General features: G+C 44.9%; 1 protein-coding gene across 1 annotated transcript; it reads left to right on the top strand.

Annotated features, from left to right (window-relative positions):
• Nucleotides 1–47,291: 47,291 nt before the first annotated feature.
• Nucleotides 47,292–143,773, top strand: LOC148502654 (uroplakin-3b-like). Its single transcript, XM_088449494.1, has 6 exons — nt 47,292–47,392; nt 100,037–100,174; nt 100,506–100,737; nt 130,277–130,353; nt 132,690–132,822; nt 143,498–143,773. The coding sequence occupies exons 1-6, from the start codon at nt 47,329–47,331 to the stop codon at nt 143,622–143,624; spliced, it is 771 nt and encodes a 256-aa protein (XP_088305620.1). The 5' UTR covers nt 47,292–47,328; the 3' UTR covers nt 143,625–143,773.
• The last annotated feature ends 406 nt before the right edge of the window (nt 143,774–144,179 follow it).

Genomic DNA, 144,179 nt, shown 5'->3' with positions numbered 1-144,179 from the left:
AATACAATACAGTGCTATTGTTGTAGCTCCCTCTATAGGGCTGCAAAATTGGTTTAATAAACTATTACTCAGTCTAACATTACTGAGTGTCTAGTGTGGGTTCCTCATGCCCAGCTGCAAGGTTTCATCACAAGCAGTGGTATTGGAGTAGTTTATATATATTCCCACTATTTACTCAGAGTAACACTATAACATAGTCTAACTACTAGGAAAGCATGTTAATGCATGACATTTTCTTCACTGTGATAATCACATTCTCTTATACACACAGTGGAGGCAATGCTTTCAAGTGCTACTGACACAACATAGGACACTTTGCTGATAGAATTGATTTATAACAGCTACCCCTATAATTTACTGATATAAATTTTATGATATTTAAACTAATTAATATGCGTACATCTTAGTGCCCTAGTTGATATTATTGCTTAATCCAAATATAAGGGTTCCCTTGTATAGCTATAGGGTTTATTTGTGCAGTATGGTACTGTGTTTGGTTTGTGCTCAGAATGTGGATCCCCCTGTTGGTTTTAATTATACCTAATACAATACAGTGCTATTGTTGTAGCTCCCTCTATAGGGCTGCAAAATTGGTTTAATAAACTATTACTCAGTCTAACATTACTGAGTGTCTAGTGTGGGTTCCTCATGCCCAGCTGCAAGGTTTCATCACAAGCAGTGGTATTGGAGTAGTTTATATATATTCCCACTATTTACTCAGAGTAACACTATAACATAGTCTAACTACTAGGAAAGCATGTTAATGCATGACATTTTCTTCACTGTGATAATCACATTCTCTTATACACACAGTGGAGGCAATGCTTTCAAGTGCTACTGACACAACATAGGACACTTTGCTGATAGAATTGATTTATAACAGCTACCCCTATAATTTACTGATATAAATTTTATGATATTTAAACTAATTAATATGCGTACATCTTAGTGCCCTAGTTGATATTATTGCTTAATCCAAATATAAGGGTTCCCTTGTATAGCTATAGGGTTTATTTGTGCAGTATGGTACTGTGTTTGGTTTGTGCTCAGAATGTGGATCCCCCTGTTGGTTTTAATTATACCTAATACAATACAGTGCTATTGTTGTAGCTCCCTCTATAGGGCTGCAAAATTGGTTTAATAAACTATTACTCAGTCTAACATTACTGAGTGTCTAGTGTGGGTTCCTCATGCCCAGCTGCAAGGTTTCATCACAAGCAGTGGTATTGGAGTAGTTTATATATATTCCCACTATTTACTCAGAGTAACACTATAACATAGTCTAACTACTAGGAAAGCATGTTAATGCATGACATTTTCTTCACTGTGATAATCACATTCTCTTATACACACAGTGGAGGCAATGCTTTCAAGTGCTACTGACACAACATAGGACACTTTGCTGATAGAATTGATTTATAACAGCTACCCCTATAATTTACTGATATAAATTTTATGATATTTAAACTAATTAATATGCGTACATCTTAGTGCCCTAGTTGATATTATTGCTTAATCCAAATATAAGGGTTCCCTTGTATAGCTATAGGGTTTATTTGTGCAGTATGGTACTGTGTTTGGTTTGTGCTCAGAATGTGGATCCCCCTGTTGGTTTTAATTATACCTAATACAATACAGTGCTATTGTTGTAGCTCCCTCTATAGGGCTGCAAAATTGGTTTAATAAACTATTACTCAGTCTAACATTACTGAGTGTCTAGTGTGGGTTCCTCATGCCCAGCTGCAAGGTTTCATCACAAGCAGTGGTATTGGAGTAGTTTATATATATTCCCACTATTTACTCAGAGTAACACTATAACATAGTCTAACTACTAGGAAAGCATGTTAATGCATGACATTTTCTTCACTGTGATAATCACATTCTCTTATACACACAGTGGAGGCAATGCTTTCAAGTGCTACTGACACAACATAGGACACTTTGCTGATAGAATTGATTTATAACAGCTACCCCTATAATTTACTGATATAAATTTTATGATATTTAAACTAATTAATATGCGTACATCTTAGTGCCCTAGTTGATATTATTGCTTAATCCAAATATAAGGGTTCCCTTGTATAGCTATAGGGTTTATTTGTGCAGTATGGTACTGTGTTTGGTTTGTGCTCAGAATGTGGATCCCCCTGTTGGTTTTAATTATACCTAATACAATACAGTGCTATTGTTGTAGCTCCCTCTATAGGGCTGCAAAATTGGTTTAATAAACTATTACTCAGTCTAACATTACTGAGTGTCTAGTGTGGGTTCCTCATGCCCAGCTGCAAGGTTTCATCACAAGCAGTGGTATTGGAGTAGTTTATATATATTCCCACTATTTACTCAGAGTAACACTATAACATAGTCTAACTACTAGGAAAGCATGTTAATGCATGACATTTTCTTCACTGTGATAATCACATTCTCTTATACACACAGTGGAGGCAATGCTTTCAAGTGCTACTGACACAACATAGGACACTTTGCTGATAGAATTGATTTATAACAGCTACCCCTATAATTTACTGATATAAATTTTATGATATTTAAACTAATTAATATGCGTACATCTTAGTGCCCTAGTTGATATTATTGCTTAATCCAAATATAAGGGTTCCCTTGTATAGCTATAGGGTTTATTTGTGCAGTATGGTACTGTGTTTGGTTTGTGCTCAGAATGTGGATCCCCCTGTTGGTTTTAATTATACCTAATACAATACAGTGCTATTGTTGTAGCTCCCTCTATAGGGCTGCAAAATTGGTTTAATAAACTATTACTCAGTCTAACATTACTGAGTGTCTAGTGTGGGTTCCTCATGCCCAGCTGCAAGGTTTCATCACAAGCAGTGGTATTGGAGTAGTTTATATATATTCCCACTATTTACTCAGAGTAACACTATAACATAGTCTAACTACTAGGAAAGCATGTTAATGCATGACATTTTCTTCACTGTGATAATCACATTCTCTTATACACACAGTGGAGGCAATGCTTTCAAGTGCTACTGACACAACATAGGACACTTTGCTGATAGAATTGATTTATAACAGCTACCCCTATAATTTACTGATATAAATTTTATGATATTTAAACTAATTAATATGCGTACATCTTAGTGCCCTAGTTGATATTATTGCTTAATCCAAATATAAGGGTTCCCTTGTATAGCTATAGGGTTTATTTGTGCAGTATGGTACTGTGTTTGGTTTGTGCTCAGAATGTGGATCCCCCTGTTGGTTTTAATTATACCTAATACAATACAGTGCTATTGTTGTAGCTCCCTCTATAGGGCTGCAAAATTGGTTTAATAAACTATTACTCAGTCTAACATTACTGAGTGTCTAGTGTGGGTTCCTCATGCCCAGCTGCAAGGTTTCATCACAAGCAGTGGTATTGGAGTAGTTTATATATATTCCCACTATTTACTCAGAGTAACACTATAACATAGTCTAACTACTAGGAAAGCATGTTAATGCATGACATTTTCTTCACTGTGATAATCACATTCTCTTATACACACAGTGGAGGCAATGCTTTCAAGTGCTACTGACACAACATAGGACACTTTGCTGATAGAATTGATTTATAACAGCTACCCCTATAATTTACTGATATAAATTTTATGATATTTAAACTAATTAATATGCGTACATCTTAGTGCCCTAGTTGATATTATTGCTTAATCCAAATATAAGGGTTCCCTTGTATAGCTATAGGGTTTATTTGTGCAGTATGGTACTGTGTTTGGTTTGTGCTCAGAATGTGGATCCCCCTGTTGGTTTTAATTATACCTAATACAATACAGTGCTATTGTTGTAGCTCCCTCTATAGGGCTGCAAAATTGGTTTAATAAACTATTACTCAGTCTAACATTACTGAGTGTCTAGTGTGGGTTCCTCATGCCCAGCTGCAAGGTTTCATCACAAGCAGTGGTATTGGAGTAGTTTATATATATTCCCACTATTTACTCAGAGTAACACTATAACATAGTCTAACTACTAGGAAAGCATGTTAATGCATGACATTTTCTTCACTGTGATAATCACATTCTCTTATACACACAGTGGAGGCAATGCTTTCAAGTGCTACTGACACAACATAGGACACTTTGCTGATAGAATTGATTTATAACAGCTACCCCTATAATTTACTGATATAAATTTTATGATATTTAAACTAATTAATATGCGTACATCTTAGTGCCCTAGTTGATATTATTGCTTAATCCAAATATAAGGGTTCCCTTGTATAGCTATAGGGTTTATTTGTGCAGTATGGTACTGTGTTTGGTTTGTGCTCAGAATGTGGATCCCCCTGTTGGTTTTAATTATACCTAATACAATACAGTGCTATTGTTGTAGCTCCCTCTATAGGGCTGCAAAATTGGTTTAATAAACTATTACTCAGTCTAACATTACTGAGTGTCTAGTGTGGGTTCCTCATGCCCAGCTGCAAGGTTTCATCACAAGCAGTGGTATTGGAGTAGTTTATATATATTCCCACTATTTACTCAGAGTAACACTATAACATAGTCTAACTACTAGGAAAGCATGTTAATGCATGACATTTTCTTCACTGTGATAATCACATTCTCTTATACACACAGTGGAGGCAATGCTTTCAAGTGCTACTGACACAACATAGGACACTTTGCTGATAGAATTGATTTATAACAGCTACCCCTATAATTTACTGATATAAATTTTATGATATTTAAACTAATTAATATGCGTACATCTTAGTGCCCTAGTTGATATTATTGCTTAATCCAAATATAAGGGTTCCCTTGTATAGCTATAGGGTTTATTTGTGCAGTATGGTACTGTGTTTGGTTTGTGCTCAGAATGTGGATCCCCCTGTTGGTTTTAATTATACCTAATACAATACAGTGCTATTGTTGTAGCTCCCTCTATAGGGCTGCAAAATTGGTTTAATAAACTATTACTCAGTCTAACATTACTGAGTGTCTAGTGTGGGTTCCTCATGCCCAGCTGCAAGGTTTCATCACAAGCAGTGGTATTGGAGTAGTTTATATATATTCCCACTATTTACTCAGAGTAACACTATAACATAGTCTAACTACTAGGAAAGCATGTTAATGCATGACATTTTCTTCACTGTGATAATCACATTCTCTTATACACACAGTGGAGGCAATGCTTTCAAGTGCTACTGACACAACATAGGACACTTTGCTGATAGAATTGATTTATAACAGCTACCCCTATAATTTACTGATATAAATTTTATGATATTTAAACTAATTAATATGCGTACATCTTAGTGCCCTAGTTGATATTATTGCTTAATCCAAATATAAGGGTTCCCTTGTATAGCTATAGGGTTTATTTGTGCAGTATGGTACTGTGTTTGGTTTGTGCTCAGAATGTGGATCCCCCTGTTGGTTTTAATTATACCTAATACAATACAGTGCTATTGTTGTAGCTCCCTCTATAGGGCTGCAAAATTGGTTTAATAAACTATTACTCAGTCTAACATTACTGAGTGTCTAGTGTGGGTTCCTCATGCCCAGCTGCAAGGTTTCATCACAAGCAGTGGTATTGGAGTAGTTTATATATATTCCCACTATTTACTCAGAGTAACACTATAACATAGTCTAACTACTAGGAAAGCATGTTAATGCATGACATTTTCTTCACTGTGATAATCACATTCTCTTATACACACAGTGGAGGCAATGCTTTCAAGTGCTACTGACACAACATAGGACACTTTGCTGATAGAATTGATTTATAACAGCTACCCCTATAATTTACTGATATAAATTTTATGATATTTAAACTAATTAATATGCGTACATCTTAGTGCCCTAGTTGATATTATTGCTTAATCCAAATATAAGGGTTCCCTTGTATAGCTATAGGGTTTATTTGTGCAGTATGGTACTGTGTTTGGTTTGTGCTCAGAATGTGGATCCCCCTGTTGGTTTTAATTATACCTAATACAATACAGTGCTATTGTTGTAGCTCCCTCTATAGGGCTGCAAAATTGGTTTAATAAACTATTACTCAGTCTAACATTACTGAGTGTCTAGTGTGGGTTCCTCATGCCCAGCTGCAAGGTTTCATCACAAGCAGTGGTATTGGAGTAGTTTATATATATTCCCACTATTTACTCAGAGTAACACTATAACATAGTCTAACTACTAGGAAAGCATGTTAATGCATGACATTTTCTTCACTGTGATAATCACATTCTCTTATACACACAGTGGAGGCAATGCTTTCAAGTGCTACTGACACAACATAGGACACTTTGCTGATAGAATTGATTTATAACAGCTACCCCTATAATTTACTGATATAAATTTTATGATATTTAAACTAATTAATATGCGTACATCTTAGTGCCCTAGTTGATATTATTGCTTAATCCAAATATAAGGGTTCCCTTGTATAGCTATAGGGTTTATTTGTGCAGTATGGTACTGTGTTTGGTTTGTGCTCAGAATGTGGATCCCCCTGTTGGTTTTAATTATACCTAATACAATACAGTGCTATTGTTGTAGCTCCCTCTATAGGGCTGCAAAATTGGTTTAATAAACTATTACTCAGTCTAACATTACTGAGTGTCTAGTGTGGGTTCCTCATGCCCAGCTGCAAGGTTTCATCACAAGCAGTGGTATTGGAGTAGTTTATATATATTCCCACTATTTACTCAGAGTAACACTATAACATAGTCTAACTACTAGGAAAGCATGTTAATGCATGACATTTTCTTCACTGTGATAATCACATTCTCTTATACACACAGTGGAGGCAATGCTTTCAAGTGCTACTGACACAACATAGGACACTTTGCTGATAGAATTGATTTATAACAGCTACCCCTATAATTTACTGATATAAATTTTATGATATTTAAACTAATTAATATGCGTACATCTTAGTGCCCTAGTTGATATTATTGCTTAATCCAAATATAAGGGTTCCCTTGTATAGCTATAGGGTTTATTTGTGCAGTATGGTACTGTGTTTGGTTTGTGCTCAGAATGTGGATCCCCCTGTTGGTTTTAATTATACCTAATACAATACAGTGCTATTGTTGTAGCTCCCTCTATAGGGCTGCAAAATTGGTTTAATAAACTATTACTCAGTCTAACATTACTGAGTGTCTAGTGTGGGTTCCTCATGCCCAGCTGCAAGGTTTCATCACAAGCAGTGGTATTGGAGTAGTTTATATATATTCCCACTATTTACTCAGAGTAACACTATAACATAGTCTAACTACTAGGAAAGCATGTTAATGCATGACATTTTCTTCACTGTGATAATCACATTCTCTTATACACACAGTGGAGGCAATGCTTTCAAGTGCTACTGACACAACATAGGACACTTTGCTGATAGAATTGATTTATAACAGCTACCCCTATAATTTACTGATATAAATTTTATGATATTTAAACTAATTAATATGCGTACATCTTAGTGCCCTAGTTGATATTATTGCTTAATCCAAATATAAGGGTTCCCTTGTATAGCTATAGGGTTTATTTGTGCAGTATGGTACTGTGTTTGGTTTGTGCTCAGAATGTGGATCCCCCTGTTGGTTTTAATTATACCTAATACAATACAGTGCTATTGTTGTAGCTCCCTCTATAGGGCTGCAAAATTGGTTTAATAAACTATTACTCAGTCTAACATTACTGAGTGTCTAGTGTGGGTTCCTCATGCCCAGCTGCAAGGTTTCATCACAAGCAGTGGTATTGGAGTAGTTTATATATATTCCCACTATTTACTCAGAGTAACACTATAACATAGTCTAACTACTAGGAAAGCATGTTAATGCATGACATTTTCTTCACTGTGATAATCACATTCTCTTATACACACAGTGGAGGCAATGCTTTCAAGTGCTACTGACACAACATAGGACACTTTGCTGATAGAATTGATTTATAACAGCTACCCCTATAATTTACTGATATAAATTTTATGATATTTAAACTAATTAATATGCGTACATCTTAGTGCCCTAGTTGATATTATTGCTTAATCCAAATATAAGGGTTCCCTTGTATAGCTATAGGGTTTATTTGTGCAGTATGGTACTGTGTTTGGTTTGTGCTCAGAATGTGGATCCCCCTGTTGGTTTTAATTATACCTAATACAATACAGTGCTATTGTTGTAGCTCCCTCTATAGGGCTGCAAAATTGGTTTAATAAACTATTACTCAGTCTAACATTACTGAGTGTCTAGTGTGGGTTCCTCATGCCCAGCTGCAAGGTTTCATCACAAGCAGTGGTATTGGAGTAGTTTATATATATTCCCACTATTTACTCAGAGTAACACTATAACATAGTCTAACTACTAGGAAAGCATGTTAATGCATGACATTTTCTTCACTGTGATAATCACATTCTCTTATACACACAGTGGAGGCAATGCTTTCAAGTGCTACTGACACAACATAGGACACTTTGCTGATAGAATTGATTTATAACAGCTACCCCTATAATTTACTGATATAAATTTTATGATATTTAAACTAATTAATATGCGTACATCTTAGTGCCCTAGTTGATATTATTGCTTAATCCAAATATAAGGGTTCCCTTGTATAGCTATAGGGTTTATTTGTGCAGTATGGTACTGTGTTTGGTTTGTGCTCAGAATGTGGATCCCCCTGTTGGTTTTAATTATACCTAATACAATACAGTGCTATTGTTGTAGCTCCCTCTATAGGGCTGCAAAATTGGTTTAATAAACTATTACTCAGTCTAACATTACTGAGTGTCTAGTGTGGGTTCCTCATGCCCAGCTGCAAGGTTTCATCACAAGCAGTGGTATTGGAGTAGTTTATATATATTCCCACTATTTACTCAGAGTAACACTATAACATAGTCTAATGGTGCATACACGATCAGATTTTTCCTTCAGATATGAACGATAACGATTTAAAAATCGTTCAGTCGTTCATATCTGAAGGAAAATCTGACATATCTGACATGCCTGAACGATGGACGATCAACGATGCGCGTTCCCGTTTGTCAGATAACGATATCTGACATCTGATGGGTTTGCAGTCAGACTTGGACGATTCCATTCATTTTAATGCAGTCAAAAATCGTTCAATCGTTCAAATCGTTCAAATCGTTCAATAGTTCAGTCGTTCATCTGACAAATCTGACAAGTCTGACAAATCTGACCGTGTGTATGCTCTCTTACTACTAGGAAAGCATGTTAATGCATGACATTTTCTTCACTGTGATAATCACATTCTCTTATACACACAGTGGAGGCAATGCTTTCAAGTGCTACTGACACAACATAGGACACTATCTGTAGCAGGAGCTGCAAAACGCCAGCGTACATTTCACAAAAGTTATGTTTTTTCAAGGTAGGAGACGTAGGAAGCTACCTTGCATGCAAGTTGGCGACCAAGTCTGGTTGTCCACCCGGAACCTCAGCCTTAGAGTACCTTCAATGAAATTTGCTCCCCGGTTCATCGGACCCTTCTCCACCACAGAAATCATCAAGCCTGTGGCGTATCATCTTCAGTTGCCCGCTTACCTAAAAATTCCAAACTCATTCCACATCTCCCTCCTGAAACCCCTACTGTTGACAAATTTCGCAAGGTCCTTCCTGTTCCCCCCCGCATCCAGACTGAGAGAGGCGTGGAGTACGAGGTTTCCCAGGTCCTGGATTCTCGTATCCACAGGGGATGACTACAGTATCTCCTAGATTGGAGGGGTTATGGCCCAGAGGAGCGCTGTTGGACCGATGCCCGAGACATCCATGCTCCCGCACTCATCAGGAAATTAAACTTGGCTCATCCTGGAAGACCTGGTGAGTGTCCTGAGGCCACCCATAAGGGGGGGTACTGTCATGACCAGGGTTTCTCAGCATGGTGGTCAACGGGTATTACCTGTAAGGTCACTGTGGTGGGGGGCGTCTGGCGGTGGTGCTGGTGTGTGGTGAGGGGCATTGGCTATGCGTGGCTCTGCACGGGCATGCTGTCACGTTGGGCTGGTGAGGCCTGGCAGTGCTTCCGTTCCGTTTGGCATGGGCGCCGGCCATGTGATTTGCTCGCCCAATCCTGGTTTGTCACATGCTCTCTCTGGCCAGTCACGGCACAGCACTTGGTATTTAGGGAGGTTCAGAGCCTCACTTCATTGCCAGTGCAACGTGTTTCTCAGCATAGCTGAGAGAGAGTTCCCTTTGCTCACCACCTGTTACCTGTGAAACACTACCTGCCTGCTTGTCTGCTCCAACCCCGCTGGACTACACTGCATCCTCCATTACCTTTCCCTTGCCTGAGTACCTGAGTCCTGCTGTTCACCCTGCACCTTGCCTCCAGTGACACTCTGCTGGATATTTCTTCCTCAGTCTGCATTCTTCATTAATCAGTCACCACCTGGACCCTTCCCCTTGTCGAAGCTGGATTATTGGCTGAGACAAGATCAGTTTAAAATTGAATCGCAGCAACACCATCTTGCAACTGGGCGAAAGATGCCATCTTGGAAATGAGATCGCAAGACGCCATTTTGCAAATGGCCGCCTAAGCGCCATTTTAGATAAACTCACACTTTAGTACATGTGGCGATATTACTATTAGCATCATGCAATTACATCTGTGACCATCGCCATAAGTTACGGCGATTCATCAAAAGCCCATTTCATGACTTTACGTAGTTTTGGTGCTCTCAATAAAGTGTGTGTATTATAATTCCCCTAAAGGATATATTTCAGAAATGGCTGTACAGTAAGTCAAAATTGGATTGCATTAGCTAAACATAGCAAATAGCCACATGACAACTAGCCTGTGAAGACAAGCTTCATGGACATAACGTCTGCTCTCACTCCAGGTGGCCCTGCTCGAATATAGCAAGAGGGTTGTTTGTAGCACCTTACATTAGCAGGCTTCCTACAATAAAATACCTTCAAAGCCAAGAGCGTTATCTGAGGTTTGGGTCTTGTAGCTGTGCTAATTTGCATCCACACAGGCCCTGGGAGAACAAAGACCAGTATTTTGGAGCCTGAAAAGGGTGGGGACTGCTGGGGCATGAGCAAGTCATGGAACTATAATGCTCAGCATTCCACACTGCTAGGTGTTCTCATACACACATTAATACGCACAATTGCGCTGTTAATTAGTCGCATGTTAGCGAATGCATAAGACCCTGTATGAAAATGCTGAATATTAGCTTCACGCACACGCATCTGCCCCAAGTTAACTAGCATCTTTACATCAAACCCCACATACTCGCACATTACATATTCACATACAAGGTTCCATAAGCTTTAAGGTATAAGATTCAAGTATGCACATTTATTATAATTGTTAGGAAATAAAGATTATTTCGTAACTAAGGTTTTATACGTGATAAGTAAGCCATGTTTGGTATTGTACTGATGCGTACTCTCTCAACAGTATTCTGTTAATATCGATGGAGAGATTGCAACTTGCATTCTCAACTTATGGACCACAGAGACTTCAAGCAACAAAATGTACATTATATGAACAACTGTTAGGATTTGCATGGGGCGGGAAACCAGAGACCACCAGTTGTTAGAGTAGAGGCTGGATCATGTCTATTTGAACCAACCTGTTAAATGCCTTGTAACATATGCCCTCTCCTTTAGGACCAATGGTATTAGCAACAAACTTCTCTATTGTGTTGTTTATTTCTGGGGGTATAAATATGTGTGCTCTGACCCTGGGTTACTAGTCTTCGTGCTGAATACTGATTGACAAGGGGTTTCTTGCTGATGCCTAACATCTCGACCAGAGAGCGCTGCGTATGTATATGTATAATTGTACTTGGGTCTGTATAATCTCTTTGCGCTAAGATTATATGAGGATCATAGCGTGTAACTGCTGTACTTTTACTTGAATAATACTTCGTGCTTTGGAACCACTGGTTCTAGGTCTGGAGTCTTTATTTACTGTATGACTGCGTAGGCAAATTAGCGTCATCCTTAGAGATTTATAGGCAGGATATTACAAGATATAGGCAGGGGTATATAGAGGTTCAAAGGCAGAATCCTTACCCTTGTCTGCCACAACCTAGACATTTTCTATTAACCAGTCACTACTTGGACATTTTCCATTGCCTGTTTTACCACATTCATGTCTGTTAAGCCAGTCATTAAAAACTCCACATTTACCTTTAAACCTGCTTCAGTGTCTGCTCCTATTACCACCCCGGGTCCACAACAAAACCAGAACCTCACAGTCTGTTGACACCCGGTGCACACTCTACCTGAACCAACTGTCCCTGCATGCCAGAGGCGTGCTCACACCCTAAAAGAGGAGCATGGCCTAAAGTAAAGGGGTGTGGCCTCATGGGGATCCCAATTGCGTCACTCCGGTGACAGCCCAGCATCGCCAGAGATGCTGGGCTGCCCCCGGAGACTGGACTGTCAGCTCCTCTTCTATGACAAGAGCTGGGTGCTGCAAGAGAATATCACACTGCAGCACCCAGCTCCTGTCACTGCAGAGGAGTCGGCATTTTGGTGTCACCACCTCTGTAGCAGCACTACAGCACTCAGCTACCCACTCTGCTCTCCACACTTAGCAGTGTAAGTTTGCATTCCCTTTAAGTGTTCGATCCATACAAGAGAAGGGCTCCATCACTTTTTTTTGAGGGTTTGGGGATGAGGCTGCATTGGTGCAACTCTCTTAATACATTGTATGTTGTGTGGACCAGCAGATTGGGGAAGCGGGTAGCAGTGAGGAACATTTGTGGGGATGTCTGATATGTATGCAGATGCCCCCAGGGCAATCACTCCATGGAGCACCCATAATCCAGCCGTGTTCAAGGTATTCCCTACACTACAATAGTTTAGAGCAGGGGTGGGAAATAAGCGGCCCTCCAGCTGTTGTAGAACTAGACATACCAACATGCCTTGCAACAGTTCTAGCATGGCCAAATAGCAAAACTGTGGCAGGGCATGCTGGGATGTGTAGCTGGGGGCCGCTTATTGCCCACTCCTAGTTTGGAGAATAGTTCCAATGTGTACAAATTAGAGATCTACGCCGACACCTGTGTTTTAGTTTTGGTTTTGCCAAAATCATCCTCGTGTTTTGGTTTTGGATCTGTATTTTTTTTTAAATTTATAAAAACAACTAAAATCACATAATTTGGGCCTGTTTTTGTTCCTACAGTATTATTAACCTAGATAACATTAATTTCCAGTCAATTTTGACCACCTTGAAATATTGTTTTCATCCAGTTTAGGCCAAAAGGTTTAGATGGCTGACTAATCTAAGTGACAGCAGTGGGCGGCACAAACACGTGGCAGTTCAACTGCAAACATGGCACATCTACAGTAGCAGACAGGATGGCAGTTTATTATAAACTATACAATGCTACTGTATAGAATATTTTTATTAATCAAGAACGAGACCAGAGGGCAGTACAGGCAAATGGAGGGTGGAGTATGTTGTGGAAGAGAGATTGATTGATTGAGTAATTGATTGCTTGGTTAATCATTATTTTATTAATGCTAAAAAAATAAAATTAATAAAATTAAATTTTACGCCATGAAATATTTCATTGTTTATACAGTAGCCAAGGATTCCTCAAGAGGGTTGAAAGAGAATCCAAGAAAATTAATAGTTGCAGAGCAGCTAACTCCAAATCAGCCTATCTTATACTAACATATATTAGGTGGCTGACCTGCTGGCCATACTACCCTTTTCCCCCTAATTGGGTAACACAACCCTGTAGTATACTTATGAGGTGCACCAGAGAGTCTGAGTATGAGGGATAATTCACATAATTTTTTTTTATTTTGATAGAAGTAAAACAAATGAAAACAACTGCCCACCAACTGCAACACACTGTGGTCCTTGACATACTGACCATTAGTGTTCTTAGACACTTATGTATCATGGCCTGAATCTTTTAGAATACACAAACAAATTTTGATAAAAGTAAAACAAATACACAAAAAACTGGCCACCAACGGCAACAAACTAAGCTCACACTGTGGAAACACAGGGCCTGATTCAGAGCCGGACGCTCTGAACAGAGCGCTCGCTCTGAATCAGGGCCGGCCTACCTAAAATTGGAGTGGCCTCCTGGCCGCTCGCATAGCTGTGGGTGACCACCCATAGCTTATGCGAGCGGCCAAAAAGATGGTCGCGATGGTCAAGACCATCGCGACCATCGGGCTTGCGGCGAGACCCTTGTGGTAGGGTCTCGTCTGCCGCAAGCCTGGAGTGTTTTTGGCTCTATCAGTGGGGCCGGACCCAGACGGTAGGCGTTCCCATGAGAACGCCTCCGTCTGGGCAGCCACGCCCACAGCACGCCCACCAAAGGGGGCGTGCTGTCAATCACCATCGACAGTACGCCCCCCTTTGGTGCGAGACCCCGAGCGACGGCTTCCCCGTCGCTCGCCAGGTCTCGCGCATGCGCATGACGGAGGCGCCTCCGTCATGCGCATTTGGGTAACATCGACCCGCTTGCGAGCGTACAGCGCTCGTGAGCGGGTCTGAATGAGACCCAAAGTGCTTTTATACGTACTGTATGGGTACAAACACACTGGGGGACAGTGCACAGACATAGTACAAATAATAGAAAACATTTTTCTATTTTTTTCTTAATTCACAGCTCAGCTCCCCCTTTATGGAAACACAATACTTTAATATGTACGTGAAAAACACACTGGGGGACAGCGCACAGACATAGTACAAACAATAGAAGAAATAGTTTTTTCTGCTTTTTTTTCAATTAGGCAGCTCAGCTCACACTGCGTGCAATCACAGTACTTTTATATGTATGTGAACCAACGCAGTACGGTACAGTGCACAGACGTAATACAAATAACTGAAAATATATACAGTATTTTTTCTACTTATTCTTAGTTCACAGCTCAGCTCAAACTGCGTGGAAGTAGAGTGCTTTGATATGTTTGTGAGAAAATGCACTGGGGGATAACGCACAGACACAGTACAAACAATAGAAAATATATTTTTTTTTCTGCTTTGTTTAATTCGCAGCTCAGCTTACACTGTGTGCAGTCATAGCTCTTTTATATGTACATGAACAAACGCACTAGGGACAACGCACACAGGTTGTATAACAGTAAGACTAGTAAGGGAGTAGATGGACACAGCAGTCACTGGTCACAGGGACTGGAGTGGACACAGCACAGCAGTAGCCACTGGAGGTGGAGAGGATGGACACAGCACAGCAGCAGCCACTGGTCACATCAGCCTAGACTGGAGTCAGTGTGAAATGGCGCCTAAATCACCACGGGAGGAACTTACATAGAATCCAAAACCCGCGAGATTCAGACACTGGGATGATGATGTTTTTCCTCTATTTGGAATCCAAGCAAGGCGGGGAAACCTGAGCAGCCACTCGGATTCACTTGGATCCATGCAGTTCGGGTGGGCTCGGTTGTCAGAAAACCGAGCCTACACATCTCTAATACAAATGTATTGCAATGAATGGTATAGTGTAGTGGACAACACTACCATGAATGAAGGAGATATTGGCCCTCATTCAGACCCGGTCGCAAGTGCTGAGCGCTCGCAACCAGGTCGATGTTTAGGCCCTCACTACAAAAGGGGCGGCTGTAGATGGTGATCGACAGCTCGCCTCGTTTTGTAGGCTGGGCGGGGGGGTGGCTGCACAAACAGGCGTTCTCGACGGAACGCCTGCAGTTTTGTGGACGGCCGCACTGACATCAGCAGTGATGTCAGTGGGGAGCTTCCTGCTCGATCAAAGCAGGAAGCTCTCTGGGGCTTGCGGTTGCCGAGACCCAACCTTAGGGTCTCGTCGCAAGCCCCGATGGTCGCGATGGTCTTGACCATCACGACCATCACCCTGGTCGGTCGCTGAAGCTGTGGGTGGTAACCCACAGCTTAGCTAGCGACCAGGAGGCCGCACTTCCAAACCCAAGCGGCCGCCCTCATTCAGAGAGAGCACTCGCTTCTTGCGACCACCTCTGAATGAGGGCCATAGTGTAGTGGACAACACTACCATCACTACAGTTTTGGGCAGTGAATAATTTAACAAACTATAAAATCCTGTGAGTTTTAACCCTTTCAGCACATACCGGGGGATTGTATTTAATTGCACTGTGAAAGTTGACACTCAAATGCCTAAGACCAATAGAAGAAAATTATAACAGGCACTAGAAGTTATAAGAAATGTTAAAAATGTTTATTATTTCACCAAATATGTGTTTTAGATTAAAATTACAAAAAATAAAGAAAGTGCAACATATTGGAACATTGAACCTTTAAAAGTGGAAAGAAACAAGAACTTTTCTTATATGCTGAATGTCTTTTTGGAACTATTAAGGAACAAGTTGCTAAATTAATTCCATTGAACTTCACCTGGTTCCCTAGAAGGGGGCACATAAATACCTTTATTTTCTTATTATTGTATGTATATTAGGTGTGGTGTGACCACCCCATTGTTTTTTTTTTGCGGTATCCATTCTTTGAAGCGCGGGATACACATTTTTTATTATTCAAAAGCAAATGGCTCTCTCAAGACCTTCGCAACCTTATTGTTGCAAAACATACTGATGGTATTGGTTACAGAAGGGTTTGTAAACTTCTGAATGTTCCATTGAGGACTGTTGGGGCCATAATCCGGAAGTGGAAAGATCATCATTTCACCATAAACCGGCCACGACCAGGTGCTCCTCGCAAGGTTTCTGACAGAAGAGTGATAAGGATTATCAGAAGAGTTGTCCAAGAGCCATAGACCACTCGTGAAGAGTTTCATAAAGACCTGGAATTAGCAGGTACAATTGTTTTAAAGAAAACAATAAGTAATGCATTCAACCGGCATGGCTGTATGCACGCTCAAGAAGAAGCATGCTGAAGCTCATTTAAAGTTTGCTGCACAACATTTGGAGAAGCCTATGCAGTACTGGGAGAATATAGTCTGGTCAGATGAGTCCAAAATGTAACTCTTTGTTTGACATAATACACACCATGTTTGGAGGAGAAATGGCACTGCACATCACCCCAAAAACACCATACCAACAGTGAAGTTTGGAGGTGGGAACATCATGGTTTGGGGCTGTTTTTCAGCATACAGTACTGGCATACTTCATATAACTGAAGGAAGGATGAATGGAAAAATGTACAGAGACATTCTTGATAAAAATCTGCTGCCATCTACCAGGATGCTGAAGATGAAGCAAGGGTGGACATTTCAGCAAGACAATGATCCCCCAAACACACAGCCAGGGACACTCTCAATTGGTTTCAGAGAAAGAAAATAAAGCTGCTAGAATGGCCCAGCAAATCACCTGACTTGAATACAGTGGCAGGCTGGGCCAGGGGGCAGGGTGCCATCTGCCCCCGGGCCGGTCCCCGCTGGACCATTCCCTACAGTGGCCCGCTGCCATGATTGGAGTTCAGCTCCGATCAGACAGCTATAGTTTACACCTTCTGCGCAGTGCCCCGCCCCCAGGGCAATCTGCAACAGGCAGACGGTGATGCCGGGCCTGCCACAGTCACAGCAGGCAGCCAAACAGGTAAGTGTTGGTGGTGGTGGCTGCAGGGGGAGGAGGGAGGTTGGAACTAATGACACAGGGCTTGGGGGGGGGAGGTTGGAGCTAACGATACAGGGCTAAGGGGGATGTTGGAGCTGATGACATGGCTAGGGGGAGGTTGGAGCTGACGACGCAGGGCTGGGTGAGAGGTTGGAGCTGAGGACACAAGGATGGGGGAATGTGGTTGAAGCTGACAACACAGGGCTGGGGGGGTTGAAGTTGATGACACAGGGCTGGGGTGACATGGACTGGAGAATGGGGAATTTGGCAGAGAGACGCACTGGGGCTGAAAGACGCATTGGGGCTGAGAGATGCACTGGGACTGAGAGACGCACACTGGGTCTGGGGCAATGGGGCTGAGATTCACACTGGGTCAGGGGGAATGGGGTTGAGACACACACTGGGTCTGAGGGAATGGGGCTAGAGATGCACTCTGGGTCTGGGGCAGTGGAGCTGAGAGACGCACACTGGGTCTGGTGGCGTGGGGCAGAGAGATGCACACTGGATCTGGGGGAGTGGGGCTGAGACAAACACTGGGTGTGGTGGGTGGAGCTGAGAGACACACTGGATCTGGAGTTCTAAACCTAATTACCTCCTGAGAAACTTTAGTTATGATGAATAAGCCCCAGAACCCTCCCCGTCTCGCACACACACACACCTTACTTGGCTACTCTCCCAGGACTGCCGGGAGCCTCCCAAAAATCAGGTACTGCTCCCTGCACCCCGCAAGAGTAGTCAAGTCCCCCGGAATGACCGCTGACCCCCCGCACGCAAAAGTGTGCAGTCCGGGGGTACGATGACACGATTCGCGCTGAAACATCAGCATTATAAAGCAGGGCCATGATGATGTGATCGCATTGACACGACCCCGCTCTACGTACCAAAACTGCCCCCACCCTCCTTGCTGCATTGACCTGGTAGCCCTCTCCAGGAGGGGCTGCCAGACTGTCAGTAAGTATGACACACACACACACACACACACACACACTTGGATGCAGACAGTCCCCTGACACACACACATACAGACACACACACACACTTGGACTGCAGTCAGCCCCCTCCTCCCCACACACACTTAAGGTGCGTACACATGGACAGATATATCGTTACGATATGAACAATAACTATATCGTTTAACGATATATCGTTAGTATCGTTCATTTTTATGCAGTGAACCACCAAAGATGCGCGTTCCCGCATAAACGATAATGATATCTATGATCGTCCGTGCATGCAGGCCAATCTGGACGATATCGTCAACTTTGCATGTTCAGAGATGTGGCAGGATGACTCACTGAAAGATATCTTTCAAAGATATCTTTCATGTCGTTGGTGGTACAGATTGTCCCGTGTGTACGCTCCTTTAGACTGCAGAATGCTACCCTTCTACACACACGCACACACAAACCTGGATTGCAGACAGCCTCCACCACACACACCTGTACTGCAGACAGGGCCGGTACTAGGGTGTTCAGCGCCCCCCAGGCAAACTATAAATTTGCGCCCTCCCACACATATTCTATAAAGGTACAGCGTGCACCGAAAAGCTGTGGTCGCACAAGTAAGGAGCTTGACAACGCATTCGTTACGCCAACACAGCACAATCTTATTCACACTACACCACATAGTAGTGTCCCTTATTCACATTATGACAAATAGTAGTGCCCCTTATTCACGTTACGCTATACAGTAGTGCCCCTTATACACATGTCACAGTAGTACTGATAAGAAACCAGATCCTCATCTGCATCAAAATAATTGTAGAGGGCTCAGATGTCAATGGAGCATCATTCTAGGGCAGAATTTAAGCAAATCATGTGACACGCTCTTTCAGTCATGTGATCCTGTTCTTCCACCGCATCGCAGCCTTTCCTACCATTTACATGTTTGCCCATGGTGTCTAGATTGCCAAATAAACATACTTACAATAAATGTCGTCGATGCTGGCAGCATGGCCTCCTCTGATGATATATCCTGTGGGACCTGCATGTAGGTCTGATGGGCGTTGTCGCTGACAAATTGCGGGAGCACACATCGTCAGTGAGATATTGGGTACACACTGGCTGATGTGCCCAATATGTACATATCTTCTAGTGTGTACCTGGCATTTGGTTTAGGGTGTGGGGAGGGGGAGGTTAGGTTTAGAGCCGTATTCAATTTGAGCGGACCCGTGATACTTTTCCGCCTCCCAGACTTTTCGCCTACACCGTGTGTTTTGTAGGCGGAAAAGTGTCACGCGCATGTCCGCTTAACCCCGTATTCAATTTGAAAGTAGGCGAAAATGGGACCCGGCGAAACTTGAACTAGCGGAAAGTACTGTCAGAATTGGGGAAGCAGCCTGACACCCCCCCCCCCAAAAGATGCTCTGACATGGGGGTTAGCTATGGTACCCCCCGATTTGGCTTGCTGAAGGTATTTGGTGTTTTTAAACGGGCTCAATAGCTGCTAAATAGCGTTTTTGTATAAGTGGCGCAGAATAGTATTCTGGAATTTTGTTTGCAGAATATAACTTATCCCAGCAAATTTGGGGTACTTGAAAATGGGGGCCAGCATATTTTAAAGTTGCTAAAGTTAAGTTGAGAAAATCGTGAAAAATCCACCTGCCGCAAGCATCTGCAATGAAAAAAACACATGGGGCATACTTGGGGACCCCCCTGGAGTCTAGTTCGCTAGTTTTTATATTTGTCCCCCAATATTTTTTTTTTGCCCCCAAATTCAAAGTGATTTTTTGGGGTGTCTTTAAGTGTTTTTTTTTTTTAAATGTTGATGCAGTTTACCTTTGGGGGACTGTCTGAAGGCTGCATGGAGGTTCCCGCAACGTTGACCCCAAAACCCCAATTCTGCACTTTTTTCTGCCTGCTATTCATAGGCGAAACTTTCCGCCTATTATGTTGTATTGACTTTCCGCCTACGCGGAAAGTCTTTCAAATTGAATACGGTGGAAAGTCAAATTGAATACGGGCCTTAGGCCCTGATTCAGAGCCTGGACGCTCTGACAGAGCACTCGCTCTGAATCAGGGCCGTCCCTCTTAATTTTTAGAGTGGCCTCCTGGCCGCTCGTATAGCTGTGGGTGACCATCGCGACCATCGGGCTTGCGACGAGACCCTTGTGGTAGTGTCTCGTTGCTGCAAGCCCTGGAGTGCTTTCGGCTCTATCAGAGCCGAGAGCACTCCCACTGACCTCACTTGTGATGTCAGTGGGGCCGGCCCTAGACGGTAGGCGTACCCATGGGAACGCCTCCGTCTGGGCAGCCACGCCCCCGGTACACCCACCAAAGGGGGTGTGCTGTCACTCACCATCGACAGCACGCCCCCTTTGTAGCGAGACCCTGAGCGACGGCTTGCCCGTTGCTATCCGGGTCTCGTGCATGTGCACGACGGAACCGCCTCCGTCGTGCGCATGCACACTGGGCCAACATCGACCCACTTGCGAGCGGGTCTGAATCAGGCCCTTAGTTTAGTTAACTTGGTCAAAAAATGCACCACTAAATAGGGAAACCCTGTGACTGAAATTTCATAGCCATCTGATAGATAAAGCATAGGGAGAACACAGGCCCTGCGGGCACAGGTATAATAGACACACACACAATGACAGGTAATGCTCCTCACCCCTCCTCAGTGAATTATTTATTGCCCATTATGCCCATACATTCATAATAGAAAATAGTTACTGTGCTGGCTGCTGCAGTGCTGTCTCCCTTCTCTACATTCTCTCTGACTACGAGGTCAGGACTCAGGAGTCATGCTGGGAGAAAGCAGGGACAGTGGGCCCGATTCAGACCCGCTCACTAGATGCGTTCACACGCAGCCAAAGTATGCAAATCCCATGATCGCATGGCAAGGCATTAGCACGCCCACTATGTCTTGGCGTATGACCGCGGTCTGTATTTAGTCGCCCCCCAGCCTGTCTTAAGACACCCACTTCCCCACGTCCAGGAAGTGTATGCAACAATCTGTAACATCAGACCCGTACGCAGCACTTGTGGCTGACCATACCCTGCCACAAGCACTGCGAGTGCTTCAGTGTGTAATTCAGCCATGTGACGTGTATTATGATGCTCCGTCTTAATTATGCACGCCTCTGAAATGGCGTTAAGATGCTCAGATATGCCTGCGTTCGCACCACCACACCCCCGTTTTCATCGACCATCCCGTTACCACCCATAAACAGCTCGTCCTGTCACTCGTTCTAGCAAGGTGGCTATGCGTAGCAAGCTAATGCTTTCCGATCGCATGGACTGTGTACAAACTACTTGTCACTATTCAAATGTAATCAATAGTGTTTGAATTAGGGGTGTGCACCGGCCACTTTTCGTGTTTTGGTTTTGGATCTGGATCTTTCTTCGTGTTTTGGATCTGGATTGGTTTTGCCAAAACCACCCTTCCGTGTTTTGGGTTCTGGGTTTTGTGTTTTGGATCTGTATTTTTTTGAAAAAAAGCATAAAAACAGCTAAAATCACAGAATTTGTAGGTTTTTCTGCTCCTATGCTATTATTAACCTCAATAACCTTAATTTCCACTCATTTCCAGTCTATTCTGAATACCTCACACCTCACAATAGTGTTTTTATGTCCAAAAGGTTGCACCGAGGTAGCTGGATGACTATGCTAAGCGACACGAGTGGGCGGCACAAACACGTGACCCATCTAGGCGTGAAACTGCAGTGGCAGACAGGATGGCATTGAAAAACTAGGCCCCAAACTGTACATAATGCAAAGAAAAAAAAGAGGTGCAAGATGGAATTGTCCTTGGGCCCTCCCACCCACCCTTATGTTGTATAAACAGGACATGCACACTTTAACAAACCAATCATTTCAGCGCCAGGGTCTGCCACACAACTGTGGCTGAAATGATTGGTTCGTTTGGGCCCCCACAAAACAAGCTGGCAATTAATCTGTCCCTGCACAAACTGGCTCTACGGAGGCAAGAAGTCGTCCTCATCCTCCTCATCCACAGATTCCTCACCCTCTTCAGTGTTATGTACATCCTCATCCTCACAGAGTATTAATTCGTCCCTGCTGGAACCACAGGTCCCTCTGTACGTTCTGGAGGCTGGTCTCCCTGGAAGAGTTGATCATTCATTTTATGAACATCATCTTCTCCACATTTTGTGGAAGCAACCTCCTACGCCTTTCGCTAACAAGGTTCCCGGCTGCACTAAACACTCTTTCGGAGTACACACTGGAGGGGGGGCAACTCAGGTAAAATAGAGCCAGTTTGTACAGGGACCTCCAAATTGCTTCTTTTTCCTGCCAGTACAGGTACGGACTGTCTGACATGCCTACTTGGATGCTGTCACCGATGTAATCCTTTAACAGACAGACGCACGCTTGTCGCTGCTGCTTTGAGGATTCAAGTGCGGCTACAGCCCACACAATTCACAAAGACAGAAAAAAAAAAAGAATATTTTTATTGTTTGTGGAGCACACTTTGAGGGTTACACCACCCTCTAACAGACAGACGCACGCTTGTCGCTGCTGCTTTGAGGATGCAAGTGCGGCTACAGCCCACACAATTCACAAAGACAGAAAAAAGAAGAAGAATATTTTTATTCTTTGTGTAGCACACTTTGAGGGTGTCACCACCCTTTAACAGACAGATGCACGCTTGTCGCTGCTGCTTTAAGGATGCAGGTGCGGCTACAGCCCACACATTTCACAAAGACCGAAAAAAAAAGAACAATATTTTAATTGTTTGTGTAGCACACTTTGAGGGTGTCACCACCCTTTAACAGACAGACGCACGCTTGTCGCTGCTGCTTTAAGGATGCAGGTGCGGCTACAGCCCACACAATTCACAAAGACAGAAAAAAGAAGAATATTTTTATTGTTTGTGTAGCACACTTTGAGGGTGTCACCACCCTTTAACAGACAGACGCACGCTTGTCGCTGCTGCTTTAAGGATGCAGGTGCGGCTACAGCCCACACATTTCACAAAGACCGAAAAAAAAGAACAATATTTTAATTGTTTGTGTAGAACACTTTGAGGGTGTCACCACCCTTTAACAGACAGACGCACGCTTGTCGCTGCTGCTTTAAGGATGCAGGTGCGGCTACAGCCCACACAATTCACAAAGACAGAAAAAAGAAGAAGAATATTTTTATTGTTTGTGTAGCACACTTTGAGGGTGTCACCACCCTTTAACAGACAGACGCACGCTTGTCGCTGCTGCTTTGAGGATGCAAGTGTGGCTACATCGCACACAAGTCACAAACACATTAAAAAATTTTTTTTGATTTTTTGGAGCACTTTGAGAGTTACAACACCCTTTAACAGACAGACGCACGCTTGTCGCTGCTGCTTTGAGGATGCAAGTGCGGCTACAGCCCACACAATTCACAAAGACAGAAAAAAAAAGAACAATATTTTAATTGTTTGTGTAGCACACTTTGAGGGTGTCACCACCCTTTAACAGACAGACGCACGCTTGTCGCTGCTGCTTTAAGGATGCAGGTGCGGCTACAGCCCACACATTTCACAAAGACAGAAAAAAAAAGAACAATATTTTAATTGTTTGTGTAGCACACTTTGAGGGTGTCACCACCCTTTAACAGACAGACGCACGCTTGTCGCTGCTGCTTTGAGGATGCAGGTGGAATCTAGACGGGATTTGGAACCGAGGACACACTACCTCCATCAATTGTCTAAATCCCACTGCACTAATGTCGGATACCGGACGCACGTCTAACACCAACATAGCAGTCAAGGCCTCAGTTATACGTTTTGCTTCAGGATGACTGCTGTCGTACTTCATCCTCATCGCTAGGGACTGTTGGAGGGTCAATTGTTTAGTAAAAGTAGTGATGTTCCTACTTCCTCTCTGGGATGATGAACAACTCCCAGCAGCAGCAACAGCACTAGTAGGAAGTGGTTCTTGATCTTTCCCTATTTTATTTTTATCAGAGAAAGTTTGGTCCTCCATTTATGTTATATTGATATATATACGTGCGGCTAAAGCGCACACAAACACAGAAAATATTTTTTTATTTTTGCTGGAGAGTAGTGCACTTTGTGGGTTACACCACCCTTTAAGAAATGAGCCAGCCGGCTCTTTACTTATGGGACACAGGCGCACGCTTGGCGCTGCTCCTTTGTTGATGCACGTGCAGCCACAGTGCACACAAGTCACAAACACAGAAAATATATATTTTTTTGGTTTGGAGTGTACTTTGTGGGTTACAGAACCCTTTAACGGTCAAGCCAGCCGGCCCTTTACTTATGACACAGGCGCACGCTTGGCACTACTTTGTTGATGCACGTGCGGCTACTGCGCACACAATTCACAAACACAGAAAATAATTATTTTTTTGGTTTGGACTGGAGTGTACTTTCGGGGGTTACAGCACCCTTTAACGGTCAAGCCAGCCGGCCCTTTACTTATGACACAGGCGCACACTTGGCACTACTTTGTTGATGCACGTGCGGCTACTGCGCACACAATTCACAAACACAGAAAATAATTTTTTTTCGGTTTGGACTGGAGTGTACTTTGGGGGTTACAGCACCCTTTAACGGTCAAGCCAGCCGGCCCTTTACTTATGACACAGGCGCACGCTTGGCACTACTTTGTTGATGCACGTGCGGCTACTGCGCACACAATTCACAAACACAGAAAATAATTTTTTTTTTGGTTTGGACTGGAGTGTACTTTCGGGGGTTACAGCACCCTTAACGGTCAAGCCAGCCGGCCCTTTACTTATGACACAGGCGCACGCTTGGCACTACTTTGTTGATGCACGTGCGGCTACTGCGCACACAATTCACAAACACAGAAAATAATTTTTTTTTTGGTTTGGACTGGAGTGTACTTTCGGGGGTTACAGCACCCTTAACGGTCAAGCCAGCCGGCCCTTTACTTATGACACAGGCGCACGCTTGGCACTACTTTGTTGATGCACGTGCGGCTACTGCGCACACAATTCACAAACACAGAAAATAATTTTTTTTTTGGGTTGGACTGGAGTGTACTTTCGGGGTTACAGCACCCTTAACGGTCAAGCCAGCCGGCCCTTTACTTATGACACAGGAGCACGCTTGGCACTACTTTGTTGATGCACGTGCGGCTACTGCGCACACAATTCACAAACACAGAAAATAATTTTTTTTTGGTTTGGACTGGAGTGTACTTTCGGGGGTTACAGCACCCTTTAACGGTCAAGCCAGCCGGCCCTTTACTTATGACACAGGCGCACGCTTGGCACTACTTTGTTGATGCACGTGTGGCTACTGCGCACACAATTCACAAACACAGAAAATATATTATTTTTTTAGCACTTGGGGGGAGCACCCCTGATGGACAGAGCACCCCCTGGACAACACTACAGCACCTCTTTAGGACTGGGACACTGCACAGGACTTTGGAGTGGACACAGCCCCTATGGAGAACTGACTGCACAACACAGTCCAGCCAGCCCCTATGGACTTTGAAGTAGTGGACACAGCCCCTATTAACAACAGCAGCACAGCACAACACAGCCAGCCCCTATGGACTTTGAAGTAGTGGACAACAGCAGCACTACACTACACAACACTACACAGCCCTAACTCCCACCCTCCCTCTTCACTGTCCACAGCCGAGTGAGAAAATGGCGCCGACGTGGGTACCTTATATAGGATCCAAAACCCGCGAGACTCGGAAGGCGGGATGATGACGTTTTGCCTCGATTTCAGATCCGAGTCAGGCGGGAAAAGTCGAGCCTGATTCGGATCGGACTCGGATCGGGGGGGCTCGGGGGGGTTCGGATTTCAGAAATCCGAACCCGCTCACCCCAATTTGAATACACTTGTAAAGTGACAAATGTTTTGCAGACTGTCCCTGCTTGCTCCCAGCGTGACGATCTTTCAGAAAGGGAGAAACCTGACTCACTGAAGACTGAAGAGAGGAGGAGCAGAAGCTCAGCTGCCAGTCCACCCCAGCGGCCTCAGTTCAGGCTGACCCTCTTAGTTAATCATCCCCCTGCCTCTGCCCTCCCTCCCCATGGATGGGACTGTGACTGTGTCATACTTGCCTACCATTTTTTCTCTTCCCGGGAGAGGCCCGGGTAAGAGAAGCAGGAGGGTAGTGACGGGGGCAGGGCCTGATGATTTGCCCCATTAAGCCCCGCCCCCTTGTGCTAAATTGCCATGATTAACTAGGAAGTGGGCAGGCATGCTGGAGATATGCTGGAGATATGCCTACTCTACCAGGGGTGTGGGGGTTTAGTTTGTGTAATGCTCAGCTGCACTTTTCTCTACAGTAGGCTGCTGCTGCCTGTCACACAGTGTGACAGGCGCAGCGGCAGCCCGCAGCAGTAACAAGTGTCTCAGCAGCAGCTGCAGGGAGAGCACCTCTCCAGCCTGGCGACTCTATGCTGTGCAGGAACTGCTGAGTGGGTTGCATCGGCCCTGACTGCACACTGCTGCCCTTCAGCCCCCACACACACTTGAACTGCAGACATCTCCCAACACACACACCCCTGGATTGCAGACAGCTGCCCTCCAGCCCCCCCCCCCCCACACACACATACAAACCTGAACTTCAGACTGCTGTCCTGCAGCCTCCAAACACACACTTGGACTGCTACCCTCCCTCTCCCCACACACACATACTTGACTGACAGTGAAGGGCTGTTGTGTTATGTGTGACGGTCAGTCTGCACGTGCGCATTCCACTTTCACCTGTCTGGGGCACAGAAAAGCCTGCAAGGCTTTGCTGAAGCTGGAAAGGCTGTTGCTGGGTCCTCAATGCCTGCTATGGGGACCGCATCACTATTGCTATGTATAGTAGAGACGAGCGGTTCGGATTCTGTGGAATCCGAATATCGGGGATCCGAGTCCACCCAAACGCTGTTCTGGTTTTCCCAGCCTGACTCGGATCCCACTTCGAGGCCGAACTGCAGTCTCCTGAAGTCGGATCTTCGCGACAGAATCCAACATCAGGGCCCACCCTCCACAGATGTGTTTGCTATAGCAGTAAATGAGAGTCAGACAGACTCTCATTGGCTGCTGCGTCCACAGAGGGAGCCGGCTGGAGCTCACTCATGACCTCTTCCTTCCGGCTCCCCCCACTGCGGGTGATGGGAGAGACGTCATGACATCTCTCCCATAGTGCAGAGAGGAGCGGACGGCTGCGGTCACGGCAAAAGCGGGGATTCAGGTACTATTTTTTTTCTTTGTGTGTAAGGGGGCGCTACTGGGGGCGTACTACTAGGGGCACAACTAATGGAGGCACAACTTATTGGGGCACAACTACTGGGGGCACTACTAATGGGGCATACTTCTAGGAACACTACTACTGGGGGCACTACTAATGGGGCATACTACTAGGAACACTACTACTGGGGGCATACTACTGGGGGCATTACTAATGGAATATTACTGGGGGCACTACTAATGGGGGCATACTACTAGGGGCACTACTAATAGGGGCATACAATTAGGGGCACTACTAATGTGGGCATACTACTAGGGACACAACTACTGGGGGCATACAACTGGGGGCACTACTACTGAGGGCGTTGTGTAAGGGACACCACTGTTGGGGGCATTGTGTAAGGGACACTATTGCTGTGGGCATTGTATAAGGGCACTACTACTGTGGGCTTTGTGTATAAGGGTCACTAATGTGGACATTGTGTAAAAGGGGCACTACTGTGTGTCGTAACATAACTAAGAGACACTACTTTATGGTGTAATGTGAATCAGGGGCCCTATGAATAATATTGTGTACTGTGACTCCTTTGGCTGTAGCCCACTGTGTATACAAGTACTGCGACTCTGCTGGCCGTACCCCACTGGGGGCCTGGGAGGGCCCAAGGACAATTCCATCTTGCACTACCTTTCATTTCTGCCACTGTTGTGTGGCAATGTTTCATAGATGTGCTTTAAACTGTGGTGCTCTGTCACTTAGTAACCAGTCAGCTCACTGCAACCTTTGGCCAATAATAGTGAAAACAATGCTATAAGCTGTGAGGTGGTCTAAATGGACTGTAAATGACTGGAAGTTAATGTTATTTAGGTTAATAATACTCTAGGAAGAAAAAAAAAAACAATTTATGTGATTTTAGCTTGTTTGTCAATTTTTGTAAAAAAATCCAAATCAAATCCAAAGCCAGTCACCGCAGTTTGGCAAATCCAAATCCGGATGACTAATTAGAACCAAATCCAGCAAAAATGGTCCGGCGCACATCCTTAATGTATAGATGGCGCAAGAGGTACTGTGATAAATAGAGATAAGCTAAGCTTACCGCTGTTTGTTAAATACTGAAAGGAGACCATAACCTCTTTAGTAAGTGCTAAAGGTATTATGTTTCATTGTTAAATGGGGCCCTATTTTCTATATTGTCTCTTTTACTGAAAAATATCTACCATTCTATTTCCTCTTATAATGTTTTATTTATTTTAGTGTATGTATTGAAACTAACATCCCTATTTGAGTAATTGATTAGGACAGGATCTCGTGGTCGGTCTGCGAGCGAGATCTCGGAATCCCTATTTAAGGATGAGCCGTTGTTTATGGGCCAGTACTCTGGAATTACCCGCCAGGCTAAAAGTTGCCAGCCAGCCCCTGCTTGAATCCAATTGAAAATCTATGGAAAGAACTAAAGATCAGAGGCCCTGATTCAGAGCCGGACGCTCGCTCTGAATCAGGGCGTTTTTTTTTTTTTGGAGCGGTCTCCTGGCCGCTCGCATAGCTTTGGGTGACCGCCCAGGTTGATGTGGGTGATGGTCAAGACCATTGCGACGAGACCCTTGTGGTAGGGTCTCGTGGCCGCAAGCCCCAGAGAGCTTTCAGCTCTAATAGAGCCGGAAGCTCTCCCACTGAAATCACTGGTGATGTCAGTGGGGCCACCCCCAAACGGCAAGCGTTCCGTTGGGAACGCCTCTGTTTGGCCGGCTACCCCCCTGGCCCGCCCACCAAATGGGGCGAGCTGTCGACAGAGCTCCTTTGGTGCGAGACCCAGAGTGACGGAGCCGGATCTCGCGCATTCGCACGACAGAGCCGGTTCCGTCGTGCGCATGCCCAGTGGCCAAACATCGATCCAGTTGCGACCGGGTCTGAATCAAGCCCAGAATTCATAGAAGAGGCCCATGAAACCTTCAAGATTTGAAGACTGGGCCTGATTCAGACCCGCTCGCGAGCGCTGAGCGCTCGCAAGCGGGTCGATGTTGCCCAAGTGCGCATGTGCACGACGGAGGCGGTTTCATCGTGCGCATGCGCGAGACCCGAATAACGACGGCCATGCCGTCATTATGGGTCTCGCACCAAAGTGAGCGTGCTGTCGATGTTTATTGACAGCACGCCCCCTTTGGTGGGCGTGCCGGGGGCGTGGCTGCCCAGACAGAGGCGTTCCTATGGGAACGCCTATCGTCTGGGGCCGGCCCCACTGGCATCACTAGATGTCAGTGGGAGTGCTTTTGGCTCTGAAAGAGCCAAAAGCACTCCAGGGCTTGCGATAGTGAGACCCTACCGCAGGGTCTCGTCGCAAGCCCATCATTTTGGCCGCTCGCTATAGCTGTGTGTGGTCACCCACAGCTATGCGAGCGGCCAGGAGGCCGCTCCAAAAGGTAGGAGGGACGGCACTGATTCAGAGCGAGCGCTCTGTCAGAGCATCCGGCTCTGAATCAGGGCCACTGTGTGGAAGAATGGGCCAAAATCACACCTGAGCAATGCATGCGACTAGTTTCTCCATACAGGAGGCGTCTTGAAGCTGTCATTACCAACAAAGGCTTTTGTATGAAGTATTAAATACATTTCAGTAAGCATGTTCAATACTTTTTCCCTGTGTCATTTCACATTATTACACATAACTTAATTTATGGACATCTATGGTGTGTTGCATGTGTGGATTGCATGGGAGTTTGCTGACATTTGGTGAAAATGTCATTACAATAGCCCCATTACAAATATATTTACTGAGAAAAATGTTGATGTGTTCAATACTTATTTTACCCGCTGTATATAAAATAAAATCCCATGTTTAGGGGTCTGTCTGTTCGTTCAGGCTAATCTCTTGAACCACTGAACAAATTTTTATGGGGTTTTCACTATTCTATACAGCGTTAGTCGTGGAAGGTTTAGGTGTATGAACCATTCATCTGTGACAAAAGGCAGCCAAGCACTGATGATTTTACTGAAGCAAGTCACAGAAAAACTGTTGTGCTGTGTGAATGATTGACTGCTGCTGCAGGGGCGAGGACTGTGCTCTGATTGGCTCTCTGAGACAGTGGGCTCTATTTACTACAATCCGCATATTGAATGCAGATTGTAGTGTGATATTAACAGAGCCAGAGCTTGCAACAGGGACAGAGCTTGCGATAAAGCTCTGTCCCTGCGAATCCCATCCACACACTAATCACTGGCCTCCGCTGCTAAGTCCCACCCCCTGGAGCTAAGCCCTGCCCCCCCATGGTCATGGACCCCCGCGACCCCCCCTCACTCCCCACCCTCCCTTAATTACACTTACCTGCATGATCCGGGCCTACGGTGATGTCCTCCTTGCCTCCGGTCAGGTGATATCCCATACTGCACTGGGACCCGATCACCTGATGACCAGGCCGCAGTGCAGCATGGGAGACCAGCTGACCGGAAGGAGGACTTCACCCGGAGCCCCGGTCCCTGGAGTCAGGTAAGTTAATTTTTTTTTTTACTATTTTTTATTGCAGTGAATCAGCTTGCTGTCTGTTTAGACCACACAGCTGGTCACTGGGACTGGCTCCGGGCTCTGCTCTCCCCGTTAGAGCAGAGTAGGAGCCCGGTAACCGGGGGAGACCCTGGATGACGCCACCTCCAGGTGGCGTTATTATCACAGGGCCTCCCTAGGTATTTTATTCACAATTTATTTTTAGTAACTGCCAGACAGATCACATTTCCCATTACAATTATGGGAAATGCAATCTGATCACTAAATATAAGTGATACTTAGGGGGTTGGAGTAGAATTTTATGAATTCTACTCCAATTGCCCTGTAATAACTATAGGTGATACTAAAATAATGTGACAAGGGTGTAAAAACATCCTTTTTCACTTTATTTTTGTCAAAATAATGTTAATAAATAGAGCCCAGTGAGAGATAATCAGAGATAGCAATGTGCTCTGTTGATTAGCAGCAGCCTAAAGAGGGGAGTCAGGGACTGAGAAGACAGAGAGTGAGAGACAGCCTCCAACGATCCCATGAAAATGCCCTGATGCAGACACTGTAGCCAGGAAGGAGCCAGGGGAGGCATAGCTATCAGAAATGTAAAAAGAAAAAAAAAAAACAACCTTTGAAGCACCACAGAATTTTTTTCTAAAACTACCATCTGAACAAATACATCGATGGTTAGTAACCACTGGATTCCTATGTCCATCCCTATGCTGAATCTGCAGGCGGACTCCAGCCACCACTCCTCCACTGTGTAGTGTTCCCTTTCCAGCATGATGTTTCCGCTCAGCCACATGGCCTCGGTGAACAGGAGGCACCTCCCATGGAAATCAGCACTGTTCTATCACAGGGGCACCACGACTAAGAAGCTCAACAGGAAGACCAGGAAATGCAGGGTACATTGTGCAAAGAGGACATTGCTCATCGCCATGTTAGGCAGCTGGAGAGGGGTGCGCATAGAAGCTGCGGAAATATTCAAAAGGCGTCCCAGCCCAGGAGACATGCTGTTGATAATACTTTTGGTAGCTGCAATACAAATCTCTCATCCATGATACTCCTGCCCTTCCCAGCACATCCCAGAGGCTGGACCCCAGCCTCCTGCAGGGCAGCAGCAGGGGGGGGGTTGTACTAACACTGGTGAGATGCATGGGGTTGTGGTCAGATGCAGGGGGCTGTGGTAAAAACTAGGGGTGAGCGGGTTCGGATTTCTGAAATCCGAACCCCCCCGAGCCCCCCCAATCCGAGGCAGATCCGAGTCAGGCTCGACTTTTCCCGCCTGACTCGGATCTGAAATCGAGGCAAAACGTCATCATCCCGCCTTCCGAGTCTCGCGGGTTTTGGATCCTATATAAGGTACCCGCGTCGGCGCCATTTTCTCACTCGGCTGTGGACAGTGAAGAGGGAGGGTGGGAGTTAGGGCTGGCTGGGCAGTGTAGTGTAGTGTAGTGTAGTGCAGAGTAGTGTTGTGCTGTGCTGTGCTGCGCTGTGCTGCTGTTGTCCACTACTTCAAAGTTCATAGGGGCTGGCTGTGTTGTGCTGTGCTGCTGTTGTTAATAGGGGCTGTGTCCACTACTTCAAAGTCCATAGGGGCTGGCTGGACTGTGTTGTGCAGTCAGTTCTCCATAGGGGCTGTGTCCACTCCAAAGTCCTGTGCAGTGTCCCAGTCCTAAAGGGGTTCTGTAGTGTTGTCCAGGGGGTGCTCTGTCCATCAGGGGTGCTCCCCACAAGTGCTAAAAAAATAATATTTTTTGTGTGTTTGTGAATTGTGTGCGCAGTAGCCGCACGTGCATCAACAAAGTAGTGCCAAGCGTGCGCCTGTGTCATAAGTAAAGGGCCAGCTGGCTTGACCGTTAAAGGGTGCTGTAACCCCCAAAGTACACTCCAAACCAAAAAAATATATATTTTCTGTGTTTGTGAATTGTGTGCGCAGTAGCCGCACGTGCATCAACAAAGTAGTGCCAAGCGTGCTCCTGTGTCATAAGTAAAGGGCCGGCTGGCTTGACCGTTAAAGGGTGCAGTAACCCCCAAAGTACACTCCAGTCCAAACCAAAAAAAAAATGATTTTCTGTGTTTGTGAATTGTGTGCGCAGTAGCCGCACGTGCATCAACAAAGTGCCAAGCATGCGCCTGTGTCATAAGTAAAGGGCCGGCTGGCTTGACCGTTAAAGGGTGCTGTAACCCCCAAAGTACACTCCAAACCAAAAAAATTATATTTTCTGTGTTTGTGAATTGTGTGCGCAGTAGCCGCACGTGCATCAACAAAGTAGTGCCAAGCGTGCGCCTTTGTCATAAGTAAAGGGCCGGCTGGCTTTACCGTTAAAGGGTGCTGTAACTCTCAAAGTACACTCCAGTCCAAACCAAAAAAAAAATTATTTTCTGTGTTTGTGAATTGTGTGCGCAGTAGCCGCACGTGCATCAACAAAGGAGCAGCGCCAAGCGTGCGCCTGTGTCCCATAAGTAAAGAGCCGGCTGGCTCAATTCTTAAAGGCTGGTGTAACCCACAAAGTGCACTACTCTCCAGCAAAAATAAAAAAATATTTTCTGTGTTTAGCTGCACGTATATATCAAATCGATATATAACATAAATGGAGGACCAAACTTTCTCCGATAAAAATAAAATAGAGAAAGATCAAGAACCATTTCCTCCTAGTGCTGAAGCTGCTGCCACTAGTCATGACATAGACGATAACATGCCATCAACGTCGTCTGTCAAGGCCGATGCCCAATGTCATAATTGAGGGCACATACAATCCCAAATGACAAAGTTCAGGAAAATGACGTTGAAAAAAACATTTAAATCAGCTGAAGAGAAACGTAAACTTGCCAATATGCCATTTACGACACGGAGTGGCAAGGAATGGCTAAGGTCGATCCCTAGTATGTTCATGACTAGTGGTTCAGCTTCACATGACGATGGAAGCCCTCCTCCCACTAAAAAAATCAAAAGAGTTAAGCTGGCAAAAGCACAGCGAAGAACTGTGCTTTCTAAGAAGATATCACAAATCCCCAAGGAGAGTCCAAGTGTGGTGGTGGTTGCGATGCCTGACCTTCCCAGCACTGGACGGGAAGAGGTGGCTCTTTCCACCATTTGCACGACCCCTGCAAGTGCTGAAAGGAGCACCCACAGTCCACTTGCTGATATGCAAATTGAAGATGTCACTGTTGAAGTACAACAGGATGAGGATACTGGTGTAGCTGGCGCTGAGGAGGAAGTTGGCGAGTAGGATTCTGATGGTGATGTGGTTTGTTTAAATCAGGCTCCGGGGGAGACAGTTGTTGTCTGTGGGATGAAAAAGCCCATCACGGTCATGCCTGGGCAGAAGACCAAACATTCCACCTCTTTGGTCTGGCAATATTTCTATCCAAATTCGGTCAACAACTGTCTTGCCATATGTACCTTATGTAAAGGTGGAATAAGTAGGGGTAGGGACGTTAACCACCTAGGAACATCCTCCCTTATACGGCACCTGCAGCGCATTCATAATAAGTTACTGTCAAGTTCAGAAACTTTGGCTAAGACCGTAAGCAGTCCAGGGACACCTAAATCCCTTTGTCCTGTTGTATCCAAGCGCCTGCAAACCACACCGTCAACTCCCTCCTCGTCAATTTCCTCCTTAGTCAGGATCGGAAGTAGTCCTGCAGGCCATGTCACTGGCATGACTGACTCTCCTATCGGGGATTCCTCCGGAGGATCCTGCATTGCTACGCCTCCTGCTGCCGCTGCTGCTGTTGCTGCTGCTGGGAGTCATTCATCATCCCAGAGAGGAAGTAGGAACACCACTACTTTTACTAAACAATTGACCCTCCAACAGTCCTTAGCAAGGAGGATGAAGTACGACAGCAGTCATCCTGAAGCAAAACGTATAACTGAGGCCTTGACTGCTATGTTGGTGTTAGACGTGCATCCGGTATCCGCCATTAGTGCAGTGGGATTTAGACAATTGATGGAGGTAGTGTGTCCCCGGTTCCAAATCCCGTCTAGATTCCACTTCACTAGGCAGGCGATACCGAGACTGTACAGAATCGTCAGAAAAAGTGTCCTCAGTGTCCTGAAAAATGCCGTTGTACCCAATGTCCACTTAACCATGGACATGTGGACAAGTGGAACAGGGCAGACTAAGGACTATATGACTGTGACAGCCCACTGGGTAGATGTATCACCTTACGCAGCAGCAGCGTCACCAGTCGCAGCATCTCAGAAACGCCAGCTCGCTCCAAGGCAGGCTACGCTGTGTATCACCGGTTTCAGTAAGAGGCACACCGCCGACAACCTCTTAGAGAAACTGAGGGAAATCATCGCCCAGTGGCTTACCCCACTTAGACTCTCCTGGGGATTTGTGATATCTGACAACGCCACCAATATTGTGCGGGCATTACATCTGGGCAAATTCCAGCACGTCCCATGTTTTGCTCACACAATAAACTTGGTGGTGCAGAATTTTCTGAAAAGCGACAGGGTCGTGCAGGAGACGCTTTGGGTGGCCCGAAAAATTTCTGGCCACTTTCGCCATTCAGCGACTGCGTGCCGAAGACTGGAGTGCCAGCAAACACTCTTGAACCTGCCCCGCCATCACCTGAAGCAAGAGGTTGTGACACGGTGGAACTCAACCCTCTATATGCTTCAGAAGATGGAGGAGCAGCAAAAGGCCATTCAAGCCTATACATCCACCTATGACATAGGCAAAGGAGGGGGTATGCACCTGACTCAAGCACAGTGGAGAATGATTTCCGTGTTGTGCAAGGTTCTCCAGCCCTTCGAACTTGCCACACGTGAAGTCAGTTCAGACACTGCCAGCTTGAGTCAGGTCATTCCCCTCATCAGGCTTTTGCAGAAGCAGCTGGAGAAAGTGAAGGAGGAGCTAAAACGGAGCGATTCCGCTCGGCATGTGGGACTTGTGGATGAAGCCCTTCATTCACTTTGCCAGGATTCCAGGGTGGTCAATCTGTTGAAATCAGACCACTACATTTTGGCCACCGTGCTCGATCCTAGGTTTAAAGCCTATGTGGTGTCTCTCTTTCCGGCCGACACAAGCCTGCAGAGGTGCAAAGACCTGCTGGTGAACACACTGTCAGCTGAAGCGGAGCGTGACACGTCAACAGCTCCTTCTTCATTTTCTCCCACAACTGGGGCTGCCAGGAAAAAACTTAGGTATCCTAAGCAACCCGCTGGCGGTGATGCAGGGCAGGCAGGACCAAGTTTGGACATCTGGTCTGGACTGAAGGACCTGGCAACAATTTCTGACATGTCTACTGTCACTGCATATGATACTGTCACCATTGACCGAATGGTGGAGGATTACATCGGTGACAGCATCCAAGTAGGCATGTCAGACAGTCCATACCTGTACTGGCAGGAAAAAGAGGCAATTTGGAGGCCCCTGTACAAACTGGCTCTATTTTACCTGAGTTGCCCCCCCTCCAGTGTGTACTCCGAAAGAGTGTTTAGTGCAGCCGGGAACCTTGTCAGCGAAAGGCGTAGGAGGTTGCTTCCACAGAATGTGGAGAAGATGATGTTCATCAAAATGAATTATCAGCTCTTCCAGGGAGACCAGCCTCCAGAATGTACAGAGGGACCTGTGGTGGTGGATTCAAGTGGGGACGAGTTAATACTTTGTGAGGATGAGGATGTACACACTGAAGAGGGTGAGGAATCGGTGGATGAGGAGGATGAGGATGACATCTTGCCTCCGTAGAGCCAGTTTGTGCAGGGACACATTAATTGCCAGCTTGTTTTGTGGGGGCCCAAACGAACCAATCATTTCAGCCACAGTTGTGTGGCAGACCCTGGCGCTGAAATTATTGGTTTGTTAAAGTGTGCATGTCCTGTTTATACAACATAAGGGTGGGTGGGAGGGCCCAAGGACAATTCCATCTTGCACCTCTTTTTTTTCTTTGCATTATGTACAGTTTGGGGCCTAGTTTTTCAAACTGCCATCCTGTCTGCCACTGCAGTATCACGCCTAGATGGGTCACGTGTTTGTGCCGCCCACTCGTGTCGCTTAGCATAGTCATCCATCTACCTCGGTGCAACCTTTTGGACATAAAAACACTATTGTGAGGTGTGAGGTGTTCAGAATAGACTGGAAATGAGTGGAAATTAAGGTTAATTGAGGTTAATAATAGCATAGGAGCAGAAAAACCTACAAATTCTGTGATTTTAGCTGTTTTTATGGTTTTTTTCAAAAAAATACAGATCCAAAACACAAAACCCAGAACCCAAAACACGGAAGGGTGGTTTTGGCAAAACCAATCCAGATCCAAAACACGAAGAAAGATCCAGATCCAAAACCAAAACACAAAACACGAAAAGTGGCCGGTGCACACCCCTAGTAAAAACCAGTGGCAGGAGTGAGAAGCAGGGGCCTGCAGTGAGATGCAAGGGGCTGTGGTGAAATATAGGATGCTGTGGTGAGATGCAGGGGGCAGGAGTAAGAGCAGGAGGCTGTTGTGAAATTCAGGGGCTGTTGTGAGATACAGGGGACTGTGGTGACATGGCTTAGGTTGTTATGAGATACAGGGGACTGTGGTGACATGGCTTAGGTTGTTATGAGATACAGGGGACTGTGGTGACATAGCTTAGGTTGTTATGAGATACAGGGGACTGTGGTGACATGGCTTAGGTTGTTATGAGATACAGGGGACTGTGATGACATGGCTTAGGTTGTTATGCGATACAGGGGACTGTGGTGACATGGCTTAGGTTGTTATGAGATGCAGGGGACTGTGGCGAGATGAAATTGCTCCCGTGTGAAGCCAGGATGGGTCGCTAGTTTTGTATAAAGCTAAATCAAAAATCTGTATAAAATTTGCTTACAGAAATAAACTGCAGCTGTATAAACAATATGGACTAGAATGTATTAATCCTGGACAAATGACTATGGGCCTGATTCAGAGATAGACGGAATTGCCGAGCTGCACACAAGGCCGTTTCTAGGGGCTCCCAGTGTGAACAGTCAAAATGCGCCCGTTTGAGCACGCTTGTCTCACAGTAAGGGGCATGGTCTCACAATAAGGGGTGTATCCTCTAATGAAAAAACTATGTTATGAATAAATTACATTAACATAACCATAGGATAAGGGACAGCAAAACCAACTGCTGTTTTCCTGTTAAAATCTCCAAGGCACACCATCAGTCCCCCCCCACAGGAAAAAAAACACATTGCTCCCCATAGAAGAAATAACATTGCTCCCAATAGAAGAAAAAACTTTGCTCCCCACAGAGGAAATAACACAGGTTCCCACAGACAGAGGTGTAGTGTGTAGCCAAGGTGCCCGGAGCATGCCTATGTAACAGCGCCTCCCCCCTCTGTTGAACTGAATTTCTCCAAAAGGGCATGGCTAGCATGTTAGGCTAACTTGAGGTGGAAGTACAAATTATAAATAGTCTACCCTCTTCTACTGTATATTACACAACACATTATTGCTTAATCAGTTTCATAATTTAGACATTTTATGAGTGAGACAAATCCATATTCTGGTTATAAAAATATAGGATGCATTTTTACATCCCCAAATCTAGGAGCTTGCAAAATAAAGAAAAGTTCTAAGATTTATGTCATTTCACATTGCCCATAATATGCCATCTCACTACTCAACATGCTCCTTTTATGCCTTCAGACCCCTCATCGTGTCCCTTTCAGGCCACCAAACCCCTCCTCATGTCCCTTTTATGCCACTAGACTCCTCTACAAGCCCATTTTATGCCACCAGACTACTCCACATGCCCCTTTTAGGCCAGCAGACCTTTCCACATGCACGTAGTAAGCCATCACACTTCTCCACATACCCCTTTTATTCCACCAAAATCATCCACATGTCCTGTTTTTTCCATGAGACCTCTCCACATGCCCTTTGTACTGTATGTCATCACACTTGTCCACATGCCCCTTTTATGTGACAAGACCACTCCATATGTTATTTTTATGCCACAAGACACTGCCACATGCATTTAGTAGTATACGCCCATGCCACTTGAGAGACAGCTGCAGGAGCTGTAGGGAAGGGGCTGAGCACTGCATGCAGTTATCGTTTGCAGCACCCTCTGTCCCCGTCGGCGCCTGAAGCTCGTGCTCCATTTGCTCCACCCTCACTACTCCCCTGCCCCCAGTAGAAATAACATTGCATCCCACAGAAGAAATAACATTGTTCCCCACAGAAGAAATAACATTGCTCCCCATGGAGATAAATAACATTGCTCCCTACAGAGGAAATAAATTTGCTCTCCACAGAAATAAATAACATTGCTCCTCACAGAGATAAATAACATTGCTCCCCTCAGAGGAAATACATTTGCTCTCCACAGAAATAAATAACATTGCTCCTCACAGAGATAAATAACATTGCTCCCCACAGAGGAAATAACTTTGCTCCACTTAGAAAAAAATAAAACTACATTTACCTGCTGTCAATAGCTCTGCTGAGCTGTCCCTTATCTGCTGGGACTGAGTAGTCAGCACACTCAGGCACAGTGCAGAGCGGCAGCGGGTGGACAAGAGGGAGGGAATGCAGGCACTATGTGACATCATAGGTCACGCACGTCGCGTTTACATAGGTCACAGCCAGGTGCACTGCTGAGCCTCCAAGAAGAGCCCAATGCTGCCCGGCCCCGGGTCTACAGTATGGCCGCAGTACACTAGTGTGGGGTCGCGAGCCTTGAAATCACAGGGGTTGCGCACCCCATGCCATTGCACAGCTCGCCCGCCCCTAGAAACATCTCTGGCTGCACACAAGCAGCTGTGAAATTTTGTCCATCTCAAATGAAAATGCAGCAGGAGGTGTCTCTAGAAAACAGACACCTACTTGCTGCATCTGCGATCCCAACGCTGTGACCACCAAGGTCGCAGCCTGGGTTCACCATTGCAACCAGTTGTTCCTTTGGTCAAGCTGCGGTACCTGAATCACACACAGTTTTGTTCCACAATTTAGACCTGGAGAGCAGAAAAAAATCAGATTAATTGCAAATTTTACCCAGTCTCCATCTCAACTACCTGGCAAATGAGTGTAAGCATAGTGCTCAATTAGATTCAAATTTGTTTCATGAAACTTGCATGCATCACACCAATGCACACACCTGAGAAATGCAAGATCCAATTAGAAATGCCAGTTCATGGTAGTCATGGCGAGGTTACACGACTTTTCTACAAAATGTGACCTGGGAGAAATGCATGAGAGAGTGGGAAAACCATCTGGGAAACCATCCTGGACCAAAAAAAAGTGACAACTGAGATAGTAGGGCTATAAAAAAAGTCTGTTAGTGGCCATAAGGAAAGAACTGGAGAACTAGGGGTAAATTTACTAAGATAGGAGTTCTATTAAGAAGTGATGTTGGCCATAGCAACCAATCAGATTCCAGGTATTATCTTCTAGAAGGTGCTAGATAAATGAGAAGTAAAATCTGGTTGGTTGCTATGGGCAACATCACTTCTTAAATAGAACTCCCATCTTAGTAAATTTACCCCCTAGTGTCAAATGGCTGATTTGTGCACTTTTTATTAATGGTGGAAAAATAATAGCAAGCATTTTCAGCAAATGAAAGTCTTTCTAGCAATTTGGGGTACAGAAAAATGTCTGTATAATTGTTTGTCACTGTTTTTAAACAAGTTTGTAAAAGTTGGAATGAAAACTTTTACCTCTCATCTGCACGTTCAAAACCCCATTCTCATCAATACAAAACCCAACATACCTGTCCAACATTATTTACAAGTCCACATACCTTTCCCACATCATTTACACCTCCACATACCTGTGCCACATCATTACACCTCCACATACCTGTCCCACATCATTTACACCTCCACATATGTGTCTCACATCATTTACAACTCCACATACCTGTCCCACATCATTTACACCTCCACATACCTGTGCCACATCATTACACCTCCACATACCTGTCCAACATCATTTACACCTCCACACACCTGCCCCATATCATTTACACCTCCACATACCTGTCCCACATCATTTACACATCCACATACCTGTTCCATATCATTTACACCTCCACATACCTGTCCCATATCATTTACACCTCCACATACCTGTCCCACATCATTTACACATCCACATACCTGTTCCATATCATTTACACCTCCACATACCTGTCCCACATCATTTACACCTCCACATACCTGTCCCACATCATTTACACCTCCACATACCTGTCCCACATCATTTACACCTCCACATACCTGTTCCACATCATTTACACCTCCACATGCCTGTCCACATAATGTACACCTCCACATACCTGTCCCATATCATGTACACCTCCACATACCTGACCCACATCATTTACACCTCCACATGCCTGTTCCATATACATTACACCTCCACATACCTGTCCTACATCATTTACACCTCCACATACCTGACCCACATCATTTACACCTCCACATACCTGTTCCATATACTTTACACCTCCACATACCTGTCCCACATAATTTACACCTCCACATGCCTGTCCCATATCATTTACACCTCCATATGCCTGTGCCACATAATTTAACCCATTACTGAGCTTTTTAAAGAAATTCACCTGAATACTGACCTGTATTTATTGGCCAAATTATGCTGTTCAATCCCCTCCAAGTGCATGATTATTCACTGGGAGGTGTGTACTAGAGGTTCTGCACTGTGTCTCGACATTTTTACATTAAAATAAAGATTTTGCCTACCTTTTCACCTGCTCAGGGGGTGTGCACATAAAAACGCTAATTTCCTCTGAACAAACAATGTGAGTTTGGAATTGGATTGCAAATGTAATTTGCAGTGCGAGTTCGCCGTGAGAACGGCTCACAGAATAGAAATGTAATTTGAGGTGTTCAATCCTTTGCGCCAAAGGCTGCTCTAGTCAAATATCCTTAAGGAAAGGTATCTTTTTTCCCTAAACATACAATAAAAAATACAAATAAAGGTATCACACCAAAGCGTCTAAAAAAAAAAGATAGATATGTTAATACTTATCTTAATAAACCATGTTCCTTTCAGTCCATTTGTGATCTTTTATTAGTAGTAAGTTATTATATAATTACTCACAGCATGAAAAGAGAAGACACAAACAAATGCAATCTAGTGCAGATATTTCAATTTGGACTTGCTTCATACATCAATATCCATATGACCAAACTTGTAGGAAGGCCCAATGTATAGAACCTTCCAAGAATTTAAGAATAATCGTGTGAAGCATAAATGGTACACATAAAAATGTTAATAATACCACAATAATTATAAAATAGTCACATGAAAAAATATACACAAGTATATTGAACAAAGCCCATAAATGGAATACTGGGCTTAATCTTCCATATTAGTTGATTCTCAATACAGTATCACAGGTGAAGTTGGCCTCCTACCAGATTTAGGTGAAAAAAGATGCCTATAGTATGCTGATGAGATGATATCAAACCTGGGTCAAGCCTCAGCAACCGTCTGGAATCCGTTCCACACCAACTCTGGATATGTCATGTGATCACCCTTTGCTGCCAACGTGTTTCTACCTATGAAGGTCTTTCTCAAGGCAATAGGGCGTGCAGTCCTTAAGCTCCTAATATACCCCTATCAATTAAAACCCAACTACTGGGAGGAGCCATATTCATTACAAATGTATAAAATATAAATACATCAATAAATCCTGCAGATCGTAATACTAGTTCTACCTAGACACAGTCAGAACTCTCTACCTAAAAATAATCAAAGAATTCATAAAATATCTATAAAAAACACATAAAATTCATCCCAATCGCGAAACTGGAAGTCACCGCGCGTCCTACTTCCTGTCACGTGTGTGCATATAAATAAAGCTCTCTTGAGAAAAAGTAACTCACTGGCTTTGTTTTTTGTTAATAAAGTTAATTCCGAGGGTCCAACCACTGCACATCTTTAGGCTTAGTGCCCTCTGGAAATCACGCTTCTGACATAGAATTCTGGAAACCAGAAATGAACCCGCAGACTGATGGGGCTTGTAGTTGTAATTCCCTCAATGATACATCACATTGCCAGAAGTGATGTCACTATCCTCATGCTTCCGAAACTGGAAGTAAATGTCATCGGCCCCAGAGGAGTCTGGGATTTGTAGGATTAGACTTTTGTCGATATGTAGTTAAACCACCTTTGTATAATCTTTGTTATTCGAACATATGTTCAATATTCTATGTGAATCCATACATGTTCTGTATATTAGATCAGCAGATTCTCAACAATTTCCATATTGGAGTTTTTATTCGAATTTGTTCAGATTTAAAGGTCTCCATCTTAACTGCTGGCAATAAAATAAAATATATCCACATCACCATCATAATATTACGAAACCACAACTAAGTATATTTTCATTCCTTTTATAGCTTCCCTATCTAACTCCCTTTCTTTCTTCAATTTAACATTCTCCTAACCCTAGGCCAACTTTCCAGTGTGATTGGATTATACAGCCCACCAAGAACATCTGCAATCGGGCTGGCCAAATTTGCAATATGTAGCACCTATCCTTGTGTATCAACACCTATTTCCCTATAGATTGTAAGCTTGCGAGCAGGGCCCTCTTACCTTTATGTATGTCTTTTACGTATGTCTTTTATGTATGTATGTATGTAATTTACAATCCGGTAAAATGTTAATGTTGATTCAAATTGTAAAGCACAAGGGAATTTGCTGCGCTATATAAGAAACTGTTAATAAATAAATAATAACACATACTGTATATTCTTATTACCTGGCTCCGAATTTCATTTAAAATATGCTTCAGATTTTATTTACAGTATATAGACCACATTTAATTACTTTAGAAAGTTATACATCAATCCAAAAAACACTTAATTTCAAAGTCTTTGTTTATTCCTTTTGTATGTAAAGTTTTAAAGGAATAAATAGAATGCATCTCTGCTTTTGCCAGTTCTTTTGCTAAATTGTTATTCCTCCAATTCGCTTTCACTTGTTTTAAAACACCAAATGTTTTAATTTCCTTCTTATTTTTATTGAAGTGGGATACCAAGGCATGGGTGTCTAGACCTTTATTAAAATTTTGGAGATGTTACGCTAGTCTTATTTTAAGTGGTCTCGAGGTCCTCCCAATGTTATATTTATGCATTTAAAACTAATATAATATACGACATTCTTTGAGTTACAAGTGGCAAAATCATCAATCCTGTTACTGAACCTATTTATGCATACTTCCACATACTTTTTTTCACCCTTCACTAATTTACACATGGCGCAAAGTCCACATCTCTAAAATCCTTTTGTGTGGATTCATCCATTTGTGTTTGGTAATGAAAAGGTGCTTTTCACAGTTTTATCTTTAATATTCCTGGCCCTTCTTAAAATAATTTTTGTTTTTTTTCCGGGAGAAGAGGATTCACCTTTTAAGATGGGCCAATGAGTCTTAATAATTTGTTCTATTTGTACTGTGCATTATAATCAGTAATGAATCAGTAATGAATGACATTTTAAAGTCACCTTCAGGGTTTAAAAGCTCTTTCTTCTGCAGTAATATATCTCTGTCAAGATTATTGCATTTCTCCATCACTCCCTGCACTTTTTGTACTTATAACGACTGTCATTAAATCTCTGTATCATGTTTGTGTCTTGTTCTTTGAAGACTCTATCCTCTGTGCAGTCTCTTTTTAATCACCAGCTCATTAGGATGGTGGCAACTAGTGGCATCTATAAACACCCCCAAATCCATAGGTTTAGTGAAATTACGAGGCATTAATTTGCCATCCTGTACATATATCATTAAATCTAAAAAATGTATTGAAACATTACTAATCTCAAAAGATATTTTAATATTAAAATTATTTTCATTTTAAGAGTTACAAAATTCATCTAAAACTTGACGACCACCTTTCCAGATAAAAATTATGTCATCAATATATCTGAACCAGGACACCAGGTTCATGCCATAGTTTCTATTGTTCCACACATATAGAGTCTCCCACATCACCATAAATATGTTGGCATAACTAGGGGTGAACCTGGTGCCCATCACTGTGCCTATATTTTGCAAATTTAAATGGTCTTTAAAATGGAAATAATTATTAATTAATAAAAATTCTTTCAGTTCCGCTGTGTAATCACTGATGAGACTGCTCGTATTTAATTATTGCATAGAGTGAACAGACATCTGCAGTAATTAAAAGATATTCATCCTCCCATTTGATGTCTTTTATTACATTTAAAGCATCTAAAGTGTCTTTAAGATGGGATCTATTAGTTAAAACCAGTAGTTGTAAAAAATAATCCATAAATTCCGAGAATTTGGCTGTTACCAAATTTACTCCTGATATGATAGGCCTCCCCGGAGGATTTACGGCATCCTTGTGGCCCTTTCGGTAAGATGTAGAGTGCAGGTATCGAAGGTTCAGTATTAATAAAAAATGTACATTCTGTCTCTGTTATTGCTGATTTATCCGCATATTCATTCACTAGAGCTGTTAAATTGTTTAAAATCCTATTTGTAGGGTTTCCCCTTACTTTTTTATATGTTACAGAGTCTGTGAGTTGCCTAAGGATTTCTCCCTCATATTTTTCACGGTCCATTAAAATCACCCTTCCCCCCTTATCTGCTGGTTTTACAATAAGGTCTGTATTTTCTTTAAGTTGTTTCAATGCTTCATTTTCTTTCTTAGTCAAATTGAATGTCACTTTCTTTTCAGGAAATTCTTCTAAGTCCTTTTGTACTAGTTCATTTTAAAGTTTCAACAAAATTGCCTTTCATAAAAGTAGGATAAAAAAAACTATCTTGGTTTAAAAGATGTAGACCTCGTTGCTTCCTCATTCCTATTAGGATCTGATTCTGGTTTTAATGCAAAGAATCTCTTTGATTAAAGTTTTTGTACAAATTTTTGTAGGTCCACATAGACCTTAAACTTGTTCATAGAACTTGTCGGGGAAAATTTAAGCCCCTTCTCTAAAACTGATATTTCATGAATGTTCAACTCAGATTAAAGATCTTTACTTTGCCTTTTTCCTTACTTTTTACGGGGTCACCATTGTTTCATTAATGTTTTTTTTTCCTTCCTTTTCATTTTGTTATTTTTCCTCATATTCAAAAACTTTTTGCGAGGGCTTTTATAATGGGGAACCCAACTCGCACGTAATTGGATTTACCCCATAAAGTGCAACCATTCTACAAATCTGAATTGCTGTGAAATATGGCATTGTCTATTAATTTGTAACTCTTGGGCCTATTCATCAACACTAAAACCAAGTTTTTAAGGACATTTTCCTTAATTACCATTATTTTAGTATTCATGAAGACACTTAACACAGGAGATATCACTGATATCTCCTGGCTAAGTCCACCTGCGTTAAATTCCACACTCCCAATACATTAGTATGGGGATGTAGAAATTATGCTATTCATCAAATTCCGAAAATTATGTATTTTCGGAATTTGATGGTGTTACTATACGGCATTCTGAGGTGGCGTACAGCGGGTTACACTTAACTGCTTTCAGCTGGGCAGGTCCTCCTCCGCTCCCTCCAGCGCTCCCTGGTTCCTCCTCCGGCTCTGTCTGATGCTCTGACACTGTTCTCCCGGCAGAACACAGTAAAGTTTAGAAAAATAAAACTTTTTTTTCTCTAAACTGTACTGTGTTCTGCAGGGAGAACACAGTGTCAGAGCAGCAGCTTGAGACGGAGGTGGCTGCAGCGGGCCAGGTAAGTGAGGGACAGGGAAGGGAGGGGAGCGGAGGGGAGGGTTGGGGGGGCACAGAATTATCGCAGCTGTAGGCAGTGCTGCGCAAGCGCTGCTTTTATGGATGTAACAGCGCATGCGCAGCACTGATTACAGCTGTGGTAAGTTAGAGTAGGCAGGGAAAACTATCTATTTCCCAGAAAGCTGTCATCACAAAAATGATAGCTTTTCACAATATATACTGATGGAGAGGAGGAATAATTAATTCTTCCGGTAATTAGGTAGAACTCCATCTAATTTTTAGTAATGATGAATATGCCCCTATATTACTAATGTTCTTCCGTATAAGAAGAACTGGTGCTCTAGTTGTGTTTCCATTTAAACAGGTTGAACATGTTTGTGACTTGTGTGAAAAGCAGAATTCAACATCTTAGGAATGTTATTTCAGAAAATAGCATTGTTTGCCTGAGGGGAGAACCCGCTTAGAAATGTCACATCTCTTAGTGTATGTGTATGCAAAAAGCATTGGCAGAAACGTACTTCAGACCCTCACATGAACATCTGAAGAGAGTAGAATAATGATGGAGCTACAGGTTACACTGGCGTTGCTCCTAGCTGTGTCTGCTGTTGCAGCTGTACCAGGTTAGATGTTATTGCTTTGTACCTTTATTTGGATACCACATGCATACTACATACTGCTAGTAAAAGAGTCTGTGAGATAATGTATTTAATAATATGCTATTTTAGGACTGTTGTGGTCTTTTGCTGACTACATTGCCATATTAGTTTAATGCTGACACTGCCCTAAAGATTCTTTTGTATATCACAATAATTTTTTTCTCAAAAGGAGTTATGAAAAGCAGTATACAGTAATAGGCATTTAGTGACCTTCTGCATTAGTGACCATGGGATTTAATGAATATAACTGCAAACTGTCAGTTTCTTTAGGCACATTACTGTAATTAACTGTATTAACACTATTATTAATATAATAGACATTTGATATTATACATATAAAAGCAAAACATGTGAAAGTAGTGTTTTTCTGTTTGTATAAATCATGTCACTTCTTAATGTATTTATGATTTCTAGTCTTAGTAAATGACATACAGAGACTATAGTAGTTATATTATTGTTGTCAACCCAGATACAAGGAACAACACATGGCATCACTGTGAGCAATGGTCCTGCTGGTAATTTAATAGTTATTTTTACATATAACAGATGCTAACAATGTAATGTATATAACATGAATGATGTCACAGTGTAGACTGCTGTGAGTCTATTAATGAAGACAGTAAATATTTAGACATAGTTAATCAGTGCTAATAAAAGACTTGGGGGTATATATAAGACCCTTCATCCTGGTGCTGCTGTTACTGCATGCTGCCAGTGTTGGGAATTTGTGTGTACAGATGCAGTAATACTGCAGAGTTTATGTACACATCAGCGTATGCCTTATCAAAAACAGCCCAGCTTAACCAGTGGAATGGTTTATTGAAGGACAAATGAGGTACAGCCGTACTCGCTGTGATACATACTGGTTTGGATGGAGCGGAGCTTAAGTGGAACAGGGTGTCACACAGCTCACCAACCGGTGAGTGTATGTAGCCTGCAAGTAGCGGTGAAGGATGCTTGAACAGCGGTAAATACAGGTAACAGTGCTTTGCCCATCTTCCACTGTGGCACTCTAACATAGTGACAAGATGGCATTGCGCATTCGCAGTGCTACCTCCGTGGCCATCTTGGAACAGGGAATGCAAACTCCCTGGAGGAACAAAATAGAGTCTGCGCAGTATGCACTCCACTATCAACAGCCAGCAGGGCCGAGTGCTGCCATACAAGTTCCACCTATTAGCAGGGTATTGGTATGTAATATGTATATGAGGTTCCAGAGCCTATTAACTTGAAACTGCTGGTTGGATAACCTACTGTATTAGCAGAATTGTATGACAGTACGGTGCGCAGCAGTGATGCTGGATGCAGTGGCGTAACTACCGTAGGTGCAGAGGATGCGGCTGCTATGGGCCCTGGCCCTCCCCCTACACATACGGTGCCAGGCCTCAGTCCATGGCCTGCCCTTCCGCACCCTCCTCACTCCTTTTTTCTCGACTTACCTGCTCCGTGGTCGAAGCCCCTCCATCCATGTCGCATCCTCTTAGTCGGCTCCACCTCCGGCTCTCCTCATTGATTGATACTGGGAGGAGGCGTGGCCGCCTCTTCCCAGCATCACTCAGTGAGTAGAGATGGAGCAAACCGGAAGATGATGTGTGCCTGCGCAGCGAGTCCATGGAGCAGGTAAGTCGAGAAGAAGGGAGTGAGGAGGGGGGGCGCAGACCGAGTGGGGGCCATGGACCGTGGGGGGCTAGTGAAAATTTTGCTGTAAGGGCCTCCTAAGTTTAGTTACGCCCCTGGCTGGATGTAGTAGTCCCCCACACAATGTATACATCAGGAGGGAATATACTTGGCTGAAGTATATATGTTTTTGAGTGTGTTGCACAGTTTGGTGCTGGTGGAGATATCGCTTAACCAGTTCTTAGGTCTATTGAACCAGGTAGAACAAGTAGCATAAGACAAAGGAATATGACAGGTATAACTGTAGTATATACGGAGTCGTAACTAAACATTTTGGTACCCTATGTCAGAAAGAGCATTGGCATTGCTTGTCAAACTCTGACCTCAAGACACACTAACAATCCAGATTTTAAGGATATACAATGTTGAGCACAGACGGTTAAATCAAAATGATTGAGGTACTAATTAATTTACCTATGCGCAAGCACTTATCCTTAAACATTGGACTGTTAGTGTTTCTTGAGGACAGGGGGTCTGATTTGGAGATTTACGCTAATGCAATCACAGTTGTGATTTTTATGGAAAATATACTATGTCTCCAAAAGCCTACCCGAGTATAGGGACACCCACTGCTGCCTTCTCATATCCATACGATAACGTGCAACAGCGTAAACATCAGTAACATCGATGCCGATCAGGCAGCACCGCAGCTTATAAGTCAGCTGCAAATACTGCAGCTCTCCTGACACGCTGAGAGCTCTCAAGGAGAACACAATGGCTAATATATGCACGCCAATGAAATGCCATTTAAACGGTTATACACACCTGATTTGTTCTAACCTCCCCCCCATTACCTCCCCCAAAAGCTGACTACCTGTTACTCACTTTGCGAGTGAATTCTCTGTGCCAGCGTCACATTATAATCGCAGCACGTACGTAGTGCAGCATTCGTGCATGCGCTGTAGCTAACAATTGCTCGATCTGCGTAAATATTGGCATTGCATAAATCATGCCCAGAGTTTGAGAAGCACTAATGTAGTGAATGCCAAACATGCTTGGAAAGTGGCTTGTGTATAGGAGTCCTAAGGATATCACCTGATCCACTCAGAGAAACCATGCAGGAAGCATAATGTTTGAAACTACTGTAGCTATGATTAGGATGACTGGAAAGCAGAGATCCATGATTACTTGATTCTCAAAGGGAAAACAAACATATATTGAGTCATTTTATGAGGCAGATTTCCTTCCCTTATTACATGTGTTAGTGACCTAAGTAGCCCCTGCCAGTGTTATATTTGAGGCTGTGAGGGAGGCAGTACATTGGGCTGCTGCTGGGCAGTAACACAGGCACATGGCTACTAATACCGGAAAATACATATATTACTGTATGCAGGCTGAGGACTAATACTGTAAACTGGAGGCTCCCAACCGTGCACATCACACACTGGGACACCTGAGCATGTGCCATGGATGCGTGTGTGTCCTACATAAGAAGTGATATAATAATGTCATGATTTGGCTCACGCGGGATTCTGGTGTCCCATCTGCTGCTACACGGCTGCCAAAACATGTATGTTACCAGTTGTAGCTGTGCCACAGGGGATGTAGTTATAATCCCAAATCAGGATGCTGTGCGTAGAATGCCGACGCCGGAATCCCAACGCCTGTCAGAATCCCAGCCCCGGAATCCCAATGTTAAGTATTAGGGTAAGGCACTAGGGGGAGGTTAGGTTTAGGCACTAGGGGGGAGGGATAAGTTTAGGCAGCAGTGAGGGAGGGTTAGGGAGAGGGTTAGGATATCCTAACCCTGTCAGGATGCCGACGTCAGGATTCTTACCACCAGGATCCTGAGCGCCGGCAACCTGTACCCAACACCCCGCCCACATGTGGTTGCTGCTACTGGGGATAATAGCACATTGGCACTGCTGCTTGGTCCTATAACGGGGATGGATTGCATAGTCTTAGTTATTACAATGCTGTCAAACCATACTTGCCTAACCTCTCGGAACAGCAGGTAGGTTCCCGAAAATCTGGTGTTGCTACCGGCTGACCGAAAAGGCTTACAAGTATCCCGCTGTGCCTCCTGTCTGCCCAGCGCCACCCACTTCCCCGAATAAAGTGGATGGGTGGCCGATGACGCGATTCGTGCTGAATCACTTAATCGTAGCCACGTTCCCACTTTACAATGCCATTACTATCGGCATTGTTTAGTGCAGTGCTTGGCCACGATGACACGCTCATGCCGGCATGCCCCCCCAATCGCCAACCTATGCCACGGCACACCCCCTTACTTTCTCCTGCTGTACCAAACTGGCTGCACTCTCCCGAAGGGGGCAGCCAAAATGTCTATAAGTATGTGTCAAACACTATCTTGGATCTAGGCGTGGCAGCATGGGGAAGAAGAGGGCGCTGCACACCAAGCACAGGGAGAACAAGGAGGCGGCAACATGGAAAGGGGGAGAAGGAGTTGGCATGGGAAAGAGGAGGAGGCTGTACAGCGCCCCCTGCCTTGCTGTGCTCTGTGCTGTGGCACATGTAGCACCACCATAGTTACGGTCCTGAGCATATAAAGCAGACTGGAAATTTAGACTGGGCATTGTAGTGCTCCAGGTGTCTGAGCAGTAAATGCACCAGCTGATGTTAGGAATATGCCCCCACACTCAGGCCTGGTGACAGGGGGGACTAAAGGGACACCTGTGCCGGGCCCCAAGGTTCCGAGGGGCCAGAGTCTAGATGGGCACAAAACCAAAGCACTTGTGGGCCGCGGCACCAACTAGCTAAATTTGAAATAGGGACTCCCTCGGGGATGTGAACACGCCTCCCGCGATTAGGCCACATCCTTTTACCTGGGCCCGGCTCGCCTGCTAGCGAACACAGTGAGCCATTAGATGCATCAGCAGGGCAGTAGCCGGTCTGAGCTGAATTTTTTTTTGAGGGGGATGTGGGCACCATTCCAGAATCAACGTCCTCTGCTTGTCACGGCCAGGGTATTTCAGCATGGCGCTAGGCGAGTGTTACCTGTGAGGTCATTGTGGCGCGGGCTGTCTGGTGGCGGAGCTGGTGTCTGGCGGGGGGCTTTGGCTGCGCGCGTTGTTGTGCGGGCCTGTTGTCACTCTGCGCTGGTAAGGCCTGGCGGCGTCTCCATTCCGTTTGGCATGGGCACCGCCATCTTGCCTTCTGGCCATGTGATGCGGCTGGCCAATCCTGGTGAGTCACATGTTCCCTCCGGCCAGTAACAGCACGGCATGGGGTATTTAGGAAGGGTCAGTGCCTTCCTTCTTTGCCAGTGCAACGTGTATCTCAGCCTAGCTGAGGGAGTTCTCTGTGCTTACGTGTTCCTGTGAATTCGCTGTCTGCCAGTCTGCCTGTCAGCTCCTAGCTCCCACTGGACTACCCCGCTTCCTCCATCACCCTTGCCCATACCTGAGTGCCTGAGCCTGCTGACATCCTGCGCTTCAGTTCACTACTTGTATACCTGGCTTGTTTATTTTCAGCTCACTACTAACCTGGTTTGATTATTTTCAGTTTCACTACCTGCACACCTGGACAGCTTTAATTGTATCTACTTGGACATTAACCCTTTTACTCCCACCACAGAACTCTTGTGCACATTATATATTCCTGGACTTTTATTTACTGCCATTATCTGTCTACTCAAGCACTTATTAAAAATTTTAGTTTTATTTTTAAATCTGCTTCTGTGATCACTCCTGCTACCACCCCGGGTCCACAAACAACCCAGAACATCACAGTTTGCACTGGCCCCATGGAGCCGGCCACGGATCAGGAGTCAGGAGTGGATTTGTTCAGGTGCATTTCTGGTCGTTTAGAAAATCTGGAAAACATGCAGCATCAGATGGCTCAATTTCTGCAAGAGATGTCCAAGCGTCAGGATAGTTTGCAAACTTCCTTTTCTACCCCTGGAGTACCAGCATCTACATCCGCTTTAGCGTCTGGGAATACAGGAGGCAGATCATCTCCCCGTTTACATCTTCCTTTACCAAGTAAATTTGATGGCAACCCTAAACTCTGCCGAGGATTCCTAAATCAGTGTGACATACATTTTACCCTGCAGCCTGACAACTTTGTAACTGCAAGAACTTAAGTGGCTTATATAGTCTCTCTGTTATCCGGCCAGGCCTTGGAATGGGCTTCCCCACTCTGGGAGCGCTCAGATCCGCTGCTGGATAATTACTCAGGCTTTGTGTCATCCTTCAGGAGGATTTTCGATGAACCTGGGCGTACTGTATCAGCATCATCAAACATCATGACACTGAGACAAGGGGTCCGTCCTGTCAGTCAATATGCCGTGCAATTCCAAATTTTAGCATCAGAGCTCAAATGGAATGAGGAAGCCCTCACCTCGACCTTCTGGCATGGGTTGTCAGACCGACTAAAGGATGATCTAGTCACTCGAGAGCTTCCTACTAATCTGAACGACATGATTTCGTTGTGTATCAAAGTTGACCTACGCTTCAGGCAACGTCAGGCTGAAAAAAACAGAACTGCCCGGCAAAGGTCATTTACCCCCTCCATTTCTACCCGTCCCATTCCTTCCCCTACTGAAGAGGAGCCTATGCAGGTGAATCATACACACCTCTCTAAAGAAGAACGTCAGAGAAGAATGCAAAAGAACCTCTGTCTGTACTGCGGAGAGTCACCTGCTGATCTCCTGCCCCCGTAAACCGGGAAATGCCAAATCCTAACTGACCCTGGAGACATCAAGTTAGGAGTTATGAACCCGTCTCCAAAAATTAAAGATTTCATGATTACCTTAGCCTTGGATCTTAAACCCAAACCTGTCTTTGCTACTGCTCTAATCCACTCAGGAGCAGCCGGAAATTTCATAACGTCTAGATTCATTGATAAATTTCAGATACCTTGTTTGTCTCTCAACCATGCTATCTCTCTGACCTCGATAGACGGACGCCCTCTGACTAACGGGATAGTCACCAAAGAGACTCAACCTGTATTGGTCCGAATTGGGGCACTTCATTCTGAGTCCTTAAAATTCCTGGTGATATCAGAGGCCTCTCAAGAAATTGTTCTTGGTCTACCCTGGTTACGTAAACATAATCCCAGGATTGATTGGAGTTCTATGCAGATTCTGTCATGGGGTATGGACTGTCAGAAATCCTGTCTTCCAAAAATTCGACCTGTGAGAAAGACAGTTTCATTAGTGTCTTCTGCCATTCCCAAGGAATATCAGATGTTTGCCGACGTTTTCTCTGAACAACAAGCAAATATCTTACCCCCTCATAGGGAATGGGACTGTCCAATTGAATTGATACCTGATAAAATGCCACCTCGGGGTCGTACCTATCCGCTGTCCTTGCCTGAGACTCAAGCCATGACCGAGTACATCCGGGACAACCTGGCAAAGGGGTTCATCTGCCCCTCTACTTCACCTGCCGGAGCTGGGTTTTTCTTCGTTGGCAAGAAGGACGGTGGTCTAAGACCATGTATCGATTATCGAGGCCTTAATGACATTACTGTAAAAAATCGATACCCTCTTCCCCTGATTACTGAGTTGTTTGATAGGGTCAAGGGCTCTGTCATTTTTTCTAAATTAGATCTAAGAGGGGCTTACAACCTCATTCGTATCCGAGCTGGCGATGAATGGAAGACCGCTTTTAATACCAGAGATGGACATTTCGAGTATTTAGTAATGCCTTTTGGATTGTGTAACGCCCCTGCTGTCTTTCAAAGTTTAGTTAATGAGATTTTCCGGGATCTGTTATATGTTTCGGTTGTTGTCTATCTGGATGACATACTGATTTTTTCACCCTCTGTGGCTAAACATCAAGAACATGTTAAGGAAGTCCTGACCCATTTGAGAGAAAACCACCTTTACTGCAAACTGGAGAAGTGCGTCTTTGGAGTGCCCAGTGTACCTTTTCTTGGCTATGTAATATCTGGCTCCAGTTTAGAAATGGACCCCAAGAAGGTACAAGCAATTCTGGATTGGACCCGACCTCAGACACTGAAGGCCATCCAGAGATTGTTGGGCTTTGCCAATTATTATAGACGCTTCATTAAGGGATTTTCTACACAGCTGGCTCCCATTACAGCCTTGACCCGCAAAGGTGCTAATCCTGTCCAATGGTCACCTGAGGCAGAGTCTGCCTTTCATCTTCTAAAACAGGCCTTCATCTCAGCACCAGTTCTTCGACAACCAGATCTGGACAGGCCTTTTTTGTTGGAAGTAGATGCATCATCTGAAGCTGTGGGAGCAGTCTTGTCTCAACGTTATGAGGACAACCGAGTCCATCCGTGTGGGTTCTTTTCTAAAAAATTCTCACCTGCCGAAAGGAACTACGCCATAGGTGAGCAAGAACTACTAGCTGTAAAGTTGGCGTTGAAAGAATGGAGATATTTGCTAGAAGGCGCCAAGTTTCCATTTACTGTATTTACGGACCATAGAAATCTCCTATTTCTCAAAAACCTCCAATGTGTGAGTCCTCGTTTGGCCCGCTGGGCAATATTCTTTGCCAGGTTTCAGTTCACCCTGACCTTTCGGTCTGGAGCACTTAATCAGAAAGCTGATGCCCTATCGAGATCTCTCCTCTGTGATGATCAATCTGAAAATCAAAGCAATACCCCTGTCTTGGAATCAAGAGTTTTCGCCGCATTACAACTTCAGCCTCCTACGGGAAAATCATTTGTGGCCCCGGAATTAAGGAAGCAGCTTCTCACTTGGGCACATTCCTCTCGCTTCGCAGGGCACTCAGGCACTCGGAAGACCTTGGAGTTCCTGAAAAGACACTATTGGTGGCCTTCTATGAAGGCAGATATAATGGAGTTTATCTCTTCCTGCTCCTCCTGTGCCCAGCATAAATCATCACGACAAGCTCCAGCTGGGGAATTGCTTCCATTACCTACTCCATCACGTCCATGGACGCATCTCTCCATGGATTTCGTCACAGACCTGCCAGTCTCTCAAGGTTTCAACACTATCTGGGTTGTAATAGACCGATTTTCTAAGATGGTCCACTATATACCGTTGAAGAAGTTACCTTCTGCCCCTGACCTGGCACAGTTGTTTGTCCAACACATATTTCGTCTACATGGCCTTCCTGCTGAAATTGTCTCTGACCGTGGTGTGCAGTTTACTGCAAAATTCTGGAGGGCTTTGTGTTCTGTTCTTCAAGTGAAGTTAAACTTTTCCACGGCCTACCATCCGCAAAGCAACGGCTCCACCGAGAGAGTTAATCAAGATCTAGAGACTTTCTTAAGAATTTTTATGTCATCTTCCCAGGACAATTGGGCTGCCTTGCTGCCGTGGGCTGAGCTTGCACATAATGCTTCCTACCACTCGTCAACTAACCAAACGCCATTTCAGGTTGTATATGGCCTTCATCCTCGTGTTCCCGAATTCCGAAGCCTGCCTGTTTTCGATGTTCCGGCCGTGGAGGACACGGTGCGGAATTTTGCTGCCATCTGGACTCAACTACGGTCTGATTTGTTGAAGGCATCCTCTCGCTATAAGACCCAGGCCGATAAGAAGCGTAGAATAGTTCCACGCATGCAAGTTGGAAGCCAGGTCTGGTTATCCACCCGGAATCTTCGTCTGAGGGTTCCTTCTATGAAATTTGCACCACGCTTCATCGGCCCCTTCTCCATAACAGAAGTCATTAATCCAGTGGCCTATCGTCTACAGTTACCCCCATACCTAAAAATCCCAAATTCCTTCCATATTTCCTTATTGAAGCCCCTTGTCCTGAATAAATTCCATAGTGCTCTACCTGCTTCTCCTCGAGTCCAGACGGAGAGAGGAGTTGAGTTTGAGGTCACCCAGATCTTGGACTCTCGTCTACGCAGAGGTCATCTACAGTATTTGCTGGACTGGAAAGGTTACGGTCCAGAGGAACGTTGCTGGACTGATGCTCGTGATGTCCACGCTCCCATGCTCATCAGGAGATTCCATTCTGCCCATCCGGAGAAGCCTGGTGAGTGTCCTGAGGCCACCCCAAAAGGGGGGGGGGTACTGTCACGGCCAGGGTATTTCAGCATGGCGCTAGGCGAGTGTTACCTGTGAGGTCATTGTGGCGCGGGCTGTCTGGTGGCGGAGCTGGTGTCTGGCGGGGGGCTTTGGCTGCGCGCGTTGTTGTGCGGGCCTGTTGTCACTCTGCGCTGGTAAGGCCTGGCGGCGTCTCCATTCCGTTTGGCATGGGCGCCGCCATCTTGCCTTCTGGCCATGTGATGCGGCTGGCCAATCCTGGTGAGTCACATGTTCCCTCCGGCCAGTAACAGCACGGCATGGGGTATTTAGGAAGGGTCAGTGCCTTCCTTCTTTGCCAGTGCAACGTGTATCTCAGCCTAGCTGAGAGGGAGTTCTCTGTGCTTACCTGTTCCTGTGAATTCGCTGTCTGCCAGTCTGCCTGTTAGCTCCTAGCTCCCACTGGACTACCCCGCTTCCTCCATCACCCTTGCCCATACCTGAGTGCCTGAGCCTGCTGACATCCTGCGCTTCAGTTCACTACTTGTATACCTGGCTTGTTTATTTTCAGCTCACTACTAACCTGGTTTGATTATTTTCAGTTTCACTACCTGCACACCTGGACAGCTTTAATTGTATCTACTTGGACATTAACCCTTTTACTCCCACCACAGAACTCTTGTGCACATTATATATTCCTGGACTTTTATTTACTGCCATTATCTGTCTACTCAAGCACTTATTAAAAATTCTAGTTTTATTTTTAAATCTGCTTCTGTGATCACTCCTGCTACCACCCCGGGTCCACAAACAACCCAGAACATCACACTGCTCTGTGGAGCGGTGGAGCAAGTTCGGGAGTCCGTGATAATGACAGACGAACCTAGCACCGGCTCTGGACATATATGTATACATTGGTCTCCTTATACACTGGCAAGTTTATGTAATACAGTATTAATAATTAACATTGTAGATTAGTAACAGTAGTGTTTCACATAATCAGTCTCAAAAATACATGTCGTATTATCGACTGTGTCCCTAAAGCCTTAAGAGGAGGGGGCCGAGAATTGAACCAGCGCAAAATGGAGGTGAAGTGGATTTTTACTCTGGATCCAGTGGTCCTAAGTATAACCCGTTAAATGTATTTTCGAGATCTAGTCTTGCCTTGGAGAGATATTAAAAAGCTTTTTTTTTCCCCTGAAGGCTTTATGATGAAAGTAATTTTTACTTGATTTTTTTCTATTACTCTATATATAAAAAAGTTTTTTCAAAAAGTGCTATATACAAATTATAAAATGTTATAAAAATATTTATATAAAAAAATGTGTTAGGGTATAGAATATAGGTTTGTTTAGGAAGTGGTAGTTGTAGTTGTGTTTAAGTTGTACATGCACTGGGGCTTCTTTCCTAGTCCCCATTCCGTGCATATGTAATACACTGCTTTGTCTTAGATAACAAATGAGAGAGAGAGAGAGTGTAAAGAGAAAGCAAAAGAGAGCTTCATTATCCAGAGATAAGGTGACCGTGTAAAGAGCACATGTTGGGAGTCGTGGGAGTACATGGCTCAAACCTAACTTCCTTGTTGACATAAAAGTGGTAGAGGTGAATAAGGTTGTTGAATATGTCTGTATATGTTACTTAAAACACTAATGTACTTTATTTTCCCTAACTGTATATACACGTATCACGTTGCTTACAGAAATTACTTATTACACTTGGGGTGGAGGTTAGGAGTAGGTACAGTATAAAGTCCATCCTACTGCCTCCAGTTACCTGGTTTCCAGGAGCAACCAGTTAACACCTAAAATCAATAGAAGGTGAGGCAGCATTTAGACGGTAGAAAGGAGCGAATGTATGGCAGTCCTGTATGTCAACATTCTATCTACAAATATGAATTTGTAGGTGTTGCTGAATGTTTAACAGAAGCTATTTCAGGGTGGACATTTCCTTTAACACGTTAAGCTTTATTTAGATGTCTGCTAATGTGAATGAGTCAACCAAGGAGCATTTAATGTCTTTACTAACGTGAGATTACTGGTTCCTCTCATGTTGTTGAACTGGAAAATGCCTTTTATGTTATAAAATGTACTCACATTTTATTTCATGTCTACTTCTTTCAATTGCAAAAAAATTTTTTTTTTAAATAATGGTGTGTGGTAAATTAAAAATGAATTAGTTTTAGTTGAACAGTAGGGTATGTTGTCTTTATTTTGATAAATCTTCAAACATGTCAACATGACTTTTATCCCAGTCCTGGCCCTAACAAAAGCTAACTGATGATGGGATTGGAGAGGTAATTATTTAAGCTATCTGATATTGTTTTAATTAGTTATTTATTACTTCAATAGTGAAAGGCCAATAAGGCTGCAGGGGATCTTTACCTGGTTTTGTTAAACCTCTTATTAATGCCAGATTACTTTAAGGAAGCTTCCAGTTATTCCATTAGATGTTTGTAGACTCTGGAGTTTAATCACCCTTGGCACCGTGATTTATTACATTTTTTTTATATGTATACTGAATTACAATGGTATTATTCATTCTCACAGATTATTGGGTGTAGATTTAGGAACACAACTTTTTTTCCTTCCTTTCTTCCTTTCATCATTGCCAAATGGAGTTGGCTTACAGAGATCATCGAAATAATTTAAAAATATCAGCAATGGGGGTATGGTCTAGTGGCTTAAGATGACGTTCGCACTTTTGGAGACCTCCATTCATCCACTGCGGAATTCTAGTCAAATATTAATAGGAAGGGTGCCTCTTACATCCCCATCTGTAGATGTCTGCTCCTCAACTGCCTGAGCCTGCTGTTGACCCCCTTATGGTGCGTACACACGTACAGATTTAAAAGAACGAGTTGAACTATAATGATATCGTTAACGTTCAAATCGCTCATTTAAAAGGTCCCTACCAACTTACCATCGACCAGTGATGCGCGGCCACGTATGGACATTAGCGATATCATGCCGGTCAACTTGCTCGATATCGCTATAGTCGTCGGTAAGTAGGTGGTGTGCTGGATGATCGATATCGATCATCCAGCACACCAGGGAGGGTGCATAACGATCAGCCAGTGATAATGTATCGCTGGCAGATCGCTACATGTGTATGCACCATTATTCAACTTTAAGCCTGCTCCTTCACCAAATAGTGGTAGCTCAGATTTTCAACATGTGGTGGGAGAGCATTTGCCAGGCCATATTACTCTCCGCAAGTTACCAGCCAGCATCTTGCTGTCATCCAAGTGCTCAGCTAGCTGGTGACTGACAATTGCCAGTTCTGCTTTGCCCTTGCAGTTCCAGCTCTGTGAAGACACAGCTCTTCTTCCTGATCCACTGTTTGTCAGAGATCTGCTGGCTGGAGACTTTTGGGCAACTGTGATTTACACTTCCAGCTGGTCCACCGCATCTACAGCTGAGTGCTTGTCTCTGGACTGGGGATTTTGGATTAGTACACATAATGTTCCAACACCTTATTAAACTTGAGATATTTGGGGTTTCTCCATTAACCATGATGTGATATACCTGCAGCTCACTCTGGGGCTGTGGATTTCCTGTCACCTGGGTATGCAGACGGGAAGATGGAAGACCTAATCCCGACAGCTGGCTTCCAGACTGCTTAATCCCGGTGAGGGTTAAATGACAGGCGTCTAAATCTAGACGCCTGTCCTTTTACCGACGCCGGTAGACCGGTGCCCGGCATCCCAATCGAAGGGATGCCGGGCACCAAGCGTGGACAGCCGCGGGGGGGGTAGGTTTAGGGCTCCCGGGGGGGGATTTAGGGTTAGGCACCCCCCGGAAGGTTAGAGTTAGGCTAAGGGAGGAGGGGGTTAGGCATCCCCGGGATGGACTTAGGGTTAGGCACTCCCCGGGGGACTTAGGTTTAGGCGGCGGTGCAGGGGGGGTTAGGTTTAGGCACTTAGAGGGGGGATTAGGGTTAGGCACTGGGGGGAAGGTTAGGGTTAGGCACCCCTAAGGGAGGGTTAGGGTTAGGGGGGGAGGTTAGGTTAGACAATACTTACCTTAGGACGGACAGGATTTCCTCCTCTGCCGGGATGCCGCTGTCGGGATTCCAACCACCGGGCAGGGTTCCGGTGGTAAATCATACCGATACCGTCACCTGTGTACTACCTACTTGCTTATTCCCTTTCTCCTCACCCAGCCTTCAACTAATTACATTTGTTCTATGCTAGTGAGAAGGTTTGTGTGTGTGTGTGTGTGTTTTTGGCATTGTGTCCCTCTGCTTGGCCAAAGAAGGTTTTGTAGGCACCTGACCTGTGGATTGTACCTCCCTAATTATCTATAGCATGGGTCTTCAACCCGTTGTCACGGCCAGGGTATTTCAGCATGGCGCTAGGCGGGTGTTACCTGTGAGGTCATTGTGGCGCGGGCTGTCTGTTGGCGGAGCTGGTGTCTGACGGGGGGCTTTGGCTGCGCGCGTTGTTGTGCAGCCCTGTTGTCACTCTGCGCTGGTGAGGCCTGGCGGCGTCTCCATTCCGTTTGGCATGGGCGCCGCCATCTTGCCTTCTGGCCATGTGATGCGGCTGGCCAATCCTGGTGAGTCACATGTTCCCTCCGGCCAGTAACAGCACGGCATGGGGTATTTAGGAAGGGTCAGTGCCTTCCTTCTTTGCCAGTGCAACGTGTATCTCAGCCTAGCTGAGAGGGAGTTCTCTGTGCTTTCCTGTTCCTGTGAATTCGCTGTCTGCCAGTCTGCCTGTCAGCTCCTAGTTCCCACTGGACTACCCCGCTTCCTCCATCACCCTTGCCCATACCTGAGTGCCTGAGCCTGCTGACATCCTGCGTTTCAGTTCACTACCTGCAAACCTGGCTTGATTATTTTCAGTTTCACTACCTGCACACCTGGACAGCTCTAATTGTTTCTACCTGGACATTAACCCTTTTGCTCCCACCACAGAACTCTTGTGCACATTTATATTTTCCTGGACTTTTATTTACTGCCACATTATATGTCTACTCAAGCACTTATTAAAAATCCTAGTTTTATTTTCAAATCTGCTTCTGTGATCGCTCCTGCTACCACCCCGGGTCCACAAGCAAACCAGAACATAACACCCGTGGCCCGCTGTTCCAGGTGGCCCTCCGCATGCCGTCCGGAGCTGTTTTCTGTTGGAGCTGTTTTCCACGCCCCACCGACTGGAGTACAGATAGGGGAGGGAGATTGGGGGTGGGGTGGTTGAAACTGGGTGGGGGATGCTGGCACTGAAGGGGATGGGGGGAGAGATTGCTGGCACTGAAGTGGTTGGGGGAGAGATTGCTTGCACGAAATGGTTGGGGGGAGAGACTGCTGGCACTGAAGGAGTGGCGTAACTGTAGCACAACGTGTTGAAGACCTTGCCAATGACATTGAAGGAACTTTGAAAAAACGGTTGTCCCAATTTACGTCATATTCATTTGCTTTAGATGAGAGCACAGATGTGAGGGATACAACACAACTGGCTATCTTTGTCCGTGGCATTGATCAACACTTCAATGTGACAGAAGAGCTGCTAGCGCTTGTACCTATGAAGAGAAAACGAAAGGCACTGATATTCTGGAAGCCACCAAGAAAACACTCCAGCGTTTTGAATTCAGCTTAACCAACCTAGTGGGAGTGATAACTGATGGTGCCCCTGCTATGGTGGGAAAGAATGAAGGGTTTGTTGCGCTTCTATAAAAAGAACTGGAACTACAAGGAAATAATCTCGTCCAGTACCACTGTTTAATCCACCAGGAGAATTTATGTGCGAAAACTATTGGATTTGAGAATGTCATGAAAGTTATTGTGTCTGTACTTAACTTTATTAGGGCACGAGGATTGAATCATCGTCAGTTCCAAGAGTTTTTGACGCAAGATTGCCAAGCAGATCATGGCAATGTGGTTTATTATAGTGATGTGCATTGGTTGAGCAGAGGGAAGGTTCTTAAAAGAGTCTTTGATTTAAGGAGTGAAATAGAGCAGTTTATGTAAACCAAGGGGAAGCTGATTGCGGAATTTAATGATCCAAAGTGGATTGCAGACTTTGCCTTTGTGACTGACATCTCTTTGTATATGAATGACCTACATACGCGGCTCCAATCCAAGGATCAACTGGCGCACACTCTGTTTGATCACATCAAAATTTTTGTAGAAAGCTCAAACTTTGGGAGGCACAACTCACAAAAAAAGATTTAACGCTTTTTAAGCTTCTCACTGAGATAAACTATTTGTCTCCTGTTGATTACGCTACAAAATTAACCATGTTGCGAAGTGAGTTCGAAGAGAGATTTAGTGATTTCCGTAATCAACAGTCTTTTTTCGATTTGTTTTCAATGCCTTTTACTGTCAATGCTGCCGAAATGCCAGGCTCAGTACAAATGGAGTTGTTTGATCTCCAAAACAACTAATCTTTGCGAGAACAACTCTTCAATGTACCTTTGTTTACATTTCTCAGGATGCATTCCCTAATCTCCGACAGCATGCTTTGAAGATGTGTGCTTTGTTAGGAAGGACATACTTATGTGAGCAATTCTTCTCCAGGATGAAGCATGTGAAGTCCAAGACAAGAACGCAGATTACAGACCAACATCTTGAGAATACTCTGTGCATAGCAACTTCCAACATTGATGCCAACATTGACAAGCTGGCCAAGCAAAAACAATGCCAAATTTCGCACTGACATGAACATATTATTGTAAAAAAGTTAAACAGATCATGTTTCGTTCATTAATATAATAAAATTATCTTTTGAAGTCTTCATTATGGTCTTATAAGTCTGGAAAAGGTCTTAGAAGCCTTAAATTTAAAAGTCTAAATACTGCAGTATAGCTTAGTGGCCCTCAGGCTTGGTTAAATTTTTTAATGTGGCCCACACAGTCTTAAAGGTTGAAGACCCCTGATCTATGGTCTACCTCTGTATAATGTATCTACAGAATTTACTGCCCTTCCATGTTTCACTGTCCCTGAATAAGCATTGGTCTTCCTCCTCTGGCCCAGCCTGCTATCATTTTGCCTCCAGGTGTGACTTGAAGATGAACCTTGTCTTGGATGTTCTCCTGACAATACACAAGCATGAGATGGTTTCAGCCTTATGGGCTGACCTTATATCAGAGATGCATTCTTCTATTCTAGAGCTTAGTGCTAAAGTCTCAGAGATTGTTGGCCATATGGTTCTTTTGGAGACCAAAATGAGTGATCCACCCTCGTCCCATAAAACTTCCCTCCTGCCTACTACTGTTGGCAGCTAAATAGCTGAGCGCTGGTGTGTGGCACATCGACTAATTTGGCCCTAGACCTTTAATTAGATAGATCCTGAGATTCTAGTTGAAGTCCTTGATCTCGTAACATGGGGCTCTCTGTTGCCTATAGGAAACTTTTGGCCAAATATGACCTCTACAACCTATACTGACTTTTTACAAGCAAACCAGATGACACCTAAAATGTTCACCTATTGATGACGATGTACACTCAAAGCTGTACATTAAGGAGTTGCTATTCAGGTGGGGGCCATAAGTTAGAGAAGATAAATACAGACCCAGGTAGACCTAGAAGCCACATTGTCTCTTTTAGAATGCCATAGTCTTGCACCACTCTCTTAAAGTGGGGCTTAATGAAATTAGACACCAATTCCAAAAAATGTTCCTTACAAGAATACAGTCTGCCTTGAACAAGCTCAGACAGAAGTTTTATGTCTGGCAACAGAGCTGGTACTTACACTCACAAGCTGCGCGGTCAATAGGCAAGGAACAGAATCAAATGTCTATTGAATTCCCTTGGTAAGAAACTAGTTAACCCCCCTTGATATTGCTAATGTATTAGCTGTGATGATCCCTTTACCCCTTCAATCATCTGAGTCCTCTATTAATTCCTTTTTCCCGATGTTGCTCTCCCTATGCTGTGTGGGGAGAAGCTGGCTGTGCTCAATTCCACATGGACAATGGGGGAAGTCCACTGTGCTATTTCCTGTTTACCAAAGATAAGGCCCATGGTCCAGATCAGGGCCCGCTCTTTTTCCCGACATCCCGATTTCAGTGGGACAGCACTGTAACGCTGTTCCACTCGTGGGCCAAAGTGTCCCACGGGTGGTCTGGCCAGGAGCTTGAGCACCCCCACCGCCGCAGCTGTGTGGCGGTGACGGACCCCGGAGTAGCTGAATGGATGTAGCGTGCATGCGTGTGGCATGCATTCAGTGCTGGGAGAGGGCTGGGAGAAGCCTAGCTAGTGACGGAGTGCTGGGCTCGCCCCCAGCCTGACGTTACACGGGAGGCGCACCATGCGGGCACGCCCCCAAGTAAAGTCACTTAGGGGCGTGACCTATGGTAATTAGGCAATGCCCCCATTTTTGGTCACGCACGGCTTTGCCGTGCGCAACTAGTGGGTGCTTTAGACGAATCTGGCACAGGGCACGGCTACTCCTGGAGCCAGCCCTGGTCCAGAAGGTTATATAAATTACTTTTCACTGCCATCTCAGGATGACCTGGCCCCTGTTTACAGCCCTCCTTAATGAGGCAACGGCTGTTGAATCCTTTCCCCAGGAAATTTTGTACAGATGTGTCCTCATACTGTGTAGCTAAGGTCACACCAAATAGCCACTCTCAGTGCGCCAGCTCCCAGGGAAACATGTCCACTCCACTTTTTTTGCTTAAAATGTGCATCTTATTTGCACAAATAAAACAACTTGAAGCAACAAAACTACTCTGCTAGATTGCACTCATCAATTTAATGTGTCATATTTGTACAGTTTTGTGTAAATTAGTATGATTCTCTATGCAAAGTGCTACGATGTAGCGGCCGCAGCTTTTACTCATGCCAAGTTCCCTTGTGCTTCATCTGCGGCTTTGTACGTGTTTAAAACTGATTCCTGTGCAGCTAAAGTCGCAGTTCAGGGTCTGTAGTACACTTTGAGTGGTGTTTCACTGCGCCTACAATGCAAAATTTAGAGAATAAGATAGTAAGCTAAACCTCTTGGAGCAGCTCAGTCATGCTGGGTGTCTTGCACAGTCTATTGAGGCTAGGTGTATGAGAACATATCTGTATGCTCAGATTATAGCACCCCAAGCCGGGTAAGGACCCTTCTAAATGTCAAAATTACCGGCCTATTGTCTTATTGAATACAGATGTAAAGATTTTTGCTAAGCTGGTTGTATCTTACACAGGGGCGTCAAGAGGGGGGGTAGCGGGTACAAATTACCCGGGCCCGGGCTTGTTGGAGGGGCCCTGCGGGGGCCCGGGTCCGGTACCGCTACCACCCTCTTTCATCACAGCAGCCCAGCACACGCTGCTGTGTACCGGGCTGCACTGGGAGACTGCTCAAGGCTAAAATGAAGCAGCCACAGCAGTCTCCTATGCCTGGGGGGGAGTGATCAAGCTGATCGTGCCCCCCACTGGTTATGCGCCGGGATGTGGGGGCTCAGAGTGCACCCTCGCCAGCGTGCACTGCCGCCTCGCGGTGCTGCAAAACTTGTTTTTCTTTTTTCCTTTTCTCAAAGGGGGCGTGGCCACGCCACCCACAATTAAGCCACGCCCCCTTTACGTCAGCTCGCCGCAGCTCTTGGCAGGCCTGATCTTACATAGGTCCCTTACTTTGCCAATTAGTACAGGAGGGCTTCATGCAGAGTCACCAGCAGGGATGGCGCCAGGGTGTTCGGTGCCACCCTGCAAACTATAAATTTGCACGCTCCGACAAATATGTCCTCTTTACAATATTTCACATGGCGTGAGGTTATCGCATACGTTGCAAGTGTAAACTGCCATGCCATTGCTGGCAGTGGCAGTGCTTATAACAACTAAACCAGGCAGGGGAACAAACTAGCTCCTCCTTTTCAAAAGGGGGGGGGCAATGCCGAGCAATAAAATAAGTTCCTGACCGGGCAGCCACGGACATAAATAACATTTCAATTCAAGCGGATCTGCTATCTGGCTAATGGGTTGTCCGGAGTCCCAACCACCCATTAGCCAGATCCCTGCGGATTCCCGGTCCAGCCCTAGACCACCTAGTTTTAACCTGCCAGGCCCGCCCATGACACTGCTGCACTGGCTGCCTCAGACTGCCTTTCACATGGGCAGTAGCGCAGCTTGCTCAAAAGATTTGTATTTTTCCTGGGCCTGGTGGTTCATATCGCCTTGCACAAACTCTGCTTTCCTGGGGATTCAGGGTTGTTCGCTAATGCCACCAAAGCTGTAATCCCATACACAGCTGCTGTGTGAAAATAGGCCATAATGCTAATAATAATAATAATAATAATAATAATAATAATAATAATAATAATAATATTCTGCACTATCCCCTACCTCCTGCCTGCTTATACTTGCTTATGTTGCATAGACTGATGAATTGTTATATTTGGAAACAAAAGCCTCCCGAATAGCTAATAACCATACGACCCTTCATAAACTGTGTGGGGATTATCAGCAGCCTGACTTGCAGAGAAATCAGGAAGCAAGCATGTTGGCTCAATTGTGGGACTGGTCCTTTCCTTGTCCTTTGGAAGCCGTGGGTTGATTTGGAGATTGCCTCTATGTTGTCCTATTCACTTAACGATCTTATCTGGACACCTAAACATTACAGCCCTCTTCGCCTGCACAGTTACGGTCCATTATGGATGTGTTGCTGATGTGGGATTGGGTAGTTCAGCTTGATGTGGCCCTGGTTCCCCAACCAGCAAAGTATCCTGTGTCCCAGCTGATTCTGCCCTTTGAAATGAATTGTTATGTGAGCAATTCCTTGAAGCTATCAGATGCCTTTTAGTATTGGCAGAACCTATGGTGTTGATAGTTGTCAGCCGAGTGTGACGGAGGTCAGTCCACATGGCAGAAACATTAACCAGCCTTATGAGTTTATTAACAGACAGAAAAGGTTTGCAGGATAACACAGGGTTAATGCAGTTATATAACAGATGTGTGCAGCAGGCATTTACAGACAGGGATGGACTGGAGCTCTAGATCAGCCCTGGCACTCCCCTCTCGCACAAAAGGGGCATGGTCTCTCCTCAAGGGGGCGTGGTTAATTCTCACAGGCATGCTGTGAGTCACAGTAGCTTGGCCTCGTGACACGGCGGGATACTGAGAGACGGGGCTCAGTATCCCGCCGGGAGGTGGAGCTGCTCGGCCGGGCATTCAGACCGGACCAGCCCATCAGGCCATTGCCAGAAGTGACAAATGGGCAGTATACAGTTGTAGCCAGGAGGGTACATGCAGGGTTAACGGATATTCAGTCTAAGCAGTGGTAAGTGCTAGTTACAGTATATGGATATACTATCCAGGGGTGGTGTTATAGGGCCATGTATGTAGGCAAACAGTCTTTGTTATAGAGAGATTCTCGGGGGCACGTCCTGTCTCAATGGAGCATGGGGAAGGAAGACGTACAGAAAGGCTGCACATGTGCAATAGGACATTCGGGTTGGAGATTGCGTTGTGATGCCAACACACCTATGTCTAAGGTACGGACACCCGGACATGGCATTTTACGGAGAGAAAGCACAGAATGGACTCCCCTCTCAACATTCCCTGCCCCTCCTCCCCACCCAACACCTTGCTCAAGGCTGTCTCTGGTTACACAACATAACATTCCACATTTTCTGGATGTCTCATCTGTAATCGAAACTCAGGGTGTATGCAAATCAGTAATAAGTTAATAACAATGCATACATATCAACATTTCAAATGCATTCAAGTCCACATTTTTGCAGAGAGCATTTTAACATGTGTGACATTAGACCTTTGGTCAACATATCAGCAAGTTTCTCATCATTTGTGATACATATTTAACACTAATCAATTTACCATCTATCAGCTCTCTTATAAAAAGGTGCTTTATGGCAATTCCCTAGACCGACCATAATGCTTGGTGTTGGAAGACAAGTCAATTGCACCTTTGTTGTCACATGCAATGCTGACAATGGGCCTGTTTCAGAGGTGAATAGGCTCCAAAGTCTTCTTCAGCCACAACACCACCTTGGCTGTTATTGTGAGAGCCATATACTCCACTTCAGTAGGCTGTTTCCTGCTAGCACAGCTGACGGTTGCGCCCACCAATGCAAACAGGTATCAGGTGTAGGAACGCCTATGGTCCTCATCTGCTTCCCAATCAGCATCACAGAAGACTTGTAACTCCAACCTTCCATTTTTTACAAACTTTAGGGCCTGATTCAGAGATAAACGCAATGCCAATGTTTACACAGCTTGAGTAATTATCGCTAATCTAAGCATGTGCCTGAGTTGCACATTGCATGCGTTAAGTTTCATTACTGTGGTCGCTCGCAATGAGGATTTATTCACAAAGTGATTGACAGACAGGTACCGTTCTGTGTGACCATAGGGTTACTCAGAAGTCCAATAATCGACTGATCTGCGACCGTGCTGCATCTTTGTATGCAGTCGCTTGGATTTGCGATCAATACAAATTCTGGCAGTTGCGACATTTCTTTTTGCACAGCTGCTGCGTACATATTTGCAGCTGCAGTGGAATTAGTGTACATCTCTGAATCAGGCCCTTAGCTTTAATGAACTTGTACCCTTTAGGTAATTAAGGATATGTTTTACAGCAGTCCAATGCTCCCTCCCGGGGCTGACAACAAATTGATTTACACAACTGACAGTGTGTGTGATGTCTGGACATGTGCCAACACTTGCATTTATTAAAGTTCTAATGGCACTTTAATAAGGATCCCTCCTCTATTTCTCTAGCTCTGCCTCTGTTGTTGGACACATAGGGGCATATTCAATTGGACGTGAGGTTTAGCAAGCTAAAAAACCTTGCGCCCAATTTTGGATTACCATGGGTATGCGCTCTATCGATACCTGCGGTATCCAATTAAAAAAGTGGTTGCGGGGCTTTCAGCTCTGAAAACCTGTGTCACGTAATGAAAAAAAAAAAGACACTTACCTGCCCGGGGGTCTCCGCAGCTCCCGGTAGCCTCCCTCCATCTTCTCACTGGGGAAGGGGCTGCTGGGAGGCTCCAGGGGCTGCTGGAAGGCACAAGGGAAATGTAGTTCTTCCAGCACTAGTTATAGGGGGGGCATACTTATACTTGTGGGGGGAGGGGACACACCTGGGGGTAAATTCACTAAAGTGAGAGTTTTTAGAAGTGAGTTTTAGAAGAGATGTTGCCCATAGCAACCAATCAGATTCTACTTAACATTTAACTAGCACCTTCTAGAAGATAATAGAAGAATCTGATTGGTTGCTATGGGCAACGTCTCTTCTAAAACTCACTTCTAAAAACTCTCACAAACACACATACGCTCACTCATACACACATGCAAACATTAAAAAACACACACACACTTGACATACTCACCGCTGCTACAGGAGACCGATGCTGGAGGTGTAAGATTTTTGCTGTTTTCACCCCCAATGGTATATGCCCCATACTGTAGCTTTTTATTTTTGTACTTTTGTCAGTTGGTGTGCTTTGATGAGCATTGCCTCAATGTATCATTGTTGGTCTATAGTAACAGTCCCAGCACTCAAGTGTTGCAAAATCCTCACTTAGCAGGTGGTGTGCAAGCCCAAGGTTTTTTAGTCTGAACCTGTCAATCAGCAACAATTTAACTTTAGCTATCTGGCTTTCTTGGCCTGCAAGCAACAGATCATCTATTGTAAAATGGGTACTTGAAATAAGGGCTTGGTAGGCACATTTCCGGTGATTACACAGTGGACCTCATTCAGAGTCGGTCGTTGCGGCTGAACTGCGCGTGCGTAAAGCTCGCAATGCGCGTGCGCAAACTAGCCACTACGATCAGAAATTTCTCTCTCCTTGAACACAGCCAGGTCGGTAGTTTGAGTGACAGATTGAGGCGTTTGTGGGTGGTAACAGGGGAAGGTGCTTGAAAACGGGGGAGTGGAGATCCGAACGCAGGCGTGCCTAATTATGCGAACGGCGTTTTATGGGAGTGCATAATTAACAAAGTAGTGTCATAGCACACGTGACATGGGAGGTTTGTACACTGACATGATCATAGAGCTTAAGAGAGGGTATGGTCAACCTTAAGCTCTACGACCAGTTCCGATGGTTCCCGATGGTCTCGATTAATCCTTATATGCCCGGAGATGACGTGTAATGCGTACGAGAAGGGGGCGTATTTTTTGTATTACAGCCGCTTCCTCCCCTTGGTTGGCCAGCTACCGATCCGATCTTAGGGACGCAACATGCGAGTGCATCATTTGCATATCCGGCCCCTTTTCCCGTACGACCGTGCGGCCGCAACGACTGACTCTGAATGAGGTCCTGTGTCTTTTTACTCGCAGCAGACAACAGACCCGGAACTCCATATTTCCACTTTGAGAAGTGCAGCCCAGATAACCCAGAGTTCCAAACTTCTACTACAGCTGCAGAATGAGCCTTCTTGTTTTCCTCTCCCTTGGATGGAGCCGATCTGACCAGAATGTAAGCAAATCAGGTGAGGGAGCACCCCTCTCACAACACTATGTGCACCACTATGATCAGCAAGCTTTTCTCTTTCCACTTCTAGTACAAACAATGACCAGTTTTAGAACATACAAAGTAAATTTATAGTTCAATGTGCCAGCAGCAGTCACTTTGTTTTAGACCAAACAAAGATTTTTTCAATGGACATACATTGACGTTTTGCAGTGGGCATAGTTTATATAACAATGTACTGTAACTAGCAACAGGTGAAAAGATTTCCCCATAGTCAATTCCTGATTTCTGGTTGTAACTTGTAACCCCTGGCAGGGCAGTAGAGAGCCACAGCGGGCCCAGGTACAGAGGGGGCATGGCCTAATCGTGGTAGGTGTGGCCACGCCCCCTCGAGCAAAAATAATAATAAAAAAGTTTTGTAGCCCTATAAGCCCCTCAGCCCGGCGCAAAGCCATGGGGGGCACGATCAGTGTGATTCGCTCCCCCCCAAAGGCAAAGGAGCCTGCTGTGGCTGCTGCTCAGCAGCCACGAGCAGTCTCCCGCTGTGTGCTGGGCTGATGAGAGAGAGAGAAGGTAGGGGGGAGCGGCGCCAGGCCCCTCAGGTAGCCCGGGCCCGGGTAATCTGTGCCCACTCCCCCCCCTCTCTGTGCCCCTGACCCTTGGCAACAAGTAGGGTTTTGTAGTGAGCAAGATTTCCATTCATGTTCAGCTTCTTTCAGAAGACCACCTGTTTCTGAGTGTTTTACAGTCATTCGTCAGGCCACAATGGTCCATGTGTCATTGTCATCTAAAGCTGTAAGCTCTTTATCTATGGCTGATTTCCAGTCTACCCAGTAACAGCTTGACTTTGCTTCTTGTATGGTTTGAGGTTCACAGGAAAGGGCCTGATTCATTATGGATCGCAACTGCAACAGCGTACCCAGATCGGTCGACGGTGTGTACTGCGCATCCGTGTGCATTATGATCACACTGCAATCACTCAAGCAGATACAAAGCCATCGCAGATGGAGGGATGGGACATCAGCTTTTGGGGTGGTGACGGGGGAGTGATCAGAAGAACACAGGCGTGCCTTTTCATTTGAACACCGTTGCATAGGTGTGCATAACTTAGCCACGACATACGCAGCTTGAGTGCTCACTGTGTGCGACAAGGTTAACAATTTCTGAGTAAGATCAGAACTGTTGTAATAGTGCTTGAGGGGCTAATGTTACTTAATATTCCCAATGTATATGCTGAATAGCAAGGTATTACGGATGTGCGAAAGCGGTAGTGAGTTTCTCTATGCTGCATTTGGGCGTCTCTTACTAGCTTTGCGTTTGCAGTCATTAGCATATTTTCACAGCAGACCTGCGTGTGTAATCGCAGCTGCGATTGCAATAGTGATCCGTAATGAATCAGGCCCAAAGGTCCTTATTCAGCAGTGCACACTGGTGCACTGCTGAACGCAGTTCCCAAATGGTCAGGAATCTGCACAGGCGCCCGTCCCATACTGTGCATGTGCAGTAATGGTCTTGTGTGAATGCACGCGGAGCAGCAGAATACTGTGAGTGATCTCTACTGCACATGTGCAAAACTCCAGGAAAATGCCCGCCATGCCATTCTACAAGTGATTTGCACTGCTACTGCAGCGCCAATGCGGAACTCCAGGGAGAGGTAAATATTAAACATGGGTGCAGGGTGTGCGGTGGGGCCTCCCTACACCATTTATAGATCTGTCAATGGATACACTGCAGTTAGGAATGCCTCTGACCATCTCTTATATAGACCTGCATTATTTAGGTCTGTGCTCTTTTTTATTCTGTTTGCTCTTTACTCTCGTTATTCTGTTCAGGCGTGTAGGCAAACATTAGTTGATGTTGGATGCCACTTGTCTTTAAAAAGATAGTTAAATCTTCGTTCTCATATTCTCCACCATTGTCAGATCTTTGCACTTTTTAGGCCTGTTTGAGTTTTCACTTGACTCTTGTATCCTGCAATTTCTACTGCTAACTTGGCTTTCAGGAAGTATAAGTGCATCATCCTTGTAGCATCATGAAGTAGTGGTAACTGCTTATTAACTCCACTTCCATCAGTCCAACTCCACTTCCATCAGTCCACACAATTCTGTGTCCACTTGATCCAAGGGCGCTTTTGCTCTGAATGCTGACTTTAGTAAGGGGCAATGTGCTTGATTGCTCTTCAAGCAAATTTCACATTCTGGTCTCTCTGGGTTGTTCACTGACATCCACGTCACCATGCCATCTAGGAGCTTCTGTGCATTGTGGTACCCTAGGTGACCCAGTCTATTATGCCACAGCTCTATGGACTCGCTGGAATCTGAAGCCACCAATGCACAACACTCCTAAATGTCTAGGATGTACAGTTGTTGGCACTAGGTTGCCATTGTAATTACGGTCCATCCTTTATTCTACACAACCCACTGTCCCTCTGCAAATTACACCTTCCTTCTTCTCCAGTACACTGATGGCAATCATGTTGGTTCCTAGATCTGTTACATCAGTGACAATTATTTTGCCCTTGATCTTCAAACGCACAGTAATTGTCCCAAATATTGGCATTTGGGACTTTGGCCCTGATTCAGAGCTGGACGCTCTGACCAGAGCGCTCGCTCTGAATCAGGGCCCACCTCCATTAATATGGAGCATCCTCCTGGACGCTCGTATAGCTGTGGGTCACCACCCACAGCATATACGAGCGTGCAGGATGATGGTCGCGATGGTCTTGACAATCGCGACCATCGAAACTGCGAGCAACAGCCTGCGGTTGGGTTTTTCAACCGCAAGGCCAGGAGTGATTTTGGCTCTATCAGAGCCAAAATCACTCCCACTGACATCACTAGTGATGTCAGTGGGGCCGGCTTCAGATGGTAGGCGTTCCCTTGGGAACGCCTACGTCTGGCGGGCACGCCCCCGGCACGCCCACCAAAGGGGGCGTGCTGTCAGTCACCATCGACAGCACGCCCCCTTTGATGAGACACTCCGAGCGAAGGAAAGTCCTTCGCTCGTCGGGTCTCGTGCATGCGCACGATGGAGCTCCCTCCGTCGTGCGCATGCGCAGTGGGGACCATCGACCCATTTGCGAGCTGACAGCCGCTCGCGAGTGGGTCTGAATGAGGGCCTTTATCTGCTATTCCCCTGAAACTAACAGGATCACATGACTTTGGCGACTTGAACAAAATCTCATTACAGCTGAATTGCCTTGTGGCTCTGAGTCCTTGTACCAGCAATGCTTATGGTGACTGTAGGCTACATTTAATGCTGACTCATTCCTTTTGTCTTATTTTCATGATTAATTACAACTTGGTTCTGCATTTTAAATCTGTATGTCCTATTTTGTGAAACTTGAAGCATTTGCACTTGGGCTTTTTGGGTTTTGTGTCCTTTCATAGCAAGACAGAGTTCTCAGCATTGTTCTCAACAGGAATAGGCTCTTGAAACTGCAGCAGCTTGGCCTATACAATCTTCATGTGTAGTTTGGCAGTGCATGACTATAAAGCTACTACTAGAAAATCATACTCTGGCATAAGATTTTGCAGCATTTCCATTGCAACCTCCTCATCATCTACTTGGATGCCTACAGATGTCAATTGCTGAGAGATAGACAACATCCTATCTTTATATTCATTCACGTTCTTGCACACACTTTGTGCCATACAGAGTATGCCTCAGGTTGATTCTTCTTATTAAGCCTTTGTTTTCATAAGATCTCTGCAAAGCCACCCACATTTTGTGTGCTTCCACCTTCCCATGAATGATGGAATACACATGCTGCTATATAGCTAAGCCTATAGTCACCATGGCTTTATCAACATCATCTTGGTTGGGGTGGTCCCTGGGGTCACTGGTTATATTCTATAGCTTAAACTGCATCATGGAAAATTTCCTTGTAGAATATTGCTCTGAACCTGTTAACTTTGTGAAGCTCATACTAGCCCCTGGCCTGTACATGGACTTTTTTCTTTAACTGACTCAGATACTTTTATTCTGTGTTGCTGTACAGTAGCTGTTTTCTTCTGATGTTGTTATTCTTCACAAGTTGGTGCCTGGGCTCATAATCTATTGGCAGAACCTATGGTGTTGATAGGTGTCAGCAGTGTGCGATGGAGGTCAATCCACTTCGCAGATAACTTAACCAGACTGTCACGCCTGAGGGTTGGTTTGGGTTGGAATAGGCGTGGAAGGCTGAAGAGGAGATTTGAGAGGCATGGATGAATTTAGGTGGTTTGAGCCAGGACTTCCTCATGTATAGATGTGAGGAAGTAGAGATATGGCAGTGGATGATGGGCCCAAAGGCGAGAACAGGAATACAATGTCTTTATTGAACTGCAGGTTGGAATGGAACTGTCTATAGAATACTGAATGAATTAGCATAATCGGATTGGGACCGATGATGCTGGATTGAGAGCTGGAACGGTTTGAGACTGATGTTGTTGATTTGATGGATTTGAATACGATGTTGAAGAATTGACGAACTTGATTGGTTAGAGACCAATGTTTAAGAATTGAAGAACTTAATTGATATGAGTCCGATATTAATAAATTGATGAACTTGATCGGTTAGGACCGATGTTGATGAATTGAAGAACTTAGGCCCTGATTCAACAAGGAACGCACGGATACAGACACAGGCACCCTTCCACTGCGAAAATATGCTAATCAATGCATATGCACAGAGACCGCAGTACAAGATGCATGTGCCCAGCCCCATATTAAGCCGCCCATCTCCCTTTACTCAAAGCCTGATCAGTACACAAGATAGTGTAGACATCGGTAACATCAAAAACCATCGGACTCATTAGCATATTAGTAGTTGACCTGACCTGCTGCAGGATTTTGGCTACTTCCTGTGTACAGTTTACGCTATGGCTTTCGTATTTTGCCGCACTGCCTTAATTATGCATGCCCCTATAATGGCGTTATAATGCCTGCATTCGCCTGACCACCCCCGTCACCACCCACAAATGGCACTTCCTGTCAATAAATATCAGAAGGGTCTGCATACACACTGCGTGTAGTCTGCGTACTCTAACCCGATCGCACTGGCTAGTTCATGCAAGCGTAGTGCGATGCATATGCATGAGCAGTGTGAAAACATCGGCCAATTGCGTGCGTTCTCTCCTTTGCATTCCTTGCAGAATCAGCCCCTTAATTAATAAGAGTCTGATGTTGATGAATTGATGAACCTGATCGGTTGGGACCGATGTTGATGAATTGAGGAACTTAATTGATATGTCCGATGTTGATGAATTGATGAACTTGATGTCACAAGTTGCCACCTTGCCTTGTTACATACCTGTGCTCTGGTTGTCTCTCCTCCTCCAGGTCACCAGCCACACGCCTGGATTTCTGGTCTTGTGCAACGTACACACCATACTGGGACGCTGGATTACAGCACGTGATGCTGGATGTTGTATCCTCACTTGTGGATTACCATTAATCACCTGCCCTGTTAGTCCATTGGTTCAATTCCTTACTTTTAGCATTTCTGACATGTGCTTCCGGTTCCTGCCAATCGTGTGTCTGCCCGTCTGTGCCTGTTTCTGCCTGTGCTTTGGAGATTCTCAGCTATTACTCTCATTCCATCATCTAGAGTTCTGTTTTTCTGTGAGCTGTGGTATTCTCTGGGTCCTTGTCACCATGGCCCTCAGGGCACATCTCAAGCACTCAGCCGCACCTCGGCTGTCAAAGCCGCACCTCGGCTTTCAAAGCCGCACCTTGGCCCTCAAGGCCACATCTCAAGCCTTTAACATCTCGGCTTTAAACCGCACCTCAGCTCTCAAAGCCACACCTAGGCTTTCGAAGCCACACCTCGGCCCTCAAGGCTGCATCTCTGCTGGATCCTCTAACGGCTCTCCAGCCGCACCTCGGCCCACAAGGGCGCATCTCTGCCGGAACCTCTATTGGCTCTCTAGCTGCACCTCAGCTCTCAAAGCTGCACCTCTGCTCTCGAAGCCGCACCTCGGCCCTCAAGGCCGCATCTCTGCTGGAACCTCTATCGGCTCTCCAGCCGCACCTCGGCTCTCGAAACTGCAACTCGGCTCTTAAAGCCGAAATTCAGCCTTTACTCTCATTGGCTTTTCTAGCTGCATCCTGGATCTAAAGTCACATCTTGGCCCTCAAGGCCGCATTGCTGTGAGAGCATCTATCGGCTCTCTAGCCATATCACGGCTCTCAAAGCTGCACCTTAGTCCTCTAGGCTGCTACTCATCCAGGATATTCATCAGCTCTTAAAGCTACACCCTGTCTACTCCTCCTTGTATATCTCATCCTCTCCTGTGATTCTACAGTTGCATAAAACCTTGTGGTCCAAGGATAACCGTGTAAGCCTCTACTATCTCGAGTTAAGTAGAGGGGGCGACCACCAAAGTACAGGTGAACATGTCCAGTTCTAAGGGAACAGTGGATAGTTGTTATTGGTGAAGACTTTGCCTGAATGATTCTAGAGGTCTTACACGGTGAGTCCTAGGAGACCGTAACACTTGGTCGGTTGGGACAGATGTTGATGAATTAAAGAACTTAATTGATAAAGAGTCCGATGTTGATGAATTGATGAACTTGATTGGTTGGGACCGATGTTGATGAATTGAGGAACTTAATTGATATGAGTTCGATGTTAATGAATTGAAGAACTTAATTAATATGAGTCCAATGTTGGAAGCATCGGATGAGACCGATGGTTGGAGGTATCGGCTGGAACCAATGGTGGCTGTAAAGCCAGACTGGTGTGCAAGATGATATAGGAGATTTGTTTACCAGATCTAGAATCTGGATATAATGGACTTGGACAGTTCAGATATAGAGTACATGGGAGCTCAGCACTGAGCTGTAACTTCAGCAAGAAGCGACGTTGTACTGGCAACAGAGGCCAGTCTGGAAATGGAATTTATAGGGAAGGATCCCTAGGGATTGGATGTTGCAATCAGCTGGTCTGCGAGCAGTGCTCTGAGTGGAGGAAGAGCTTCAGGTGACAGAGTCCAACATGGCTGCGCACATACTGTTGTTTAGGAGGGAACTCTGGCGTGCAGCCTGTGTGTCATCATGCTTGGGAAGACCCGCTGTAAGCAAGGGGCTGTGGAGAGCCATCTCCGTGCTCAGTAACAGGACACTGATCAGACATGTCAGGAACAGTACAGACAGACCTCAATACCAGCCGGGAGCAATTTGCAGCATGAGCGGACCTCTGTGCTATCCTGTAGTGATGCACAGCGTGAGCAGACCTCAGCGCTAGCCTGGACAGGCACCGGAGAGGTAGGGGTGTTTCTAGAGAGGAGGAGGCCCGTGTGTAGTCTCTGACACGGGCCCTCTCCTCTCTGTCCGGCGGCCGGCAGCGAACTGAGCTCTGCGAGGCCAGCGCCAGAGTTATAGACTCTGGGCACTAGAGTGCACCCAGAGTCTATAGAGTATGCGCAGGTCACCGGGAAAATGGCCGAGGCGGCCATTTTCCCTGTACTGCGCATGCGCAAACGATGGGAAAATGACCACGGTGGCCATTTTCCAGTCGTTTTTACAGCGGCGGACCCCCATGCCGACGTGGGACTCCGGAGAGGTAAGGAATACTATGGGTGCAGGGTGTGTGGTGCGGGATCCCCTGGACCCAAGGGCCCGTGTGCCCCACACACCCTGCACCCATTATAGATATGCCCCTGCAGAGAGGTAAGAAAGTGGTTTTAAGTGTCCGGAGTGTGACACAGGTTTATAGGTTTATTAACCAGCAGAAAAAGTTAGCAGAATTGCACAGGGTTAATGCAGGTATATAACAGATGTGTGCCGCAGGAATATACATATGACGATAAGAGCATATAAGGTACATTCAGGGTTAACAGATATTCAGTCTAACAAAAAGTATTCTTTTAACAAGAGGTTAATAAATATACGTTTTAATTGTCATAATATTTTGTCTGATTTGATTGACCTAATGTTTTTCTAAATGAGTGCCCCAACTAAAGGAATTTCTTGTAACTTTAGCCTCTGCTAAAAGTTGTTTTATTGGACAGATATTCAGTCTAACCAGTGGTGGTAGTTACAGTATATTGATATACTATCCAGAGGTGGTGGTATAGCACCACTTATGTAGGCAGACAGTCTCTGTTATAGAGAGACTATCAGGGGCATGTCCTGCCTCATTGTTTGAAAGAAGGAACTCCATAAGACTATAAACAACAGAGTGGTACACGGCAATATTTTTTATATATATTTTTACTGTTTTGCAGTAATTTCAAATTACTTAAAAAAGGAGGACAGAGATCATGTAAATGTCTACAAAACCACTAAATACAGTTCCTAGTTATAGACATACAACGTTTGCTGTCTGTGCTCATGTCAAGCTCTTCAATAAAATATGAGGCATCCCTGGGGGAAGTAAAGTACTTTTTATACCATTCTTTACTTGCTTTCAAAATTACCTGGTGTTATAATGTAAATTTAACTTGTGTGTATTAATTTTTCACAGACTTTGCTATATTGGCGTATTTTCTGAGACAACGCCTAAGAATAGTATACCACTCACCATCGACAGCACGCCCCCTTTGGTGCGAGACCCCGAGCGATGGCTTCCCCGTAGCTCGCTGGGTCTCGCACATGCGCATGACGGAGCAGCCTCCGTCGGGCGCATGCGCATTTGGGTACCATCGACCCGCTTGCGAGCATCCTGCGCTCGCGAGCGGGTCTGAATGAGACCCTCAGTGCGCATGCGCGAACCGGCTGCTGCAATCCAGAAGCGATCGCAGTGAGCATGCAGAGTCTTCATAGAGTGATTGACATGAAGTGACCGTTTGAGGGTGGAGAGGGGGGGTGGTCGGCAGAACGCTGACGTGCCTGTGCCTTTGAACGCTGTTACAGGGGCGTGCATAATTAAGCCCCTGCAATTGTATGTGCTGGCAGAGGTCTAGATGGCGATAGGAAGTTTAGCCATTTGTGAGGTAAGGTCAGGTCAACCACAACTGTGCAAATATTTCCGATGTTACCAATGTTTTGGCTGACTTGCGGATGCATGTCATGGGAAGTGGGCAGGCTTTATACAGTGATGGGCGTCTTGGTATAGTGCTGCGGTTGCCATGCGATTGCATTCATTAGCATATTTCACAGCTAGAGGGTGCATGCTGAATCAGGCCCTAAGTGCAAAAGCAGCCAATATTTAGCCCATATGCAAAAAGAATGTGTGTATTTGCACCCCTTGCATTGCAACATGGTTTGTCCAGGTGCACAGTTGCTTGCTCTATTTTACTCTATTCCCAAATCTGAGTCAGGCCCTAAATCTGGATTAGCTATTTGCAGGTTAACCTTTGTTAAACTGGGTACACACTGGAGCGATGTCAGGCTGATATGCCTTTTCGCAACAACAAATTGCCGACGGTTGCTAGGTTTGATGTGCTATACATCAAACCTAACGATATTGCTAGCGACCTGTAGTAAATTAATGAAGAACAGAACAGTTATTGGGTCTCATTCAGACCCGCTCGCGAGCGCAGGACGCTCGCAAGCGGGTCGATGGTACCCAAATGCGCATGCGCACGATGGAGGCTGTTCCGTCGTGCGCATGCGCGAGACCCGGCAAGCGACAGGGAGGCCGTTGCTCAGGGTCTCGCACCACAGGGGGCGTGCTGTCGATGGTGAGTGACAGCACGCCCCCTTTGGTGGGCGTGCCAGGGGCGTGGCTGCCAGACGGAGGCGTTCCCATGGGAACGCCTATCGTCTGGGTCCGGCCCCACTGACATCACTAGTGATGTCAGTGGGAGTGATTTTGGCTCTGATAGAGCCAAAATCACTCCAGGGCTTGCGGCAGCGAGACCCTACCACAGGGTCTCGTCGCAAGCCCGATGGTCGCGATGATCTTGACCATCACGACCATCATCATGGATGCTCGCATAAGCTGTGGGCGGTAATCCACAGCTTTGCGAGCGTCCAAGAGGCCGCTCCAATATTAGGTAGGAGTGCCCTGATTCAGAGCGAGCGCTCTGGTCAGAGCGTCCGGCTCTGTATCAGGCCCATTGTTCCGTCGTTCATTAACTCGTTCCAGTGTGTATGGGCACTATCCCTGTTCAAGAGCATTCATCCCAAACGAATGCCCATCGCTTCTGTGTTTACCCAGCTTTAGTACGGATTAGTGAAAGTTCCCCAGTATAGGTGGATTATTAGAGGAGAGCCTATTGAATGCAAAGGGGTGTAGTTTATAGTAATTTAAAAATGATGCTATCTGTGTGTGATCTACTTCTTTTCTCCCCTGTTGATCACTGCTTTTTTAGTGCAATTTTTTGTATAATAATTGTTTTATTCTTTTATTCTTACTTTATCCTGCTACCATTTTGTCCTGATGTTCTTCCCTATACTCACAGTTTTTCTGGTTTCTTTCTTTTATCTTTCTCTTGTTCTGTACTCTCCTTTTTATCTCACTTCTCTTTTCTTCCCCCCTTTATTTCCTTAAGCACCATGCCCCATTCACACACCAACAGCCTAGCTATGGCCATATTACAAGATTGGTGCACTTTTGTTGGAGCTCATGACCTTTTGAAGATACAGTAACATCAGGGCCGGATTAAGGTCTGTGGGGGCCCCTGGGCATCAAACTTGGGGGGCCTCTATGTAACCGCTATATATATATCTATATATATATATATATATATATATATACACACACACACACAGTATATCTGTATATATAACTATACACACACACTCATATATAGGTGTTAGTGTGTATATACACACATATATACATATACTGTGTGTGTAAGCACACTACATTATATATATATATATATATATATATATAAGCACACACTAATATATATATATATATATATATATATATATATATATATATATATATTAGGGGTGTGCACCGGCCACTTTTCGTGTTTTGTGTTTTGGTTTTGGATCTGGATCTTTCTTCGTGTTTTGGATCTGGATTGGTTTTGCCAAAACCACCCTTCCGTGTTTTGGGTTCTGGGTTTTGTGTTTTGGATCTGTATTTTTTTGAAAAAAAGCATAAAAACAGCTAAAATCACAGAATTTGTAGGTTTTTCTGCTCCTATGCTATTATTAACCTCAATAACCTTAATTTCCACTCATTTCCAGTCTATTCTGAATACCTCACACCTCACAATAGTGTTTTTATGTCCAAAAGGTTGCACCGAGGTAGCTGGATGACTATGCTAAGTGACACGAGTGGGCGGCACAAACACGTGACCCATCTAGGCGTGAAACTGCAGTGGCAGACAGGATGGCATTGAAAAACTAGGCCCCAAACTGTACATAATGCAAAGAAAAAAAAGAGGTGCAAGATGGAATTGTCCTTGGGCCCTCCCACCCACCCTTATGTTGTATAAACAGGACATGCACACTTTAACAAACCAATCATTTCAGCGCCAGGGTCTGCCACACAACTGTGGCTGAAATGATTGGTTCGTTTGGGCCCCCACAAAACAAGCTGGCAATTAATCTGTCCCTGCACAAACTGGCTCTACGGAGGCAAGATGTCATCCTCATCCTCCTCATTCACCGATTCCTCACCCTCTTCAGTGTTATGTACATCCTCATCCTCACAGAGTATTAATTCGTCCCTGCTGGAACCACAGGTCCCTCTGTACGTTCTGGAGGCTGGTCTCCCTGGAAGAGTTGATAATTCATTTTATGAACATCATCTTCTCCACATTTTGTGGAAGCAACCTCCTATGCCTTTCGCTGACAAGGTTCCCGGCTGCACTAAACACTCTTTCGGAGTACACACTGGAGGGGGGGCAACTCAGGTAAAATAGAGCCAGTTTGTACAGGGACCTCCAAATTGCTTCTTTTTCCTGCCAGTACAGGTACGGACTGTCTGACATGCCTACTTGGATGCTGTCACCGATGTAATCCTTTAACAGACAGACGCACGCTTGTCGCTGCTGCTTTGAGGATTCAAGTGCGGCTACAGCCCACACAATTCACAAAGACAGAAAAAAAAAAAGAATATTTTTATTGTTTGTGGAGCACACTTTGAGGGTTACACCACCCTTTAACAGACAGACGCACGCTTGTCGCTGCTGCTTTAAGGATGCAGGTGCGGCTACAGCCCACACATTTCACAAAGACCGAAAAAAAAAGAACAATATTTTAATTGTTTGTGTAGCACACTTTGAGGGTGTCACCACCCTTTAACAGACAGATGCACGCTTGTCGCTGCTGCTTTAAGGATGCAGGTGCGGCTACAGCCCACACAATTCACAAAGACAGAAAAAAGAACAATATTTTTATTGTTTGTGTAGCACACTTTGAGGGTGTCACCACCCTTTAACAGACAGACGCACGCTTGTCGCTGCTGCTTTAAGGATGCAGGTGCGGCTACAGCCCACACAATTCACAAAGACAGAAAAAAGAAGAAGAATATTTTTATTGTTTGTGTAGCACACTTTGAGGGTGTCACCACCCTTTAACAGACAGACGCACTCTTGTCGCTGCTGCTTTGAGGATGCAAGTGCGGCTACATCGCACACAAGTCACAAACACATTAAAAAAATAGTTTTTTATTTTTTGGAGCACTTTGAGAGTTACACCACCCTTTAACAGACAGACGCACGCTTGTCGCTGCTGCTTTAAGGATGCAGGTGCGGCTACAGCCCACACATTTCACAAAGACTGAAAAAAAAAGAACAATATTTTAATTGTTTGTGTAGCACACTGTGAGGGTGTCACCACCCTTTAACAGACAGACGCACGCTTGTCGCTGCTGCTTTAAGGATGCAGGTGCGGCTACAGCCCACACAATTCACAAAGACAGAAAAAAGAAGAAGAATATTTTTATTGTTTGTGTAGCACACTTTGAGGGTGTCACCACCCTTTAACAGACAGACGCACGCTTGTCGCTGCTGCTTTGAGGATGCAAGTGTGGCTACATCGCACACAAGTCACAAACACATTAAAAAAAAATTTTTTATTTTTTGGAGCACTTTGAGAGTTACAACACCCTTTAACAGACAGACGCACGCTTGTCGCTGCTGCTTTGAGGATGTAAGTGCGGCTACAGCCCACACAAATCACAAAGACAGAAAAAAAAAGAATATTTTAATTGTTTGTGGAGCACACTTTGAGGGTGTCACCACCCTTTAACAGACAGACGCACGCTTGTCGCTGCTGCTTTAAGGATGCAGGTGCGGCTACAGCCCACACATTTCACAAAGACAGAAAAAAAAAGAACAATATTTTAATTGTTTGTGTAGCACACTTTGAGGGTGTCACCACCCTTTAACAGACAGACGCACGCTTGTCGCTGCTGCTTTGAGGATGCAGGTGGAATCTAGACGGGATTTGGAACCGAGGACACACTACCTCCATCAATTGTCTAAATCCCACTGCACTAATGTCGGATACCGGACGCACGTCTAACACAAACATAGCAGTCAAGGCCTCAGTTATACGCTTTGCTTCAGGATGACTGCTGTCGTACTTCATCCTCATCGCTAGGGACTGTTGGAGGGTCAATTGTTTAGTAAAAGTAGTGATGTTCCTACTTCCTCTCTGGGATGATGAACAACTCCCAGCAGCAGCAACAGCACTAGGAGGAAGTGGTTCTTGATCTTTCCCTATTTTATTTTTATCGGAGAAAGTTTGGTCCTCCATTTATGTTATATTGATATATATACGTGCGGCTAAAGCGCACACAAACACAGAAAATATTTTTTTATTTTTGCTGGAGAGTAGTGCACTTTGTGGGTTACACCACCCTTTAAGAAATGAGCCAGCCGGCTATTTACTTATGGGACACAGGCGCACGCTTGGCGCTGCTCCTTTGTTGATGCACGTGCAGCCACAGTGCACACAAGTCACAAACACAGAAAATATATTTTTTTTTGGTTTGGAGTGTACTTTGGGGGTTACAGAACCCTTTAACGGTCAAGCCAGCCGGCCCTTTACTTATGACACAGGCGCACACTTGGCACTACTTTGTTGATGCACGTGCGGCTACTGCGCACACAATTCACAAACACAGAAAATAATTTTTTTTTTGGTTTGGACTGGAGTGTACTTTCGGGGGTTACAGCACCCTTTAACGGTCAAGCCAGCCGGCCCTTTACTCATGACACAGGCGCACGCTTGGCACTACTTTGTTGATGCACGTGCGGCTACTGCGCACACAATTCACAAACACAGAAAATAATTTTTTTTTTGGTTTGGACTGGAGTGTACTTTGGGGGTTACAGCACCCTTTAACGGTCAAGCCAGCCGGCCCTTTACTTATGACACAGGCGCACGCTTGGCACTACTTTGTTGATGCACGTGCGGCTACTGCGCACACAATTCACAAACACAGAAAATAATTTTTTTTTTGGTTTGGACTGGACTGTACTTTCAGGGGTTACAGCACCCTTTAACGGTCAAGCCAGCCGGCCCTTTACTTATGACACAGGCGCACGCTTGGCACTACTTTGTTGATGCACGTGCGGCTACTGCGCACACAATTCACAAACACAGAAAATAATTTTTTTTTTGGTTTGGACTGGAGTGTACTTTTGGGGGTTACAGCACCCTTTAACGGTCAAGCCAGCCGGCCCTTTACTTATGACACAGGCGCACGCTTGGCACTACTTTGTTGATGCACGTGCGGCTACTGCGCACACAATTCACAAACACAGAAAATAATTTTTTTTTTGGTTTGGACTGGAGTGTACTTTCGGGGGTTACAGCACCCTTTAACGGTCAAGCCAGCCGGCCCTTTACTTATGACACAGGCGCACGCTTGGCACTACTTTGTTGATGCACGTGCGGCTACTGCGCACACAATTCACAAACACAGAAAATAATTTTTTTTTTGGTTTGGACTGGAGTGTACTTTGGGGGTTACAGCACCCTTTAACGGTCAAGCCAGCCGGCCCTTTACTTATGACACAGGCACACGCTTGGCACTACTTTGTTGATGCACGTGCGGCTACTGCGCACACAATTCACAAACACAGAAAATAATTTTTTTTTTGGTTTGGACTGGAGTGTACTTTCGGGGGTTACAGCACCCTTAACGGTCAAGCCAGCCGGCCCTTTACTTATGACACAGGCGCACGCTTGGCACTACTTTGTTGATGCACGTGCGGCTACTGCGCACACAATTCACAAACACAGAAAATAATTTTTTTTTTGGTTTGGACTGGAGTGTTCTTTTGGGGGTTACAGCACCCTTAACGGTCAAGCCAGCCGGCCCTTTACTTATGACACAGGCGCACGCTTGGCACTACTTTGTTGATGCACGTGCGGCTACTGCGCACACAATTCACAAACACAGAAAATAATTTTTTTTTTGGTTTGGACTGGAGTGTACTTTCGGGGGTTACAGCACCCTTAACGGTCAAGCCAGCCGGCCCTTTTTCTTATGACACAGGCGCACGCTTGGCACTACTTTGTTGATGCACGTGCGGCTACTGCGCACACAATTCACAAACACAGAAAATATATAATTTTTTTAGCACTTGAGGGGAGCACCCCTGATGGACAGAGCACCCCCTGGACAACACTACAGCACCCCTTTAGGACTGGGACACTGCACAGGACTTTGGAGTGGACACAGCCCCTATGGAGAACTGACTGCACAACACAGTCCAGCCAGCCCCTATGGACTTTGAAGTAGTGGACACAGCCCCTATTAACAACAGCAGCACAGCACAACACAGCCAGCCCCTATGGACTTTGAAGTAGTGGACAACAGCAGCACTACACTACACTACACTACACAGCCCTAACTCCCACCCTCCCTCTTCACTGTCCACAGCCGAGTGAGAAAATGGCGCCGACGCGGGTACCTTATATAGGATCCAAAACCCGCGAGACTCGGAAGGCAGGATGATGACGTTTTGCCTCTATTTCAGATCCGAGTCAGGTGGGAAAAGTCGAGCCTGATTCGGATCGGACTCGGATCGGGGGGGCTCGGGGGGGTTCGGATTTCAGAAATCCGAACCCGCTCACCCCTAATATATATATATATTTATACATACACACACACACACATACAGTATGTATGGCTATATACATATACATGTGTGTGTGTATATACACACTAAGGACTACAGTACCTGCCTGTCAGCGCTCTGCACCGCTGAGGTGCACCAAGAGGGAACCATGACTCACCTCTGCTTTATGTTGGAGCGGCGCCTCGGCTCTCTCTGACTGTCACTGATGACTGCGGCCACCGAGGAGCTTCTTACAGTCAGAGTTTCGCGAGATGATGACGTCAAATCTCGCGAGACTCTGGCTGTAGAAAGCTCCTCGGCGGCCGCTGTTAGGTAACAGCCGCCAACAAGAACAATAGCGGCGCCGGCGACAGCTAAATGCTGTTAATAGCAGCGGAGACTCTGGACAGTGTGTGGGGGCCCCTTATGTGTGGGGGTCCCGGGACGATTGCCCCCTTCGCCCTCCCTATAATCCGGCCCTGAGTAACATTGAAACAATGAACAAGACTTCTTGATCCCAAAGGTTCTGAAAGCCTCTCCAAAATAAATACAATTTGGTAATACAGTCTCTGGCATACAAATTCCCTCTTCGCAAGGAACAGATAATCAATTTGTCCTCCTCCTGCTGCAGGTTATGTAGTATTTCTAGTTCCACAACTAGCATGCAGAAAGCGACTACTCAGTGGTACAGTAGTAGTGTGGACTAAACAAATACTTGGTATCTTTTCTACTACTCACATTTATTTCTCTAATCCTTCAGCCCTAATGGCCAGATTCCAAACCCCACTGATAACTCAGCAACAGGTAAATATACTACATCTACTTATCTGAGCAGGTGTTAGTCCTGGACCTCCTTCAACATGAATGCCTCGCAGAATGTCCTTCCTCAGAGTGTGCACCAGCCCCCTGCTCTGAGCTCCATACTGCATCTTTCCTAGTGGGCTTCATCCACAGCATTGTCAATGGCACAAACTGTCCCAGCTCTCTGTTCTTTCTCTTCAACTCGTTGGATCAATGCCCTTTGGAGTTGAGTCACCTTCCCCAGACCTTTCACACGTTTTGCCTCTTTCAGCTTTTCTCGTGATGCTGCCTCCTTGAGCCTGACTCAGAGTTTTATGCAAACCCGATAGTTTGCATACAACTATGATGTTTGAAGCTCTGGGCATTCATAGGATCTGTACCGTGCATGTACGGCTCTCCTTCTGTAAGCTCGCTTGTTGTGCTCAGACACCGCAGCCTTACTGATAGAATGCTGCCATTTGGGGCGGGGGGGGGGGAGAGAGAGAGAGAGAGAGAGAGAGACTGGCACAATTCCACAGAGTTGTGCAAAAATTGGCACCACTTGGAAGAAGCTGCACAGCTGACCACCCTGAATCAGAGTCCAGCCCTTAGTGTCGGATTACCAGCAGTCGACCCCTGCACCGAGTTAGACAAAGGGACGGACTGGTTTCCTCTGCAACCATGATTTAAGTTTTGTTTATGGGACTGCTTTAGTGTGAATTATTAGCGGTTGGATATCCTATTGAGCATAGTGGCAATCTAGGAACTATTAGTTTATACTAATGTCCTTGACATCATTTAATGGGGATGGGTATGAAATACCGGCAGCTCAATAGCCGCCGGTTCAAATCCCAACACCGGAACGCCGCACAGTCAACATCCCGATGGGGGTGGTAGGTTTGCTATCCCTAGCCCTCTCTCCCCCTAACCCTCCCTTAGAGGTGCCTAACCCTAACCTCCCCCCTAGTGCCTAACCCTAACCTCCCTGGTGTTGCCTAGCCCTAACCTCCCATTCCTGCACCCTAAACCTAAACCTCCCGTGAGGGTGCCTGACCCTAGCCTCCCGCCAGTGGTGCCTAACATACACCTGTCCTCCCCGCAGCCTAACCCTAACCTACCTGAGGGGGGCTTAACCCTAATGTCCCCCTGGGGGTGCCTAAACTTAACCTCCCTTATTTATCATTATTTTATACTGGTAGTAGCCAACTGAGAACTTCTAACCTAATAAAAATAATAAAATTGGGGTAGCCAATAATGGGCCTCATTCAGAGTTGTACACTGTTTGCATCGCTGCTGCGTGTTTGGATGCAGCAGCGATCTGAAAATATGGTAATGCTGCAGTAGGTGTCTGAAGGCAAAAGACGCTCAGCTCAACCACTGGCACTGCAGATCTGAGTGCTGTGTCCAAAGACTCAGAATTGTATCACCATCGGCCATCTGAGCACACCTAAGCATACTCAGAATGGCCGCCGGAACTCCTGGCCTTGGCACACCTACAAAACAGGGGCGACATGTCTGCGTTTTGTAAACAGCTCCCCATTGGCGTACCCACCCCATCCACAAACTGCTGTAGCATGTCAATCATGCTGCGGCTAAGGGGACACTGTAACTTTCGTCACAGAGATCAACACATGTGCAGTACAACTTCTGCATGGGTTGGGTACAGAATGCCGTTGCGCTGGATCAAAATCCCGACAGGGTTAGGATACCGACACCTGTCAGTCAGTACCCTAACCCTCCCCCTCTCCCTACCCCTAACCTTCCCTCCTTGGTACCTAAACCTAACCCCCACAGTGCCTAAACCTAACTTCCTCCTCCACGCACTCTAAACCTTACCCTCCCCCCTTAGTGCCTAACCCTGACCCTCCCTCTAGTGCCTAACCTTAACCAATAACCTTAACACTACCCTCCCCCTAACGCCACTACTTACCTTTGGGATGCGGTCGGGATGCCGCGGGTCGGGATGTCGGCACTGGGATTCTGACAGGTGTCAGGATTCCAGCGCCGGTATTCTAAGTGCCGGCCTCCCATTTGCTGGGATAGTGACCGCATCCCATTCTGCATATGCGCCGATTGGAGAATATTGGAATTGTGTGTAAACCATTGGGTTTATGTACAAGTCTGTATCAGGCCCAAGGTCCCTAAATCAGCCTCTGCTGCTTGTAGTAGTGCAAATACCTCTAATAAATTCAGTACTACTGTACCAATCCAGTGACTATCAGCTGGCCAGGCATGCAGAATGACCCTTTTACAATTTGCCTATTTATTAGTAATAAATTGTAGTATTTCAATGGACAGATTTATAAAAAGATATGAATTATTGTATGTGTTTATGCTTCCAGCATAAATATAAATGCATGCACTATAAATATCATATGAAAATTCTCTGTTTGCTCCCTGATATTTATTTTAAAGTCAAGTGGGCTTATTTATTAATGCAGTGCAAAAAGCAACAATGTGCTGTAAACAAAACAGACTACAGCTTTCATTAGTCAGTGTACTGTATAGTGCTAAAATGTGATATCTAAGCACTGTGAGTAACAGAGCAGGGAATCGGTATATAATGCTGGCTGTCAGGATGCCTACTGTCAAAATACCGACAGCAGCATCCCGATGGTTGGTATCCCAACCATCGGTAAGTATACTTACCCTCCCCCCTTCTCCCCCTAACCCTTCCTACCCCGTACCCTAACCCTCCCCGTTAGTGCCAAAAACCACGCTTCATGCCTAACCCTACCCCCCCTAGTGGTGCCTAACTCTAACCCTCCCCCCTTGGGGTGCCTAACCCTAACCTCCCCCCCAAAACCTAATGCTAACCCCGCTATGCTACCTAAACCTAACAACCTACCCCCCATCCCCCGCGGCTAAGGGCGCCCTGGACTTACCTTGTTCGGGCATCCGCCCTTCTGCATTCCGGCGTCGGGATTAAGATTGGCGTTGGTGAGACTTCCGGTGGGCGGGTCAGCTAAAATGGCCGCTTTTTAGAGTCCTCCCAGTGGGCTCATTAATCTGACCTCCATCCTCAATTTAAAGGGGTCCTTGGGCTTGTTATATGCCCCAGTTTGCAGCCTAAGTAAAGAGGCACAGGTACATAGGTCTCTTGCCCTTGTGAGACCGTTTACTGCCGGAATCTGGCCGCGTGTTTGCCGCGTGTTTGCCCTTCTGGCCGCGTGTTTGCCCTTCCAAAGACAGGATACCCAGACGCTTAATAGTGCGTCTCTCTGCTTCCCAGCTGCGGAGGAAACACCATTCACACTCCCTAATTCTAACCCGCCGGGAGTGTGCCTCAGAGCGCCGGACCGCCGGACTTGAAAGACCAGCGGCAGCGCCTCTCACTCACCTGTTTGGGCGCCGCTGGGTAACAGCGCATCTCTCTGATCCCCGGCCACGGGGGTCGCGCCGGCCGCGGGGGTCGCGCCGCCCGCACTCCCTGTGATTCACCTGTCAGGAGTGTGCATCCGGCCGCCGGGCCTCACCTGAGTGGACGCCATCAGAGCCGCTTCTCTCCTGCTCCAAAGGGAGCTGCTTGGGTCCCTCCCTCCCTGGTCTCCTGTCCTCTGGTGCGGTTTCCTTGGAGCGCACGGGTGCTTTGTGGTCTCTGCGGAAGCTGTTGAGCTGTTCGCGTCGGGCGTGGGCTGTGATCGCCTTGCTGCTCTGCCTTCTCCTACTGTACAGCGTGCCTGTCGGACCCCAGGTGAATCAGACAAAACTACCTCCATCGGCTGGTGGCGCTTAGCAGTCGGGGATCTCGGTCTGTGTACCCCCACACACAACCTGTCTCCTTCCTTTGCAATAGGGAAATAGGCAATATATAAAAGAGATATCCCCTATCTTCTGAAGTCTCTGGTATATCGGCAAGTGGAGATTGTGTTATGTGTTACATACACAAAATTATATTTTATCAGCAGTAAGCACTGTATCTGATTTCCAGCACTTCACAGAACTGGTTAGTCTCATTCCATTTGTTAGCCTATGCTACCCTCTAGTGGAGAACTTTTATATCAGTAATTTTTCTATTTATAGTGGTGTGTGTCCTATGATACGCTAATCCTGCCACATTTCATCTTCTATATTTCTATTTTTGTGATTTGAGAATTTTTTTTTTTTTTTCCGCAACAATTATGGAGAAATATGTTAAAAAGACACCTAAGCCTCCCAAGGGCTCACAAACAAACAAAAATAAATCTACAGTTCCTATCTCAGAAGCGTCTTTATCACCACGTTCACCTGGAGAAGACTCCTCAGACGCATTATTTGACACCAACAAATACAGCCCGCTCTCCATAGAAAGAGCAAAAGAAATTTCTGATATAATTTCACCTCTTCTGGACATTAAATTGGCTCCACTCACAGAAGCTATTACCGCAGCTACCGCACAGCTATCTTAGCACACCAAACGCTTGACAGAAGCTGAGGATCGCATTTCAGCTTTGGAAGACGACCTCCATGAAGCTAAATCTCTATTACATTCTCACGATGCCACCATAGCAGCTTTAAATGACAAGGTTGAAGACTTAGAAAACCGCAACAGACGTAATAATCTGCATCTGATAGGCCTCCCTTAATCAGTAAGACCTAAAGATCTTCACGCCATAGTCTCTAATTGGCTTCCTGTAAACTTGGGAATAATTTCGGGATCTTCATCTCTAATAGTGGAAAGGGTGCACCGAGTAGGTCCTGATCGACAACAGTCACAACAACGTCCACGTCCAGTGATTTTCAAATTATTAAATTACCTAGACAAGGTGAAGATTCTGGAAGCATACCGCAAACTCAACAACCTATCCTACGAAGGCTCTAAACTTCTTCTATTTCAAGACTTTTCTTTTCAAGTCTCTTCTAAACGATGTGAATTTTCACCAATTTGTACGGACCTATTTTCCGAAGGCATACGGTTTTCCTTACTCTACCCTGCTAAACTGCGGATCATCCATAATGGTAAACCATATTATCTGGACACTCCATCCGCCGCGCAGAACTTTCTAAAATCAATGGGATCGGCTTCCCCTCGTGTCTCCATGGATGACAATGACTGATTCCGACACATCGACGCTGATAAGTATTGGGTTACTGTTTTCTACTTGCTGAAAATATCTTCATTTTGTTTGCAATGCTGGTGTTTCTAGTATTATGTTGTTTTGGATTTATTGTCTGCTATGTATGTTGTTTTCAATTTATAACGGGGGGCCTCTCCAGAGGCTCTTCTAGCTCTCGTGCTGTTGTTTCTTTCTTTGTTTTCTCTAACCTTGCTGAGTTTCTATTATTATTGAGACAATCTTTTGGATTGTCATACTGGGTTCAGTTAAATTTTTAAAAATTTGACAGATTGTTTTCTCATATTCTATTTATATTGCAAATGTTGGGTATATATTAGATTCTATTTTATGTAGATGTTTATGGTCTCTATTTTTGAGACTCCCCCGGCTTGCTCGTTGGGACAGGCTTGGGGATTTTCTTGGATGGTATCTTTTTGCCTGTTTTCCCATTGTTGGTATAGGTTAATGACTACTAGGCATAACCAGACATCTCAGGATACGATGGTTAAACGTGACTTCACACTTATATCCTGGAATGTAGAAGGGTTAAATACCCCTATCAAACGTAAAAAAGTTTTAAGTCACCTTAAAAAATACTGTCCTGATATAGTTTTCCTACAGGAAACTCACTGGCGATGCACTGACCCAAATATTTTGAAGGATACATGGTTGCGGGAGTATAAAACTGCTTCATATACAACAAAAACCCGTGGGGTGCTTATCCTGTTTAATAAATCTCTTAATTATACTATAAAAAACGAGAAAATAGACCCAGACGGTAGATATTTATTACTAAAGGTTGTTATCGAGCTTGAAACTTATACTCTAGCCTGTATCTATGCCCCTACAGGGTCTAATGTAGAATTTTTTTCTAATCTATATGTAATTATACAGGCCAGAGGGCACCTTAATAATGGGAGGTGATCTTAATGTAGTTCTAGACTCCTCGCTGGATGTCTCTGGCGGCCCTAGACATGAGGGACGGGCTCGTTCTGCTCCTTCTACTATGGCATTGTTATTAGATTCTCTGGAGCTAATTGATCCCTGGCGATATCTCCACCCGATCTCTAGGGAATATACCTTTTTCTCCCATCCCCATAAAAGCTTTTCGAGATTAGATTATTGGCTGACGTCCAATTCCTTGCTACACAGAATATTAGATGCTTCCGTTTAGGACATACTTATCTCTGATCATGCCCCTGTTAAATTAAAGATACAGTTGTAATCTCCTATATTTCGTTCCCCAAATTGGCGTTTTCCAGATTACTTAGCCTCCTCGGAGGATTTTCAACAATATCTACAACAAACTTTCCTAAATTATGCATCTGACAATTCAGAGCATGTTGAAAATATTAATCTTTTTTGTCAGGCATCAAAACCAGTTATAAGGGGTTATTTGATTTCTTATGTAACAGCAAAAAAAAGAGATATGCAGAAATTTTTTTCCCAAGCCGCTAGTACTGTGGGCCTGATTCAGAGCTGGACGCTCTGACCAGAGCGCTCGCTCTGAATCAGGGCCCTCCTACCTGAAAATGGAGCGGCCTCATGGATGCTCGCATAGCTGTGGGTTACCACCCACAGCTATAGCGAGCGTCCATGATGATGGTCGCGATGGTCAAGACCATCGTGACCATCGGGCTTGCGACGAGACCCTGCGGTAGGGTCTCGCTGCCACAAGCCCAGGAGTGATTTTGGCTCTATCAGAGCCAAAATCACTCCCACTGACATCATTACTGATGTCAGTGGGGCCGGACTCAGACGGTAGGCGTTCCCATGGGAACGCCTCTGTCTGGCAGCCACGCCTCCGACACGCCCACCATCGACAGCACGCCCCCTTTGGTGCGAGACCCATAACGACGGCTTCGCCATCGTTATTCGGGTCTCGCGCATGCGCACGACGGAGCTCCCTCCATCGTGCGCATGCGCATCAGGGCACCATCGACCCGCTTGCGAGCGTCCTACGCTCGCGAACGCGTCTGAATCAGGCCCTGTGTCTCATAAATATTCTGTTCTACTAGCAAACCCAACAGAAGCTAATAGAATATCTTATAGAGATGCTAAAACTGTTTACGATTCCCTTTGTGAAGAAAAAGCTCGAATGAATATCACATATCGTAGTAACAGATACTTTCGTTGGGGTAATCGCCCGGGTAAATTATTGGCGCATTTGGTGAAATCTGCAACTGCACCTAAGCATATTTCATCCATTCAATTAGATTCGGGTTCAATGGGTTCCACTCCAAATCAGATTAGTGAAGCTTTCCTTAAGTACTTTGAATCTTTTTATTTGGAATCTCATGATCACCCCGCACAAGGTATGGAATTTTTATGTAAGGCCGATCTCCCAACCCTTACAGAGGAAGACAGAAACATTTTAATGGCCCCAATTACTGACTTGGAACTTATATCACTTATAAAAGGGTTGCCTACAGGTAAAACGCCAGGTCCAGACGGTTTGTCAGCGGCCTATTATAAATTACTATCCCCACATCTTGTCCCTCATCTTTCTAATCTATTTAACTCTATTTTACAAGGTAAGCCAGCCCCAAAGGATTTTAATGTCGCCCGGGTCATCTTATTACCAAAACCAGATAAGGACCCCACGCTAGTTACCTCGTACAGGCCGATTTCTCTTCTGAATCAGGATATGAAATTATTTACAAAATTATTATCAATAAGATTACAGTTGATATTACCTAAAATTCTCCATCCCGCTCAAACAGGTTTTCTTAAGAATCATCATTCAGTACAGAACATAAGAACACTCCTTGCTGTTATGGTTAAAACTCACCAGGTTCTGGAAAAAGATAGTATAGTTGTCAGCTGTGACGCAGATAAAGCTTTTGACCGAGTGTCATGGGCACATTTAAACAGAATTTTTTCATACCAGGGTTTCGGTACGGAATTTACTCATATTTTTAATACTTTATTATACCATTCGCCGACAGCCTTTCTGACCATAAATGCCCTAAATACAAGATGGTTTAATCTTTTTCGTGGAACGAGACAAGGTTGCCCGCTGTCCCCGCTTTTATTCAACTTGGCAGTGGATCCCCTTATCAGGCTCTTTTTTAAGGAAACTAGATGGCGAGGAGTTATGTTGGCGCAAACAGAAATAAAATGTTCAGCATTTGCGGATGATTTGTTGTTATATTTAGCTGACCCAAAACTATCTATGCCTTACATGCTAGATTTATTTGAGGCTTTTGAACTCATATCGGGATTCAAAATTAATTACACCAAAACTGTGGCCCTACCCTTTTTTCCTGAGTCCAAGCTGGGTTGGCAGGACTCATTTCCATTTAAATGGGCTACAGAAGTTGGCATCACCTATCTGGGTATTAAAATTCCAACTCATCCTGCTAATTTCTGTGATGTTAATTATCTCCCTCTCCTGTCAAAAACCATTTCGGATTTTAATAGATGGTCCCATCTTCCCTTATCATATCTGGGTAGATGTCACCTATATAAGATGATGGGCCAAATGTAATAGGTAGTCTGTTTTAGTAACAGTACAAACTCGCACTTTCTCGCACTTTTAAAAAGTGCGAGTTTGTACTGAAACTCGCAAATTCAATATCCTGCAAACTTTTCAGCTTGAGGCTACTGCATTTGCAAGTTTAGGCGAGTTTAGGACTATGTAAACTGACACCTTTTAATGCGAGTAGCATTAAAAGGTGCGAGTTTTAGAGAAGCCATCACAGATCAGTGAGATCCGTGATGGCTTCTGTGTGTGTTTTAAAAAAAAAATAACATGCACCCCCTCCCCAAAAGCATAACCAGCCCCGGGCTTTATAAAGCCTGTTCTGGTTCTAAAAATACAGGGGCCAAAATGCGTAGGGGGCCCCTGTATATTAAGAACCAGCACAGGGCTTTGTTGAGCTGGTCCTGGTTTTGGAAAATCAGGGGACAAAACGAGTAGGGGTCCCCTGAAAATTCCAGAACCAGCACCGAACTCTTTCTAGCGGGGGGATAATGCCACAGCCAGAGAAAACCTTTCACCGGTTTCCCTGGCCAAAGCATTATCCCTGACCGCTAGTCAGTCCAGGCCGGGGATGCCTGGGGAGTTGGGCACCCCCCCAATAAAGGGGTACCCCTCTCCAGGGCACCCCAGGCCTAGACTGATAGCCCGGGGCTATCCCTGGCACCCTATGCCCGTGGGTGCCGGGTTGATAGTGTTAGTGTAAAGTGTAAAAATAAATTTTCCATATTGTCTTTAGTTGTAGAACCACAAGTACCAGCAAGCCTTCCCTGCATGCTGGTATTTGGAGAACCACAAATACCAGCATGCGGGGCATTACGGGTCCGCTGGCACTTGTAGTTCCACAACTAAAGAAATACGTAAATAAACAAACATACACCGTGAATGTAAAATTTTATTAAAACATACATGCACACTCACACATACTCCCCTAGTATCCGAAGTAATCCATAGGGGTGTACCTGAAAAAAAAATCCATACTCACCTCTCCTATGCGTAGATCACGTCCACTTGTCCAAGTAGGCAATCCAGGGGTTAAAATAAAAAAACGCCAAAAAACCGATCCATGCCGGACTGAGCAAAGGTATGTGTGTACACATGCCTTTGCTCCGCGTAAATGACCGGGGCACACGTGTGCCCTGTCAGTGAAGGGGCCACCAGCCAATCAGGGAGCATCTCCGTCGGAGCAGCTCCCTGATTAGTTGGATGCGGCCAGCCTGTGTGTCCCATAGACTTCTATGGTGAGAAATCCCCATAGAAGTCTATGGTGGGAACCGCTATATCGTAGCCGCAAGATTAATTGAGGTTAATCTTGTGGTTACATCAATGATACAATGAAGCAGGTCTATTATTTGGGGACTTTTGGTAATCTTTTTTTTGCGAGTCTGAAACAGACACTCTATTACATTGGGCGAGTTGATTGTTTTCAATGTGAAAACATCTGGATGCGAGTTTGAGAATGGAGAGTTTTAGTAACTCTGAAAAATGTGAGTTTTAGTGAACAGACACCCTATTACATTGGAGAGTTGTGAAAAATTGCGAGTTTAGCACCAAACTCGCAATTTACCAAAACAGACTACCTATTACATTTGGCCCGATATGTTTTCCCAGATTTTTTTATATTGCGCAGATGCTTCCAATAATTCCACCTAAAAGATTTCTGGCAATTTTGAACAAAGTACTGACAAATTTATATGGGCTGGTTGCGTCCGAGGATATCCCTGTTTAAGCTACAACAAAAAAAGGAACTGGGAGGGGTTAATTTACCTTTTCTTTGTAATTATGTCTTGGCCGCAAACTACAGAGTGGCAATGGATTGGATTGGAGGCTCTGACGTTTACATGCAGCGACATATTGAACAATCTTTCACTCCTGACTGGAATCTGGTTTCCCTGTTACATACTCCTCAAACATCTCTCCCTGCTTCATTTAAAGATAATATCTTGTTGTATTCCACGTGTATGGCTTGGAGATGAACTAGGTCTAGTTTAAAAGTGTCCAAAATTAATTCTATTTTTCTGCCATTATGGGGGAACCCATTTTTTTTTCACCTGGCCAGAACTCACCTATTTTTAAAACATGGCACGCTGCTGGACTATGTTATGTTTATCAATTTTTGAGTTTGGAAAATTTAACTCCAATTTCTAGATCGCAACTACAGGATGGATTCCCCTCCCTTTCTATTCCATTATTTCCGTATTTACAAGCAGTCAGCTATGCGCAAACTTCCTTAAGGAGTCAAAATTTTAGGTTAAATCAGCTATGTTCGCTTGATAGGATATTATTTTATAAGCCTAAAGACCCCCTCACTACTTCCACCATATATACACATTTCCGCCCTGAGCTTGATTTGGAAACTGGTTCGGTAGGTTTGTTGAAATGGAAGGAGGTATTCCCTGATCTTACTATGACAAACATGTTAGAGGCCTATATGAGGCTCAATAAACTTTTAGCTTCAGCATCATATATGGAAATGCATATAAAAATACTGCACAGGGCATATTTCACCCCCAAACTAAAATTTATTATAGGGGAAGCCCAAGATTCAAAATGTTACAAATGTGGAACCCCCGATGCAGATATTATGCACTGTTTGTGGTCTTGTTCATAAGTCCAAACATTTTGGAAATCTCTCCAAACCTATATAAATACTATATTGAAAATAGAGTTTACGATTACTAGAGAATGGGTTTTTTGGGGTATATATCCAACCCATAGGGAAGGTAGATTAACAAAAGGTAATCGCGTTCTACTGATTAAATTGGCAGCTGCTGCCAAAAAGACTATTCTGTCACACTGGATCTCGTCAGAACCTATCCCATTCCCCATACATTTATTCCATACTAAATTCTCTTTTTTATTTTTTATGAACTGGACCGAAACTTCTTTACATAAAGAGAAAATTACAGAAAGGTTTTTTGATGTTTGGCTCCCATATGTCCTCACACTTTCTGATGTTATAAGGGAAGCATTGCGTAAATCTTTCGGTTTAACAACCTGGTACAATTTGGAAGTATTGTCCACAGGTGTGCCATTCTAATAGATTTAAATGGTTATTATGTGTTTCGCTCTGTATTTGATAGGGTACAATGTGGACATCTTTTTGTCAATGTCTCATTGTTCTTTAAATGTATGTTTTAAATGTATGTTTTCTGTTATATTTACTATGTTTAATCTACCTGACTTTGCAATATTTATGTATTGTAATTTTGTCAATCTGTCAATAAAAAGTTGTTAAAAAAAAAAAAAAGATTGGCGTTGGTATTTCGACGCCTATTTTAAATCCCTTGTCGGGCTTTCCCCGATCAGGATTTAGACTGGCGGCATCGCAGCCGGGGGTCTCATAACTACATCCTACAGAGCTGTATTGTCCTTTACGCCATGTAATCACAAAAGCTCCAAGATGTTACATGGAATTTGTGAGGATAGCAACTTAATGATTACATAAATGAATAATACATTTATTGTCTGTTTAACTTTTCTGCAGAAATTCTGAACTACACTCCAAAGATTGCAAACATAGCAGGCAATGTGACTGACCAAGGATTTGTGTTGGTTCAACCAGACTGCACTTTTCAGAAATATACTACAGCTAAAGTGTGGCTGGTAGTTGCACTGAATACATGTATGTACAATAATCAGCCATTATATATTTTATATTGATTAAGTAAACAATATTCTTGTAATATTATGTATTGTGAAAATAAATTACTAATATAATTAAAAGAACATTATAGATTATATAGTATATTATCGTTTATGTATATAGTATATGTCATGAAGTATGCATCATAATAAAAAAACAGATATTAGTATAGTGCTATATTATTTAATATAAAAATATTAGCACAATTTGGCTAACTTGTATTACACTTATAAAGCATGTGCTGACTGAATGTATTTTAAGACAATATTAGCACTGCACTTTTAATTATTTTATGAACATTTTGTTGCAGCATATCTAAATCTAAATGACACAGAGCTTGGTACTCCAGCTACATATTCTTCATTCATGAATGGCTCGAATTCTAGCTCTTATTATCATACTTTAATGGTCTCTGCGGTACAATACCCATGCTTACATAATAGTTCTTCTAACTTCATGTACTTGCTACAAATCGGCTCTGAATTAAACGACACACAGCATTTGTACAGCAATGGTCCTTTAAATTCGACACATACATACAGGTAAGACATTTTCTTTTAGCATTAATCATTATAAAGGAAAAAAGGGGGCTGGGCTGCACATCCTAATCTTAAACATAATATGAGGTGCTACCATGCTGAGACCTGTAGTTCTACAGCAGAAAAAGGGGGGGAAATGAGCAGATGCACACTCTAAGCACTAAGAATTCAAATGAAAAAATATTTATATAAACTCCAACATTTAAAATGATTTTTTTTTTAAGTAAGGTTACAAGTACATGTTTGTACAAAGATGTCACGGCGTACCTCATAAGGTGAGTCCCTAACATCCCCAAAGGTCCCCATACATCAGAGATGAATTGCAGCAATCGTGCAATTTGCAATCGATTGTGTATAAAAATCTGCAATGTATGGGCTTCACAGATCGCAGATTGCAACCAAAAAGTGATTGGAATTGTTTAATCAGATTGTCCAACATGTTGGATTTCACAGATCGATTGGGACCGTAGATTGCTAGTGTATGGACATGATCAGCAGATTTGCAGACCGTTTCTAGCAAAATGATGGGTCTTTCAAGATTGCCAGATCTGTGTTTGCTGCAATCGATCTGCAAATCACTGAAAAAGATCTGCAGTGTATGGGCGCAGATTGCTCGATTGGGAAATCCTAAGATCGGGCAATAAATCTTCAAATTGTACAATTGTGGTTTTCAGATTTCTGATGTATGGGGGCCTTTGCCTTTAATAGAGCCCATGTGTGTACTGCACACATGGGACAAGATGATATGCCTCCCTTGTAAATGGGTCACTCACGACAGCTGCAATGATTCTTACAGGGCCTGGACAGTCATAGAAGCTGAATATGCCAACACCAGCTTGGTGCTTGCATCTGAATTAGGGCCTACGGGCATAAAGTACGACTTGGATAGACATCAGTACAACTACATTGATGCCGTGTGCTATGAGAACCAGCTGCACTGGGTTGCAAAGTATTTTCCTTACCTTGTAATGTTGCACACTTTGATCTTTCTGGCATGCAGCAACTTTTGGTTCAAGTTCCCCCGTACCAGCTCCAAATTAGAGCAATGTATGGGCTTCACAGATTAAAATCACCTGGGGCAGGTAGGAGGAGGTAGGAGGAGTGCTAGCACAAAACAAGGGGTCTCATCTTCAAGTGTATAAAGGCCCCCATACATCAGCAATCGATTGTGGCAATTCTGCAATTTGCAATCGATAGTGTATAAAAATCTGCAGTGTATGGGCTTCACAGATCGCAGATTGCAACCAAAAAGTGATTGGAATTGTTAAATCAGATTGTCCAACATGTTGGATCTAACAGATGGATTGGGGCTGTAGATTGCTAGTGTATGGACATGATCAGCAGATTTGCAGACCGTTACTAGTAAAATGATGGGCCTTTCAAGATTGGCAGATCTGTGTTTGCTGCAATCGATTTGCAAAGCACTGAAAAAGATCTGTTAAGGTGCCCATACATCTGCGACGGATTGTCATATCGGGAAAATCGAACATTTTGGATTTCTGCGATCCTGCGATGCCGGGTTGCAGCATTGTAGGATCGTGGCAATTCATCGCAGATGTATGGGTACCTTCATGTATGGGCACAGATTGCTAGATTGGGAAATCCTAAAGCTGGGCAACTACATTATAACTTTCTGTCAGATATCTGTCCAATCTGGCTGGTTGGAATGAAAACCTGGTAATCATATGGTTTTAAACACTGAAAAAAGGACAAAAAAAAAATAGTTCAAATTGGTTAAATTTGTGTGTTTTAACCAATTTGTGTGAACAACCATTTTGGCTATTTTCCAGTGTTTGTGAGCAAATGGACGATTGTCATTTGCTCCCATACATTACCAGGTTTTCATTCCAACCAACCAGATTGGACAGATTACTGATAGAAAATTGTATAGTAGATGCCCAGCGTAAGATCGGGCAATAAATCTTCACATTGTTCAATTTCAGGGGCAAATGCAGGATTTTTATGGGGAGGATTCCATATTGTTTCCATGTGTGCAGGGGCAAACGCAGGATTTTTATGGGGAGGCTTCCATATTGTTTCCATGTGTGTATTTATATATGCTGTACACAGTGACGGTTCTAGGTGCGGGCTAACAGGGCCGTCGCCCAGAGTGTCAACACCTAGAGGGCACCACTGAGTCCCCCCTCCTGAAAAAAAACCTAGAAAGAAGAAAAAAATAGAAAAAAGATGCGCCGGTCCACCAACCCCCCCCCCCCCCCGCTGCATTTGCCGGGTGCCCGCTGATATTTGTTATCAGCAGGCACCCGACTCCCTCCCTGCAGCCGAAAGCCGCAGCTCACTCCTGAGCTCTGGCTTCCGGCAGAGAGAGTACTATGGGAGGTACGTCATGATGTCATGACGAATCTTCCATAGATCCGAGGAGCCGCGGTCGGACCGGACGGCAGCGGCAGCGGAAGCAGGAGCGGGGCTAAAGGTAAGTATTGTGTTTTTTTTCGGCCCGCGGGTGGAACAGTGGGACAGTACTGTCCCGCTTGAAATCGGGATGCTGGGGAGGAGTGCCGCCCTCTACGAGTGGCGCCCTTGTCGAAGACCCCTAGAACCGTCCCTGCTCTGACCCCATAGCATTACATACACAGGCTGTCCCCATAGCCTTACACACACCGATGCTGCCCTCATAGCTTTACACACACAGTGCTCCAATGCCTCACACACACACTGCCACCATACCCCATAGCCTCACACACGCTGCCCCATAACTTCACCACTGCTGCATTATAGCCTCACACACATGCTTCCCACTTAGGCTCACACGCACACTGTCCCCATGGGCGCACACACACGCTGCCCCCATAGCCTCACACAAACACTGCCCCCATAGCCTCACACATACGCTACACCAGGGACATGCAGTCAGGGTAGGCAGGGGAAGCAGAGCCTGTCGTACTCCTTCCCCTGTCATACTCCCTGTCATGCTCCAGAGTTTTGATATAAAAACTGTTTTTATACATGTCTGCCTCCCCAGCCATTGACATCACCGCACGTCACTGCGCTACACCATAGCCTCACACACTGCCTCCATAGTATCACACACACACTGCCCCATAGCCTCACATGCTGCACCTATAGCCTCACACACTCACTGCCCCATAGCCTAACCTTCATGCTGCCCCCATAGCCATACCTCCCAACTTTTGAAGCCAGCAACTATGGAAAATAGCGCACTGCACAGGTGGCACCCAATAATTGGGGGCATGGCCTTAATGGAAATATCGTGCCCGCGAGCCATGCCTCTGTTTTCGTCATGCTGGGGGCTTGCTCAGCGCTCTGGGAACTGCTGGACAGACCCCCATTCTCTAAAATAGCAGGCACTGTGTATATGGATGATGCGCGCATGTGCGCGTCATCCAGTCTCCACTGCTCATCTCTGCAGAGCAGCGGTGTGACAGTGTTCTCCCCAACTTCCCACCACCCACGGGACGCTGTTGCCCGCAGGTGGGACAGCGGGACAGTGCCTCTAAAATGGGACTGTCCCACTGGAATTCGGGACAGTTGGGAGTTATGCCCATAGCCTCACACACTCACTGCAACATTACCTAACACACACACTGCCCTCATAGCCTTACACCAGAGCCGTAACTAGACATTTTGGTGCCCTGTGCCAGAAATCACATTGGTGCCCCCCCATATTTTAATTAGGGTCAGTCCAAAAAATAGGGTTATGGTCTCATGGGGAAAGGGAGTGGCCACACAATAGTAGCTCCAATTTGCACATTACACTATACTGTAGTGCCCCTTATTCACAATATACCACACAGTAGTGTCCTTTTTATGTTACAACACACAGTAGTACCCATTAAACATCTTACGCCACACACTAGAGCTTCTTATTGATATTACACAACAGTAGTACCCCTTATACATATTATGCTACACAATATTGCCCTTTACACATTATGCAACACAGTAATACCCCTTACACATTATGCCACACAGTTACAGGGGTGTGTGGATACAGATTGCAAGGGTGTAAGTTACAGGGTGCAGTGTGTCACTTGTATGGGGAGCAGATGGAGGGAGTGCAGTCAGAATGTGTAGTAGGGACAGTTACACTGTGCTGGGGTGCAAGGTCCAGGGATGGCAGTTACTGGGTCCAGGAGTTTTAGTTACAGGTCGCAGAGGTGGAAGGTGGAAGGAACGGGGGCTATATCTGTGTTTAACCTCTTAGAGCCGTATTCAATTTGAGCGGACCCGCGATACTTTTCTACCTCCCGGACTTTTCAACTACATTGCATGTTTTGCAGGCGGAAAAGTATCGCGCACGTCCCCACGTATCCCCATATTCAATTTGAAAGTACGTGAAAACGGGACCCAGCGAAACTTAAACAATCAGAAAGTACTGTCAGATTTGGGGAAATCAGCCTGACACTCCCCAAAAGATGCTCTGACATGGGGGTTAGGTATGGTACCCCCCGATTTGGCTTGCTGAAGGTAGTTGGTGTTTTTAAATGGGCTCAATAGCAGCTAAATAGCGTTTTTGTATAAGTGGTTAAGAATAGTATTCAGGAGGTTTTTTTGCAGAAAATAACTTATCCCAGCAAATTTGGGGTACTTGAAAATGGGGGCCATCATATTTTAAAGTTGCTAAAGTTAAGTTTAAACAATCGGGAAAAATTCACCTGCCGCAAGCCCCTGCAATGAAAAAAACACATGGGGCATACTTGGGGACCCCCCCCAGAGTCAAGTTCTCTTTGTCCCCCAATATATTTTTTTTTCGGCCCCAACTTTAAAGTGATTTTTTGGGGTGTCCTTAGGAGTTTTTTTTTTTTAAAAATTTGACACAGTTTACCTTTGGGGGACTGTCTGAAAGCTGCACGGGGGTTCCCGCAACGTTGCACCCCAAAACCCCAATTCTGCACTTTTTTCCACCTGCTATGCATAGGCAAAACTTTTCCGCCTATTACATTGCATTGACTTTCCGCCTAAGCGGAAAGTCTTTCAAATTGAATACGGCGATACTTTGGCGAAATGAAGTAATCAGCAAAACTTTTCCACGGATTCCAGCTTTTCGCCTCAACTTGAATACGGGCCTTATATGCTGGGTACACACCTAAAGATTTTCTGTCCAACCAGCCAACTAGTTGATAGGCTGGAATGAAAATCTTGTAAGGTATGGGAGTAAATGATGATCAGCAATTTGCTCCTAAATGCCAGAAAACAGATGAAAATGGTCGTCAGACAAGTTTGTTAAATGTTTGATCTAAACAATTTGTTCAAACATCAGTTTTTGTCCATTTTCCGGCGTTTCGGAGCAAATTGCTGATTGTCATTTGCTTTCATACCTTACCAGATTTTCATTCCAACCAATCAACTAGTTGGATGGTTGGACAGAAAATCTTTCGATGTGTACCCAGGCTTATTCCTAGACCCCAGAAAATCCCTACCTCCCAGTCCTGCACCACACCCCTCCCCCACCGTATTTGATCTTAATTAATCTGGTGATAGCTGCAGTTCCATATTATTATGTGAAATATATTTATTATTATTGTTCTGCAAATCTATGTATATAATTCTTGAATATTTTTGTAAATATATTTTACAGAAAGCTAAGAGTGTATGTATGTGTGTATATATATATATATATATATATATATATATATAGACAGCAAACAAAGTGCGGCACTCAGCGGTCTAATAAACACGACTAAAAGTTCCTTAAGTCGTGTTTATTAGACTGCCGCACTTTGTTTGCTGTTTATCTATTTGGTAGCGGGCACCGCGGCATATTGGATTTGGGAAGGAGTGTGCGTTTACTTAGGATATTGTGTGTGTATATATATATATATATATATATATATATATAATCAGGGCTCGCCAAACCCGGGCGCCAGGTCGCCATGGTGACTAAGATTTTAGACCTGGCGACCGGGATTTAAAAGCCAACCCCCCCCCGCCACAGAGAAGCTCCATCTGTCGGGCACCAGCTGGCGCAGCTGCAGCCGGAGCTCACTCCTGCGCTCCGGTGTCGGGCTTCCCCACGGGCACTATGGGAGAGACGTTATGACATCTCTCCCATAGTAACGAGGAGCGGCGCCAGCCGGAGCTCACTCCTGAGCTCTAGCGTCCGGCTCCCCCCACGGGCACTATGGGAGAGACGTCATGACATCTCTCCCACAGTTCCGAAGAGCGGCAGCGGACGCAGGATTCTGGCCTAAGGTAAGCATGTGTGGTGGTCTATACAAGCTTTCATAATTTTGGTAATGGACAATGGTCTGGCTCCTAAACTTTCAAGATGGCTCCTAGATTTGACAAAAATGTGTCGAGCCCTGGATATATATATATATATATATATATATAAGGGGTGAGCGGGTTCGGATTTCTGAAATCCGAACCCCCCCGAGCCCCCCGATCCGAGGCCGATCCGAGTCAGGCTCGACTTTTCCCGCCTGACTCGGATCTGAAATCGAGGCAAAACGTCATCATCCCGCCTTCCGAGTCTCGCGGGTTTTGGATCCTATATAAGGTACCTGCGTCGGCGCCATTTTCTCACTCGGCTGTGGACAGTGAAGAGGGAGGGTGGGAGTTAGGGCTGGCTGGGCTGTGTAGTGTAGTGTAGTGTAGTGCAGAGTAGTGTTGTGCTGTGCTGTGCTGCTGTTGTCCACTACTTCAAAGTCCATAGGGGCTGGCTGTGTTGTGCTGTGTTGTGCTGTGCTGCTGTTGTTAATAGGGGCTGTGTCCACTACTTCAAAGTCCATAGGGGCTGGCTGGACTGTGTTGTGCAGTCAGTTCTCCATAGGGGCTGTGTCCACTCCAAAGTCCTGTGCAGTGTCCCAGTACTAAAGGGGTGCTGTAGTGTTGTCCAGGGGGTGCTCTGTCCATCAGGGGTGCTCCCCGCAAGTGCTAAAAAAATAATATTTTTTGTGTGTTTGTGAATTGTGTGCGCAGTAGCCGCACGTGCATCAACAAAGTAGTGCCAAGCGTGCGCCTGTGTCATAAGTAAAGGGCCGGCTGGCTTGACCGTTAAAGGGTGCTGTAACCCCCAAAGTACACTCCAGTCCAAACCAAAAAAAAAATTTTCTGTGTTTGTGAATTGTGTGCGCAGTAGCCGCACGTGCATCAACAAAGTAGTGCCAAGCGTGCGCCTGTGTCATAAGTAAAGGGCCGGCTGGCTTGACCGTTAAAGGGTGCTGTAACCCCCAAAGTACACTCCAGTCCAAACCAAAAAAAAATTATTTTCTGTGTTTGTGAATTGTGTGCGCAGTAGCCGCACGTGCATCAACAAAGTAGTGCCAAGCTTGCGCCTGTGTCATAAGTAAAGGGCCGGCTGGCTTGACCGTTAAAGGGTGCTGTAACCCCCAAAGTACACTCCAGTCCAAACCAAAAAAATATATATTTTCTGTGTTTGTGAATTGTGTGCGCAGTAGCCGCACGTGCAATAACAAAGTAGTGCCAAGCGTGCGCCTGTGTCATGAGTAAAGGGCCAGCTGGCTTGACCGTTAAAGGCTGCTGTAACCCCCAAAGTACACTCCAAATCAAATAAAAAAATATTTTCTGTGTTTGTGAATTGTGTGCACTGTGGCTGCACGTGCATCAACAAAGGAGCAGCGCCAAGCGTGCGCCTGTGTCCCATAAGTAAAGAGCCGGCTGGCTCATTTCTTAAAGGGTGGTGTAACCCACAAAGTGCACTACTCTCCAGCAAAAATAAAAAAATATTTTCTGTGTTTGTGTGCACTTTAGCCGCACGTATATATCAATATAACATAAATGGAGGACCAAACTTTCTCCGATAAAAATAAAATAGGGAAAGATCAAGAACCACTTCCTCCTAGTGCTGTTGCTGCTGCTGGGAGTTGTTCATCATCCCAGAGAGGAAGTAGGAACATCACTACTTTTACTAAACAATTGACCCTCCAACAGTCCCTAGCGATGAGGAAGAAGTACGACAGCAGTCATCCTGAAGCAAAACGTATAACTGAGGCCTTGACTGCTATGTTGGTGTTAGACGTGCGTCCGGTATCCGCCATTACTGCAGTGGGATTTAGACAATTGATGGAGGTAGTGTGTCCCCGGTTCCAAATCCCGTCTAGATTCCACCTGCATCCTCAAAGCAGCAGCGACAAGCGTGCGTCTGTCTGTTAAAGGGTGGTGACACCCTCAAAGTGTGCTACACAAACAATAAAAATACTGTTCTTTTTTTTTCTGTCTTTGTGAAATGTGTGGGCTGTAGCCGCACCTGCATCCTTAAAGCAGCAGCGACAAGCGTGCGTCTGTCTGTTAAAGGGTGGTGACACCCTCAAAGTGTGCTACACAAACAATAAAAATATTGTTCTTTTTTTTTCTGTCTTTGTGAAATGTGTGGGCTGTAGCCGCACCTGCATCCTTAAAGCAGCAGCGATAAGCGTGCGTCTGTCTGTTAAAGGGTGGTGACACCCTCAAAGTGTGCTACACAAACAATAAAAATATTGTTCTTTTTTTTTTCTGTCTTTGTGAAATGTGTGGGCTGTAGCCGCACCTGCATCCTTAAAGCAGCAGCGACAAGCGTGCGTCTGTCTGTTAAAGGGTGGTGACACCCTCAAAGTGTGCTACACAAACAATAAAAATATTGTTCTTTTTTTTTCTGTCTTTGTGAAATGTGTGGGCTGTAGCCGCACCTGCATCCTTAAAGCAGCAGCGACAAGCGTGCGTCTGTCTGTTAAAGGGTGGTGACACCCTCAAAGTGTGCTACACAAACAATAAAAATATTCTTCTTCTTTTTTCTGTCTTTGTGAATTGTGTGGGCTGTAGCCGCACTTGCATCCTCAAAGCAGCAGCGACAAGCGTGCGTCTGTCTGTTAAAGGATTACATCGGTGACAGCATCCAAGTAGGAATGTCAGACAGTCCGTACCTGTACTGGCAGGAAAAAGAAGCAATTTGGAGGTCCCTGTACAAACTGCTCTATTTTACCTGAGTTGCCCCCCCTCCAGTGTGTACTCTGAAAGAGTGTTTAGTGCAGCCGGGAACCTTGTCAGCGAAAGGCGTAGGAGGTTGCTTTCACAAAATGTGGAGAAGATGATGTTCATAAAATGAATTATCAACTCTTCCAGGGAGACCAGCCTCCAGAACGTACAGAGGGACCTGTGGTTGTGGATTCCAGCGGGGACGAATTAATACTCTGTGAGGATGAGGATGTACACAACACTGAAGAGGGTGAGGAATCGGTGGATGAGGAGGATGAGGACGACATCTTGCCTCCGTAGAGCCAGTTTGTGCAGGGACAGATTAATTGCCAGCTTGTTTTGTGGGGGCCCAAACGAACCAATCATTTCAGCCACAGTCGTGTGGCAGACCCTGGCGCTGAAATGTTTGGTTTGTTAAAGTGTGCATGTCCTGTTTATAAAACATAAGGGTGGGTGGGAGGGCCCAAGGACAATTCCATCTTGCACCTCTTTTTTTTCTTTGCATTATGTATAGTTTGGGGCCTAGTTTTTCAAACTGCCATCCTGTCTGCCACTGCAGTGCCACTCCTAGATGGACCACGTGTTTGTGCCGCCCACTCGTATCTCTTAGCATAGTCATCCAGCTACCTCGATGCAACCTTTTGGACATAAAAACACTATTGTGAGGTGTGAGGTGTTCAGAATAGACTGGAAATGAGTGGAAATTAAGGTTATTGAGGTTAATAATAGCATAGGAGCAGAAAAACCCACAAATTCTGTGATTTTAGCTGTTTTTATGCTTTTTTTCAAGAAAATACAGATCCAAAACACAAAACCCAGAACCCAAAACACGGAAGGGTGGTTTTGGCAAAACCAATCCAGATCCAAAACACGAAGAAAGATCCAGATCCAAAACCAAAACACAAAACACGAAAAGTGGCCGGTGCACACCCCTACTATATATATATATATATATATATATATATATATATATATATATACATACATACATACATACATAATCAGCACAACCCAGGCAATAGGAACAGGCTGCTGGCTACTACTCTTGGATACCGACACCCCACCACCCGCCTCTGTCTCTAACACACTGGACTGGTTCTGTCATCCAGTGTCCACACAGCGCCACGCCGCTCCGCTTTCTGCCAGCCTGACTCCAAGCACGACCCACCCAAAAGCAGCAGGCAGCTCCTGAGTGTGTAACCTCACCAGAGGAACTATGGAAAACTTGGGCGGGGAGACGTAATGACGTCTCTCCCATCCCACAATGGATGCAGGTCTGTAGGCTGCCGAGACTCAGGAGGTGGAGTCACGCTGTATCACAAGTAGGGCAGGGGGAGGCTGCACTGCTGTCCGACTCTGTCGTCTGTAAACAGTGCTGGGTGGCCACGCATCACACTTTAAACAGTGGCTGCCCACTGCCAGCATAGAGAAAATGAGGTGGGTCGCCGGCGTTCCGCCCTCAGCACTGTTGTGCTCTGTGCGGTGGCACCGACCTCACCACCCTAGCTACGGCCCTGCCTCATACACACACTGCCCCCATAGCCTCACTCATATGCTGCCCTATAGTCTCAAACACATGCTGCCCCCATATTCTCACACACAAGCAGCCCCATAGTCTCACACATACGCTGCCCCCTAGACACACACACACACTGCCCCTATAGCCTCACACATACGCTACACAATAGCCTCACCCACAATGCCTCCATAGCCTCACACAAATGTTGCACCATAGCCTCACACGCTGCCCCCATAGACTCACACAAACACTGCCCCCATAGCCTCACACACATGCGCTGCCTCCATAGCCTCACACATACGCTACACCATAGACTCACACCAGGGGTGTATCTATAATGGGTGCAGGGTGTGCTGTGCACACGGGCCCCTGGGTCCAAGGGGGACCCGCACCGCACATCCTGTACCCATATTATCTAATACTTACCGCTCCAAGGTCCCATGTCAGGTGTCTAAGCCCTGCACCAAATGCCAGAAAATGGCCGCCATGGCCATTTTGCCGGCGTTTTGCGCATGCAAGTAGACTCTGGGCACACTTTAGTGCCCAGAGTCTACTGATGCTGAGGTCGGCGGTCAGATGCGTCAGTCTGCTGCCAGCCACCGGGGAGAGAGGAGGGGGCCCTGGACAGGGAATGAACACGGGCCCCCTCCTCTCTTAATGCGCCCCTGTCTCACACACAGTCTGCCTCTATAGCTTCACACAAACTCTGCACCATCGCCTCACATGCTGCCTTCATAGCCTCACACAAACACTGCCCCCATAGCCTCACACACTCGTTGCCCCCATAGCCTCAGACTAAACAATGTGTACCCAGAGCGATATCGCAAGTGGCGGGACACAGCAGGGGTGCTGGCATTGGCAAATGCATACACACTTGCCGATGCCGGCAGCTACATATCGTCTACTGTGTACTAGAGATGTGCACCGACCCCCGTGCTTTGGTTTTTTATCTGTATGTCCTTTGGTTTTGGATCTGGATTGGTTTTGCCAAAACGTCCTTTCTTGTTTTGTTTTTTGGTTTTGGATCTGTTTATTTTCTACAATAAAAAATATAAAACAGCTAAAATCACATCTTTTTGGGCCTGTTTTTGTTCCTACAGTATTATTAACCTCAATAACACTTATTTCCGCTCGTTTCCAGTCAATTTTGACCACCTCACAGCTCACAATATTGTTTTCATCCAGTTTAGGCCTCAAATTTGCACCAAGCTTTCTGGCTGACTAAGCGGCAGCAGTGGGTGGCACAAACACGTGGCAGTTCAACTTCCAACATGGCACATCAGGAAACAAATGTTTGTATTATTCAAGAGGCCTGAGGGAGTTGGAGTGTGTATGTAGTTGAAGGCAGGGACAGGAAGGGTTGATTGGTAGTAAATTTAATTACATTTTTTGATTCTGAAATAAATTTGAGGGAGAAGGGGAGGCATTTACAAAAAATATTTTACTCATTCACATCAGTCCTTGTCCCAGAAGAATCCATGAGTGCCATGCCTGGTGCTGGGAGTTGATTTTCAACCCAGAAGGGGACCAGGAAGACTTCTAGTAGTGCTTTCCAAAACAATTGACTGTTAAATAATCCTTTGCAAAGATTCTACTTGAAAAGCATTTCCAAACCTGTACAGGGACATTAAAAAAAACATAGTTAGGTAATGGCCTCCAAACTGCCGTTGTACCCACTATCCACCAGCACAGATATGTGGACAAGCAGAACAGAGCAAATGAAAGATTTCAGATTTAAGGTCTTACGTTGTGTCTTTCTTGAGAATCATGCGCCTGCTTCTGTGGATAGAAGTGGATTTCATCCCAGAAAGGGACCAGGAAGAGTGCTTTCCAAAACAATTGACTGTTACAAAAAATATTTTACTTATTCACATCCTTGTCAAAGTTTCCACTTGTAACTTTTTCCTAACCTGTACAGGGACATTAAAAAAAACATAGTTACTTATTGGCCTCCAAACTGCCGTATACCCACTGTCCACTTAACCAGCACAGATATGTGGACAAGCGGAACTGAGCAAATGCAAGATTTCAGATTTAAGGTTTAAGTCTTACATTGTGTCTTTCTTGAGAATCCTTGAGCACCATGCCTGCTGCTGGGAGTGGATTTTCATCCCAAAAGGGATGAAGATGTTGTTTCTTCTTCCCAACGGACACAGATCTGAAGAGCTCAAGTGGCACGTGATGCAGCGATGGCTTCTCCTTCAGTTTCTCCAGCAAGTGCATCTGCTGAGAAAAAAACTAAACTTTCAAAACACCCATTGGCGATGCAGTTGAGTCAACACAACCAAGTTTTGACATCTGGTCGGGTCAGAAGAATTGCCTACAATTAATGACACCTCTAGTGTGACTCCATCTGATATGGTCACCATTTAAAGAATGGTTGAGGACTATTTAAAAAGTTTTAATGATAGCATCAAAATAGGCATGTCAGACAGTCCGTTTGTATACAGGCAGGAAAAAAAGTAATTTGGAGGCCCTTGCACAATCTGCCTTTGCTTTACTTGAGCTGCCCACCTTCCAGTGTGTACTCAGAAAGCGTTTTCAGCACAGCCAGGAACCTCCAAAATGTGGAAAAGATGATGTCCATCAAAATGAACTACAAATTCTATGAGAAAGACCTTTACCATCAATTACGTGCAAAGATTACAGAGGCACCTGTAATGGTGGATTCCAGCGGGGACAAATTAATATTGTGTTAAGAAGATGATGTATACATCACCCCAGATTCTACCAGTACCCAAGCCTATATCGTCATCCCATCCTGTGTATAAATTACAGCTGCACTCCCTGTTAGATTGGGGATTCATTGTCCACTTTAGTGGATTTGAGCTCCATTTTAGTCCATATCACCACACCCCCTACACATCTTGTGTCCTGGGCTACAGGATGAGCAGCTGCACTCTGGAATACGGTTGCATGGAGTTGCCGCTCTGACTCGCTGAAATTCAGGTATAGAGGCCATGAGTAGGGACACTAGAATCAGAGGACGCAGTTTTAGCTGCATTATTCAATTTGTTAAAACATATCCTCTATTTTCACCTTTTGAAAATATGTTTATGGGAATCTCAGCTGAGGCGTTTGTGATGTCATTATACTTAATATATATTGCACGTTATTTAGCACTTTGTTGTGGTCTTGTAGTCGGCGTGTAGACTAATCATTTATTCATGATTGAGGAAAGTTGCATTTTTTTATTGCTAACTTTGTGTTAGTAAATTGTAAAATTGTGAAGTTTCCACTTACAGTGTCACAAGAGTTTTTTATGAATAAGAAAAGAATAACACACTGCGTTACCACTTACAGTGTGACAATTTTTACAAATACACTGCATTCTACTTAGTGTCACAATTTTTTTTTACGAATATACTGCCTTTTCCACTTACAGTGTGACAATATTTTTTATGAATACACTGCGTTTCCACTAACAGTGTCAATATTTTTTTACGAATACAAACCTGCAACCCCTGCCCCTGGATGGACACAGCAGCGCCTGCCCTGGATGGACACAGCAGCCCCTGCTCTAGATGAACACAGCAGCCCCTGGATGGACACAGCAGCCCCTGCTCTAGATGAACACAGCAGCCCCTGGATGGACACAGCTGCCACTGCCCCTGGATGGACACAGCTGCCACTGCCCCTGGATGGACACAGCTGCCACTGCTCCTGGATGGACACAGCTGCCACTGCCCCTGGATGGACACAGCAGCCACTGTCCCTTGATGGACACCGCAGCCACTGCCCCTGGATGGACACAGCAGACCCTGGATAGGCACAGAAGCCCCTGCCCTGGATGGACACAGCAACCCCTGGATGGACACAGCAGCCCCTTGATTAACTACACAGGCAGCACGCTTAGTGCAGCTACATTGTTAAGTGCGGCTAACGTGCACACACACACAGAAAATAAAACACTTTTATTTTACTTTACCTTTACTTTCATTTTTTTTTTTTTCACTGGGGTGGAGAGCACCCTTGAACGAGGCAGCAGCCCCTTGATTAACAGCACAGGCAGCATGCTTGTTGCAGCTATGTTGTTGATAAGTGCGGCTAACGCGCACACACACGCAGAGAAAAAAACACTTATTATTTTTTTCACACTGGGGGTGAAGAGCACCCCTGATGGACAGAGCACCCCCTGGACAACACAGCAGCACCCCTTTAGGTATGCAATCGGGAAGCCGGCGGACCTAATACCGACAGCCGGCTTCCCGACTGCTTAATTCCAGCAACAGTTAAATGACAGGCGTCTAAATCTAGATGCCTGTCATTTTACCGAATCCGGGAGACCGGCGCCCAGTATCCCGATCGAAGGGATGCCGGGCGCCGAGCGTGGATAGCCGCGGGGCGGAGGGTTAGGTTTAGGGCTCCCGGGGGGACTTAGGGTTAGGCACCCCCCCGGGAAGTTAGGGTTAGGCTAGGGGGAGGGAGGGTTAGGGTTAGGCACCCCCCGGGAGGTTAGGGTTAGGCAATTCCCCAGGGGACTTAGGTTTAGGCGGCGGGGAAGGGGGGTTAGGTTTAGGCACTTAGAGGGGGGATTAGGGTTAAGCACTGGGGTAAGGTTAGGGTTAGGCATCCCTAAGGGAGGGTTAGGGTTAGGGGGGGAGGTTAGGTTAGACAGTACTTACCTTAGGACAATCAGGATTTCCTCCTCTGACGGGATGCCGCTGTCGCGATTCCAACCGCCGGGCAGGGGTCCGGCGGTAAATCATACCGATTCCCCCTTTATGGACTGCATTGACACAGGAGCCACTGAAGCCCCCCTCTTCTGTCTGCAGCACAGTTTCTATAGACAACAACACAGCCCTTATGGACAATAGCACAGCACAGCCCAGCCAGCCCCTATGGACAACAGCAGCCAGCCCCTATGGACAACAGCCAACTCCTATAGACAGCAGCCAGCCCCTATAGACAACAGCAGCCAGCCCCTATGACAACAGCAGCCAGCCCCTATGACAACAGCAGCAGCACAGCCGTTATAGACAACAACAGCACAGCCCCTCCCTAGCTTCCTCTTCACTCTCCACAGCCAGAATGAAAATGGCGGCAAGCGCGGGAACCTTTATAGGATCCAAAACCTTGCGAGAATCCGACAGCGGGAGGATGACGTTTTGCCTCACTTTGAGATTGTGGTCGGTGGAGTATCCTTCCGGGCTGCCGATATTTGCCGCATGGAGTATGCCGAGAGTTAAAGTGATCTTCTGTTCCTTGGGTGTCGTCTGCTTGCTGGGGTCTGTGAATACTTGGTTTTCCAAATCTGATTCTTTCTGGGTCACATGTCACGAACTTCCAATGGATTTCATGCACATGGTATAAAAGTCTTTTACTAACTGAGCATTATTGTCTGTGCAACATTACCCTTAGGTTTTTCCTTGGACTCCTGCCAGATCCTCGCTGTACCTGATATATGCTGTGGACTTGCCTTGCCCGGTTCTGCTACAGATTCTCGGCTGCACTACAGAGCCCAGCGCTGCTACTGGCTCCCTGCTACAATACAAAGCCTAACTCTGCTTTTAGTCTCCGCTGTACTATTAGCCCAGCCTAACTACTGATTCATGGCCTCACCGTGTTCACCTTAAACAACAGTTGTCAACTGCATCATAAAAGCTACTTCATTCCAGACCTCAGTTACAGCACGGGGCTCAACCCCGCACCTCTTCATACCGAATCTCCACCACATCTTGGGGCTCAACCCCATACCGGATTTCAGTCACGTCTCGGGGCCCAACCCTGCTCTGCTTCATACTGGATTTCAGTTACGTCTCGGGGCCCAACCCCACTCCACTTCATACCGGATTTCGGTCACGTCACGGGGCTCAACCCCGCACCTCTTCATACCAGATCTCCGCCACATCTTGGGGCTCAACCCCATACCGGATTTCAGTCACGTCTTGGGGCCCAACCCTGCTCCGCTTCATACCGGATTTCAGTTACGTCTTGGGGCCCAACCCCACTCCGCTTCATACCTGATTTCAGTCATGTCACGGGACTCAACCCCGCACCTCCTTATAACGGATCCCCACCACAACTTGGGGCTCAACCCCATACCGGATCTCTGTCATATCACCGGGCTTAACCCCGCTCCTCCTCCTATTGGATTTCAGTTACATCTCTGGGTTCAACCCTGTACCTGCTTATTGCTATATTATGAACTTTCTGTTAATTGAACTTTAGTTCTCGCGGGGCTAATCCTGGTACCTGCTTGTAGTGATATTTTGAACTCTGTTTTGTGTGGACTCTATGTTTGTATATCTTGGACTTTACAGCACAGCCTTGTCCTGGAATAAATCCTGTTTACTTTTAACATTGCGTGCCGGTGCTTTTTCATGAGGTCATTCATCAAACCACCTCAGTTTGTACTGCCTGTTAAACCTGCTTCTCCCCAGGAGTCCCAAGAGTCTGTAGCCGTGACACTACCATAGGTATAGGCAAACGCAGGGGGGGTTTCCGTATGCCAGCCCACACCATGACTACCATAGAAGTAGTAATATAATAGAATTTTACAAGTGCTGCATGTTATTCTCACTATCACAAATGAAATAATTAACACTACCTGTGGATCTTTTAACATGTATCAGCTAGTAATAAATAACCTGTGCATCAACTAGGAGATCTGGAAAACATTCACTGTTAGGGATGTGCTGCTATAGAGCCCAATATGTACATATATGTCCAGGACAGTGCTAGATTGCTCCCAGACTCCTGGACTTGCTCTAATACTCTGTGGAATGGTGCCCACATCTAAAATGAAAACATTCAGCTTAGACAGGATAGCCATACTGCCGCATTTAATGGCTTACTGTGATCGCTGGTCCTGTATATGCTGGAATTATGACTCACAATACACTTTGTATGACGCATATTAAACCTGTTTAAATGCTAATTCTACCCTCTTCGTGGACTGGCCGCGCTCACTCTAAAATCAAGCATTTGGAAACCCCCCTCTAGAAATCCTGTGTTTGCCACTGATCGGGATGGTAGAAGTTTCGATGATGCCAGCAATGGTTACTTCTAAAGACTCACCAAGCAATCTTGCAGTACAGTATCTAAAGACACTGAAAGTGGCTGTCTCAGTCCTTGCACATGCAGACAGACTACTGTACACCAAGGATTGTAGTGGTACCGTAGTTGATTAAAGTCGCAGATGTGCAACCTGGCAAAGGACGCTGTAGTGTCCAACCCAGAATAAGTAATATGTATTCCCCGTACATTGTAATACGTTGTATACAAGACACTGTTTCCTTTACAGAACTTTTATAGACTAAAACAATTAAAGAAAAAAAAATTCAAATATGTAGTACACAATGAGATTTAGCTGAGAAACCGTTTCCTATTATCAGTACTCATATGTGTAATAGATAGATAGATAGATTAATACTTCTTCTGGACTTGATGATCTAATCACACGCACAGACATTTGTTCGGTATGTATTCACAATAACAGCACATGGGATGCTGGCGCTTAGAATACAGGAGCCAGCATCCCAACCCGCCGGGATCCCGAAGGTAACTAGTGTGGTATCAGGGAGGGTTATGCTGGGTACACACTGGCAGATATATTGGCCGATCAATATATCGAGTGCCCGTCGGACAGTGTGTACCAGCGATATGTCTGTGTCACTTTTAGGTTCATGGTGTGGGGAGGGATGGTTAGGGGTAGTGGTATGGGAAGGGTTAGGATACCTACTGACAGGTGTCGGTATTCTAACCCTATTAGGATGCCGGTGTTGGGATTTTGAATGTCAGGAACCTGAGCGCCGGCATTCTGTACACAAACCATACGAGCCACAAATCTGTCATTATCCCATTATATATATTTATTTTTTTATTTATTTAAAAATGTATAGACAGACTTCCTTCTCGTCTCTCAGCCCCCAGGCTATAATTAGAGATGTGTATGGACGTCTATAATAGTGAAGGTCAGCGGTGCTCTTTTTTGTGCACAGTTGTGTTTTATGTAGAGTGTGGACTCCTGTGTTTTATGTAGAGTGTGGACCCCTGTGTTTTCGTTCTAAGGGCTCTATTTACTACAATCCGCATTTGTAATGCAGATTGTAGTGTGATATTACCGACTGAATTCGCATTGCGAATTCAGGCAATATCACAGGGATTTACTAAAAATACCTTGCAGGGACAGAGCTTGCGATAAAGCTCTGTCCCTGCGAATCCCCTCCGCACACTTATCACTGTATTTTCGCAAAAAAAACTGTGACAAGTGCTTACGCATGCGCCGACCAACCGTCGCTAAGCTCCGCCCCCTCTATCTTAACCGTGTTTTGGTTTTGGCAAAACCACCCTCAAATGTTATGGTTCAAATTCGGTTTCTGATTGCTTTAAAATTGACAAAAACCTGCTAAAATCATGTCATTTTACATGCAATCCAAAACCGGAGATTTGTTCTTTAAAATCTTAACCTGACCATACACCAGAATGATATAATTACTATCAGCCAACTAGTTGGCTGGTTGGAATGATAATCTGGCAATGGGTGGGAGTAAATGATAATCATTCGTATGCTCCCACATGCTGAAAAATGGCCAGAAATGGTCTGTCCAACTAGTTGGGAAAAATCAAACATGTTTGATTTTTCCCAACTAATCATTCTAGTGTACATTAGGGGGAAGCTTACAACTTTCCCCCCGACTGAATGATAAGTAGGCGGACACTGGCCGCTAATGTGATACCCCTAAAGTGTATATTGTCCAGCTTATATAGATATATGGTATGTTGAGATAATAATTCATATATTTACACTGCATTATGTGGTAGAAGGGTGCTGATTGATGTACTGTAGGTGCTCAGTAAATAAGCTAAAAAGACTGTCAGTCTGTGTATTTACACAGCGTTAAATAGTAAGGAAATGCTGTTTGATGTGTCAGCGCCCCCCCCTCCCTAGAGAGGACATTGGAGCAGCCTGCCTTCCCTGAACTATTGTGCACTGATGGGCGCGCGGCATGGAGTAGGTTAATGCTGCCACCGCAGAGGGGAGAAGGAGCTCTATGGAGACCTGAGTAGAGAGAAGCGGCGCGCGCGGTCGGCGGGAAGCGAACCCGCACGCGACCGCTGGAATATAAGAGTTTTCCCACGGGGGCTGCTGGGGGTTGGCCTGAGGTAAGCGAACAGCGGGGGAAGCGCTGCGCTTACCGGCGAAAGGGAGTCCTGAGGCAGCGGTGAGCGGTGCAGAGTCTGCGCACTCACCTGGGAGTCCTGAGGAGACTGTCGGCAGGAGCCGCTGGCAGAGGGAGAGCTTGGATCGTAGCTCAGCTGAGAGAAAGCTGCCAGTCTGCCGGGTCCTGAGAGGAAGCAGCGTCAGCAGGGAGATGTCTCCAAGCCTGCCCCTTCTTGGTGACTGACAGCTGGGGAGCTGAGAGGCTGCTGCCGGGACTCAGAGAGGAGAAAGGGGTTTTCAGCAATGGAGCCGCCCTGCATCCTCCCCCTTCTTGTGACTGACGGCTGGGGCCAGAGAGTATCAAGTGCTGAGGCGCGGCTTCCACTGGATGGGACGGACCAGAGCTGGTGACAGGTGGAGCAGTGAGTACTCTGACCCGCTCTTAACGCAATCCCTGTCAGTTAAACACAGCCCCAGTATTAGTTAGTGCATACCAGCTGAGGAAGAGGTTCTTTCAGTCTATAAGCAACTTGGATCCCTATTGACTTTAGTGCAAACCCTATGGGACAAATGTATTGAATGCAGTAAAAGGCAGTATCCTATACAGTGAGAGTTCGCCATCCTGCAGGGAGAATATAGCATACACTTTTACTATTTGGATGTAGACATTGCTGTCAGGTAACTCCCATCGGTACATTCTCTGGACCCTAAAGCTCTTAAATTTGCTGACAGGAGATAACAGACACTGTGTAAGTAAGGGAGCAGCCATACTCTCAGCTAAGCCGCAGGGAGCAAAACCAGGAGGAAGTACAACTAACTCTTCTACATCTAACCTTAACAGAGCCCAGTCAGCTACCATACAGCTTTCAGTAAGGAAATATTGTTATATTACACACTGCATCCAAGCCAGTTGTTAATACTGTGCAGTAAGGGAAATAGAGAGTTGTATTGTGCACGCTACTACCAGAGACAAGTAACCTGTTTAAAAAGCCTCAGTGCAGGATCTTGCATAGATAGAGTACATTTCAACTTATTCCCCAACATTCTTCTTCAACCCGGGCAACGTTTATAAAAACTGTCTCCTAGCTAGCTAATCACTTGCATGCAGTGATAAACTTCGAGACTATTGCATTCTGTGTTTTTCCTGGTGCACCAGGTAGATGTGGTAGAACATGCTTTATTTGTTCTGTTATATATATGTGTGATGTAATATATATGTTCGCTTTTAACCTTCTTCTTGGCAGTTGGATCGCAAGTCCAGTGTTCCGGTTACAATAAAATTTGCGGATCCAAGTGTAAATTTATTTGCTTAAAAGTGTGCTGAAAAAAATCGAATTGTTCTTCTGAAATGCTAATGTAAAAGTTGTCACTAATTTGAACTGATCTTGTTTGAATAAATATCACATCCTATTGCCACTATTGCCTGTATCTAAATCATTACCTTCCGGAAGATTCCAAGGTGATCCAAAGACAGAGTATTTGGTAAGGAAGCACCCTAACACATCACTAGTAGAATAGAACACCCTTAGCGGGGTGTTACATTTTGGCGTCATACGAACAGGATTCGAGCAAGTCATATCATCCGACGACTAATAAGCTGCGGGAGACTAGTCTAACACTTGTCCAGCCATGGCTAACCTTAATTCGATACAAATGTTGCAAGGTCAGCTAGAAAGATTAGCAGTGGAAATAACAGAACTGCACAGAGAGATGCATGAATTCTCTCATCACAGACCTAATGACTCCTCTGGATGGAGAGGAAACTCGGATCAAAGGCATGCCAGTGATGATTGGTGGGAACCTCCTAAAAGGAATAGGAGGAGAGTCACAGATAAATTTGATTCACAAGGACGACCCATCTGTCGAGGATGTAACCAGAGCGGCCACATTGAGCGATATTGCAACTGGAGAGAGTCGTTAAACTTAGAAGTCCTGGGGTCGAGGGCCAACCCTCAGGAGAGGCAGATGGAATAGGCCCAATGCTGGAAGATAGGCAAACCAGAAAAGTGAATCAAGGCCCAATATCACAGAACCAGATAAACTTTGTGAACACTCCACCTGCAGGAAGAATGTCCGGAAAAGTTGTCTGGTTCCATGTGAAACGCGGGTATGGATTCATTAACCGGGATGACACCAAGCAAGACGTGTTTGTCCACTACACTGCAATCAAAAAGAACAATCCCAGAAAGTACCTCCGCAGTTTGGGAGATGGAGAAAAAGTAGAATTTGAGGTGGTCCAAGAAGTGAAAGGTCTGCAAGCAGTGAATGTCACCGGTCCTGGTGGTTTCCCAGTTCAAGGCAGCAGATATACCGCAGATCGGAAACGGTATTGGCGCTATACACGTTACCGAGGTACTCCACGTCATTACCAGCAAAATTTCCAATACCACGAATATAGAGAGGAATCTCAAGAACTGGAAAGTGAGACAGTGCTGCAGAGTCGGCAGAACGTAATTGGGCCAAGACCTTCTCCAGAACCTGAAAGCGAAGCTAGAGCGGAGGACATCCCTTCTCAAGTAAATTTCTTCAATCAGGAAAATTCTAGGGCCACTGAACAAGAGACAGACGCCGAAGGGGTGAACCGCATGGCTACGACAAAAGAATCGGAACCTCCTAAACTTCATTGCCCGGACTCAGTCATATTGAAATCTGAATCCGACGTCCCTACCAACACTCCAAGCACAGCTAAAGAAGAAGTGACATATCTCTTCCCAGAGTGGCATCGTGCAGACTGCGAGTACATCACGATAAGTTCCCAAGAGGTAGCAGCAATTCTGAAAAAGGCATGCAACAAGTCAGGGAAGAGACGCAAAGGAAACTCTACCCATTAGATGCAGGCAATAGTATGCTCAGTAGCTGCTTAAAAGTATCAGACTAAATTGTTACAGGTGTAAATACTGTGTTAAGAGTTATAGTTGCCAATGTTGTTGCAAAAGAAACAAGGTAGAGTTTGTCTAATAGTGATTCAGATTTGTTAGAAAACCCGATGCATGGGGACATGCATCATTCTAGCGGGGAGGAATGTGATACCCCTAAAGTGTATATTGTCCAGCTTATATAGATATATGGTATGTTGAGATAATAATTCATATATTTACACTGCATTATGTGGTAGAAGGGTGCTGATTGATGTACTGTAGGTGCTCAGTAAATAAGCTAAAAAGACTGTCAGTCTGTGTATTTACACAGCGTTAAATAGTAAGGAAATGCTGTTTGATGTATCAGCGCCCCCCCCCCCCCCTCCCTAGAGAGGACATTGGAGCAGCCTGCCTTCCCTGAACTATTGTGCACTGATGGGCGCGCGGCATGGAGTAGGTTAATGCTGCCACCGCAGAGGGGAGAAGGAGCTCTATGGAGACCTGAATAGAGAGAAGCGGCGCGCGCGGTCGGCGGGAAGCGAACCCGCACGCGACCGCTGGAATATAAGAGTTTTCCCGCGGGGGCTGCTGGGGGTTGGCCTGAGGTAAGCGAGCAGCGGGGGAAGCGCTGCGCTTACCGGCGAAAGGGAGTCCTGAGGCAGTGGTGAGCGGTGCAGAGTCTGCGCACTCACCTGGGAGTCCTGAGGAGACTGTCGGCAGGAGCCGCTGGCAGAGGGAGAGCTTGGATCGTAGCTCAGCTGAGAGAAAGCTGCCAGTCTGCCGGGTCCTGAGAGGAAGCAGCGTCAGCAGGGGGATGTCTCCAAGCCTGCCCCTTCTAGGTGACTGACAGCTGGGGAGCTGAGAGGCTGCTGCCGGGACTCAGAGAGGAGAAAGGGGTTTTCAGCAATGGAGCCGCCCTGCATCCTCCCCCTTCTTGTGACTGACGGCTGGGGCCAGAGAGTATCAAGTGCTGAGGCGCGGCTTCCACTTGATGGGACGGACCAGAGCTGGTGACAGGTGGAGCAGTGAGTACTCTGACCCGCTCTTAACGCAATCCCTGTCAGTTAAACACAGCCCCAGTATTAGTTAGTGCATACCAGCTGAGGAAGAGGTTCTTTCAGTCTATAAGCAACTTGGATCCCTATTGACTTTAGTGCAAACCCTATGGGACAAATGTATTGAATGCAGTAAAAGGCAGTATCCTATACAGTGAGAGTTCCCCATCCTGCAGGGAGAATATAGCATACACTTTTACTATTTGGATGTAGACATTGCTGTCAGGTAACTCCCATCGGTACATTCTCTGGACCCTAAAGCTCTTAAATTTGCTGACAGGAGATAACAGACACTGTGTAAGTAAGGGAGCAGCCATACTCTCAGCTAAGCCGCAGGGAGCAAAACCAGGAGGAAGTACAACTAACTCTTCTACATCTAACCTTAACAGAGCCCAGTCAGCTACCATACAGCTTTCAGTAAGGAAATATTGTTATATTACACACTGCATCCAAGCCAGTTGTTAATACTGTGCAGTAAGGGAAATAGAGAGTTGTATTGTGCACGCTACTACCAGAGACAAGTAACCTGTTTAAAAAGCCTCAGTGCAGGATCTTGCATAGATAGAGTACATTTCAACTTATTCCCCAACATTCTTCTTCAACCCGGGCAACGTTTATAAAAACTGTCTCCTAGCTAGCTAATCACTTGCATGCAGTGATAAACTTCGAGACTATTGCATTCTGTGTTTTTCCTGGTGCACCAGGTAGATGTGGTAGAACATGCTTTATTTGTTCTGTTATATATATGTGTGATGTAATATATATGTTCGCTTTTAACCTTCTTCTCGGCAGTTGGATCGCAAGTCCAGTGTTCCGGTTACAATAAAATTTGCGGATCCAAGTGTAAATTTATTTGCTTAAAAGTGTGCTGAAAAAAATCGAATTGTTCTTCTGAAATGCTAATGTAAAAGTTGTCACTAATTTGAACTGATCTTGTTTGAATAAATATCACATCCTATTGCCACTATTGCCTGTATCTAAATCATTACCTTCCGGAAGATTCCAAGGTGATCCAGAGACAGAGTATTTGGTAAGGAAGCACCCTAACACATCACTAGTAGAATAGAACACCCTTAGCGGGGTGTTACACTAGTGTCCGCCTACTTCTTCACCATCATCATGACCTTCACTGCCCTTCCTCCATCCTGGCTGTGGCAGCTGGAGGATCGGTGCTGGATCAGTCTAATCATGGGTCTGACGGCAGTCCTGCTTGTGACCACCTCGCACGCACCTGCTGCACCCATTAACAGAGCACAAACAGCAGCGCGGGACTCCCAACACCAGTCTCCGGCAGCCATGTATGGAGGGTTGGGGGGAGGCTGTGATGATCGTGTCAGGTGCCGACTGTACTCACTGCGCAAGTGGGAGCGTGTTTATGGATCCATTCGCTGTCTGAGCTCCAGGTGATGCCCGGAAGCCACTCGTTGTCAGTGGCAACAAGTGCCGAGCCGTGCGCGCTGCTATCATGCGTGATCTCTCATCTGGACTTTATACAAACTTATATATAAGGGAAATGCAGCCTCGGATGTGCCCCAAGTTCTCCCCACACCACCCAAATCATCATCACCCAGCCCACCAGGTGTTACTGGCAGTGCCGCCTCCAGGGGAGAGGATCGCTTCTCCCTGATGTTCTGTCACAGGGACTGTGTATATAAACGAGTATACATATAATTCCAAAACACTCCTTTTACATGACAGAAATTGTATTGATCATTGCAGGTCAGTGACGCCGCCGGCTCTCTGAGGTGTAATTCACAGGCCCCTATTTATAAATGATCGATATTGCAATGCGATTTGAGCACAACATGACCGCCCTTGATCGCATTGGAATATACAATAATAGCGCCCAGATGTATCATTCAGCACATGCAGGGACACGGATGTCCCCTTGAGAGTTGCCGGCCAGTGCCGGGGCTACTGGTCATGCACAGTCATGCTTACTGCACATGCACAGCCGCCATAGCCGGGGAGGGTTCGCCGGCTAATTATTCACGGTGTAGCCCATAGGCTATAGCGGCTAACGTCATCTTCAGATGGTGTTAGCCGAGGGGGGCTATATCCGGAATGCATCACGTTCCGGATGTTGGTAAATTTGGCAGCAAGGCATGCGGTAATGGAGAGCTCACAGCAGGTATAGTAGATACCTGCATCCGGTCCCTCCTTCACACTGTACATCCGGGAGATACTAAATATTTGTGGTTAACCCACGAAAATGTTTTTTTCGGGGACTATACCTTGATTAGACCCGAGCCGGGGACTCTTGGGTCGATTCAGACCCAGATGCTAAGCTGAGCTCTCTTGCAGCTAAAAGGGGCCGGGTATGCAAATTATGTGATCGCACTGTCTGGTGTAAGGACGCCCTCTCTGTCTTAGAGAGCGACGGCAGAGCGAACGCATGCCAGTATAAAGAAGCCCACCTTTCTATCTTAGCACACATCATCTCCAGGTAGTGTATGATTAATCATGACCATCGAGAGCCATCGGAGCTGCACGCAGCGCTTGAGGTAGACCCTACCCCACCGCAAGCACTGCGATCACTGCGATCACTGCAGGTTGAAATACAACCAAGTGACGTGTACAATGGCGCTTCTTTGCAAATTATGCGCACCCATAAGACGCCGTTTTGACGCCCAGACATGCCTGCGTTCGCAGCACCACTCCCCCGTTCACAAGCACCTTCCCCTGTTACCATCCACAAATGGCGCTGTCACTCAAAATAGCGTCCAGTCTGTGTACTACGAATGCACGATTCCCGGACGCAGTGACTGGTTCACGCATGCGTACTATGGCACATATGCATGAGCAAACATGCGATAATCACCCATAGCGTGCGTCCGCAGCTTAGTGAGCGTGTCTGAATGAGCTCCTCAGTTCTACGCGGAACCCCAAAATTGTTCCGAGCCAGGACTCTATTCGACTCTGAGTCCCAATAGTCCCAAAGCTCGGATGTATTTTGTTTTTTAAAGGAAAACTGAACTGCACATTACTAGTTATAATAGGTAAATAAAGTGTCAGAAAAGTGATGCCTTTTAGTGGCTTAAATTAAAGCAGAAAATTAAGCAAATGGAGCTTTCAAGGTACTGTTTCTCTTTTAACCTATCACTTTCTCCTTCTCCGCCTCTGCCTCCAAAGGCTACCATTACTAAGCTTAACATTGATGCTATTGACACAGTTTCCATATCCTCCCTACGATCACTACTCTCCCTTGCAGATCCACACCTCAACCCTGGCATTCCAAATGCAGATACCTACAAAAGTGTTCTCATACCACTGAGCGACAGTGGAGGAAATCGCGCACTAAGGCTGACTTTCTCCATTTTAAATTTATGCTCTCAATCTACAGTGCTGCCCTTTCCCTCTCTAAACAGTCATATTTTCTTGACCTCATCTCCTCCCAGTCCTCTAACCCCGGCGTCTCTTCACCACCTTTAACTCCCTCCTCTGTCCACCCCCTCCTCACACCCCCTCCACACTGTCTGCCCTTGACTTTGTCACCTACTTTACATCTAAAATGTAATCCATACATCAGGACACCAAACCTCCAGTACTCCACCCCCTCCCTTCCCTGATCATTTCTCCCCATCCATCTCACCTACTCTGACATCTTTCTTCCCTGCTTCAGGAAAGGAAGTCATGGCCCTCATTCAGTCCTCCCCCTTCCACTCCCCCTTGACCCTATCCCCTCCCGCCTCCTCCGCTACTTCTCTCAATCTGCCTGCTCCCATTTTATCCACCTCCTTAATCTCTCCCGCTCATCAAGCACTGTCCTTTCTGCATTCAAGCATGCCCTTGTCTCCCCCATTCTTAAAAACCTACCCTTGATCCTAACATTCTAACTACAGACCCATCTCTCTCCTCCCTTTTGCCCCCAACCTCCTTGAGCATATTGTCTACAACCACCTTTCTTTCCTCCCACTCCCTGCTTGACTCACTTCATTCTGGCTTCCGCTCTCTGCACTCCACTGAAACTGCCCTTACAAAACTCAGCAAATACCTCCTTACTGCCAAATCCAAGGGTCGCTACTCTCTGCTAAGTCTCCTTGACCTCTCTGCTGCTTTTGACACTGTGGACCACCCTCTCCTCATGTAGATCCTTCACTCACTTAGTCTACGTGGTACTGCCCTCTTCTGGCTGTCCTCCTACCTCTCTGACCGCTCCTTCTCTGTCTCCTCTCATGTCTTCTCTTCCCACCTGTTTCCACAGACTATATGTGTTCCCCAAGGTTCTGTTCTTGGACCTCTCCTATTTTCCCTCTATACATTTTCTTTAGGTGAACTCATCAGCTCTTTTGGTCCAATATCATCTCTATGCTGATGATACTCAGATCTACCTTTCCTCCCCTGACCTCTCCCCCTCTCTCCTCACCTGTATCTCCAACTGCCTCTCTGCTATCTCTTCCTGGATGTCCCAGTGCTTTCTTAAACTTAACATGTCTAAGACTAAGCTGATCATCTTCCCACCCTCCCGCATAACGTCTCTTCCCACAATTTCATTATTTATTAACAGCACAGCTATCTCCTCTAGCACCCAAGTCCGCTGCCTTGGAGTTATCCTTGACTCCTCCATCTCCTTCAAACCACACATTCAGTACCTCTCACAGTCCTGCCGCTTCCATCTCAAAAAAAAATTCCAGGATCAGCCCCTTTCTCATCCTGGAGGCAACTAAGGCCCTCATGCACTCACTGGTCATCTCCAGATTGGACTATTGTAATCTCTTATCTGGCCTCCCTGACTCCCAACTCTATCCCACCAATTTGTCCTCAACGCTGCTGCTCATCTTCCTCTCCAAACGTTCTACATCTGCCTCCTCTCTCCTACAAGACCTACATTGGCTCCCCTTCCCCTTCAGAACCCAATTCAAGGGTCTTACAATCAATTACGAAGTCCTCACCCAATCCTCTCCCATTTACATCTCTGATCTCATCTCACTTCAAACTACTGCCTGCCCACTTTGCTCAACAAATGCATGCCACCTCTCTTACCAACTGATTACTTCCTCTCACTCCCGCCTCCAAGATTTTGCCTGTGCTGCTCCCTACCTCTTTTAACTTTCTCCCTTTCCCCATCAGACTTTCCACCTCTCTACAAATCTTCAAACGGGCTCTCAAAATTCACTACTTCATCAAAGCCTTCTAGCTCTCATCCTAACCTGCTGCTCCATGTTTCTTCCTATCTGCCCCATCTGTGTCTCCCCTGTCTGTCTGCCCCTCCCCTTTAGAAGGTAAGCTCTAAAGAGCAGGGCCCTCTTCCCTCATGTGCTTCTCCTTCCCTCACTCATAGGATCATCTACTCCAAACTCCCCACAAGGGCACCTAACACTTGGTAGCTGATGCCCTGCTGCTTATTTTTGTGTGTTATGATGGCTATTGCAACAATGTATATAAACTATATCCTTGTCCTGCATCGTTTTGTACTGTAAGTTGCTGTTTTTGTGTTTGCTCATTTGTTTATGTACTTTGTGAGGCACTGCGGAACCCTTGTTGTGTCATATAAAGGATAATAAAAATAGTACTGTATGGAGACCCCTTTGCCAGGTGGTTTTACCCACATTTGTTTTGACCATATAAATCTTGCATTTGCACTTGTGTGTAGACTTGGGGGCAGTATTGCAGCTAAGCTCTATTTTAAATGCAGTGATCCATTAATGCCGGGCCGGGTCCACTGTTTATAAAAATCAAGATCACAGAGTTGCAGTATCCAGTCTGCAACTGTGCAGAAATAAGCACATTATGTCACACAAGGAAATTACATAGCTTCTGTACTCTGCATCTTCTAACAATTCTTAAATGCTTCCCATAGAGCACCTATACATAAATAATTGCATTTTTCAATGTCAGCAAATGCTGCGCCAAACTGGGCCTTGCGTTCTTAAAATATACCATCTGTGCAGCTTTTTGCTTTGTTAAAATTTGAACGGCAAATTCCCTGTTCACTTCTAAAAAATGTCATACAGTAGCTCACGAATCATAAAGAACTGGCCGGGCGCTCTTCTTTGCGAGCAGCAATCATTAAAATATACCACAGATTCTGCCTTCTATTGCTAGTACTAAATAAATATATCTAAAATATTTTAATTGAAAAATGTTTCCACTTCTTTCTGCCTTTCAGAACAACATTTATTTTGCTACAGGGCAATGAATTACGTGCAAAAACCAAGTGGTCTCCTGAAATTCGCCTAAAAACAGGTAAGAAGACATGTTTATTAATAAAAGAAAATAAAGGATTTTTAAAGTGTAATTTTTACTCCAGTCTTTCTCTAATCCTGGATGTAGTTTTGGACTTTTACAAAACAATAACTTAGTTTCTGGATAATTAATTATATTAATGAAATATTACACACAAATCAATCACGTTGTTTAACAGACTAAACAGTTTCCCATCTGACCTTTTGTCAAAAAACAAAACAAAAAAACCCAATGTAAATATAGTAGTTTCAGTTGTTACATGCATTTACTTACAATAAAGATACTTTACTCAGACTTTTTTTTCAACCAGGATGATTGGTTTTGTAGTCAATTTAGACATCTAAGTGGTATATTTACTAAAGTGCAGGCTTTTAGAAGTGGAGTTGTTGCCCATTGCAACCAATCAGATTCTACTTATCATGTATCTAGTACCTTCTAGAATATAAAAGCTATAATCTGATTGGTTGCTATGGGCAACAACCATACCCATAGAAGTCATTGGGATGGGATCTTTTGCATTTGGAATGTATATTATTACAAAACTGATGCTGTATTCAATAACAAAAGAAAAAAACATTAATGTGCAACCAGAGCAATGGGGTCTCAGTCTGCAAATTGCACACCTCTGCTTTAAAAGTGGTAGCCTACATCTCACTCTCAGAGGTATATTTAGTAAAGGTCAATTTTAATCTATTTCACATTGATCTAAATCAATCAACATCAATGTTGTTTTTCTGGTGCTAAATCACACATTTACTAACAGACAATTTTTGATTATTTTTTTAAGTGTTAGTAAATGTGTGATTTAGGGGTCTATTTACTAAGCTTTGTTAGGAGATAAAGTGAATGGTGATAAGGTACCACTACCAGCCAATCAGCTCCTAACTGCCATGTCACAGGCTGTGTTTGAAAAATGGCAGTTAGGAGCTGATTTCCTGGCACCTTATCACCGTTCACTTTATCTCTTAACAAAGCTTAGTACATAGACCCCAGAGTCCCAGAAACTTTTTTTTTGATTGATTAAAATACCCCGTATTCTGAAAAAAAAAAGTAAAGTTTTCATATGGTCTTTTCACCGCAGCTTACCGACAGCACTAGAAATTTCCATGAAAATCCAAAATCATGTGCTTATTGTCTGTTTTCCAAGAAAGTTTTCATAATATTTATGTTGATAATGCCAGTTTTATCCATTATTCTTGATAATGGATAGACTAACAGGCTAACTACTGCCTTTATACATCATCAGAGTTTCCCTAAGAACATGCAGAAAAGAAGCAGGCAGTATTGGCAGCTATGTGCTTTCATAGTTGCCACCATTAATGGACCTGGCCTTTTTTGAGCCTTTACCTGCAAAACCTGTATATTTGGGAACAAGGGGGACAATAAGCTTTTTAAAAATTATTTATTAATTTGTTAAGGGAGGGTTTCTGACGATATTGCAGCTATTCATATTCTATTACATGCAAATCGCTTATTACTTTCTCCCCTATGGGTTTACATAGATTTTACCCAGGTGTAATAACAGCATGGGGGTAATAAAAACGCAAACCTTGGTGCCGAGTTTCTATAACAGTATCTGACCTTGTATAGATACTCATCTAGTATCACTATACTATATGATTACATTTTGGGAAATATATTTGGGATAATTTTTATTTTTGATGTTTAGCCATATATAATGCTCATACAATTCAAATACAATATATATATATATTCAATTTATGAGTAGGAAAGTCCGGCCAAAAATGGTAAAACTGACATTTTTGGAATTTATTTGCATTTTCCATATGTACCAAGCTCCAGAAGGTGATACATTCCGGAACTTCGACCCAGTGATCAATGCCATCTTCAGATGGTGTTGCGAAATAGAAGCCTATGGGCTTCTTTTCGTGTTCTGCACTCATAGGGATCCAATCGGATCCCTCCCATTGTCCCCTGAGGAGCGCGCGTTATACGAAGCATGTGCAGAGGAACTTCTGAGTCATAAACCCGGAAGTCCCTCTGTCGCAAAGGACAGCTCCTATCTGGAGAGCTCTCCTTTATGTATTCCTAAATTGTTAACGTCAGTATGTATTTGATAAGTGACGGAATGTGCCGCATCTGCAATGTGATGCTTACTACATCTCACCCTATTAGTTATAGAGGAAAAAGCTAACTAAAGCAAAATTTTGTATACTAAGAAATGGAAACCTTTTTTTCCCAGTGAAATAGGCACATAGCTAAAATGGTACAATTAGTCTGCTCAAAAAGGTATGGGGCATTCAGACATGCAGTGGTTAAAAAATTCTACAAAAATGCCATCTCTAATGAAAATACCTGTTTGGTTTTTTTTACAGCTAAAAACTTCACGTATGATGGCACTGTTGGGCCTTCAAATCGAAGTGCAGGAATGATTGTCCTAACAGTTCTACTTTCTATTCTACTGGCTATTTTGCTGATTTGTTTAATTGTGGCTTTAGTTAATGGCAGGTAAGAAGGATTTTTTATAAAAAAAATGTACTAATGTTTTTTTTCCTGATATTTATCCTGTACATATAAATTTGGGTTTAGTTTTATCCAACAAGTAATTAGTATTAGAAATATAAAATGATCTAAACCAGAAAAAGACATGCAATAATGTCTAAATCTAAAATATCTTCTGTGAAATGGTTTGAACTTTGTTTATTTACTTCCACAGACTGTTGGTTATTAGCTTAAACGCTATCAGCCTGCATAATCGTTATTATTGTTGGCATTGATTTTGAGGCTCCATAGGGCCTTATTCGGAGTCTGCTGCAAGTGGCTGTGTTTGCGTAATGCCGCTGAAGGCTGATTCACTATCTTATGTTAATGAGTTTCTTTAGCAAGTTGCTCCCCCCACTGTCTTTCCATCAACAGATACAACTCATTATTAGTATCGGCACTTGCACCAGGCCCAGCCCCATTCTAGATGCATAAGATCAGTCTGAAACAGACATTCATTCTCTATGCTCAGCAGAGCCGGCCCTAGGCATAGACAAACTAAGCAAATGCCTAGGGCATTTGGAATGCCTAGGGGCACCCAAGCCCGTCTAGGGTCGGCAGAGCCGTTTTGGGGCAGGCACAGCCGGGGCACCTGCTGCTGGCTGGGCAGAGACTACTGTATGGCAGTTGCTACTGTCACTGTGCAGCGTCCATGATCGGAGCTCAGCTGACAGCTTCGATTGGGCCTGTCAGCAGCAAACAGTGAGCGGGCAGCGGCGGTTTGTGGGGACGGGGCACCTGGACAACGGCTAGTGGTTATCCCAGGTGCTGTGCTGGGAGAGGGGTGATGGGTGCTGTGCTGAGAGAGGGGTGCTGTTCTGGGTGAGGGGTGCTGTACTGGGTGATGTGTGCTGTGCTGTTATCTGTGCTGGGTAAGGGGTGCTGTACTGGGTGATGTGTGCTGTGCTGTTATCTGTGCTGGGTGTGGGGTGCTGGGAGCGCAGAACAATGGGGAAGGTGCCACAGCACAGCGATACCATGCCCCCTCTGTGAGGCCACACACTTTTTCAGGATCCTACGGGGGCACCTTCCAAAATCTTGCCTAGGGCACTAATTTGGCTAGGGCCGCTCCTGATACTCAGAATAATATTGAACTCGGGCTACACAGCCATGCCACTCCCACAAGAAAGGACAGCTTAGTGAGAATGCTTTGTTGCTGCCCAGATCCCACCCTGAAACGCACATTTCACGGAAAGACAGATCCAGCCAAGTTCCATCCCATTCAGAATCGGACAGAGATATGCAAAATTGCGTTAGTTTACCTCTGCGTCTGCACTGTATGTTCAAACTCGCTATTTGAGTCTCTACAATAAAGCCGCTCAGATGAAGGAGCTCATTCAGCAACAAGCGGCCCAATGTTTGCGCACTGCACATGCGCCGTATCCGGCGTGTGCGAGCCCCACTGAGCGACTGAAGTTCAGTCGCTACAGGGCTCGCAACAAGATGGGGCGGCTGCCGATGGTGAGTGACAGCTCGCCCCGTTTTGTAGGCGGGTAGGGGGGTGGCTGGACAAACGCAGGCGTTCCCTTAGGAACACCTGGCGTTTGATGGGAGGCCTCACAGATATCACTACTGATGTCAGTAGTGGACTTCCTACTCTATTAGAGCAGGAAGTCCACTCGGCCTTGCGGAAGCTAGACCCTGCCCCAGGGTCTCGTCGCAAGGCCGATGGTCGCAATTATCGCGATGGTCTCCTGGCTGCTCGCTCAAGCTGTGGGTTGTCACCCACAGCTTTGCGAGCGGCCGGAGAAAAAAAACGCCCACAGACCCAGCGAGCTGCCAGCAGCAGCGAGCGGGTCTGAATCAGGTCCTAAGCCCCATGTGTTTACACTGCTGGACAATGGGGAAAACAGGACATACAAGGTAGACAAAATGAATGCACACATGAAAACAAAGGGTAGGAGTAACCCAGCACATGAGAGGGGTTTGGTACACGATCCCAGGTGCTGATAATGCTGGCGGTCAGAATCACCGCAGCGCAATACCGATGGTGGAAATCCTGATGCATGCAGGTAAGTATTCTAACCCTTCCCAAAACCCTACCCCTAAACCTAAGCCACCTTTCCTGCAGCCTGACCCTCCCCTCCTGCAGCCTAACCCTTACCTTCTCCCTAGTGCCTAACTCTGACCCCTAACCCTAAACCTAACCCTAATACCCACTATTGGGATCGCAGCAGTCGCGATACTGGAGCTAGGATTCTGACTGCTGTTGGGATTCCGGTGCTGGGATTCTGATCACCAGCATTGTGTGCGCCGGGATGCCAACTACAGTACATCCCCATGAGAGGGCTTTTAATGTTACAGTATGGGGATAAGGGCACAACTGAGACAAGAAGAATTAGTATGGCTTATAGAGGAGATTAGGGCATTTGTCTGGGTGCATTGTGTGAGTAGTACAGAAGGGAGTATGGTTGGCTCTAATAAAGAGATGGGTTTTTTTAAGGAGCATTTAAAAATAATAAGTAATTCCATAAGTTGATAGAGGCACAACAGTATGTGGAAGTGAGAGGTGGATCCTGAATGTGATACAAACTGATGTCAGAGGTAGATTTTAGCAAATGTGAAGGAAAGTATTTAGAAATGAGATATGACATGCATTAAGGGTTGAGGACTTTGTAGGTGAGTGTGAATAATTTGAGTTAGATACTTAAAGACAAGGAAGCCAGAGTAAGGATTTGCAGAGTGGTGAAGCTGATGTGGAATCAATAAAGAATCACAATAGGATGTTGCTTTAACAAGAGATTTTTCTGTTGGCGAATATCTTCCACAGCTCTCAAGGTAAAGCTGGCAAGTCTTACATAGATATATAGTATAAAAAAAGTAAGCTATTAGACCACATAGTGACAACGTGATAATGCGACAAATCGAGAGAGTGACAAATCTTATATATAAAATTCATTGGTCTGTTTGCTTGTTTGTTTGTCTGCCCAGTTATGCACTTGGACACCCCTGCACCGATTGGGAAACCAATGCAAGGTGGTCCAGTTGGATCCTGGCCAGTTTCAGGGGATTAGGGTTGAAGTCGGACCACCCGTTGGTGTACGCTGGGTAGAACTTTGATCCGAGGAGCCTGTTCTTAGCGTTTCACTGGATAGATTTGGACAAAAATTTCACGGAGTGGTAACATTGGATCCCAGAAGACATACTAGGCGGTTGAGGGGCAGAACTTTGGCCGGGAACCCTGGGCAGAACCTTGACTCGGGAACGCTGGGCAGAACTTTGACCCAGGGAGCCTGTTCTGGGCCTTCCACTGGATGGATTTGGATGAAAACTTCAGAGGGGTGTCAATTGGTCTGGGATGCCTAATGGAGTGGTTGGGGTCCCAGTTGGGACCTCAAGGCAGAATGCACCGGGCAGAACTTTGTCCCAGGGAGCCTCTTCGGTCCCGGGGAGCCTGTTCTGAGACTTTCACTGGATGGATTTGGATGAAAACTTCAAAGTGTAAATATTGGATTCCAGAAGACATACTAGGAGGTTGAGGTCCCAGTCGGACACCCCGTTGCTGTACGCTGTGAAGAGCTTTGACCCAGGGATGCTGGCAGAACTTTGACCCAGGGAGCCTGTTCTGGGCCATCCACTGGATGGATTTGGATGAAAACGTCACAGAGGGGTGGCAATTGGTCTGGGATGCCTAATGGAGTGGTTGGGGTCCTGGTTGGACCTCACAGCGGAGTGCGCAGGGAAGAACTTTGACACAGGGAGCCTTCCACTGGATGTATTTGGACAATATAACACAATAAAAACTTAATAACTTGAAGATACACCCCTGCATTGAATGGGATGAAACCACTGTGATGTGGTCCACTTGGATCCTGGCCAGGTTTTAGGGGGGTTAGGGTCCCAGTCGGACCTCCCATAGGTGAACACTGGGCAGAATTTTGACCCGGGGAGCTTGTTGTGAGCCTTCCACTGGATGGATTTAGATGAAAACTTCACAGAGTGGTAACAATGGATCCCAGAAGATATACTAAGGGGTTGAGGTCCCAGTCGGACCTACCGTTGGTGTATGTCTGGCAGATATTTTACCCAGGGAGCCTGTTCTGGGCCTTCTACTGGATGGATTTTGATGAAAACTTTACAGAGGGGTGGCAATTGATCTGGGGTGCCTATTGGAGTGGTTGGTGTCTCAGTCGGACCTCATGATGGAGTGCGCCAGGCAGAACTTTGACCCAGGGAGCCTAAAAAAGATCTGAGGGCACTAGAGGGGTGCAGGTATATAAATGTACAGACAATTAGTCAATCAGTTCCTTGTTGTGGTGAACACGTCTTTAATTAATTCTGGGTCCTGGGACCAATGAGGGTGGATTCTCCTTGTAAAAGCAATAAAACACCCTTGCACTATATTAAAAAGTCTAAGCTAGTACAGGAACAATAATATATCCAATATTATAAACATATTTATTATCACATATATATTATAATATACTTAATTGACTGGTCAATAAACAAATAATACTACAATATCACATAAAGATTTCCATAAGCTACAAATATATATTGCAAAAATGTTATTAATTAATATATTTGAAAAACAATTTTATACTCTGGATCCAATCAGTCTAATGCTGCCCATCTATTACGCGATGCTGGGGACGACAGCATGATTATGACGCCGTCGTCTCCCGTGGGGTGAACTGCATATACTGAACAATCAGACATTCAGTGTATGGAGATCAATAATCCCCAAACATGGCAACCTGACGGCGGTCGTCAGGTTGACCGTCATGTTCGGGCAATGATTGATGTTAAAAACGACCAGCGGGCATGCGCATCGCTGGTCGTTTTTAACCTTTTTCTGCCCGATTTGCGGGCGATTACCAATCAATGGAGCAATAACTACCGTCATTATCGCTCCATCGCTAGGTATAATCGCCTAGTGGATGGGCAGCTTAATATAGTTGTAGGAGGTGAATATTAACTTTAGATTGAATTAAAACCACTGTGCCCACACAAAACTCGTAATGATTTGAAGAAATTCAAGTGTCCTTCTCTTTAAATGTATAGAGAGAGTCTCTCAGTCTATATAGACTGTAGCCGCAATCAATTTAAATAAAGATGCCTGGTACATATCTCCATATTATCCATACCAAGGGACCTGTGCCGATGGTAATTGGGTCTCCACTTCGGGAGATCCACTAGCTCCCTCTGTGCTCATAAGAGGAGAGAAAAAAAGGAGGGAGGGAGGTATAGTTACTCCAACAGGAGATTTTTTCCAATTAGTACCTGTCAGGTTTAGAATGTCCTTTGGAAAGCAGTGGAAATGTCTCAACCTCAACCTCACTTAGCAGATCACGTCCAACAGTGCAATGTATATCCATCTCTCTGGAGCTCCCGGCAACAGCGGCAAACAAGTAGTTGTCACAGATTTGATCCAAGGGTCCAAAGAAATAACGGTGACGCGTTTCGCACCATCAATGAAGGCTTTTTCAAAGAGATCTGCTAAGTGAGGTTGAGACATTTTCACTGCTTTCCAAAGGACATTATAAACCTGACAGATACTAATTGGAAAATATCTCCTGTTGGAGTAACTATACCTCCCTCCCTCCTTTTTTTCTCTCCCCCGATCAGCACAGGGAGCTAGTGGATCTCCTGAATTGGAGACCCAACTACCGTTGGCACAGATCCCTTGGTATGAATAATATGGAGATATGTACCAGGCATCTTTATTTAAATTGATTGCGGCTACAGTCTATATAGACTGAGAGACTCTCTATACATTTAAAGAGAAGGACACTTGAATTTCTACAAATCATTATATAGAGTTTTGTGTGGGCACAGTGAATTAAAACCAATCTAAAGTTTAATAATCCCCTCCTACAACTATATTATACTCATTAGATACAGAGTATAACATTGTTTTTCATGTATATTAATTAATATTTTTTTCGCAATATATTTGTACCTTATGGAAATCTTTTTTATGTGATATTTTAGTATTATTTGTTTGTTGACCAGTCAATGAAGTATATTATAATATATATGTGATAATAAATATTTTTATAATTTTTACTAGCTTATACTTTTTAATTTAGCGCAAGGGTGTTTTATTGCTTTTACTGTGTAACACCCAGTTTCTGTGTGTATATTTGTGTGCAACCACAAGCACACTGGTTCTTTGCTGCTTGATTGATTTATTCTCACAAATATTTTTATTTTTTATCATACCATCAGCGCCAGGTTCTTTCTTTCGAATGGATTCTTCTTATGTCAGTTCTAGGGATACCCCATCAATGGGTTAAATTAAGCTTCCTGGAATTAGACCCTCTCACTAAAAAAATCACCCCAAAAATGGCCGAAAGGCCTCTTGTTAGTAAAATACCAATTTGTTTATTTTTGCTAAAAATTGTTTTTAAAAAAATAAAAATTTGCTTACATCCAATAAAATGATGACCAATACCCAACGCCAAAGTGGGGCAGATGTAATTTCACACCATCACCCCAATGGGTGTGAGCTCTATGGTTGAAAACCTCACTAGTGGCAGATGGATTTTGGCACCAAGACAGACCCTAAATGTTTCGTCCCCAGCATGGGACTTCTTCAGGGGTACAATAAAAATTAGAAAAATTACTCCACAGATTCGTACAGAGAACAATGTCCCAAAAACGTGGCCAATAATACAGTGTATCAGAATGAGAGAATTGCTCCGCAAATTCATGGACAGACTAAAGCTCCAAATGTAGCTTCAAATCCACATCAATTGTGTGCCTAGGAGAAATCTTCCTAATGGCTAACAGCCATTTTTCAGACTGCTGTTCCAATGTGGTTGTTCCACCATATTTAGCAGAACTCTTTATGACAAATAAACTTAAATTACAGACTCATTATCTCCATAATATCCTCAATAACCAAGGCGGTTACCTATGGGATTCCCTAGTATATATATATATATATATATATATATATATATATATAATATATATTGTGGCAAAACACTGGGGAAGTTGTCAAAGGGATAAATATATGCCCCAAGTTCCTAGCTTCTGAAAGGTAGACAGTTAGCTAGCTAGCAACCTTGATTGCCAGACCAACTGTGAGAGGCTGATAAAAGTATGTCTCTAGTCTGTCTCTTACTGCCTGGGGAGCAGGTTGAGGCCTGCAGAGAGAGAGAGACCATTGCTTGTGATTGTAAATGCTGTGCTAAATGTTGTTTTGTGAGTTGTACGCTAGGTTCTTCCTCCTTGAGAGAGGGAATTGTATGTTAGTTAGAGCAAGACAGGCTGTTTATTTTGTGCTCTCAAATAAAGCTAGCTGCGGATACTTGTACCAAGGCCCTGGACTGGTGTGCTACTAATTGGCTGCTGCGTGCAAGGCACTCTACTACTGTTTACCCCAAGAGATGACAACCATAACCTGATCTTGTGACATTGATGGCGTTAGTTCTCACATGCAAACTCCTGTAATAATGAATGGACCCGTTACACAAGCAGAAACTTTAGTTTCTGCATGTTTTATGTAACAGTTCCATTAGTGATGATGAATAGGCCGTCAAGGCACAATCTGTGTATGTTCTTCCTGTGATTGTAAGCTATATTGGGCCGGTGAGTGACTGAAATATTCTCCGTAAGCAATGTATAATATATATTTATGCACTATAAAATATCTGCTAATAGTAATAATAGTAATGTAATTTGCTTATATTGAGTAGTATTGTATAAGTATTTACTTTTATATTTTATGCCATTTTGTTAATAAAAGTTATTTTTACCATTACTTTTGGAACTGCCCTCTACTGAGGATATTTTGGCTACAAGTGTGGAAGTATGCCCTAGAGCACTTGGTGAATTACTTACCACTCACAGATATCTGGGCAATATTTGGCATACTACCTGAGGGTCAGCGGGCACCGAGGGGTTGTCGGAGACTCCTACTTATTATTAGTGCTGTAACTCGCAAGGCTATTCTTCAGACATGGATCAATGCCACACCCCCAACGTTGCAACTTTTTAAGGAAAAACTTTTCCATGTATTCAACATGGACTGGATTAAAACTTTGCTAGAAAAGGAGACACGAGTATCAAAATTTTTCAAACATGGGAGAGTTGGGACATTGACTGTTGATCAGAGATGTAAAATTCATGAGTTATTAAAGTTAATCCAGTGGTACTGTCTTCGGATGGTATTGAATGACTCCCCAATTCATTTGAATGATTGAGGGGTTTTAACCGCTCCCCTCTCCAGTTTTAGTTTGGGCGTAATGGTCCGGCAGCCGCACTCCTTCACTATCTATCTGCGATTTACACTGAAGTGGATTATAGCGACTAAGGGGTAAATTTACTAAAAATCGAGTTTGGGTGAGTTTGCAAAATCACGCGAGTTTAGCCTGTTTTTCAAACTCGCAGATTTAATATGGCCAAACAGGTGTGAATCCGGAAGTGAGTTTTCTCTTCTCACTGTTAAAACTCTAGTCGAGTTTGCAAACTTGACTAAACTCACCATCGGCCAAACTAGGAAGTACTTTACATGAAAAAGTTGCAACTTGCTAATTTACAAAGAATCGAGTTTACGATCTGGGGTGAGCTTGTAGCAAACTCACTGATAAGTTGATGTTTGAAATAGACCACCTCCTGAGATGCGAGTTTGGCAGAAACATACACAGATTAGTGTGATTTGTGTATGTTTCTGCCTGAATACCTAATATAACGTGTATTTTTATTTTTTAAAAATGACGTATGGCCTCCCCCCCCCCCCCCAAAGCCTAACCAGCTCAGACTTGCCAGCCAGTCCTGGTTCCTAAAATTGTGGGGAACAAAATGAGTAGGGTTTTAATTATAGGGGGGAAAACATTGCATAGTGCTCCCCCTATAATTAAAATCAGCACCGGACTCAAAATGGCCGGGCTGTAATGCCACAGCCCGGAGACCCTTTCACAGGGACTCTGTGGCCAAAGCATTATCAGCCCAAGCCAGTCAGGCCTAGCCGGGGATCTCAGGGGAGATTGGGACCCCCCCAAGAAGGGGTCCACCCACGAAAACCCCAGGCTTGGTCTAAAGCCCAGGGCTCTTCTCCGCACCTCTGGAGCTTTGGGTACGGGGGTAATAAAATGAGAACTATAAGGAAACTAATGATGTTGGACACTGACTAATGACGTCAGGGTCCTCTCCATGAAGGGGATTTAGACATTACCATGATTGATAATAATAATAATGAGTGATATATATACATATATATATATAGTATTTTGAAAAGAAGGCACTCAAAATGGACCTTAAAATTAAACATTATCTTGTGGAAATCACATTTTGGCCCTGGAGAGGTTCGGGAACTGAGTTCCTGCTGAAAAATAGCACTGCTGTTATCCTTAATAAACCTGCAAGTCTGGTTAAGGAGAATCTGTCTGGCCTAAACTCCATTTCACAAATCTGCTGGTGCCTACTGTTCCTCTTCAATTAGGCATATCAACAAAATGTGCCTTGCCTTTTTCACCTAAAATTACCACAATTGCTAACCATGATTATCCATATCCACTGAAGAACTATGCGACGTATAAGGGATGTATAACTTTTACTTACTTAATTTTATGCTAGTACTGAATTTTCCTATTTGTTGTTTGCTTTTGTTATATTAAGTGTTGGAGACACTTCATTGGTACTTTCAGTATAGGCTGCTTAGTCTGTGCATTGCACACTTTATTTTTACTAAACTGACCCCATAGTCATATCTCCGAACATTTGAAAGGGGAAATTCAAGACTTTGTGCAGTGTGGGAGGCGTGTATGCACATCACAACATGTTGCATGTCACATTAGGGGTATGGCCATGTGTCAAGTCCCCATTTTCTGTCACGCTGGGTACCTGGCAATGCATTACACCGCCATTTTGCATCATGCAGGGGGCATGATCAGTGCTTGCAAGAAGCAGGGCTTCACCTAGTCTCTCTCAGCATTATTTGGATGTGGAGAGCAGTTGTGAGACAGAACTCTGCCAATGGGTGTGACAGCACGACAGTGCCCGAAAAATGGGACTGTCCCTCCGATTCAAGATATTTGGGAACGGAAGTATGCCCTTAGTGCCTACATGATCCAACTTTTCTAATAAAAATGTTTCAGATCAGGGGCATTTTAAGAGTGGTGGGGGCCCATGAGCAGACCCCCTCCTCTCTCTCTAGAGGTGCAGTAGATTTTGGCTTAGTGGCAGCATCTACTGTGCATGCTCGGGTCTCCGGGAAAATGGCACCCGCTCAGTTTTCCCAGGGATAGCAGTACTGCACATGCGCAAGTCACCGGCCATTTTCCCAGTGATTTTTGCTGCTCTGCAGTCTAGGGACAGGTAGGTATAAGACTATATGAGTACATGGTGTGTGGTGTGGGCCCCCCTGGGCCTGTGTGCCCGTCACACTCTGCACCCATTATAGATACGTCCCTGTTTCAGATATTGGTGGACCCTAGATTTAAACATCATCAAGAACCTGTATTCAGAAATTGAGTTGTCAGTACAAATATTTTTAACACTGTCCAAGGTTAGATATATTTATATCTGAGGGATTTTTTTTTAAATGTATTTTGCAAGTCTATAGTTTGTTGATGTGATTTATAATATTTATAAATATAATAATTTGTAATATACGATATTAACTGGTTGCTAAAACTTTAACATTTGTCAATATGTTTTTTTCATAATGATCTTGTGGTCTTTTTGTTTACAGTCAGGACATATGCTGGAGAGGAATAATGGACAATAGAGATGACTGGCCAGATACTATCAGTTATATGAGCGCTGGTACATATAATCCGCAATACAAGAAAATGAACAATTCATCATTCAGAGCATAAATTTAGGTTTATTTGCAAAACAAGAATCTTTGATGGCCTTATATTACTTCTTTGAACATATTTTTTTGACAATAATCTGATATAATCCTGCTTTGACTAAGTAAGAGTGTAAAACCAATAAATTGCATTTTATTCATTTAAATACAAAACTTTTAGTTCATAAATCAATGTATATATTATTATTATTACATTTTATTTATAGGGCGCCACAAGTGGTCCGCAGCGCCGTCTATACAGTAAAGGGTACACAGAACAATACAGTAACCAAAATATAAACAGAACACAAGTAACAATTAGCAACACAATTGGAGCTTACAATCTATAACTGATAGTCACACATGTATAACCATTCTGTCTACCAGATATGATTTTACATTAAATTTTTGTGAGTATACCCTTTAAGTATACACTATGAGATCTATGTAATAAGGCTCTGCCCAATTGCCTCCTTTACGTCATTTTGTATGAACGTCCACATGGCGGTAGCAGGACGCATGGGTTCACAGCTCCAGGGCACCACATAAAAAGAGGCCAATCATTATGGTTGCTTGATGA

The sequence above is a fragment of the Taudactylus pleione genome, unplaced genomic scaffold (genome assembly GCF_031769625.1).
Source record: "Taudactylus pleione unplaced genomic scaffold, aTauple2 ptg000487l, whole genome shotgun sequence".
Classification (NCBI taxonomy): Eukaryota; Metazoa; Chordata; class Amphibia; order Anura; family Myobatrachidae; genus Taudactylus; species Taudactylus pleione.
This window is presented reverse-complemented; position numbering and strand designations above follow the sequence as displayed.

Coding starts and splice junctions, on each gene's coding strand:
- LOC148502654 (XM_088449494.1), top strand. CDS start 47,329: ATGATGGAGCTACAGGTTACACTGGCGTTGCTCCTAGCTGTGTCTGCT. Junction 100,175..100,505: donor GGTAGTTGCACTGAATACAT/GTATGTACAATA, acceptor ATTTTGTTGCAG/CATATCTAAATCTAAATGAC. Junction 130,354..132,689: donor TGAAATTCGCCTAAAAACAG/GTAAGAAGACAT, acceptor TTTTTTTTACAG/CTAAAAACTTCACGTATGAT.